Source organism: Cygnus olor, chromosome 1, assembly GCF_009769625.2.
Source record: "Cygnus olor isolate bCygOlo1 chromosome 1, bCygOlo1.pri.v2, whole genome shotgun sequence".
NCBI lineage: Eukaryota > Metazoa > Chordata > Aves > Anseriformes > Anatidae > Cygnus > Cygnus olor.
This window is the reverse complement of record NC_049169.1, coordinates 72,353,835-72,498,013: the sequence shown is the minus strand read 5'-3', so window position 1 is coordinate 72,498,013 and position 144,179 is coordinate 72,353,835. Positions and strand designations below refer to the sequence as shown.

The 144,179-nt window shown below is 37.7% G+C and overlaps 3 long non-coding RNA genes across 5 annotated transcripts; all 3 read left to right on the top strand.

Moving 5' to 3' along the window:
• The first annotated feature begins 41,223 nt into the window (after positions 1-41,223).
• Positions 41,224-105,579, top strand: LOC121073576. Of its 3 annotated transcripts, none has more exons than XR_005821821.1 (4): positions 41,224-41,450; positions 75,856-75,930; positions 96,998-97,047; positions 99,487-105,579. It is a non-coding gene; the product is annotated as an uncharacterized LOC121073576 (long non-coding RNA). The 3 variants fall into 3 exon arrangements; XR_005821813.1 differs by lacking the exon at positions 41,224-41,450 and adding an exon at positions 72,593-72,742; XR_005821822.1 differs by lacking the exons at positions 41,224-41,450; positions 96,998-97,047; positions 99,487-105,579 and adding exons at positions 72,593-72,742; positions 94,509-95,534.
• Positions 41,702-53,532, top strand: LOC121073574. The gene is made up of 3 exons (XR_005821806.1): positions 41,702-41,883; positions 50,628-50,781; positions 51,490-53,532. It is a non-coding gene; the product is annotated as an uncharacterized LOC121073574 (long non-coding RNA).
• Positions 105,580-120,444: 14,865 nt separating the features above from the next.
• Positions 120,445-141,636, top strand: LOC121073586. The gene is made up of 3 exons (XR_005821823.1): positions 120,445-120,533; positions 135,043-135,154; positions 139,607-141,636. It is a non-coding gene; the product is annotated as an uncharacterized LOC121073586 (long non-coding RNA).
• The last annotated feature ends 2,543 nt before the right edge of the window (positions 141,637-144,179 follow it).

The following is a 144,179-nucleotide window of genomic DNA, read 5'->3' as shown; positions in this document are numbered from 1 at the left end:
ATTGGTTAAGATGTGCCAAATCTTGATTGCTGATTACACTGAGTAACCTTGCCTGACATGATAAAGCAAAGGAAATGTTGGTGTCTGGCTTTTCAGTCCTTCCTCCCACTATTAAATTACATCTCTTTCTAATAAAAGGCCTGACCCAAAGGCTGCTGAAATCAGTGGAAAGGCATCCACTGAAAAGGGTTTTAAATAAGGCCTACCATTTTGAAGGCAATTAACTCACATTCAGCCATTCCTTCTTGATGGATATTTGCAGCTGGGGCTAATAATAGTCTTTAATGTTCTTTCTGATAAATCTCTTGTAATATGTTTAATATGTCCAGAGTTAAGTTACATTTTAAAAATTAAATATGTTTATCTCTACTGAGAGTTATCAAATGCAAACACACAAAAATGCTGGGACTATTTAACCCCTGCAAATGAAGAGCATTCTTCAGTAGGATCAAAATCTCTGGATAGAATTATATCCTTTTTTAGCCTCCTTTGATGGAAAGAAGTTTATGAAGTTTATATTGGACCTGGTGAATGACCTTTATCAGGTTCTTTGCTAGATACTGTCATTGTGGTTCTTTGGTTTCCTTTTTTTTTTTTTTCCCCATCTCTACATATTGTGCTATCTGCCGAAATTGCATGCCAATGCAGAGGAGTTTTGTTCATACAATAGTCATTAAAATACTACACAATGTAAATTTTGCTTACAAGTTAAGTTCTCAATAAAGTTTTATATTTTTTTCAGTGTCACTTCCTATCTTCCTTTTGTACAGACATTCATGACCCAAGCAAAATCCTGCTGATGAATGAGGGATAGGCTTGCATACATGTAGGTTGGTACTCTCCACATGTAGAGAAGAGAGGGTGGATGTGGCAGTAGACTCTCTTCCTCTTCCTCTTCCTCTTCCTCTTCCTCTTCCTCTTCCTCTTCCTCCTCCTCCTCCTCCTCCTCCTTCTTCTCTTTCTTACCTCCTCTTCCTCCTTCTCTCTGTAATCACTCACATTTTGAAAAGCTGGTGTCAGCTCCCAAATCAGAATTTGTTCTCTCTCCAAAACCTGCTGAAGTTTTGATCTGATGGAGGGGTTTAATTTGGGCCCTCTCCTAAGCAGAAACACATTTTGAAAGCTGAACTTCAAGCCTCTGAAAGCTGTGTTAGTATTAGCAAACACTCTTTACTGTCACTGTGGGATACAGCACTTTAAATCAGCTATTTCATGATGGAATTTTCCTTCCCTGTCTCAGAGCCCATGAACTGTTCAATCTAAGTCAAGCAGAGCACTGGCAATGCTTGCAGTCCTGCTTGGCAGGCCAACAGCAAACAGTTCTCAGCTGGGATCCTATCCCAAAACAACTATCCCTATTGGAAACCTAAGCTGAAACAAGGAGCACCATATCTGTAATCCATACGTTTCTCCTGCAGACCTCCTAAAATAAGAACAGATAAATATAGAAACCTGCCAGGCCATCATGTGTGGATGAAACTTTTTTTAAAGGGGGGAGAACAGACTGATGGTCATGTCACTAGATTCAAGGTGAAGTCCAGCTCTGCTTCCAACTTGCTGTGTATTTGCATGGTTGTAAATGCACATACTAGGTGGCATGTGCATGGAGGGGATTTTTCAAGTCACCCTGTGAGGGTTACCTGAAGGTAGAAGTCATGGCACTAATGCTGGGGTGAGGAAAGATATGTCTATATCAGAAAGTATTGCCTATTGGAGCACTTTATCACATTGAGGAGAACATTACAGTAAGACTAGGAGTTGAGGCACTTGAGGTTAGTGTTCTGGAGACCAGAGTCCTGTTTCTGCTTCACTCCTTGTTTGTGACTGCAGAAAAGTTGTTTCTCCATTTGGCATCTATTTCTTTCTCTTCCTTTCATTGGCTACTTAGGTGGTGCAGGTATGCACATGCCTTGTGCTGTGAGAAGTTTCCACCTCAATGGATGGGTAAAATCTATAACCTTAATCTGTAAAAAATGATCCGCTGGGGCAAGTCTGGGCAGTGTGTGCTACTCACAACCACCAGTGTGCTCAGGCAGTGTTGTTGGTTGTAGCTTTCTTACTGGTATAGAATGAAGTACAGGAAAGTGGATGAGAAGAAGTTCACTTGGAAAGCAAAGCAGCCCCGACACTATTCAGACATACATGCATTTATGCATTTTATGGAGTTAACAGAAGGTAAAATTCCTATCTGACTTTCCATTACTGTCCTCAACTGCAGCATCAGCCCCCAGGCAACATGATCGCAATACTAGCGCCAGTGTCAGAAAGTAGTGGGAAATAGAGATAACCTCCTTGCTCTTAAATATGTGCAGTTTGGGATATTGTCAGAGCTTAGGTTACGCTTTTTGCAATAGGAAAATCGCTTCTAGGGACTCCCAGAGAACTCAGTGATTCTGAATCATGCACAAATTGTTCATTTAATCCAGTCAAATCATAGAAAAAATGTCATCAATCTCTGTTTTAGAGCTCATACCTGTAAAATGAGAGTAAGTAATGCCTTCTGTGTGGTGACTACAGATGAAATTCATTTTGAGGCCTCTGAAACTCTAAGAGGGAAGGTGCTGCAAAAGTACAAATTAGTACAATCTAAAAAAATCAGGAGCTGAACAGATACCATATTTTAGATAAGCAGAAGTTCTGTGTATGAAGTATTGCACCGGAATCTGCTAGACTAAGACTTGGTACTTGCAGAGATAATCACTGGAGCTGAGGCAGGTTTAAATTTGAATTAATACACATGATAGGTCGTTGTCCCTTAGTCTTTCCTTCTAGGAGGAAGTAAACAAATGTGTCAGTTTAATCTAGCACATTATCCTTCCTCTTAATCCTACAATTTACTTATGAGGGGATTTTATAATCTACCCAATAAATAAGGACAGTAATTATTCCTGCTACAGAGCACTGCGAGAAATATTTGCAATGAAGCTTGAAGATGGATTTAAAGACTGTTTTGGTTTTGTTAGAAACACAAAATTCTGGCCAGGTTTCATGGAAAATTCCACAGGGCCCAACACAGGTGGAAGTGAATTTTCTGTATGCGTTTGCTTAGTCAAAGTGTAGATCCAGGGTTGCATGTGGTCCTGAATACCAGAAAGGAAGAAGCTCCAGCAATATCTTTGTAGGAGCACACTAGAAGAACAGCCTTGTCCTTTGTGAAGGCCTAGACACTGCATGATCCCACTGAGAAGTCTCACAGTGGAGAGAAGAAACATAGCCCTATCCGTCCCCTACCTGCTAGCAAGCAGTATTACCTTCTCCACGCATTCTTTGATCTTTGTATCAAAGCTATTTCTTTAACTTCCCCTTCAAAAGAGGAACATAAATGTGACTTGAATGATCAGAAATATAACAAAGACAATTAGCAGGAGGGAAAATACAGGACTTCCATGATTCACTTGAACAGAAAGCCCATATCCCCTCACAGCAGTGAATGAAGCCATTCCTTCCCTGAGGGTAAAAATGCTTTCCAGATTTTCTCAGGGCACGTGGAAATTAGCATGGTGATATTTGGAGGATCAGTATGACAAGAGCAGTCTTTGCATTCCCCTGAACAAGAACTCATGTTTTCCTGCATTATATAGGAAGGGCAAACTCTTCATTCTTTACTGATACACAGGATAACACAGGTGTTGGCCAGCACCTGCCCCACTGCAAACATAGTGAAGATTGGCAACTGAAAAGAAAAAAAATCTTCTCTCCTGGGAAATTTTTTTTCCAGGGCATTTGGACACTTCCCATTATTAATATTGTTGCAATTATCTACACTGAATAGGTGTACATGGAGGACCCTGGCTGCTTACATTCATATCCGTTTGTTTAGATGGCAGGGCACCCACTCAGAGACTGACTGGACTTTTGTCCCAGCATACAAGTATTGTGCAATAGAGGGGAGCACTTAAACCATGCTTTAAACAATATTAATGCCATCCCTTTGGCAGGACAGCTCTCCCGGTAATTAATTGAGCTTCCAGCAGTGTTTGTCAGCTGTTTGCAACAAGCTTGTTTGCTTGACTAAGTAGCCATGACGGTACTAAGCAGTGGCTTTTCTATCAGGTCTCAAGGCTGAAGGACTCGACTGTATTAAGACTGTTACACATGAATCAGGCTTTTCAGTGCTCAATTCCCACACCTAAGTGTGCTGCAGATAATAAGTGAGGTTAGCTTTGAACCAGGCTTTCAGAGACCAAAAACTGAGTCTAGTACAACTGGTGAGAGTAAAATGGAAAAAAACTTGAGTACAGAAGGGAATTTAAAAGGTTACAGTAATGAAATTGTTGTAGCTGTTTTCAAACTCTGTGCAGAAGAAGAATCTTTTCAGGAACTGTGGTGGTACATGGAGAGTTCTTATAGGAGGGTGTCCTACAGTGCCTTGTACCATGGCAACACAGTGCCTTGTAGGTGGGATATCATAACACTTCCCAGCTAACAATGCTTTTAAATACTTCTGCAGGTAATGTGCAAACTCCCATACACAGTCTTCTACATCTAGAAATAGAAGCATCAACTCTTTAAATAATAACTCCTCAAAGTATTATTTAAAAACTTCAGTAGCTTCCTCAGCATTGACAGCACCTTCAAAACACTTTCTAAATACTATTTCATACCATCAGAAAACCAACTGGCCAAATAAAACCAGACACACACACACATGCACACACACACACACGTACCGACACACCAACCCTAGCATGATTTATTAAGCATGGAAGAGAGAAACTGTCTTTGGGTGTGTTGGAAGTTGCCTGTGATGCTGCTCTAATGCACCCACTGCCCATCTCTCTTTTGAAGGAAAATCAACTTTGTGAATTACTTTGGCTAAGCCATTTAGAAGCTCTTTTATGACTGTTATCAACAGCCATATTTACATGAATTAATACAGTCTTTGGTGATCCAAAACAATGATTAGTCACAGAGGTATGTGGCACTTTACATGCTTGCTTGCATAAAATTTGATCAGGTCAAATGAAACCTTGGACCTCAATCTAAGCATGGGGATGGGTGCTATTGTTCACTTCTATATGTCTTTCTCAATGTCGAAATAAAGGTTTGTAACATGTGCTCAAAGTCAACCCTTTTATCAAAATAAGAAGCTGCCAAGATAAGTATTATGACAATCATTTTCACAGATGGAATACAGAGGCAATAGGACCTGTCCGAGACCATGTCATGCCTCAGGAGCCAGGGAGAGAATGTGGGCAGGTGATGGTAGAAAACTGGTGTGGTATGAAACTGAGATGAAATTACTCACAGGAGCAGAGAGTGGCAAGGAATAGGAGCAAACAACTAGCTTGCAGGGGCAGGGATACCCCTGATGCGCAAAGCTGCCTACTTTGGCAGTCCTTCCTGCCACCTGAGGTCTGTAGCTACTCTGATTTTTCCCTCACAATTCACCTTTGAGTGGGCCAAGCTAGATGTAGGTCTCCTAAATGAACAAATAACTAACCCTGAGAAGTACAGGGAGGTTATTACTTCCAAGTTGCTGCCTCCTGCTGCCATGCCAGAGCACCTGCCTTGACTATGTTGTATCCTTGAGGCTGCTAATAGGCCTTAACCGTGCTAAACAGTCACACCTGGAGGCTCTGTCCCCCCTGCAAACTCTTCTTATCACTCCAGGAGCCCTATTTAAGCTCAGGCTGGAGAAGTTAGCCTTCTTCTGAGGTGCTTTATAGGAGTGTTTGTACTCAGCTCTGGCTCCTGCTGCCCTAATTTCCTGGTCAATATTCCTGGGAGGATCTCGAAGCTGTTCTGTGACTAACATTGTGTCTGGTCCTCTCTCATCTTTTCCCTTAGCTGGACCATTTTTTTTTAGGGGTACCCATGTTTGCAGGCTCATCTGCTGTTGCTCCTGTCTGTGCTCCCTATGTGAAGACAAGGCTAGTTCATCATTTCTTCCGGTCTGGGACCACTGATGGATCTAGGCACCGTCCTGTTTGTGTTCAGAGGGGTGATGCTTCTGCACTGGGGTCACTCTCAGCAGATGGCTTGTTCCCCTGGGTGGAGCAGCCACCATTGGGCAGCTCTCGGTGAGTGGATGTCTAGACCAGCACCTAGGTTTCCATGAAGAGAGTGGGGTTGGTCTGGAGGTGTTTTTTTAAGACTTTTTTTTTTGTCCTCTCTAGAGAAGAGGGTGTTTTTTGTTAATTCTGTCAATTAGCAACCAGTTTGTGAAAAGGAGTAACAGAAAAAGGCAATTCTTATGCATCTGATTTATGGATCGTCTCTGGATGAATTATGTAACAATGGTATTTGTTCCCATAATTTCTATTAAATGCAAATGGATGATTCATTTTCCTGATATTTGCATCAGGATGCATTTCTAAGCTATGAATGGCTGGGGGTTTATTGCACTTGCTGGGTGGTTAAGGTTGCTTGCACTGTAGCCTTTTGCTGACACCTGAGGCATATGGTAATCACCCAACAATGCACTGACTGTCATCTTGTATTGCATATCCATGTGTCCTGCTTGAATGGAGCCTTGTCAAAAGTCACTTTGAATTATTAGCAGAAAGGCCACCCAGGAGACAAAGCTGTTGTGGAGCAAGGAGTATAAAGGAAGGTATTAATTGGATGTAAGTGTTGTCAACATGTTGAGCAATTCAATATATGTTACTGTGTGATAGGCTAAAATCTGTAAAGGCTATGCATAATGTTAGCTCTAGCCAAAGGCTGGGTTGGTAGAGGAAAGAAACTTTGCCTTTTCTGGCCAAACTCTGTAAAACTGGAACTGCACATTCCATCAGTCCTGTGGTTTGCTATTGCAGACACTTGAAGAAAAGTTTAAAAAGGACAGTTTAAGCATCTTCAAGCTTTAGTTGCACTTTAGGTGGGAGGATCATAAGAAATTGCTTTGGAAGTAAGCTCCCTTTATCTTCTCAATAGATAGAACAATCAAACATTGCTTAAATATGGGTGTAGGCTTATGAGGATGGAGGGTGGAAGGGGTGAATGGGTGTCTTCTCAGAAGTGCCCAGTGCAGTGTGTGCTTGCCCTGGCAGGGCTGTATCTGCCTTGCTAGCTGACCTTGAGGAAGGTTGCTGTGGCTGTATGAAGGAGTCTATAAGTGATCATGTAGATGTATGTTTTGGTAAGACTCTTGAAGGCTTTATCTGTTGATGTGTCATCTACTGGTGGTATAAAGTCAGAACACAAGGAGTTAAACATATGCAAGGGTATGTGATAGGCTTCTTCACAGGTGAAATAATGACAAAAGAAAGGAAACATGAAAACAGATACAAGGACCACCAAAAAACTCTACCTAACATAACGGGAAACAGTCAGCTATTACTGCTGCTCCCTGAGACTCCTGACATAATGGAAGTGCTAGTGGCAAGATTTATAATGTACCAGGGCCAGGGAAGCTGCAAGCAAAGTGTAACTGATACTTAGCAATGGGCAATTATTGTGGTCAGCCTCTTGAATTCTGGAAGAAGTGTTGTATTTGATGCATATAAACCACAAAAAAGGTAGTATGGAAAGATTTCTTGTAAGGTTCGAGTCATTTTGAATTGCATGATGCAAGAAACTATGCATTTGTTAAGAGGCAGGTGATCAAAAACCCTAAAGACTTTCTTTGAATTATGTGAGTGTGCTTAAGATATTTTTAAGCCATGCATTTATATTTTTTTGTAAGGTGCTCATTTTGAAAGTAAGCTAGTGTATTTAGAAGGGGGAACAAACAGCATATTTTATTATCTATTTATATTCAGTTTGCATTTTTTCCTTAAGGGAAATGATTTCTTCAGATTTCTATTCTTTCAACTTATGTAGCTTATTATGGGTTTAATGCAACCCATGAAAAATTAACCAACCTGGAAGCTGGTAACAGTGCAAATATAGCTGGTTTCTTTACTTCTCACTCATTTTGATAACACTGTATTCATGCAACTAGGAATTGCCTCTCTGGCCTTGGGAAGACCTTAGTAATACTTCTTATAATAAGGATAGACCATAGCATACAGTTCTGTCATTGTGGTTTGTCTCAATCAGTTGAGATGCCAAACTTGCCTAAGGCAACTACTTTTTTTATTTGCACCAAACAAAGAATCTTTTGAGATGCATTTGCAAGTCTGAAACCTCGCTTGCCTGACCAAGTAAACAATGTCATATGTGCACTTTGCCCCTGACAAAGGAGGGGAATATCCCATTGCTGTGTTACAACCTCTTTAGCTTCTCCCTGTGGACTGAAGCATGTTTCCTCTTATGAAGATCTCTTACGTCTTACAGAGGCACTCTTGCTCACTTACCTTATGGAGTAACCTTAGATATCTCTACCTGATGAATCTCCAGCATCTACATGTTTGATCCTAATGCCTTCACATTTACTGTGGATTGAATGTTTATTTGAAACTTACTTTCATATTTTCTCAAGTTGCATGCTTTTTAAAGAGAGGAATGCCTTTTGCTCTGTTTTTGCATGCAGAATTGGGGAATAGGATCATGGTTCAGGATTTAAGATATTGGTGTTATTTTATTTCAATATAAATACCTTAAACTAAATGATGAGGAAAAAAAACACCCTCACGAGGAGAGGGAAAAGGCAAGATATGCTTGCAATGCTTTGAGATGTGACTTGTTGAAATCCCATAGTCAGAAACCAGAGTTTGCTATGCACTGCCAAGTAGTAAAAATGTAACAAGGTCATATGGAAAAGGCAGAATTTAAGTTTAAACTGAGGAAATGTTTTCAGTTGGGATCATGTATGACTGCATGTGTTCTCGTCTCACCTTTATTGTAGTGTCTAGATGATTCTAGATAAGTACTTTCTTTCCACAGTAAGTTTTTCAGTGAAAGGAAATACTTATTTTCAGAAAACGTTAGAAAATGGTACTTTTTGTTGCATGAAACAAAATTTGTTTCAGTCTAACTGAGAATGCAGGCTTACCTGTGTAGTTCCTCTCCATACACTCTTCTCCTGATTACAGAAAATCAGCAAAGAGTGATAAATGCTTACCATCTACAAAGAAGTAAAAAAAACCACTCCTGGGTTAGAGCCTAAATTGGTGAAAACTGGTGATTAGAATTAATCTGACCAATATTGCTTCACAGTAAATGAAAATCTGGCTCACTGTCTTCACCTCTTCAGAAAATGTTTGAGATAGCATCACTCAATTTTTTGTATAATAAAGCCCATAACTCCTGCAAGTTATTTGAAACAGCCTTACTTTTAGGGTTATATGCTTAGCGTCTGATTTTTTTTTTTCCTTATTCTCCTTACTTTCACTGCTAGTAGGCAGCTATTGACAATTCTGTATGCACTTACAACCTGGAGTTCTGTTAAAGCTTTAATTTAATATATGAAAAGTGACATACTGAAGGGTAAGGTATGACAGCTGTCTTTGTAAAGAAGTTGCAAAGTACCTTATTACAGAAGAATGTACTTCACCTGAAGTCTTCTGCAATATGGTTAGCCACTTAAATGCTTAAGTTCTCTGTGTTATAGCTCTTTTAGTTCTGCAATCTGACAGGTAAAGGGAGGTATGGCAGCTGTATTAGGACAGCTACTACTTCAGGTCCTTTCAAGATAAAAGTTGAAATTTGAGTGGTGGATTTTGTTTTGCTGTAGATGCAGTCACTAAACTGAACTTTTTCAGGATTTGGGGAGGCCCAAGCAATATAAGACAAAGCTGGTAGCACAGAAGGAAGCATCTGCTTTCCTCAACAGGCTCCAAATAACTATGCAAGAAATGGCCTTCAAAGGCCTTCCAGAATGAAAGTGCCATAGTAAAAAAGCAGATTAAAAAGACTGTAAATACTGTATTTTTTCTCCAGATATGTTCAGTGTGCAAACTTTTCCTTATCTCACAAATGCTATAGCAGATAGAACTTGGTAGTTACAGGATTCTCCCTCTGAAGTTAAGGAATAATGCTGTATAAGCTCATCTCTTTGTTTTGTATAGACACCACCTGCAGTTAAATTGGTTTAGTTTATTGTAAATCCATAGGATTTGATGTTTAAGTGGTATTAGATGGCCAATGTATCTAAACTGCTCAGCTGTAGGCACTTAGTTTGGATCAAAACAAACTACTTACTTAGGCTATGGAAGCAGAATATCTTGTAAAGTACTTTAAAACTACTGAACTGGATACCTCAGGTGGCAGCTTGACCTGAGCTTTCCTTCACATACACAGTAAGTCTTCATTATTTTATCCAAAAGCATAGTTCATTTAGTTAGCCCAGCATCAAACTGCAAAGCATCATATAATGAAGGCTTACTGGATGTGCTCTAGTTTAGTGGAAAGATTTTTTCAGCTCAGTGTATGAGCTGGTGGATAATTACTGGATGAGTTGATCGTAATGCTCCCTTGTGACTTGTATCTTTGTTCACTCTGGTATCACCAGCTTTATCTGACAGTGAGCCACTACAAAGTGACTGTGAATCAAGTGTGAGCACCTTATGTTTCTGTCAAATTAGTTGAGGCGTAGAATATGGGGTTATGCTGCCTCTTGCTTTTGAGCTAGCTTTGTGCCTGCTCAATATATTATTAATATCAATATGTATTGTTAATATATTACCAATATCAATAATACTGGATATCAATATTATTATCAATAATATTGGATAAAATTGGATTATTCCCCAAATACATTTATATTCTAATACCCCTTTAAGCTTTGTCCTCTTTCTTGCTTATTGTTGGAGAAAAGCCACTGAAAGTTAAAGGAAAAGGTGTATGCCAAGTAGTAAAAAAACAAAACCACCTTCTGAACAGGACCACTATGGTTTCTGTTGTGCCAAAAAGTCCATTACAGCTCTGGAGTTGGTGGTAAATTAACTCATGTTGCACTATTCCAAAACTAAAAATCTTCTTCAATTTAAGAGCCTAACACCTGTCCCACCTTCTGCAAGCTTCCAGGATGGTTTGCCAGACACATGCTTGAGCATAAGCAAGGATATACTGAGCTGAATGGTAGAGAACTATGCATTGGCTCTCTAACAACAGCAGTCAGATCAAAGTGAAGTTTGAAGTCCTCATGAAATACCTCATTTTCTGTCTTTCTCCCCTATATAAATTGCTTGTCAAACAACTTAAGGTTTGTGACAGTTTGTGCTCTGTTTGTACAGCTGGATGGATCACCACATGAAAGAAGTGTTTTCTTCAGGGGGAGGGGCTAGGGAGGGAATGGATGGACTTTCATAAATAGTTAAGGCCAATCATTTTGAACTTAGATATCTAAATTTGGTTTCCTGTGTTTGTTTTTGTATCAGTTCTGGTGAACACCTGATGAATTTATGAAAAGTTATTTGGTGTATTTCAAAAAATATTCTGCCAAGTGGACTTTGGTGTTGCTATAAACAAAATTTGGCCCATATTCTAGCCCTTTTCTCTGAGGTGTCAGCATTGGAAATGTAAACTCAAGACGTGATTGTTCTAGGATTGAAACAACCTCTAATGCTCCTCAGAAATAATGCTGTACTAATGCTTTTTTGAATGTGGAAACATACATGGGGTGGGTAAGATAGCACTAGGAATTGACCTAAGGATCAATGTTGCTGAACTTCCACAAGTGTTTGAGTGTCCCTGCCTTGGTCTGTGGCTAGGGTTTCACTAGCTCTTGTGGAGAAAGATAATTTGCCACATGTCAGGTGTGCTGCTGATGGCTCTTCTTACTTCCTTTACAGTGTTGGAAAAAGCATAGTGGAGACAAGTCACAGCTTTGTGATTACTCTGCAGGGCCTTGTACTAGCCACTCCCCAAACTACTGGGGGCAGAGTAAATGCATTAAGATGAGCAGGAGCTTTGTAGCCAGCCTGTGCTTATCACTTCACTGCCCCCAGGAACAGCAGTGTAATGCCAACCCCAAGATTTGAACAATGATGTTGGAGGATAATCTCTCCTGCAGTACTAAGAAGGGCATTCCCAGACCCTTCCAGAGAAAGCTGCCAACGATGAGGATATCCTGTCCATCTTGGGATTCAGGAAAATCTTCCTAGAGGCACAGGAAGCTCCTTGCCTGAACAGTCATGCAAATCCAAAGGTTTTGCTGTGGATTTGGGGAATATCTGGCAAGCATAGGCATGTAAAAATACACCCATGAAGGCTCATAGGTTTACTAGATGGAAGGAGGGAATCTGAAAATGAGATTACAGTGGGAAGTCAGATTATGGACACACTGAAGATAGGGTGGGTAGAGAACTGGGCAGTAGGAAATAAGACTCTCCTGCTTGATATAATTACCTGAAGTGAACAATTGTGAGAGGATGTCTTTAAAAATGTCAGTAGCAGAATATTGCTGTCACTGGTTATATTCAGTCTCCAATCCAGAGCTATCTGGAAGAAAATGTGAGTGAAATCATTTGCAGCTGAGACCAGGATGGATGTAGGGAAGTGGCATGCCACAAAAGCTGCTCTGTGACAGCAAATGTGGATAGCTTGGGGAGTATGGCACTCACATTTAATGCTAGCATGAATTCACATCTTGACAATAGTCAACCAGCTCACAAGCTGTCTTGATGTTGACTGATTCTTAGAGAAAAAAGAAAATATAGAGGAGTGTAAGGTAAAGGTACTTACCTGTATAAAATAGAGTATTAACTAATGAGTCATACCAGTGATTTAAACAATGTGCCAGCACTCCTGGAAAAAGTACAGAAGGCAAATAGTAATTGGAAAAGCTGAAGTTAAAAAACACCTAGTAATATAAACAGGCTTTCCCTATGAATCTGAAGATATGTAGCCTTCCAAACTTGGTAGCTCAAGGAACTCATTCTTGGATTACTTTTCTTAAGAAAAAGAATCACTTGCAAATGCAAGGGAAAAAGTTGCTATTCAGAAAAGTCAGGACGATTATTTTAAGCTGACCTTTGGTAGAAGGGGATGCAGAAAAGTCTGTCTGAGTGTTTCTTGACACAGTGTAGGTGGCCAACAGGTGATGCATATTAAGGACTGGTGGTGAAGTGACTTGTTCAGGGTATTGTGAACTGAAAGTGAATTGAGCTTAAAGTTTAGAATCTTCTGTCTGTGGGCAGACGAATGAATCCATATCTGTACAATGCCACTGTATTCAGAGTCCTCTTCAGAAATCTTAAACAAGGAGGGGTAGGTGCTCCTAGTTCAGACGTGTTCTTACTCTGGTCAAATGAGAACTACTCTGCTGCTAATGAGGGTGAAAATGGATGTCCAAAATGATGCACTTGAATTAGTTCACAATGAAGTATTTCTTACAAGGGGTAAAACAGAAAGGTGGAGGTCCCAAAGACCCTCCATTCCCATTTTGTGAAGTGAATGATGGTCCTAGACAGATTAAAGAAGGCTTTTGGAGCTATACTATCATGAAGTGGGACACGAACAGTTATGACAATGACGTAGTATAATTATGTAGTCTATTTTTCTGTTGCAAGAGGGATATTTCTATGCAGACACTCATTTCAGAACAGTTCCATCTTAGATTCTGCACAGTTAAAAGCTTTTATTCATGCTATGGAATTAATAATTGCTGTGCTTCATCATGTGTGCTTTAATTCTTTTAATAGCTTCATGCCATTATCAACTATTTATTAAAAAGATTTCACCACAGATACAGGCTTTACAGAGATTACTGTGCACTATACTTAATTACCAGATGTTCTGTATGTTTACAGTATATCTGGTATTCAAGTAAACTTCTCTGTGTGAAAACCATCTAAAATGAACAGTTAAAATACCACTGTAAAGCTTTGTATTATAATAACTTGAAATGGAAATTCCAGCTGGGCAGTGCTATGAAACAAACTATAAAGAATTTCAGCTTTACTCCAAAACATTAAACTCCTGTGAAAATGTGTTTTGCTGTCTGAATTTACCTTCTACATTCAGACCATCAGATAAACTATCACCCATGTGCTTTTCAATCTTTTAGTTAGTTTAATGCTATCTTTCATCAAAGCTATATAAACTTGAATGTATGCCCAAGTTTGTAACAAATTTTTCAAGTTTTATCATTGGGAGGGGTTAAAATTAAGAGGTGCCAAAACTAAGGGCAAGTGTTATGTTCTCTCAATTCCATTATGTAGCTTCCTTTAAATGTTTTTCTGTGCAATTTTTTTTTATTACTTAACTCTTTTTCAAATCTACTCTTCTCAGGAACATGTAACTAGCAAAGATCCTTAAGCCTAAGACTGATCTGTTGTAAACTTGCCTCACCACCTTAAAAGTACAGAGATTTTGCTCTTTGTTTCAACAAATTGGTTTATCCAGAATAACTTTTTTCTAATTTTGACCCTTGTTTTAGTCATATTTTATATCATGTATTGGACTGACATTGTTTTTCATTTGAATGACTTTTTTTCTACTATTGATCTTGAGGAGTTGTTTCCTATTGAGTCTTATCTAACCCTAGGCTAAGCAAATCAAGCTGATTTCCAGTCTTTCTATTCCTCTGCTAATATTTATCATCTTCATATGACCTGAAGAGTGCACAGATTCTCCATGAAGTTTAAGTGCTTTTATAATAAATTTCATAATTCTTTTTCAGGGAAACGTTAATGGATTCCAATATACCTTTCCATGACTGCATCGTATCAGCAATTCATAGTCAACTTGTGGCCAATTAAAGTAACCAGATGATTCTGTTCTCCTTATTTTTACTTTCATAGCCCCTTTTTTGGATCCAAAATGCATGTCCCTACAGTCTCCATACACGATACAGCACTGTATTTCACTCCCTTTCTCTGATTGCACCCAACACAGCTTAGTGTACTCAGGCTTTACCCCACAAAGTATAGCCTTCAAACTGTCACTAACATTAAATTTATCTTTTTCCAATTGTCTATCACACCTGCACAATTTACCAAAACCAAACCCGAAGTTCTAGTAACTCCTTGGCCTGGCCGCTATTTTGATTCCAGAATAACTGAGTCCTACCTGAAGCACTGGCATTTTCCTCCTATTTTTATCAGCTGCAAAAAGGCCCTGAATGGCCCAATTCTTAATATAACCTAATTCTATAACAACATGCATTTTTTGCCTTTATTCTGCCTATAGCTTCATGTTTGTCTGTGCTTGCTTCTGGCAGTAGATCATGCTGCTCTTTCAGGAAATATTGTTACAGATCCTTTCCAATCTGAACCTCACTTGGTTCACTTTTAATGTTGCCTTTTATTTCTTTCAAGCCCAAAGTGTACCAGTAGCAAACAGTGCTATCCAATATCTTTTTACTTTCTTTTACTTTCATTTGTTTTCTGTGAACTTTAGTAGGCTGTATCTGCTCTGTGGCACATGGCCAGTGCCTGCACAGCAATCCCTTCAGCCCCAGGTATTGCTCTTCCCTCAAGAGTTACATAGGTAAGGGCTTAAGGACAAAATTTGAGCCAGTGCATTTTGTAATTTTCTTGTAATGTGTAATTTATGTAATGTTTTTTTTCCATTGTCATGACTTTATCAGAAAGGATATCACTGTAGATACAGCATCTAAAGGGGTTATCACATAGTAAATGTAATTACATTTCTTATGTTTTCTGAATTTGGCAGTGAAGCACAATAGACTTGATCCTTGTATTTTACAATGTGGCTGTTACATTATCACTGCAATATAACTGTCTGAAATCAAAAATTAGGAAATCAATGTACAGGGACACAGCTAAATACTTAACTAGCTTGGGTTTCAAGCATTTTTATGTAAGGTCCTATGTTAGTTTTCAATGGATGTGGAAGCAGTGTAAACATGCTTTGGAGGAATAATTTGTCTATATTACCAGTAAAGTAATTTGGTTGCGTATGCTAAAATAATTAGTGTGGCAATAAAGTTGACCAAAATAATATAAATTCCCCACCAAAGATTCTCTCTGGTTCTTGTAACTGTTGAGACTAATCTGCTTCTTTCAGTCTTCCAAAGTATCATAGTCCAAAGTGTTCACTACTCATTTTCCTGAAAATAGCCAGTCACAGTCATAGGATTGCTTCTTTAAACTGAGAGATAATTTAACTAAAAGTTAGTATGTTGGGAGAAATCAAAACCAAGTGAGTGTTGTTCATAAGCATTCATGCTAATACTGTTGGCAGGACTCAGGTGCTATCTTAACAAAAAGACCATTTATATTCCTGAAAGGAATATAGACACTTGTAACTTGGTTATTCTTCAAATCAGTATTGGTAATGACAATCATGATACTCTATTAAAAAAAATACACTTTAAATTGGAAAGAAAAAAAATCCAGTGCTTATGTTTTTTGGAAAAAAATTATGCCAAAGACTCAAAATGATTGTAGAAAGCAAGCAAAATGATTCTATGGTGTTTTATTTTGGAAAGTCTATGTATTTCAACCTACTGTTAGGATCTCTTTAAAGCCTAGAATTAAGGCTGTTTCTGCTAGGTTGCAGGTGAGCTGCCATTGAGAAATGGGGCAGCATGCTACTTGTGATGGGAACCAGGCAGGGAGGCGTGGACATGGAGTTATTAGTATACTAGCAGGAGCAGTAAGAAGTGGTGTTCTGAGAAGTCAGGAAGAATTTGGAAATGCAGTTGGAGGGGAAGGAAATAAGCTCATGATGTGCTGGAGAATGTGAAGAAGAAGCAGAGTGAAGGTTATGATGAGGCACAAATGGAAAATGTGAAATATAGGAAACTGGAGAGAGGAAAATGTGAAGAAAAGCTTGTCAGGGGATGAATGATTGAGGGGAGAACATGAGAGGAAAGTAAACTGGGCAGCTGCCTATCCAGACTATCTGAGGAGGGGACTGCAAACATAGCAAACCAAACTCCTACCCTGCGAGGGGAAAATGCAAAAGTGTTACATTCACCCAAGTTATGGCAGACAGCTGTGTGAAGTGTTATGCATCACAGAAATGAGTCTTTGAGTGTGCTTTGTGTTGTGGTTTAACTCAGCAAGCAGCTAAGCACCACGCAGATGTTTTCTTATTTCCCATATTGACATTTCAGCCATTATCCACCATACCAAAGGCTTTAACTGCTTGGCTTGCTTGATTGTAGCATGTTTCATAATCATGTGAAATTCACCTGAAAAATAGTGGCTGTGGTCGAGCCCACCCCTCCATCATGAGCCCATCTATATGTTGCATCTTGTCCTTGATGGTCTGAGGTGTCATTGGCCCACCAAGGTATAAATAAATTCACCCTTATGTGGCTAGTTCAGATCCACCTGAGCCACTTCAATCTTAGTACTCTGTTCCACCTGTTGATGTTCTTCAGTGGCCTGACTCTTGGGTATGTGAGCATCAGTGTGAAGTACTTTTACAGCCAGGTTTTCTACCTGGGCAGAAATATTTTGCCTCAGTGTGGCAGCCCAGATGGGTTTGCCTCTGTGCTGCTAGCTGCTCTGTTTCCATTGCTGCAACCACCCCCTCAGGGTATTTGCCATCATTCATGAGGCAGTATAGAGAGAGAGAACTGGCCACTTACCTTGTTCAGTGATATCTAAAGCCAGCTGAATGGTCTTCACCTCTGCAAATTGGCTTGATTCACCTTCTTCAGCAGTTTCTGCAACTTGCTGTGCAGGACTTCATACAGTAGCCTTTCACTTCTAATGCTTTCCCACAGGACAATACAACAGGACCCATCAGTGACCAGGGCATATTGCTTCTCATTGCTTGCAGGTGTTCAGGAGTTTCCCCTGGTTTCAGTGCAGTCTGGGTCAGTCCATGGCAAATGGTAGGGTTGTGCTTCCACCCCTGGGGCAGTTGATTTGAGGTGTACCAAATGCGCCTCTATGTAAAAACAAACTGTGGCCTGCAGTTTGTTCTTAAAGGGATGGAAAAAATTGTGTTAGTGATATTGTGTGCTGTTCTTTGTCCCTCAGCAACCCCACAACAGAAGGGTCCTCCAGGAGGACTGGGTAAGGCAGACACAGCTGTTTGATCTTCATCTCCAAGACACTATGCCAAAATTGTCCCGGTATACATTTGGGTCCTTGAAGTACCCTCTCCTGAGGTAGTCTATGCCAAAGATGCAAGGAGCATCTGGGCCAGTCACAACAGGGTGCTTTTGCCACTCATTCCCAGTTAGACTCACTTTGGCCTCCAATGCAGTTAGCTGTTGGAATCTCCCTGTCACTCCAGAAACGTGGATGGATTCTGTCCCTTTATAACCTGATGGCATTAGGGTACACTGCACAGGAGTCCACTAGAGCCTTATACTCTTGTGGCTCTGATGTGCAAGGCCATTGAAACCACACAGCCCAATAAATCCAGTTGTCCCTTTTCTCCCGTTGGCTGGAGGCAGGGCAGCTCTAGTTGTGGTCATAGTATTCATTACTCATAAATGTGAATCAGAAGTCTCTATTAAGATCAGAAGTAAGATCAGCCTTTACTCTGGGGAACTACCCACTGGAAACTGGAACAGCAATTTTCCTGGAATAATCACCTTTTGTGATTTTTTTTCTTGTAACTCGTACCCATGCCTCTAGGGCTAAGTTAAATTTTCCATTCCCCTTTTGCGTGTCCTCCTTGTGGTCACACAGGTAAAACCACAGGGTGGCATGTGGTGTGCCCACTATATCCTTTCTCTTGAGTAAAGGAATGCTTACTCTTAACAGATGAGACAGTGGTCCATACAGGTGGAGAGTGGGACATGTCCTCTTTGAATTGCTGGAACTCCTGGGACAGTTTCTCCACAGCCAAGATGCAGGCCTGTGGGGAGGAAGAAAGATTTTTTGTATTGCTGGAGTTGGTCAGTTAATTCATCCATCATTTGTTCCTCTGTGTTTCCAGGTCATTACTGCCAATGAGTTGGGATATGATGATGGTGTGTTCCATACAAATTTCTGCCATGTGGGTTGTAAGCACTTCATCTGGATTTTTGGATATCTGTTCATAGTGTAGATCATTGTAAATTACCTCTGGTATGGCTAATTCTGTTGGGTACTTGATACCTCTCTCTGTGGTGATCTGCTTGCCTAGGTGACATATAACATCTTCCCTGAAGGGATACCTTTCCTTCACACCTGACAGGTCCATGTCCAGTCATGTTTTGAATATCTCCAGGGATGAAGACTCCACAGTCTCTCTGGGTAGCCTATCCCAGTGTTCAGTCACTCTTAGAGTCACTCTGTACATTTAAAAAAAAAAAACAAAAAACAAACATATACGTACCATTTGCTTCAGTATGTGCCCATTGTCTGTTGTTCTCTAATTGGGTACTGCTGAAGAATCTGCCTCCACCTGGTTTCCTCCATGCCTTCTTCTTGCCCTTCATGTTCCTTGCTAGGTTCACCTCCAGGTGGATCTTGGCATTCTTAACCCCCATCCTTGCCCAACTGTACAGCATCTCTATATTCTTACCAGGTCACCTGCCCCTTCTGTTACTTGTATGCTTCCCTTTCAAGTCTGAAGTTAGTCAGCAGCTCCTTGATCATTTCTGCAGATCTCCTGACACTTTTGCTTGGCCTTCTGTATATAAAGATGGACTATTTTTGAGCTTGTAGGAGAAAATACTCAGAAAAAAACATCCAGGTTTCCGGGACCCCTTCCTGGTTTAGTTCAATCTTTATCTCTAAGCCATTAAAGTGGAAAGTTTCCTGGGCCTGTTTTGGTACTCATGATTTTCTATAATGCGCTTTCAGAATTCTTGCATTTTATGAAAAAGGTGTGTGAAATATCCCATATTATGCAGTGTCTGGCCATTCTGTTGGTATTGTGTAGACTGGGCATTAAACAAACAGAAGCTCAGGGAAATGTTTCTCTTCTGTCAAAGTATTAACTAAGTGTATTTGAAAACTAACAAACAAAAAAACATGGTCACTATTTCCTTCATCATTTTGGTTCTCTTCTTGCATGCTGGGTGTCTTTATGGTAACTGGTCTACAAAGCTCAGTTTGCCACAGGTCACTTCAAGAATCTCTTGTTCTTGTTTTGTGTTTACTATTCTTACATGTAACAGCTTTTTACTTCTGCAGTTTTCAAGCTCTGACTGCAGACAGTAGCCTAAATGTTTCCTTTGTGATTTATCGGTCACCATCCAGTGATTTCTATGCTGCTTACCATTTTTACTAAATCACATATTAGTCCAACATGAAAATCCTAGGTTGTATATCATGGATGTGCATTTATATGGTATGCTTTACCAGGAAAAGTTTTTTCCTGCTGTGTTCCTGTATCAGCTATCTTATTACTAGTTAAGATTGGTAACTGATAGGGTTTGGAGCCTGAATTAGAGATTTTAGTGTCATTCAATAATAACCAATTAAGGACAGGATTCCAGGGTAGGAGATAGATCACATGACATCACAGCTGAATTTTACTATCTCACTTAAGGCAATACCACAATTACTTGCACTGCTTTTTGTATTCTAGTTAAGCAAAGAAAGCTGTAAATAAAAAATGGGTCCCCAGCAAGTACTAATGTCATTCTCTTTTCATATTAATCTATTTTCATATTAATCTACTATGATTTGTCTTTTATAAATACCATGTTTCTAATTCTTAAAACACTACTTTTGGGGCCAGAAGTTTTGTTCTCAGGATGTGTGGAAGACTTAAAAAAAAAAAAAAAAAGTTGATGCCTGCATGCACTGTATAGACTTTATCTGTGTGATGCTTCACAATTAAGATCTTTACAAACCTGATAAATTTTGTCTTTCTCACTTATTTTTTCTTCCAAACTGAGTGGAGAATGGAGGCATAATATCTGTAATCTCTTATTATGCTGTAGAAGCAGTGTTTGCATGGTGATAGTAATGACTTGCTGCCTGCCCCTGGCTATAGCTGACAAGGACTGATGATTAGGTGCTCACTTGACACTTCCCACTGATTTTCTTCAGTTTGTTTTCCATTTTCTCAAAGTTTAGAGATCATAGTATTTGGGGGGAATACATTTCCTCTTATTTGTACTTGTCTCTGTGATTCTCTGCTACTAAAATGTCCAGTGGAGAGCGTGAGCCTATTTTGTGCTATGTTATTTGGCTACGTAGTGAGTCAGGGTGTTCAATTTGAGAGAAATTATGGATGGAATTCAAAAGACAGTTGATCTGTTCTTATTTATCATCAAAGGTAATTTTGCATTTAAACTTAAGCTGCTCAGGGAGTGCAGTGCAGCAATTCAGCTGGTTGGATACAGGACATTTGATTGATTGGAGGCTCAGTTCACCATCAGTCTACTGAGTTACAAAATAAAATAGTCTTCTATACTTTTAGACTGAGGCCTGTGATAACTAGTTTTAAACATGACGTTTTATCAAATCCTACAGTTGGATGTTCATAGCAATACTGAAACCATTGTTCTGATTTTAACAAAACTAAATGCCCATTTCAACATCCAGATGTGGGATCTAATTATGCATGATGCCTCATACTTGAAAATGGCCCATGTGAAGTGTGAGGGTAGTCCATTTTTGGCTGATTTTTCTACAAGTTTCCAACAGAAAATAAAGTTAACTTTTATGGAATATATATATATATAAATACAGTTTTCTTTGTTTTCATAATGGTGGGAGTTCTAGATTTCCCTCAAATATTAGAATTCTACAATGCAACCTCATTCAGCTCTTGGGTGTATTGAAAATAAGGGTATTCTCCTTCAGCCTCCTTATTATTGTCTGAAACTTGTGCATGTGTTTACATAGTGTTAACCTAGGGTGCTTGAAGTCTAAAAGTCTGAACTACTGCAAATAGCTTGTATCCTGAAAAGCACCATTATAAACTGAATGTTCCTTAGGGCAGTGGCTGATTTTATTTCCTCTATGAAAACACCTACAGCACTGTATAAGGTTGAGTTACAGTGGTAGGACAGTGAAGAACAGCTGAAGAAGATTTAGTTGGAAGTTGCATGAGCTATTTTCCACTCTACAAAATGAGAATTAGGCTTTACTTTTAGTCCTCTTACAACAGTCTGAAATACACTGCCCAGCTGAAACAAATGACACTAAATTGGGAGGAGCTGTAGAATTCCTTGAGGATAGTGGCCTTGCAAAGAGATCTTGACAAATTAGAGGGCTGGGCAATCACCAACTGCATGAAAGGTTCTGCACCCTGAGGGTGGTTGGGCACTGAAACAGGCTCCGCAGGGCAGTGGTCACAGCACCAAGCCTGCCAGAGTCCAAGAAACATTTGGACACCGCTCGCAGATATGTAGTCTGATTTTTAGATGGTCCTTTGTAGAGTCATGAGTTGGACTTGATGTCCTTGTGGGTCCCCGGGTCCCTTCCAGCTCATGATATACTATAATTCTATTAAATGTCAGGCTTTTGTCTGTTTTTTAGGATTGAAGTGTATATATTGGTATCCTCCTTAGTATTATATAAGGACAACTGTAGAAGGATGTGACTGAAACAAGCATTGTGAATTAAAATACACTTTATTTAAATCCAATTTAATGCAGTTGAAAAAATGATACTTCCAGACATACAAGCCCTTTTTCAGATCTGACAATGAGTCAATGTACCAAGCACACAAAAGCATACAATCTGATGTTGGAAAAATTACTGTGCTACAATTTAAAAAAAGAAGAAGCTTAGTGCTACTCTATGAAACTGTACTTCCTGGTGTCTTACAAGTTCACACACTTGGCTTGACATGTTTTATGGTCTGCTGGGCTGTGCCCATGTTGGCTGTCAAGCTGGCAGAAGAGGAGCTACTGAGCAGTGTTCCTGTGCAAGGACATCCTGCTATGCTTAGTGGGAAGAGGCATGGAATAAGATGCTGCTCCTGAGGATCCTGGAAATAGAGGCCCTGAGATGTGGGATTGTCTTCTAAATACAAACTTGATGCTGTTACTACTGCAGAGTGGAGTTTCAGATGGACTGTTTTAATGCAAAATTTTAGACTTAAAGGCTTGAAAATGGGAGGCCTCTGCATCCAGCCTATACAAGATGACAGTACAAATGTAGTTACCATTGTGGTCTTGTTTTTCTCATGGTATGAGTTAACTCTGCTGTAATGAGGTTACATAGCTTTTTTACAGGTGAAGACAAGCCCCTGTTTGGCAAATACCCCTTTCTCCTTCTGATGAGGCAGCTGACAGATGTAAATACTAAGCCATAAAAGCAGGTGTTTGGGGCAGCATGCCTCTAGGTATTGACTTCCCTATGGTCACAGCAACTCTTCTGAAGTGAAGGCAGTGGCAACAGCGTAATTCAGCGTAAGATGCTGGTGGCAGTCATCTGTTTTACTCTATTCAATTAATATTTTTAGCTGCCATACAGCAAAATCTCCCAATATCAAAAACCTGAATAAAGGAGAAACAAACCTAGCTGTTTTAAAACATTTTCTTCAATTAAATCCATTCCTTTTTACAGTAAGCAATTAAAGAAATCAAGCATGAGCTGGTACATAGACCATATAAAGTATCAGGATACAGAAGACAAGAATTCAGAATTTAGACTGAGTATGGGTTCAGCTGTCTTTGCTCTAAGTATTGAACAGGCATGCTGCAAAAATAACAATTCCTTCTTGAAGATATCTGCAATACCTCAAGTAAATTCTTATCTCTCTCCCTTTGTACTTGAATTTAATTTTGCCCTTATTAGATTTTTCCTGTTGCAGATGTATTTATATTAGCATAAAATTGGGTTTTTAAAAATTTTCACAGTTAAAAATGAAGTAATTTATAGCAGCGTTCCAGATTTGTTGGGTGTTTTTTGTTTATCCACCTGTTTTCTGACTCCTTGAATAATTTCTTTCTTTTATTTAAAAAAAAAAAAAAGAAAAAAAGCCTGCTGTTACTGAAACAAATAGGTACTGTAAAGCACTTGAGTCCCAGTCTTTGTTTTGCTGCCTGCATTAGGTGGGTTTAGGGGCCAGATGCACTGAACTTCGCAACAGACAGTCCCGGGACCATCTGTGCGGAGTTGGGGGGTGTCAAAGAAAGGCTGTTTGTGTAAGTCGTGGGAAATGTAGTGGCCTGCCTGCCAGTGTGCTACATGAATTGAACTAATTGAAGATTATACTCTAGAGCTTGCCGTAGCTGAGTGAGAGGATAATCCTTCATCAGCTGCAGTTGAAGCCAGTAATTGGAGCTTATTACAGGGAGGAGTTCCCCTGCAGTGCTGCAGAAACTGAGAGGCTTTAGTGTTTAATTACTATCTTTCAATAGAGATGGGAGGGAAAAAAAAAGGCCAGGGTAAGAAAGTCCGGGAATAAGAGGAGGGGCACCCAGTGTAATGCAATTTCTGGTAGTCTAGGCTAGACATTTAGCAAGTGAGAGCATCTTTTGTGTGTGAGAACAACATTGTGGAATGTATAATGAACCTCTGTTGTTTGTAATTAACCCCCACGTCACCACAAAGTCTTTGTTTAGGATGTTGTCTTAAAGAGATTGTTTTCTACACCTCCAGAACAGTTGAAAAGACTATAAAGATCTGACTTGCTACATTTATGCAAGCTTTGCTTTTAAAAAGGATTTTTAGTTTATTGCAGTCCTGACTGGAGGTGGCACTTCCATTTGTCTCCAGCTCTGTATTCATATTAGAAACCGATGAAGATCAATATAAAGCCATACTTGTATACATCTATGTAAAGTCAGTTGGATTATCCTGGACTTCTGTAAGTGAAAAAAGTTTATTTGACTAAACAGATGTTGCTTGCTTTTATTGTTGGGTTTTGGATTTTTCTGATATAAATGTTTCTGTATAACTGGTGTAATGTAATACTCCTGAAGTCCTCACATTTGCAACTCTTCTCTTTCCAGATGCATCTACTTACTGTCTCTCCTTAAATAATGATGTTAAAGAACTAAGTTCTATACAGAGCATTAAGATTAGGCACACTGTTCTGGATTGTTTTGTGTAGTAGCTTCCAAACGTTAATGATATTCAAGCCAGTTGAGGATGCTAACTTAGACAAGGCAATCTAATCCTATTTGACAAATTAAAGGGCTGGGGATCCCATGGGGTGATCTGTCCATTTCACAGGCTTGTGTGTTGTCTCATTGCCTGTTGCCATACTTCTAAAAAATAGTTTAGCTGGGTAATATGTAGTTAGAATTGACTGACATCATGCCTGAAATACTCCAGCTCCAGGAATGATATTCTCAGGCAGTATTTGCAAAGCAGATTACATCAGCACTGTTATGAATTAACTGGTTGATCATGTTGTTCACAGCAATTATGGAACAGAAAGAATAAATGTACAACAGATACCTATCAGTTTTACATCAGGAATGTTTTATTTTAAATTGATTCTTAATGGCTACCTTGGTTTATAGGATATTTCTGAAAATACTGTTCTTCTCTTCCTTCTCCAGCAACATGAACACAAGTCCGTGTCCACACTGTTGTCTTCCAGTGCTTCTGGAGAATCCACATTGCATCGCAACTGGGGTGCAAACTAATCATGATCATGTCCTGAAAATGGAAAACCTTGCCACAGAAGGGCAATCCTGTTCAGTCCTCCTAGGTCAACCTCCACTAAGACTGAGGGCTATCTGCCCAAAGGGGTGACACAGACAGAGGGTAGTATTAACAGCAGATTCAGACAACTTGCCCAGGAGCCAGGCAGGCATACTGGATCACTGACCTTTGGTTGACATATGGGGCATGACAATAGCCCTGCTGTGGAAGTAGAAGGGATTTTCAAGGAAGGCCTTCCCACATGCTGTTTACACTGCTGAGAATAAACAAGGACCACACTATCCTTGCTTGGAACTGTTTCCAGTATATTTACAGATCCAAGCTGGGACCTTATTCTGAAGCAAAACAGCTTTGTGAGTGTTGTAGGGCTATGCTCTGTCTTGCCCCTCAGCTGCAAGCCATGGAAGAAAGCTTAGGTGGGGCAGAACAACAACAGAGTGAGGCAGAGAACTGGGGAAGAGTCTAGACAGCACTGTGTATAAAGACCACCCCTTTTTATTTTCTTAGCCATATTTTTCTGCATGTTGACTGCCTAAAGGCAGTTCCCTTGGCTGGCTGGAGACTAAAAGCAAAAGGGGACACATCCCAGTGGACACAGCAGAGTAGTGTACTGTTACTTTGATTTATATGCTATATCGTTCTTGAAATAGGGGCAATACTGCTTTTTATTTAATTTCAGAACAAGGTTTTAGAATTAGCTCCACTTTCCTGTCGTGAAAATGGCACAAATGGAATGCAAATTTATTTAATGCAAGTCTGCTAGAAAAATAAATAGGAAGATTAAGGTTAGGACTGCTTTGATATTAGAGGAGTTATAAAGCAAACCTGCTAGAAGACTGTTTCAAAACTCATTGAATGTTTGTCAACAGCTTACTCCCTTTTCAGAACATATATGGAATGGGGTAGAGAAGAAGGCATGTCAATTGCTCTCTAATTTTGCAAACGTATCAATTCAGAATTAGATACAATAATTAAGTAAAGACACTATCCATGGAAAAAAGATGTATATATTTCCAGAGATTGCTTCTGAAAATGTATTTTGAAAATACTTAAGGTTTAAGCCTGTAGTCTTTTTTGTGGGTTTTCCTTTACTCAAATGCTCAGCAAAGTACTCAACTGTGTGCCTAAGACTTGCAGACTTCATTAGCATGAAAACATGCATTCAAATTCATTAGACCTCTAGACTACTCATTAATTATATTTTTCTTGTGGCATTGGATAACTAGCAAATAGCTGGAAAAAGTCAGCATGCCATGGGAAAAACAAACAAAACCACAAAAACCTTCACTTTATAAATATCTGTCAGGAGGTATGAAAGCTGTCAAAATGAAACAATTTACAAATTTTTCTATCAAAAGTACAAACAGAATGAAGTCTTTGTAAAGAAAGAAGCTCTCTATTTGTCTCGTTACTGAACACAGACAATAATGACCTAAATGAGACACATTGAGTACAAACAAAACAAATGCATAATGGGGTTCTAGCAACAGCCACTCTCTGATGTTTAATTAGAAATTGTTAAATGCAGAAAGTTAACAATTTATTTTAACAGACTTTGTTTCAACCTTGGCATGTGCTGAGTACCTTTTACCATGAAACAACTGATTTAGCATAAACACTGAGTAACTATCAGGCCACACCCTTTTAAACTAATATCCAAACATCTTACTGTTTGGTATGTGTGTACAATATCTGGTGTGTCTGGGAGATGTTATTCTATTGGTATAATGAGGCGGAAGGAAGGAAAAGACTTTGGTCCACCATGATTTTTGGTCTATTCTCCCACGTGTCTGGTGACAGGATGAGGGGGAATGGGCTAAAGTTGTGCCAGGGGAGGTTTAGGTTGGATATTAGGAAGAACTTCTTTACTGAAAGGGTTGTTAGGCATTGGAATGGGCTGCCCAGGGAAGTGGTTGAGTCACCATCCCTGGAGGTCTTTAAAAGACATTTAGATGTAGAGCTTAGTGATATGGTATAGTGGAGGACTTGTTAGTGTTAGGTCAGAGGTTGGACTAGGTGATCTTGGAGGTCTCATCCAACCTAGATGTTTCTGTGATTCTGTAATTCTGTGATTTGTCTCCGATACCTTCTCCTCGAGCTGTAGATCAAACACTGTAGTAGCTGCAATTCCTAGCTGTGCATGTGACCAACAGCCCTGGGCACTGAAGAGGTAACAGGCACGCAGAAAGAAAAATAATTAGAACTGTACCTTTAAATTGGTGCAACAAGGAGCACAAAAGTAACTCTGGAGTAGCCTGGACTAATCCAGCCTTGGAAAAGCAAGCATCTAGCTAAACCATAATGTGACAAAATCTGCTAGAAAGAAAGCATGAGCTAAAGGGAATCTGAGACATGCCCAAACCAAATAGGTTGGAATAAAGCTGAGCAGAAGCTTTCCTGGATATGCTAGGATGGGTGGCTGAGAACCTGACAACTCAGATTATTTCTCACTACAGACAATCTTTTTTGCCATCCTTTTCCTCACACTACCAAGATACTGTTAAAATGTCTGTACAGGTGTAAAAGTACAGTATGTAAAACTTCAGTAACTTCAGTTTTGGTAACAACTTCATCTGATTATAGCAATAAAGGCTGAAAAACTAGATCCATTCTCATACCTAAAAAGCATAAAAGATCCTTCCAAAGAATTTATATTTTAGATAAAAAAAAAGTACCTTTGCAAGCTATTTAGAGACAAATAGCCTTCATGCAAATAACCCTTTTTTTCAGATGTATTTATGCTGTTTAACATTGTATTTGCTTTGCAATTTTTAAATATCCAAATGTTTTTGTTTGAAATTCAGGAAACTTGTAATAAATAGGTATTTTATAACTTGTAATGCTTCCTAGACATCAGTAGTTCTTAGGAATTGTAAATTGCTAGATGAAAAGAAACAATATTCTCATTATGAACTATATAATAAAGACTAGTAATGATTCTTCTCTTGCCTCAGGTAGGCCTGGGACTGGTCTTGTTTGAGCAGTAGTACTGAGTGATTTGTCAGATATATGGCAATTGCACTATTAAGCTGAGTTACACTCAGGCAACAACAAACATTAAACGAAGGGCATAATTACAGCTTGTTCCAGTAAAACAGATTGATCACAGGAGGAAGCTAGGCAGATTAGCTCGTAGCCAAAGAAGCTGCATATTTGTCTCAGCTCTTAAACTTATGATAGAAGACAGAAATGTCATCCTTTAAAACAATATATTTTTAACTAAGGTTTCTAGTTTTTTATGGTTACAGGAAAAAAAAACGTTGAACATAGTTTTGACTTCATTACTATCTGTATGCTCAGAAACACAAAAAGCATGCAAGATATTTTTAAAAATCTAGTTATTTTTAGGTTGTCATTTTGAAGAGTGACTTGTAGTTTTGAATACTTGGAGTTGATAATAGCAGAAAACTGCAAGATGCCACATGGAGGAGCACTGGCACAGGTTGCCCAGAGAGTCTGTGGTGTCTCCTTGGAGATTCAAAAGTCATCTCCATGTGGTCAGGAGCAACCTGCTCTAGGTGGCCCTGCCTGAGCAGGGGGTTGAACCAGATGACCTCCATTGGTCCCTTCCAACCTCAATCATTCCGTTTGTGAACCACATCAGCAAGTCTGAAAAATGTGAACTACAATAAAATTTGAAACAGGATGCTACAGTTTTGTTACTGGCCCCCTAGTCTTCGTCCCATATTGCAAGCCTCCATTGCATGTCTCTAGAACCAGGATTCCTCAGTTTGGATGTTCTCCTTTGTTTACATGTTTATGTTCGCTACAACTTTTCTAGATGGCAGTTGCCTTAAATGACTAATTTTAGTATTTTTTTATTAAGACCTTAAAATTGTTCAGTCCACCTTCTTTCAGTACCACAGAAAATGATTAATACCTGCTGGGTTTCGTCCATTGTCTTCCCCTGCATTATGCTCTACTAAATATGTAAGCCAGAGTTTAGTGTTTAGCTATAAGAAGCTGCTGCTTAAGGTGATTCCATAATAAACAAAGAAAACAGTTTAGTGGTTCATAAGAAGTATAATTGCTCTTCAGTAATGTCCTCTGACAAATTTTGAAGCTGTGAAAATGCAGTTTAACCCTTCCCCTGCAATATAGCCATAGTTCTTCTGAGATTATATCCTACAAATATATCTTGGTGTATAGAGCTCTTCTATATCAAGGAGTCAGTAGGACTCCAACCCATGAGTGGCAGCCAAAATTTACTACCTATTCATAAAGATCTCTCACTGGTCATAAACTAGTTTTCTGCAAGAAGTCAGAAAACATATAAACATAACATTGCCATTAAGGAAATATTGATGTATGGGGGGGGTGGGGAGGGGAGGAGGAGTCTTTTGCCATCTTTAAGATTTAAATGCAGCAGTCTATAGGATCTGTATGCTCAAATTTATTAGTTTTAAAAGCTGTCTCCCTCCTGAAATAATTATTACAATTGTGAGAAAGTCACTACTCTAATAAATGTGGATTGAATTCTCAGCTATATAACTGACATTTAATTCATTTGGCTAATTTCATTCTATAAATTTTCCTGGAACATTGCTTTAATCCTCTCGTTCACTCTGGCTTACTGACTGTGCAGTCAGAGCTTTCTTGTTTATAGTGACTGCCCTGTTAAATGACTTTAAACTGAGTTTTGGTCTGATGGCATTTAACTAAGCAGGGTCAGTAAATTACTTTTACTGCTATTAACTACCATCAGAAATAAAATAAAATAACCATAAAAGAAACTAGACTACACTTCCCAAATTTTAACAATAGCAAATTGTAGGCAGGGGGGATGGTGATGGACACAGTTCGATTATAAATGCATGGTTTATGTGATAGTTACAACTCTCCATTATGTAATGCATAAGAACTTCATCTCAGCCTTTCAATGTGCACCTGATGTGGAGCAGTCATTTTGAAGACAGTTGCTAACTGCATGCTGCATTTTCTACTTTTTAAAATTCTTTTCCTAGGAAGTACTATAACTTCTTGTTTTCCCAACATATGTCCCTTTTACTTGCAAATATATTTCAACTGTACAACGGGTATCTTCTTAATCTTCCCAGAATAGTTGTTGGGTCACAGGGCACTTTACGTATTAGGCACTGCCCTGAGAGCTAAAACTGGCAGGCAGCTCAGTATTTGATTGCAGTTTTTCTTGAACCTAAATGATTGCTTATAGTGAGTAGCACAGAAGGCTTGAGGCAGGGTTTGGGTAATTTTTTAGGTAACTATCATTTAGGACTGAGCTCTTTGTTCAAATTCATCCAAACTGGAAAGAGATATTCAGAGCAGGCTGAGCTCTTTGACCATTGAAGATTTGGTTGAGTGTGGACTGTAGACTTTGGGCTAGAGATGCAGAGACCTTCCTTCTGAGGCTTATAGTTTTGACTGATTGTTTTGACTGGATAAATGAACCAAAAATTTGGGATTATAGCACTTAACTTGTATAGACTAGCTAAAGAATTTGACTTACTAACCAATTAAAATTTCTTTAAACTCTTAGTGTCCTAGAATGGCTGAGCTGCTCTAAACTCCTAAGGAGACTTAAGCACTTACAGTGTCTTAGCATAGGTAAGATTTCTTCCCTCATTAAAAAGACTTAGCTGTGCTAAGGTTCCTTAAATATTTAGCAAAGCTTATATGCACTGTAGTTCCTAACTTCCTTCTTAATTTCAAAACAAGGGAAATCAATGCAAAGAACTGTACAATGTGAATTTGAAAGACCAAGTAAGCTCTTGAGAAATTCAAGAAGTTAGCCTCAAAATTAGCTCAGTCGTCATGACTGCTTAATATTTTCCTTTAATAGAAACCTTTGAGTGACATAGAATATGCAATAAGAGGTTACACTTTTGCATTGCTAAATCAGCATTGTTTCATTACTTAATTTGTTTGAATTTCCTGACCATAGACCTTCATTTTTAATTTAGAATTCCACTATTGTTTTTCTTACGTATGTACTTAAGTTACTAAAATATTCGTTAATATGAGCACATTAATTCTATAGAATTAAGTAAATGTTTTTACACAGGTCAAAAATTATAAAGCCTTTGCATGAGTGATAGCTAAGTTAGGCTGCTCAATGGCATCAAGTCTTTTCTCTAGTTCATGGCATTTTAAGTTGATAAGAATTTCAAATTGTCAGTATGCAAAAACACTATGCAATGCTTTAAATGTGTAGATCTTTCATGAATATAGGAGGAGAAAGACAAGAAAGCATTAAAATATTACTATACTTCTAGGACAGTAGATTTATAATTCTTATATTATTCTAATTTGATTTTTCTTTGAATGTTTTCTGATTTTAATACAGACTGCTGTTTGTAGTAGGTTCACAAACCAAATGAAGACTCTCATCCTAGAGTTTTATGTGATTGGATTTTGTAGGTGGCCAGTACTGGCAACAATGGAACAAAAGGATCCAAAAGAAAATGGGCTTACAGGGGAGGGGAGAACAACAAGGACTGATAAAGTCTCTTCCCCTTTCCATCTTAAATGAAACACTTTGACTGTTATAGTAAAACCACATTATAAACCTTCATAAATATACAGATCATATTGATATATGGCAGCATAATCTAGATATATGATCGCATGTTAGTTGTGTTAGTAGACTTTGTGGTAGCAGTGCTATAATTCAGTGTTGAATTGGTGCCCAATCAGACCTCTCAGTTTGTCCATCTATAACTTAATATACAAAGGGACTGTATTTTTCTTAACCATTAATTTTTCTCAGGTTGATGTTTCAGAAAAATGTTTTTTTTTCATTTGAGTTAATTGAATAAGGAAGAAAACCATTTTAAAATACTATTGAGACTTCTGCTGTGCCTAGTTTATGCTTGACTACTTTAAAGCAACAAAATGGGTATGACTAAGAATCTTAATTGTTCAATTAAATTCTGATTCTATTCCCAATGAATAAAACAAGTGCAGTTACCAGTGCCATTCACTGGCAGTCCTTTTGGGTCTTCCAGATGAAAAGCTCTCTTCCATAATGCAAGGTAACATTAATACAATTTTTAAAGATGCTCTGGTACATGCAGTTGTCACAAAATAAAAGGCTGCACTCCTTTTTATGCAAGATACCTTTTGTAGGAATGGAGGACAAATTTCTGAAGCAGTGTTTTGTGGAAGATGTAGTAAAATGGCTTTTCTCCTTCAGTTTTTCAGGCTTTTTTTTGATATATGATATTACTCAAGATAATTTATAATGTATTTTCACCCACACAATCCAAATGTTTTATATAAATATACATACTTATAGAGAACTGAATAACAATATGGGATGATAGTCATACTATTTTCATTAAAAAAAAAAAGGTATCCCTCCTCTACAACAAAGTTGCTCTTCCAGGGTCCTTCTTAAACTGCTTGATCTTCCAAACAGCTTTTTTGTCTTTCACAGGATTTATTTGAGACTAAAGCATTCACAAATTTCAGATGCCCATTTCAAGGTTCCTGAGTTTTAAGAGCTCATAGCTTCATTGTACTTTATATGCTCAAGCTGCTGTTGTCAATTACTTTAGCTATAGCTGTGGCAGCTCAGCATTTTTGCAGGTCATGTCCTTGAATCTCCAGTCAGAAAAGCAGCACCACATTATTAGGTGTCCAGCTGTGGAAAGGATTATAGGACCTTACAGGACCTCCACAGCAGATGCAAATGTTTCTTGTCATCTAATTTTCTTCATATCTATGGCACTTCTCCACAGAATGTAAACTGTTGCCCTGCCTCTGAACTGAAGACATACACTACCTCTCTCAACTCACAATTTTGTTATCTCATCATACCAGAAATCTTAATTTTCTTAATACTTGTGGGTGATGTTAACATATGCAGGGATATATACCAACTCTCCTAGTGCCATCCAAAGTTGAATGTGAACAAACTTTGTATGTAGTATGCTGTAGCATGAGTCCTCTTCAATGGCTCAGCAGGATGTTCATATTTGTGGCAGAATGAAACAGCTGTGAATCTCAGGAGCATTTTGTCCTTGCAGTACATGATGGGCAGTCACTCAGAGCAGTACTGTGAGGCTCTGAATCTGGAGAAAGAACACAAGACATGCAGCTGATGATGTGATTCTTGGCTCTATAAATGCATGCAGCATCTATAGGAGGATGACTATGAGGAGAAAACATGGTTTATATGATTTTCCTGCTTCACCAGCAATGATTCCAGAATTCCCACATGCAGAAAAAAGTTTTCATGAACTCACCACAAACCTCTTGAACCACTGCATTTATTGTTATAGTCTGAATTGGTACAAAAATGAGCCATGATTTCTGCTTTGAAGACGGTTCTCAGTCTTTGCTGTGTCTGTGGCTAGTTCAATTTGTGTTTGCAAGTCAAATGGTGGGCTGATGGCAGCTAGATATTTGACAGCCTTGCAACAACAGTTTTTCATTTGCATCTGGTGTTTTTATAAAATAGCACAGAAAAATGTTCTGGACTCAGCTGGAGTGACTGTATATTGCCACTCTGAAGAAACCAGAGGTTATTAACCATAAGGTACTAAAGCACAATTTCAGGCCACCATGACAGGACTTCACAGAACATAGGAAAAATCAGTTAAGAATACCAAGACAGAAAGCAATGGCAAAAAAAGGAAACGTTGAGATAAGCTGGAATTGTCATCTTTATTTATGACACAACCTTATAGGGGCTTCGGTGCTCGTAATGACTCTGGGGTTCTGCTTTTTTTTTGTTGTTATGACTTATGAAGCTGAATATCACAGGGAAGTCAGTCTTAGCAAGCTGCTATTTTGTGGTTGCAGCATTTGATGGCTTGTATATTTGAAAGGCTGACAGCCTTGCCTCTGAAATCATTTGAATATCAGAGTTGAAAATGCCATGTGTGTGCCGTATGCGGGTTGTTGAGTGCTGCAGTCTTTCCTTGCCCCCTACAGACTCAGCCAATGTCAGTCCAAGCCGTTTCTCTTCCCATTTGACTCCCTTTGTCTGCATGCATTGCTGCTGCTGCAGGGCTATGTCTTGTTCCCCTGATTTCTAAATTAATCACCTTCTTCCTTTGTCAGCAGGAACGGGTCAATAAAGTACTGGAGAGACAGATGCCACATTTTCTGTTCACAAATAAGCCACAGTCATGCCTAGCCCAGGGATGAAAATCTTGTTCTTTCTGCCAGCATGCTGACAGTAATGGTTGCTGCTGGAACTGAAGCCCATACTTGGTCATGAGGAATCTTCTCCCCAAATCAAATTGCAAAGGACCATTGCCCCTACCCCGCCCAGTCTGAAATTTTACTCAATGACTATATTAGCAATTTCTCCCCATCTCTTCTTCAGTTTTTACTTTTTTTTTTCATATAACACGCTGGCATAATAGCTTTAATCTCATGCTTCGTGTTTTCAATGCTGTAATATGGCAGTAGAAAGTGTTTTGTGGCCAAGAGCTTGCAAGAGTACTTGCCAAGATTGTCTGTGGAGCTCTCAGACCTGGACATCTGTACATTTGTCATGATCACATGGGACTGCATTCAACCCATTAGGCAGTTCCTTCCAATCCCATGCTGTAGTAAATTACATGGGCCACAATTTTTCAAGGGCTTATAAGTAGCCTATACTGGGTTGATTTTCATGAGGAAAGTGAAAAAGCATAATCCCTAACAAAAGAATTACTTCCTGCCAATTTCAGGGAGTGCATGACAGCAAGTGAGCTTTCCAGTGAAAAAGTCTCTGATTTTTTTTTCCTTTTTTTTTTCATGAGTGAAACAGTGTTTTTCCCCCTACCCTCATTCTTGAAAATAGTTTTATTTTTGTAGCTGAAACTTTCCAACACATCTCAGCTTGAGGCGCTGGCATTGCATGGAAAATTTCAGCCCAAACATTTAATATTTGGCAAAGTTGTAAGCAACTGGAGCTTAAAACGGGGAGAGTCTGGCAATCTAAGATGCGCTAGTAGCCTTCTTCCTAATGAACATGCTTGGACAAAGGCTAATATACCCCCAAACAAGTCTGAAAGAATAGACTGAAAACACTGTTGGTGTCCTATCTGAACTTTCTAGACTTCATGGAAAAGTACTTTGAAAAATCTTTGGAAAGCAAATCTGTATGACTAAAACAGATACAAATCTAACTATAATTTTCTGGTAGGCTTAATAGTTGAAATATTGTCTTCAGCTTCAGTGGTGATATTACCAAAATGCAGTGTAGCGCTAGAAAAGCTTCAGAAAAGGAAATTGAGAATGATCCCCAGAGATAAAGAAATGTGCAAGATGGAGTAAAGTAATTTGCATGAAAATTGTTAGATTGGTATTTAATTGAATTATATTGGAGCTTACGCTTTATAGATAATGTCAGTTTGAGTTACTCTTGTAAGTTATTATAGACTAGTGTATTATTAAAAACAAATACATTATTGGAACAAGTTTTGACAATGTGCTTACCTGGTAAAGTCATCTTTTTAAAGCACTCACGCCTTCTAGTGCAGTGAAATATGAGAGCACTAAATAAAACCTGTTAAATTTCTGTTTTCCATCATTCTCATTATAGATCTCCCCAAAGGTGCCTAGAATGTTTCCAGCTGATTCAGTCTTGTGCAGCAGGCCAAGTCATGTTAAAATTTGGTGGATGTTTTTGATTGATGCTATATAATTATAGTGCAGTCAGTAATTCCTTTTTTCCCCCTTGTTATTCAGCCATTAAACTAATACTGCCAGGTTAAAAACTTTTTAAAGCTGCTTGCATGTATGTTGGCAGCACTGCTCTGCCATGTTAAAGTGGAAGAATGCTAAATCTAATACATATTCCTGTGCTTGTTGTTTCTGCTTGTGAGTCTGAATAGAACACTGATAACACAGATTTGGTCTATCAAATTCACTTTTGAGAGAAGTGAGACAACCATATACCATACCAACTTAACTGTACAATGTTCTATTCTGGGCTGACCTAACTTCTGTAATGATTAGTTCATGCCATGGTTTGGAAGAAAAAAAACCTTCTGTTTTAAGTTTGTATAAACATATGTTATTGTCTGGAAAATTTGAAAATGGTTGGTTTTTTTGTTTTGGTTTTGTTTGTTTGTTTTTAGACTAGCTGCAGTTTTTGACATTCTGTTCTCTAACTAGTGATTTTATAATTTTCCTATCATTTATGATATCCTAAAAAGCTGAAAGCTTTACCTGAGTTGGACCTGTAAGATATCAAATACAGAAATGTGAATATTCAGTCACATGCTGTATGATTATTAACCAGTGGTCACTATATTACTGTTCTCTTGCATTACAAATAAAACAGCAGTGTCTGTGCCTACGTTTTTAATCATGCTCAAGCTCTGTTTTAATCTTCTGGCTCCCTTTGATTCCACGTCAGCACTGACGATAATCGCACAAATCTTTACCAGTGCAGCAATTAGAAAATCTGATGCTTTTGACATACTTTTAATCTCAGCACTCCCTAAGAGTGACCTTATTGATCACAATATATCACAATATTCTTGTCCCTCTTGTGACACAGTAAATGCTGAAGTGTATCCACTTATAATCAGCGTGCTGACTGTTGTCAGTTGTGCCAAAAGCATCGTATTTAATGACTAGATGCCACAGAATTTAGATGCTTCTGATTTTTGTGGGAACTTAGCTTTTTGTAACTTTTTAATGTTTCTACTTATTTTTGTTGTAATTGTAGGTATGTTTTAAACAAAAGCTTTTCAGTTCCAGTTTTCTCTCCATCAATCTTGATCCTGTGAGCTCTATAGCGCTATTTTACTGTATGGCTTATCTATGTAGTCAACTGAGGGGGGATTAAAAAGGCTGAGCATGGGCTTTATTATAAACCTATCAAGATCTGACTGAGATTTTGCCATTATTTGTATTAGGTTTCAAAGTGATGCACCCTTTTGAGGTTGAATGAAGGCAGTGTTGGAGAAAGCTAAATAATCAGACTAGAGACTATGACAACTGTGCCATCAGATCTACACAGGTGAACCTCTGTAGCCTGCTGAAGCCTGTTTACCTGTGGATTTTCAGAGGTGTAGAAATTCACCTGCTTGGCTCAGCTTGCCAATGCATCTAGGAGAGCAGCACATGTATACACATGCAGAAACTCTTACAAAAGTAAGTTGTATAAAAAGACTGAGTTCTGCTTCGTTTTAGGGATTAAGAACTGATTCCTTTAAAAAAAAATGCATACATGAGGATTCTCTTTTTCTTTCTGAAACAGCCAGCAAGTCAGGAGGAAAAAAAGGCAGCTACCAAAACAGTTTTCTGGGCAATTTTGCCCAGCCAGGTCAAGTTGGAAACTAATATAGTACTTGTCCACATTGCTGCTCCAAATTAGCAGTATTTCTCTCAGCCTCCTTGGAAACACTGGCAGGTTCATGGGGAATTAGGGACTTCCTGGGCCAGAGATGGAAAAACAAAGTGAGAATGACCTGGTAACTTAGTGTTGAAGGCACTGAGGGGGAGATTCGTGTTCTAGTTGGTGGTCAGAACAGCTTCTGTATCTTATCTTAAATGAACATATAATAAAATACTCTATCTGAGGGACTGCATAAAAAGGTGAAAACTTAATTCTGTTGTCTTTAAAAAATGATCTGCCACTTTTTTGAAAGAAAACATGGATGCTCATACTTAGGCATCAGTCTGGGACTTTTATTTTGCAAGCTGTAAGGTGCCTAAGGCCTTGGTATATATGTCTTTCAAGTTTCGTTTCTAGGATTGGCTAGCTTAACCGATTCCTAACCGATTCCTGTTCTGTTGGAACCTGATCACTGTTCCCATCTGAGGTTGGCCTGAATTGTGGACAGTGCTTAGCTGCTTAACTACAGTCAGAGACTAGCTCAAAAATAAGTGGCAAGTAATCCAGAATTGTGAAGCATTATTTTTTGTATCCAGATCCTAATTCAAAGGTGAGGTGCTGAAGTCTGTTTACAGCCATTTGCTTTTAATCAGTAAAAATAACATGTATGTGTTCAGATGTTAATGCTGTATGAGGCAGGGTATCAAATCTCACATCTGTTTTAACTTTACAGCTGTTGCTAGGTTTTACAATTTTAAATTTGAAGTAGAGAATTAATTAAAATGATAATACCCTAATACCTTCACCTATTTAATTCTTCTTGTCTGAATTACTGCTTTTCAGTAGCAAGATTTCCTTATGGCAGTGGGGTTTTGGCATGACACAATGTGTAATTCTTATGTTTCTCCTTGTAAAATTCCACTATGTTCATCATTTCCAGCTGATTCTCCAAAGAAATTTTGCTCTTGGCTCTCACTTCATAAGTACAATGAAGCCAGTGCCAATAGCTTGTGATTATCTATCTTGGTACAAAAGTTACGGTCTGGTTTTCCAACCTTGGGAAATAACAAACAATACTAATTTTCTTAAAGACAGCCAGTTTAACAGCACCATAATCAACATTCTAGTAGACCTCTAAGTTTTGGGTAATTTTTTCTGGTTTATGTAACTTCATGGTTGAGTCACCATCCCCAGAGATCTTCAAAAAATGTGTAGACGTAGTGCGTACTGATGCGGTTTAATGGGGGATTTGGCAGTGCTAGGTTAAAGGTTGGACCAGATAATCTTGGAGGTGTTTTCCAACCTAAATGATTCTATGATTCATTAAAAATGAATGAAAGGACAATATACTGTTTTAAGATCTTTGTTTTTCTCCACATGATTTCAGAATGGAAGACTTGGAGCTTGCAGTGTCACTAACTACTACAAATAATTTTTAAAGAGATGGTGGTGTTACCTTCTGTTTCCTGAGATGGCTTATACAGATATGCCAGGTAAATGGTCCTTCCCCACAGTCACATGAAAGCAGCAGTTTTTATTAATTCGCTAATTTAATTTCTGTACAGTGCAGAGTTCTTTGAACAGGCTTGACCTGGAAATGACCTGTAGAAAGTGAAGAAAAACAGGGTGGAAGTTACTAAAGGAAGTTTTTGAAAAAACTGTCTGTGTGGTGTACCTCCTATGTGGCTTGCCTGGACTTCTGGTCAGGAGGAATGGTTGATGATGCAGAATGGCAGTTACAGCTCTTTAAAGCAGTCTTAATAGCTATTTAGACTTGAGCTTCACATCTTAATCTGAGATTGCTTAAGGATGGCTGATTTCTTAAGGGCATACATAAAAGAAAGCCTAACACTAAAGAGAATCACTGCCACCCCAAATTCATCTGCTCAAGTCATCATATGTCATCCACTCTTGATGGAAAGACATGTGAATTCTCCACCATTGGTTATGCTTTTCTTTTTTAAGTAAACACACACACACAAAAATTCTCCTGGATGTGGTATTTTCTTTACTATAGATTAAAAACATGTCCTGCACATTTTATCTAACTTTTGAGATACAAAGATGCAAGACACCAATGTATATTGTGCACTTAAAATTCTATTGAATTTGCTCCTATTTGAAAAAAACACAACAACACACAAACCCCAAAATAAATCCTTCATGTGGGATATAAACACAGGAAATGTCAGGTCTAAAGAAAGTTACGAGCAAATGATAAATGGAACTGAAACTTGATTTCAATGATATAATTTTCTATTCCAATACATGGATATACATATAGAACAGGTATCAAAAAGTAGTAAGTAGGGTGATGTATGCTCATAATTTAATACATTACTATGAAATTTCAACTATAGACTTAGCTGAATCATTATTTATATGCAGTAACTAAGACTAAAAGCTCCACGCAATTCTTGCAAAAACAGATTGTACTGTACTGTTCTAATGCTGTTAGCAGTCTTTTACCATATTAATTTCTTCAAATAAATGTTTAATATCACTTTTCTGCAATCATGAAAAGACTTCCAGAGGCTTTATGTACATAGCACTTTCAACAGGGAAAAAAAAAAGTGGAAATCAACTTCATTTGAATGAATGAAGACTTTTACAAATGAAATGATGAGGAGTGTGCCTTTTAAATTATTAGGCCTTCCCACACCATTTGGTACAGAGAATGCTGTTGATATCTATGCTAAAAAAAAAAGGCAGTGTGGTAAAAGTACACATTTGATGTCCCTGATGTTTCATTTATTTATTTTTTTTGACAAGATACACAACAACTGCTGCTATTTATGACCTATAAGATCGGCATTCTTTTAAAGTATTTCTTTTACATTATATAAACTGGTTTCAGATATGTTCTTATACAAGTTTAGCATACATTAAACATCATTGTAGAAAATCAAACTTGCATATTACTGTTGTAAGTCTTTTTGTGTTATTCTTAAATTTTAAAATTGATTCTTTGGAAAAATATTTTATCGCTATATGTACTTCATTCCAAGTACAGAGCCCCTGACCAATTTTTTTCCAGCTTCAGTTGGAAATGCTATTGACAGATGTGTGTTGGGTTGTACATAAAAAGGACAATTATTTCACCTCTTTGGGACTAGCTTCAAAAATGAGCAAAACACAGAACATGCCATTGCTTGATATCTTTATGAAGCTTTAAATGCAGTAATTTGATGAATCCTTTACCATGACACATTCAGGATTGAAGTACTGAATATTTTCTTCTGTATAAATCTGTCTTTCCAAGTTAGACCAAGGGCAAGCGATCCATTTTGCTTTTTGTATACAGGCACAACAATAAAGTTGAGCACTATTCCTTCCCATTAGCAGCACTCTGGTGGCTCAAGCATCCTCTTTCTGAGAGTTGCATTAGGCACATTGACCAAAAATTTTCCTTTGTCCTACTGTATGAGGGACTTGTGCCATTTAGATCCCTGTTCCTAAGATGTCCATGGTTTTGTGGTGACATAATTAGGTGACAATTTTATGGTGACACAATTAATCCCCTATAAACTCAGATCCTGTGAACACCTGAAGCCTGCTTGGGCCTTGCATGGAAGTACTCTAGCCTAAAGCACAGGCCGTGTCTTGTACACTGGGTTGGATTAAGGGTGATACACAGATGTAGCAAGGGTGTTTTTTCAGACGAGTTTTACTTCTTTAGTAGCAAATACATTCTGAGGTTGCTGTTAAAGAGCTGTGCAGGGAAGGTCCCCGCGCCGTACCAGCACACAGGAGCCAAGGCCCAAGCCTGTCACATGCTGCCGGCCTCCCCCTGGGGCTCGACGCTGAGCTGACGGGCCGAGCCGGGCGCTACAAGCCCTCCAAGTTTCCCTCCCTGCTTCTCGGCATCGCGCTAAACTGCTGCATTACAGCTTAAATTTCGCTTTCCCCCGGCTCGCTTCTCAGCGCTCATCCCGCCCCAGCCCTCGCCGTGGGCCCGCCCGCCGACCGCAGGTGCAGCCGGGCCGAAGGTGAGTGAGGCGGGGACGGGGCTGCTGAGGCCAGCGGCTTCGGGCCTGGGGCGAGGGGCGGCCGCCGGGCTCCCTGCCCTGGGGCACAGAGGCTGGGGGCGGCTTCTAGCCCTCGCCGGTGCTCCTGGAGCGAGCACACAGCCCCAGCTGGGCAGCCCGCGGAGCGGGGATAAAAGGGGTGTCTGCGCCCTGGGGGGAGTGGGACGAAGTGGCCGGGAAGAGAGGCTGAGGAAGGGTCTGTGGTGGAGGAGGAAGGGGTGGTGGAAGAGGGGAAGGGTAGAAGGAGGCTACGTGGTGCTGAGGGAGCTGTTTGTAGTGGGGGCCCCCTGGCTGAGCCGGGGGACAGGGAGACAGGTGAGCGTGGCAGGCTGTGCTGGGGAAGCTGGGCGGTGACGGGGTTTTCTCATTTGGGTGTCCTGGTTGCCCACTCTCGGTAAGTGGAGGTTGTCATAGTCTACTTGATCAGAGGTAGAAGCTTTAACTTGGTCAGGTGGGGTGGGAGGGAGAAGGAGAGGAATTGATTGTCGATGACACTTTGTTCTTGCGCTTTTTTCTTAATCTCTCCCTCTTCAGGCAGCTCTTTGAATTAATGCTTGAAGACATTTGTAACTCCTGAGTCTCTGCCAGTGGTGTAGGGTAATTCTTTTTTGATTCATTCATTCATTCATTTTTTTTTCATGGGGCTTCACATTGCATTTTGAAAGGTGGTTTCGATCTGTGTTTTTTCTTTACAGAATAGGTTCAATAATGAAAAATATTCATTCAGTTCTGTGTGGCTCAGTCTGATGTCTGTCCCAAACTGGTGTTCATACTCCTTGCCAAGCTCACCTGAAAACGGATGGTATATGGTTTCTATTCATCTCTCTTTATCAGTCCTTATTTTGGTCTTACGTAATGAATAAGTGAATGAAATAATCAGTTACCAAAACTTTTTGTACTTCTCAATATTTGATCTCCTTACGTGGCATAGAATGTTGGTGAACCTACATCTGTATTCGTTGCAATTGTAATTATAATGTATATGTTATGTATGTGCAACTTTAAAAGGTTCTCACTTCGGTGCTAAATGTTCTTAATGACCTTAAAAGTGACTCAGAAATACTCACAAACTACTTTGCAGATGCTTTTAAGTCTCGATAAACCATTCCTATTTTAGTTAACTGGATTATTAATTTGCATGCAACGTCTGTCTCAATCACAGATCAACATGTTAACCTCTAGAACACCTTTAATTTCAGCTGACTGGCCCTTGTAGCCTCTAAGCTATAGCTGCTTCAGAAAGGTACATGTTAGCAATAATTTCACAAAACAGTGGACACAAGGTAATTTTAAAACTTGCTGTCTCCCTACGGGGAGGTTTAAGGAAACCTTGCCTCCATATAGCACGTTATACCAAAATGACTTAAAAATGTACCTACGTGTCAGTGAAAACAAAGGCTGGCACTTTGGTCTGAGACACATGCAGTCGTTAATGGGGTGTAGCAGTGGAGCATCTCCTGGTCCCATGACAGCTTGGAGGACAGGGCTGCTTGTGAGGAATGCGGGATTACAGCCTCCACTGCATCAGCTCTGCAGAACTTCTGCTTATGCAGTTAGCCACTGGAAAGTGTGATAATTGGGCACCGTATTATAATAGAAAGATAAAAAAAAAAGTGTATTTCAATTGTGAAATAAGATAGTTTAAATTAGAAAATAAATGAGAAAATTTAGATTATTAATTTTTTTGAGTTTTATTCCTGATATAGATACGTGTTCCTAGCTGATATATTTGCAAGCAGATAGAAACTGGAAGATGTGGTAGTGTATATGTTTTGAAATCTGTAGGCTTTCCAAAAACAACAGGTAAAGTTGTAAAATTAAAAGACCTGAAAATGACTAGTGTATTTTTAAAAATAAATACACCCTGCCACTATTCTTTTGACTAGACTTTCAGAGTTTTCATACTGAGATTGTACATGGGTGATGCTTTCTTTTAAATTCTGTTTGGCACCCTCTCCCAATACGTGATTAGGAGATCTGTTGGAAAAGGTCTTTTTTTTGAGATAAAAGAATGCACGAGAAGGATGAAATAGGGAGAAATTGCTTGCAGAACAGTTGGGGGGGAAAAAAAAAACTGATCTGATACCCTAAAGCAAAGTGTGATAAATACATATTCTGAAGGGTTTTTTTCCATCTTGCATTCGTGTTTATAGGCTTGTCAGAGTGCATAGTTAACATTCTGCATCAGAAATGTATGTGTATATATATATATATAAAATAAAGAATTTTCTGTTTCAAGGAAGATATAACTTCATGATGAGTATTCTTGGAAGGGGGAGGAAGAATACACATTTACGTAGAGTGATACCTTGATAAATTCATAGCATAAAGATAGGGCGTACAACATTGCCAGACAGCATAAAACTGCCAAAAAATCCTTGGCTTACCGTTGCACCTATTTTTGTTATATCAAGGTAGGGATATTATAATTTACAAATGGAAAGGATTACCCCTTACATAACAGCACCATCTGAAAATTTACCAGTTTGCATGGTAGTGCAGGCAGCAGCCAGCACAGAGTGTTTCCCATTTTGATAAGCTAAACCAAATTTAGTGGGGATGGAGACAACAATTTTCTATTTTTTTCTAATTCTGTGACCTGTATGCCTGTATGGAAATCTTCTGGGAATGCCTTGTGTACATACTGTGATGCTAAATTATATCGCTTTTGTGATTTGGATTGTTTCTTGGAAACAGCGATGTCTTGAGGAGACAGACATGAGGTTTTTACTAGACTGGATGCTCAGGTAGAACAAAGTAAAACAATTATTAGTGTTTGGATATCTGTGCGATGTCTGTCTCTGAGTTACTGAATGGCTCTGTTATATGTAGATAGAAAAGTTAGTATAAAGTTTGAAAAATAGCATGGTTCTGGTTTCAGGTATATTTAATAGCATTAATCAACGTTTATTACAAGATGATAAAGATTTTCTTCACTGATGAAGCAGTGAATAAAGTAGACGAGTGTTTCACAAACTGAACAAACGTGAACATTGCTTGTGCTCATCTGCTTTTGTGCACTCTCCAAGAAAAAATATACTACTGTACTACTTCTAATTGCTGGCAGCAGCTCAGTTCCTCAGGGTGTTGGGGGCAGGAGGAAGGCTTGAAAACCAGCTGTAATTATCAGCTGCAGATGTGAGCACTCTTTATATTGCCTGGCAGGAACTGAGTTGCTGCCAGGAGTTTAAGGGAGCTGATAGTTCACTAGCTCGTGTAAATGTCTACTGCTGATAATTGCAGTTGCTTCTGACTTCCCTGGAGGAAATGAGCTCCTTCTAGCTGTAATTCAGGGTAGTTTGGTTTTATTGTTTTTTCTTGTTGCTTTTTAGTAGCTTAATTTTTTAATTAGGTTTTCCCCTACCTATTCATGACTCCCACCCTTTGAAGCTTCTTGGGCTTCATTAAGAGTTGCAATCCTGGTAGGAGAGACACTGGTCTAGGTCATTACTTCTGTTTAAAAAAAAGTAAGTTGAGGTCAGGTGGCAGAATTACCAGAGCCTCTGTTATTGGTTGTTAGGTTATTCTACCAAATAATACTTTGTCTTGCCTAAAACAACTGCTACTTCTAAAGATTCACAAACCCATGTTTGTGACCTGGCAGTAAAAGAATGTACATTGATGAGTGCATGATTACTAGCATGGTTATGCCTGTTATTAGGGTGAAGATCTGCTTAGCTGAGAAAGATTGGAGATGTATGTATTCCTATTTTAAATAACTTCTGATGTATGCCTATACTTCCAGCAAATAAACCTTATAATTTTTAGGTATTTTAGAGGAAAGTGATGAGGGAAGAGAGAACACTAAAAGTTCTAATTTTTAAATTAAATTTCAAAATGCAAACAACCCAGCTTGTGCTTGTGGCTGTTTCTCCTTTTATTTCTTAATATCACTTGCTGGTATTTTAACTGAAGAAACAGAAGCTCAGGAGAAAAAAGTTGATAGAACATTGTTTGGCTTTTAATTTAAAAAATTTCACCTAGATACTGTGTATTCATGACCACAGTAAAACAGCAGTCTAACTGTTCTTAGTGCCACCTGTACTTGCTGGCAGCTCTCCATCATCCCGCCTGTGACAAAAATACACGCTCTGAATAAAGTAATACAATGGGATATGCACTAGATATCCAACTACTGATTTGCCAGTCACTTTTTATTAGTCATTTATTTCCTGTAGTTCCTAAAGAAAATGTCTGTTTCTGCGTAAGAAGCAATGGATAACTATGAATGGAACAGAGTATTTTCTAATAATTGTGGAAAAATCAGGCAGGCAAGTATTGATTTTCCTGCTCAGATTTGTAGCTGTCTTCCTATAGGACGTAACCAAGCAGCAACTTCTGTAGTGGGACAAATGTAAAGGAGGAACTTGATTTACCAGCTACCTTTTAAACTCTAAAGAGATTCCACTCAGTATTTTCAGAGGTGGAGAAAAGGATCTCGCAACAAAGTTTATCTTAGTCATGTAAGGTATGGTCAATCATGCTCTTAGCTACAACTGTTAGGCATTATGTGACTGCCAGCTTAACTCACTTCCAGTTGCCTTTTGTTCTTTTTTGACTTTGCCAAAGGCTGCCACTCTTCAGTTCTGTTAACAAAGTTCCGGGTGTAGCTGTTCCAGCCTAGTTGAGTCAAATTTGGCTAGCTCCTAGTAAAAACAGCTAGCACTTCTTTAAAAAGCAGATACCGGTAGTTAGTTTGCTCAGGTGAGTTTTACTATTGTAATGACTCATGCAATGTCTTTCATAAGCAGTACTGTGACAGTTAATATTTTAATGCCTGTTCTTAAGTCTGAATCCTGTCCTTCTTTGGAGACCAAGCATGTGTTAATTTAGCTCTGCTCTGCTTGTGCAACAAGGAAGTGATCCTCAAAATTGATTTTGAACGTGGATAAAAATACATTGAAGTTTTTCATGCTAGTTCAGCAAGTGTGCTTTGGCTGCACGTGTTGGTTATTTAAAGCCTGTGTGTGGAAACGGTGGCACATTATTATTAGCAAAGCCACCATATGTGTGGAAACAAGCAGCAAATGCTGCTTGTTTTCCACATGGTACACTAGAAGAAGTTGCTCGTGCATTCAAGGATTGAGTTAGGAAAGATTCCTTTAAACTTTTCAGAATTGTCACTCTGATGAGCTCAAAATAGCACCTTTCGTTGTGTAGCATGGCTCTGGAGTCCAACTGTTAACCAGTCTTTGCCCTGTCCTGCTCAGTGGAGGTCAGTGTTGATAATTTCAGTGTTTTGACTCCTCTGGTTTTCTTTGTGTATCCTTAAAATAAACTAAAAAATCCTTTTAGTAGGAGTGTTATGCCTAGTGATGAATAATTGCTTAACATTATATACTGGCAAAGTTCTGCTGTAATCCAGCACTCAATTGTCTTATTTATATAACAATTTTCACTTTCAAGAAGTGTTACAGCTAATGGGGGTTATAGAAACATTGGATTTGACTAGTGTGCCAAGAGTGAAGGCTGTCCTCTGCTTAGATGACTTGGAGAGAAACTAAGTTATCTGTGCTCTACCAGCAGTACTGGGAAGAGGCATACAAAGAGAGAGAAAGTGGGTACATAAACTTTCATAGGCTCCTTTCTCACTTTGCAGCAACAAAAGTGTTGACGTGTTGAAATGGTTTAGAGAACCTTAGGCTGTATTGGCTTCTTAGGAGTATGTTGCAAGTACAGAAATACAGCTTCTATATTGCTGCTGTCATCCTTTCAGAAATATTAAAATAATTTTAAGATAATGCAGATAACAGATAACATTTATTTTGCTGGTGTGTAAGAAAAGTTGGAAATGTATTTCCTTTAAATGGTCTCTACCCACAGGTTGTTAGAATAATTAACAAAACAGATATGGAAAAAATACTGAGCATTGACTGAATGTGTTTTGAGACCATGCTCTGGGCACCAAGACAAATGCTAGATCAAAACTTGTAACATAGCTGTACGGTGTAACATCTATGTGCAAGCTTGCTTGTATACCTCCATGTGACAATGAAGTTTGAAGTACAAAAGCAGCAAAATGTGTAATGCTTTGAAGGGCACCTCATACATATAGCACATATTTTCAGTATGGGCTGTGAATGGATAGAGTTGCTATTTACTCTGCAATTCTAACACTGGGCTATATATTTTTAAGTGCCTGTTATGGTATGTTTTTCAGTATTTGGGGGAGAGAAGGATATTTGAGGGAAGTTGCTTTCTCTTTAGCTTTGAACATGCTGAAATCCTATACTTTCTCTTTAATTCCAGACACATGATTCTTGTAAGCTGGATATAATGGCTATGCCTTTTGAGCTGTGTTGGTCACTCCCCCCACGCCCCTTTCTCCAGGAAATCTTTGTATTTGTCTTAACTTTTTGCTTCTGATGGCACAGATTAAAAGGGCTTTTTTTTTTTTTTCCCCAATTGAAGTGGCATAATTTATTATAAAACTGCGTATTTTATTTTCTCACTTGAACTAAATATTGTCCAGGTTTCAAATAATCTTTGTGTTGGCCTAGGATCAGTGGTTTTGGATACTGGAGGTTGAGAAGGCAGAAAAAGGAATCATGTTGTTTTTTACCTGAAGGAAGTTAAGTCTTTTTTTCTGGAACATTTGGATGCTTAATGAAATTATGAAAGACACTTAATTATGTAGTTACAGTTGCCACCTGGCCTTTCTAATGCTCTAACTTCTGTGAGTTTTTAGTAGCATGCATCTTGTTTGACCCAGAAGTGAGGTATTGCAGAATCCTTCGGTATGCAGGATGAGATAGAACAACAGTAGTAGTAGGTATGTAGGTAAAATGATGCTTAATTCTTTTTCCTCCACTTGGAAAAAAAACATATAAATCCCATGTCTGGGTAAATGCCATGAAAAGTAAAAATGGTAGTGTGCATAAGTAAAATAGGCCAAAGCAGTTAGGTGTGGAAGAATTGTATGGATCAGTGCTGAAGGAGAGCCGAGAATGAGGCAAGCACACTCACTGTGGCAGAACCAAAGATCTGTATTTTGCAATTCTGTGCCTGTAGTAATTGCTCATGCTGTCTGAGAGATGGTGTAGAACAGCAGAGCCTTGGTTTTATGTTACAAGATTTAATTTTCAGTCACGGACTTACTGTGATGTTTTTGGCAACCTTGCTTCTGTTTTCAGTTTTGGCAGAACCTGTTTCACCTTTCTTTGTAGTGCTTATTTGCATTGTGATTTATTCTGGTGTTTTATTAAATTGTATTACCGCATTTATATGCTGCTTATCATTTTCTCCTCATCGTTTATTCAAACTGTAAGTGTGTAAGCACAATAAGGAAAACGACATAGTAAATGAAAGAATTGGGAAAAGTGGAAGAACACTACAAACAAGTTGAAAACCTGGGATGCCTTATAGGGCATAGAATTTAAGAGGACAGTTTGTAGACAAGAGGAAGCAGTGTATTTCTTAAGAAGAGATAGATAAATGGATAGACCACAAGTTAGTGGTGTTATTGGGTAGAGAATAGTGTTACCAGATAGAGAACGGATTTTCTATTACACTGCTGGTTTAGAAAATGTGGAATATCTTTAGCTGGAACAAGTGATTCAAAAACTCTTCACATTGTGATACCATGGTTGAAATTGCTTGGAGAGCCACTTTTCCTTTATGTCATAAACCAAAATGAGTTACCTGTGAAATCCCCCTTAGTCCTCAACTGCAGGTTTGTGAACATACACATTTGCTTTACAGAACATAAGGGGCAGGTTGAAAAGTTTTATAGCTGTGGAGCCAGGATAAATATTTCAGTTTTTAATTATATGTGATGTGTGTTAAACCTGAGTAGATGGGACTCCTTGGAACTCCAGCTGTTAACCTCCACAGCACAGCCAAGCAAATCTGACTCTAGGTGTCCTTTTGAGACAGATTGGTGCTCTCTGTCAGTGCAAGATCGTAATCTTAAAAAATAAATAAAAAATCCGATTGAGGCATTGCAGCTCTAATAAAATAGCACAAAAATTGTTGCCTATGTGGGGAAAAATGTCTTAAAAATATACATTGCTGTAGCTAACTAGCAGAATTAATGCTGTAATGAAAATTTTGTAGCAGGAGTGTTTCACAATTTCAGTTGCTCTTGTGCGGATGGTACTGTGGAAAGACTCGCTGATTTGAAAGCTTGGGGAGGGAGAAAGAAAGAAATATTTAAACTTTATTTTTCATTTTTAAAAAATGGAAATTATTTATAACAATTATTTACAAAAGTCCTTATGATGAATGCTGTTTTTAATCTTAGGAAGCTCTTGATCAGTGTCTTGGAAGCATTTGATAAGGGAAAAAATAATGTGATCATTTATGAAATTAAATCCAGGAAGTCTAGTATATAAGGGCTTCTTATTTCATTAAAAAAGTAGAAAACCAGAAAATAAGTACTTTAAAAGTCAGTTGTTAAATTCAACATAGCCTGCTTCTTATTGAGCATTGACTTTTGCTATATTCATTTGAAACATTTAAAGAATATTTATTAGATGCAGATTTTCTAGATGCTCGTTTTTTCTCAAGTCTAAAGCAATGTGCTTGGTTCTAAGGTATTTTATCTCTTTTGCTACAAAGCAGTTTGTGGCAGCACTTCAGTTATCAGACAGTTCCCTTCAGAGACTTACAGCTTTTCCATAAACACCTTGCTCTGGTTGTAGACTCATACTGTGGTTTCTACCTAGGAGCATTTGTTTCCTGCTGAAATTGTGAAAACTAGGCTTTTACTAATTCCATAGAAAAATTTTGCAGCTTAAAAGACCTTAACTTCCTAATTTCTTGTTATTAAAACTGGAGATATTAGTCAATATTAACATTTATTCCTTATTTTAAAATCAATCTATTTTTAACTGCAAAGGAATTAAGCTTTAGTGACATTCTGGTACACTTCTTTTAACCCTTAGGATGTGAAATCCTTATCCAATATCCATTACAGTCAGCTAGAGCAAGTTGTTGCAGAATTATGGAAAGCACGGCTGAGGAATCACTTAAACTGTCAGATAAGTGTCACCCTGAGAAGGGTCAGCCTCAGTACTGTGCCAGTCAGTGTTTGTCTTGAGAAACCTCTAGCGCTAAAAAGTCTAAGGCCTCCTGGCAGTTAATTGTAGTGTTTAAAGACATTGAGATAATGCATCAAAGAAAGCTCTTTTTCTGCAGGCTTTCATATGTTCGTGGAAGGACCATGCAGTTAGATGAAGTCACTTGTGAGGGGAAGATGGGATGGTCCCGTATTCAGAAACCACTGTGTTCTGAACTCTCACTGAGCTCCCTTTGAGCAGAGAGGTCAATGGCTGATGATGCAGGTTCACAGGTACTAAGCAAATTTTGCTCTGTACAAGGTGGATGAATTGTGATCTGACATGATCGGTATTCTTCTGCAAATTTTGCATAATGGAAAACTAAAACTGGAAAAAAGGATGTGTAACATCCTTTAAAATCTAAATCAACGTGCTAAAATCTATTAATATTACTGAATTCTTCAGGGATTATTTGTGTGGAAATGCCCAAAAAAGAGGTCTTACCAGAAATGGTTCCCACTGATGAGAGTTACAACTTTAAAATGAAAAACCGAAAACTTCAGGCTGTGATTATAAAAATAAGTTTACTTGCTCTAGGCTCCTGGCTTCCTAGCTGGATTACATGTCAGCATCCAGATGCATATACTTTTCACAAGAAGAAAAGAAGATATTGATTAGGCATTTGATTTTTTTCTGAAATCAATATACATAACAGGAGAGCAGTCGGTATAATAGATTTCCTGTACAGAATCCAATCTCTGTATGTTAATCTTGGATCTACTGGCTAACACAAAGTATACTTAGTAATAAAGCCTGCCAATTCTCTTCCCTTCTGCTCTTCCCCTCTTGGCATATTACCAGATTTATGTTTGATTTCTTGGGTCTTTTTGTTAACTTTCTTGCCAAAGAATTTGCTCTGATTGAACTTTCTGGAAAGAGGAAAAAGCTGAAGATTGAGTTTCATGCTCCTCTTTGTCATTAACAGTGCTTCTCTGCTTAAGGTAGTAACCACAGTGCACGGTTGTATTACTTGTGCTGAGCGCTGTGACTAGTCCAGAGATGCGGCATTCAAGATACGGTCCTGGTTTGGATGATGTGGGGCATCATGTGTAATATGTTCCAGCTATGGTGATATCCTTCTTCAGATCTGCTTTTCTCAGGTAATTTGAGGTGTGGTCATAAAAATTCTGTCCACAGAGAATGTGTGATCCATCCTTTCAGGTGAAGCACAAGGCATCTCAGTGAGAGCCAGTGCAGCGAAGTGGAGTGCAAGCATCAGAGCCAGAACTAATGGAGTGATTATTGTTCAGTTTTGAAGCCCGCTCTTGGCTTCAAAATGTAAAATGAAATTTTACATGTCATTTCAAAAAATTCTTTGTTCAAAAGTCTGTTGAGAAGGGTAATGCCTTGTAGTAGACCAGCTGATGAGACTGGAAAAAAACAAGTGAGATTTTAGATGCACCAGCATTCAGGCCTGCAATAGAAGTGGATGTCTGCCTGAAATGTTGTTCACCTTGGCCAGTCATATCAATTTTTACTGATCTCAACAAATTTCACTGTCCAATGTTTTTAGCCCACAGTGGTTACAATAACAGTATTGCTGCAGTGTGTGCAGTGTGCAGCTTCAACTGGTCTTGCTTGCATTAAAATTCTACAAGAGTTTTTTCACCCCTCTTCTTTGCCTGATTGAATAAAATCCTTTTCTTGTAAACTTCTTTTTTAAATTATTTAAGTGGGACGAGGGGGGCACAACAACAACAACAACAAAAAAAAACAAGAAAAAGCCCAGACAAAAGGGAGCTTTTGAGACAACCAGCAGGCCTATACACTTTGCAGTCTTCCAGGAGGAGCGTTGCCAGCTGTGAGCTGCTTCTTTGTGTTGTCTTTAAAGCAACATACATACACATGCTCCACTTTACCAGACTTAAGGTTGGGAAGCAAAAGGATGCTTTGTGTCATTGCTGTCTTTTCCAGTGTCCAAACTAGAGCTTGCTTGTCTGTCTTTCCTATTATAAATAGGAATGGATGAACGTGTTTTGCCTAATTTCAAATCCACTTAAAGTTCATGGGTTTGAAATTAAAAACAGAACTCAAATCTTATAAGGTTTGTGTTCTGTTAGGAGCTGGCCTTTTGCCAGTACATGCCTATTCATTTAACTTTTATCCCTGGAATCAAATACATATCAGTTTGCTATACTAGGTCGTTTGTACTTCGTTACATTCTCTTCCTTACCTGTCTTCTGCCTGTTTCATTGGCATAAATTTGTCTCTTTTTAGAAAGTTGCTAGCATAGGTCTTCAGTCTCATGAGCATAAGACTTCTGCTTTGCCTCTTCATTCTGTTTTTCACTGTTTCATGTTTAGTTCACAATGTGTACCTTCTGGCCTACTCCTCTGTAATAATACATCCAAGGTAGTAAATGAAGGATGAAATCTGCACTAGATAAAGGCAGTATTTTAGATGCTATATGGTTTTGAATATTCCATATTCACAGGTGAAGTTTGCTTTATCCACTATGGCAGCTGCTCCAGACAAAGAGGTGAAATAATCCTGGAAGCTATACAGAACAGTGAGCAACTGGATCTTTTTTAGTGCAAAAGTGATTCCATTTAAAAATAAAGCTTTGACCTGTATTGCCTATAATGCAAATTTCATCCTCACTGGCTTGCATTATGCAAGTGCATGGAATCCCATGCAACCCTGATGCAAAAAATAATGGAAGTCTGACATGTTGACAGCACATCATCTGCAGTATTGTTTTTTTATAGGTTAACTTAATAGTAGTTTGTTGATCCTGTGTAGGTTCACTTGCTGATTTTTTCCCCCTGATATTTGTAACTATTAAAAAAGTAAGTAATGGAGGTTTATATGTGTATATGTAAATATGCACACATATATGCATATATATGTAATTTGTTGTTGTTGACATTGTGATTGTTTTAGCAGATATTTTAAGAGGGGATTATTAATTTAATAAAGTATATCTATGCTTTCCTTTTGTGAGGAGGAAGTGTTTATTCTTCCGTATTTTATTCTGTGATTATGTGAACCTGCTGTGATTATAGCAATTCATAGCAATTCACTTAAGTATAATCTCTTTGTTCAGAGATTATCTGCAAATCTAATGCAATTTTCTTAAGTTTGTTTTTTATAGACATCTGATGAAAAGCCTATAAATAGCTCTTGGTCCATCTTGTTTCTGCTGATAGTATGTAAAATAGAGATTATTTGAATTGTGGATTTCATGAAATATATATGCTCTCTGAGTCTGAATGCAGGAGATGGGGATTTTAATATCAGTGCTTGTGATTATGACCTTTACAGAATATCCACTGAAAACATATTAATGTTTACTTAGCAACTGCTTTTTGAATAAATAAGCTTGCCATAACTCACTAGAATTCCTCAGAAAGCATTGCTTAGCACATGCGTGTGACTATACTTCTTAAACTAATGTGTTAATTATAAAGATATTTTTCTAGATTAAAGAACCATAATGTCATAAACTTTTTTGTACTGTATCTGCATTGGGCAAGGAGTTTATTGTTGGTACCCTTCTCTACTTTTAAAAAGGGATCATAATATACTATTATACTTCAATGTAGGAAGCTAATGAAAGGTGATTCTGCTTTTCTTTAAAAAAAAAAAAACACAAAACAAAAGCAACTCTTATTTTGTAACAGGGTTGACAGTTTCATCATTAGAAGATTTATATTTTTATTTTCATAATTTTAAGTAAGCTTTTGATAATTTTGTGTATAGTTGCTTTGTAGATATTTTTACTGTCACAAGCAGCAGTATGTGCAGTATCAAAGTATGTGCAGAGCAGGAATTTTAAACAATGGAATTGATCAACATTCAGATATTCATTAACACTTCCACTGGGTTTTTCAGTTGCTGCATTTCGGATGAAAAATATGCAATTGGAGATTGTCTTACCAGCTTATCCTGATTTTTCTGAAACTCGTGTAGTTTAAGACAAAGAAGTGTTGGTAGGAGCGACAACTTAAAAAAACTAACACTCTTCAGCTTGGGTTTGATGGTTTTCTGCTTTAGCTGTAATTGTTGCTCACGTCCTGTTCTTTCTGTTTTCCATCCCAGTGGGCAATGTATTGCATGAGGTCTGCAAATCACAAATCCAGCTCTGAGTTTCAGGGAAGGAAGGGTTAAATGGAAGTGTTGTGAGGTTTAGACATTGGTACCACCACCAACAGTTTTCTTTTCTCAAGAAAGATTTAGAATTTCACCTTGTTTCCTTTAAGTCCTTTGGATCAAAATTTGGATATAATTACTGAGTTTAAATAGCAGATCTCTAATGAGAACTGTCCTTCACAATCCTGCCAGCTGTTCTGTACTTCAGTCTGTGCAACTGATTATAGTCAGTACATGTTATAAATCACATTATTTGTCCTTTGCCAACTTTGCCCCCCCTCTTAAGAAAGAACCTGGCAGTCTGAATCTTAAATGGCCCTCTGTGGAGAACAGAAAACTTAGGGTAGCTTGAGAAAGGGGGGCCTTTGCTGATCTTCTCACCCATCCCCTAAAACAGAAGAAGAATCTGTAAAGATAGGAACCACTGCAGAAGTTGGAGGCTTTCACCAGCTGGTGTTTATTTTAAAGATGGTTCTTGATTTCAGTGTGCAAGAATGAGCATGATGGATATGGAACTGGGATGAAGTTCATCTCTCTTTAAATTACAATTAAATAAGCAATTTCAATCACAAATTTTGTGTCACCCTGGCTATAATCTACCCATTCACTTTACAAAATAAAGGAGGCAGCTGATTAAATTTAGCCGGCATGTTTTTATGCCTGCTGTCTAGACAATTGGCTTGGTTCCCATTCCTCCGGCCTTAGCTCTCTTTCTTGGTTGTAGGCCCACTGGGCCACTTAACCATTCTGCTGCTGTTTGAGCTGTGTGTTCCTGAGGGTGGTATGGAGCGTGCAGGGATGGCTTTTTTTTTTTTTCTCACAGGTCTTTAATGGAGAATGTGCTACTGGTAAATAAGTATGTAGTTTTTGCTAAAACAGAGTCTGTTAGAGTGAAAATTTGTCAACTCTAGGATTAGCTGTCCTATCTTTGCTCCTAGAACTTAGATAAGCCTTTTTACCTTATTCCTGCAGAGGTGGTACATGTATTCTTCTATCATCTCCTTCCAACTTTAGTTTCTATATACATATAAAGTCAGCAAAACAAAGAAAAAAGCCCTGAAAACGAAACCAAGTGAAAAAACACTGGATTCCAGCTCTTTTTGTGGCACTATTATTATTTCTTGCATATGATTTCCAAGTTAGAGCTGGGGAATGATGTATTTTGCCACAAGATAAATTGGAGTCAAATTGAGTCATTTATAGAGCATCGATATAGACAATCTGTTATTCATCCCTTTGAAGTTACATGGATTTGTTAAATAATCTGTAGCAGCTAATTGTTTAATCCTTTCTGGGTCTGATGTCCTTATTCTTTTTCTTTTTTTTTTTTTAAATTTTTCTTCTGTTGTTTGTTTGATTGGTCGGCTTTTTGTTTTATTATTTTCTTTATCCACACCACCAGCACAAGGGTGGGCAGATGCCATTTGTTCTGTAATTTAAATTTACTGTACCTGCTACTATTTTCCTCTCTGAATGTGGCAACCTCATGGCAATGTCATGAAACTTTTCTCAGAAATTCTTTTTCCTTGTTATTGATTCTGTGGGGCTCCTGCTAATTCTGTGGGATGATTTGTGTTTTCCCCAGCTCAGACAAGCATGCCATTTTGTCACACCTGTTTCAGAGTGAGTTCATTTGGCAGTTCCTCTGAAAACTGGGTTTAAATCCTCAGTTATGTGATAGCCTTTTCTGTGCTTTTCTCACAGTTGCCTGCTTACCCAGTGTTTGGCCTTACAAATACTCTGAAATAGCACCATTTTTACACCAAAAATTTTTTTTCACCACAATTGAACCAAAGTGTACCATTTTTCTTCGGTAAGCATTTTAATTCTTTTTAATGTCAGTGTCATAGCTATTCTTTATATTCTTTCTTAGGAAGGCAAAAGTTAGTTAATATATTTCAGGTGCACACTGGCTTCCTTAAATAAAGGAGATAGCCTTTATTTTGCCCCCCCCCCCACACACACACACACTTTTTTTTTTTTTGCTTTCAATCCAAGTTAGATGCATGCTTCTGCAGAGATTGTTCTTTGACTCTTGTTGATAAATAGAAGGTGTTGTGTGTGGTTTCTGGATATTTTCTGCAAATTATATAGGTTCAATTTTACACAATGGAAAGGAAACGCTGACATAGTTAGCCTCTAATTCTAAAGATGGATTAATGCAGCAAGGAAGACAATATCTTCTTCAAAATCTATTTTTGTCTTTCCCTACATTTTGCTCTAAAGCTTCCAGACCTTCCCCCAGACCTATCCTGCCTGGCTTCCTGTTGCAAATGTGAGGAAACATTTGCACATATCCTTACAGAGAAGCTTTGCTTCTTTCTTGGTCATTGTTCATGATTTTCATGGCATTACTTGCGGGTTAGACACCCTCCCCCTCCCCCACTCCCTTCCCCCCCAAAAAAAATCAGTTTTGCTGCAACAAAATGAGAGTTTCCAATTAACTGGGGCTTTTTTGGCTTCAAGGGTTAGCATGGGCATACTGCCCATGAGAATAATGTTTAACACTGTATCATGAGGGAGGGGAAAAAAGTTACTCTTGCACCAAATTGCATATTGTGTTGTGTGAGAGATTCCACATGTTGTTACTTCATACAAACGTTTTCTCCCAAGAAGCAGAACAAAGTATGATATTCAAAAGAACATAACAATAAAACATGGATTAAAAAAAAATCTGTCAGCTCAAATGAGCAGTATCATTCTTTAACTTGCCTCCAGTGGCTCTGAGATGTTCGTAGGCTGTTTTAAAATATGAGGAGTTCATTCTAGGACAAAGAAGGTTTTCTGTTTTTTACGTCTTCCTGTGTAAATCATTGAGGGGAGGGGGGAGAGAAAAAAGGGGTAGAATTATGCTCTGGATGCTGATGCCTTTGCATTTTTGGCATTATGCCTTCTTACTGTTTTATTGTCTATTTTGGCTGAACTTGAAGTTCCAACCATGTTCCCTGCCAAAAAGGAAGGAGAAAAAAAAAAAAAAAAGGCAGGTCCTTTAAGGATACTGAAAAATGAAGCCAGTTTTTGAATCCGCCACGTCCTGTAAGCAAATAAAAATGAATCTCTATGGAGCTCAGACGTTACTTCCTGTTCTCGTTTAGATTCCAAGCAGGAATGGAGCACTTTTTCTCTGCATCCAAAAAAAAGGAGAGGGAGAAATAGAGGGCTTCAAAGCAACACAGGAGAAGTCTTCGAGAGCCTTCTATGCAGTTAACTTTTAAAATATGTGTAAAAAGTCTTACGCCTTAAGTGGTGTATGTCTGTGCTTAGAAAAACGTCCAGCAAATCCCCACCCCCAGCACTCATTTATTGTAAAACAGTGGACATATTAAAACTACACATGATTTTTGTTGAATATTTTACTTTGCTACTGGTTTTGTAATCATTACTTATATGCTTGTAAATGGTTTGGTATTGATAGCATATAGTAATTTCTTAAAGCATATGAAAGGAATCAAGATCCTACTTGAGGTTTCCTGAGAAGGCCAAAATGAGTGGAGGAGGAGAGAAAGATACGCTGTTTCCAGATAAGCTAACTAGTATTTTGATATAGCAATCTGTGTATTGTGACAGCCAGTTCCATGGGTAAGGTAAAAGTTTCAGTTTTTAGGCACTTCTACTTTCCTAACTTTTGAATGAATGAATAAAATATTCTGACATAGAAGATAAACTGCTAAAACAAAGTAGACTTCTGGATTTTTGCCACTGTGAAATTAGGAGTAACTGTAACCCAAGCAGACTAGCCAAGCTTCAAATTCACTGTGGACAAATGTTCTTTGTGCATAATTCTGGAGGAAACTATTTTTGGTAGTGAATGAATATATGTAATCATTAACACATGACAGGGCCACTGTAAAGGCATAAGGCTGAACCATGAATGTTTCCAGCACCCAAGAGGTGCTTTTGTGTTTTATTTAATAAACTGTCTGGAATGTGCTATTACTTTTACTTTTTTTTCTTATTTCTTAATTTTACATCAACAAAGCAACTTTAAAATATTTTTTAGAAGAAACAAATGAATTCTTTTCCTCAAAGGAGACAAAATGATGTATCTCAAAAATTAAAAAAGTTATTGCAGTGAATTAGAGGAAAGAACACAGAGAAAAATTACTTGAGATCCCTAAACATCCTATAACAGATAGACAGTTGTCAATGTGTATGTTTACTTGGGCTTGTCTAGGAAACAACTTATCTGTTTTTCTGGATATTAGTAGAAATTATTATTATTTTTAGCATGGGGTTAAATCCCATCATGCGTCTTGCTGACACTTGATTTGATTTGATTTTTTTTTAATCGAAAGAATACAAAGGGACACAGAAGACTTGTCAGCACCTGATCACAGTAGTTTTCTGAAAGTAACTTCTAGCACTGCCATGTCTGTAACCTCTCTGAGCTTCTGGCCTCAGTTTCAAGGAGGGCTTAGAAGTAATAGGGAAAAGAAGAAATAACTGAATTGATGCCCAGAAGATTGCTAGATGGCATTGAAAGCAATCTGCCATGTTGGACCCGATTTAAGGCTAGCCTCACTTCTTGGCTGATGAAAGAATGTTGTAGGTTACATAGGTGCTCTCTGCGTTCTCTGTTGCATGGACAATTAGGTAAAAGCTTTATTCTGCCCCTTTAATGCATATTGTGGCATATTTACTGTAGGGTGGTAGGTCACGCACATTGGCATAGACTAGACCTATAAGCATGCACTATATCTGTAGAGCAGTGGAAAGATTTAGGAGATCGTCATGCCCTATCCCACATTCCCCTTCCCTGTTGGTCCTCATTCAAATTGTCAATAAACTAGGTGAAATCCCAAGTTCTATGGAAGTCAATGGGAATTTTATCTTAAAATTGATGATGTGCATACCCTGATTGATGACATAAGCCTATGTTCCTTTATCTCTGACAGGAAATAAGGAAGTTTATAACCTTGTAATGGGTATAGACTTGTTTTTTTCCTTTTTTTTTTTAAGGTTGAACTCAGAAGGGTTATACAAACAGTAACTAGTGGGAATAAGATTTACTTCTACGGAGTATTAAATCTGAGCTTTACATCTGGAAGCATTTATGGGATCAGACCCTATCTGGGACTGCAAGTCAACCAAGGTACACAATGGGAAACAAAGAAAATGGCACTAGTAACTCAGAACATTATTTTTTAAATGATTTTTTAAATGATTTTCCACATTGACGTTTGCTATAACAACATTTTCACCTGTAACGCTCATTTTAGACGTTCCATTGTCTGACTTTTCTTTAATCTTTAGCACCATTTTGGTCAATGATTCTTGACTGATTCCGTAAAAACACGATAATCAGAGTTTTAACACATCACATCTTCCATATGCCACATAAATGTTGCAATAGTTCTCTCTGATTTGAAAATGTACACTTCCAGACTACACAGTGTAGCGCTGTTGTATTAGACTTCAGATGTGTTGTGCAATTTCAAAGAAAAATGTCTTCAAAACAAATAGTGCCCCAAATTTCTGTTTTAACCTGATTTCCTAAGGAGATGTGAGTTATTCAGCTATGCAATGTCTGTCTTTCTTGTCCCTGTTAATGACCTCTGAACTGATTACCTGATTTTAACCAAATTTGACAGAGGTGGCTGTTTTGATGCTGCTTTTTGACACACAGCCCCCTCAATATACTGCCTACAGTCTTGTGCAGTCCTGTAGCATCAGAGATGCAAAATGTTCTGTTAAAGGTACAATGTAGGCTGGTGCTTGCCCAGCAAGTAGATAAGGCAAAAATAATGTGTGGTTATATCATACTGGGGTGAAGAGAAGCATGGTCTATTCCTGATGAACTGAAATTGTTAGATAACTGTATGCTTAATTTGGGCAAGCTTTTAGTAGAAATTTGAGGTAAAAAATGTATCTGAATAAAGAATCATGGAATCACAGAGCAGAAGAGAGCTTGCATTGTTATCCTCACTGTGTGTGAGCTCAGCCCTTATTAGACACCAAAAAAATCTTTCTTGCAGGTGTAATGCCCCTCCTGGAGATTATTTGGTGTAGGAAAAGGGATGTGGTCATGCCGCAGCCTTCTAATGCATCAGTCAAAAAGTCCACCTGCAGACACAGGTAGATGGAGAGTGTCCCTAGCTCAATTGCTAATTTAGCTTTTTCATGTGGTTCTTGTTTCTTTATAGATCTGTAAGCCAACAAATTGCTAAACTAAGTTTTCTGAGTGTATCTTTCAAAAATAAAAATGTAAAGATATTCGTGAGTAAGAGTAAATTTAAAATGTAAATTCTACTTTTGTGAAAACATAGGATACCCTTAACATAGACTAATTTTTCTTTCTTTTTTATGTCTTAACACATCTGTCTGATTTTATAATTCTCTATATTGGAAACTTAGCAATCAGTATCAACCAAAAAAGTAGATTTAATGACAGCTTACTGACTGTGTTTTCTGTGACCCTGTTTGTAGTTCTAGAATTGATTCGGTTCTTATCCTTGCTATTTATTTCTATCACCTCTTCCCCAGATTTCATATTTCAACCCAAAATGTTAAAATGATGAGAGTGGGAATGGAGGGCATCATAACCTCTTCAGGGATGAATCAATTGAGGTTGAATGAGCCTTTCTTCTAAGGAGTGTAGATTATCACTTAAAGGACAAGGTAAATCTAGTGGGTCAAAAGGTGCATCTTATACGGACCTAACCACTCATCTTCCTAGAGTCAGGACAGTTTCCCCCAAAGAGGTTTCACACTGTCCTGCTGGCATGTCCAGTGAGGTGTTTAAATCTGGTTTTGCAGAGTGAGAGGTCGTAATTGTAGACTTCTTGTGGGGCGTTGAGTCTGGAGAGAAGGAAAAGAAAATCGATGCACAAAAAGGAAAGGAGAAAATGATACAGGAATCAGGGACAGCCCTAAATCACTGCAGCAGGTCCTGTGGAAAAAAGATATTTTAGAAGTATCCGTTGGAAGGACTGTGTACTTTGGCCCTGCTGAGGATGGATGGTTGATGGCAAGCTGAGGGGAAGCAAAGCATGCTCTTGAGTTTGGCATTCAGAAAGACTAATGATTTATGACTTCAGCTATGTCCTACACCTTTCAACAGAAAGATCATATTTCATTATTGGTGTCACCAGTACAAATTCCCTGCTTTCAATTAAAGAGGTGTATTATTTAATGAAACCAGTCCAGCAGCAGCCACATACCCTGCTCATTTGTACTGCTGATTGTGACATGTTTATGAAAAGGGAAAATCTGTACTTAAAATCATCCAATTTTTTGACAAAATAATGTTTGATGCAGTCCAAGAAACAAGTATTGCATAAGGTCATTGGGCTTTGCTTAGATCTGACAGAGTGATTGCAATTCCAGTCCTCACAGTGGCAGATACCTCAATACTCAGCTCTTTCTCATTTCTTCTGTTGGGTGTAAAGGGACTGTAGTAGCTTTGAAACTGCATTGGGACATGGAGACCTTATGCAGTGAATTTAGTAAGCATATTTTTTCTATTGTAGGTACAAGTAGACACACAGTGTTTCACATTCTTTCCATGCTGGACTTAACCTACTGCTGATTCTGAACAATCTAAAAGATTTTTTTCTGTAATGTTTCACATTTTACTTATATCTGTCTGATAATTTTTTCCTCCTGCTGCATACTTACTAAACGATAGTGCAGTAGTTCACTGCAATTTTGCCAACAGATGAACAATGATAGCTGTTCTTCTGAGGGAGTAATGGAGGGAAAGATAGTTTATTTATTTACTTAGAGACTACAGTCAAAGGTGGAAGCTTCTGTGGAGAAATATTTGAAAATAAAGGATGAAGTGAACTGATAGTAAAGGGAACATTTTGCTGTAGTTACAGAAAATTGCGCTGATTGCTCTGGAAGAATTTAAGTTTAGGTTCCTGCTGCAACAGGGCTATGTGTGAGTTGGCTGCCACTGGCACAGTCGAAGTTAGATTCTGTGCTGAAGTCTAAAGTGTTCCTTATTTTGCAGAATTACTTATGTCATGAGTAAGGTAATTAATGCAACCTGTTAATAATAGCTGTTCTTCCTTAGATTCAATTCTACTGTCTCTTATGTACATGGATGGTGACGAGGTGAAATGAGTCATCTGTTTGTATGGGTATCTGTGCAGCTCTGGTATTAGAAACATCTTATTGAAACAGTAAGTGGATACATTCTGTGTGAAGGTTTGTTAATGGCTGGGATTTGGGGTTATTACAGCTTAAGATCTTCAATGTAATATTTGATGGTGCCTTTGGGAAGGGTCTCAGCTGTGATATTTAGTATTCTGTTTCTCTTGTACCCCAGTGGGAATATGATACTCTTATAAATCAGGTTAACTATATCAAGAGGTTTGGAATTAACTATGATGTCATAGTGCGTAAAAAGTGCTAAACTGGAACAAATCATGCACAAATCCTTATCACAAATCTTACTTAATCCTTTTTATATTGCTTGTTATAAACAGACATGTATCACCATATACACAGATTATACATAATAAAATATTATATATATTCCCCTATAGAGAAAACTTAGTCAGCAGGGGATTCAGTATGACTTTTACCACAGATATTTCCAATTACAACTTGGTGAGTACAACATGAAGAATCAGCCAACATTTTCTTACGTAAAAACTGAGAATTTGCTTTGATGTTCATGACCATTTATTAGTTTTCTGAAGGTATCTGTAAAATCAATATTTGGGTTATGAAAACACTGGTGAAATGAGGGAATAATTTCACTAGTATTTGAGCTGGTATGCTTTCTGATCAAAGGCTTTTTTTTCTGAAGAGTTTGGGTTCAATATGAAGTCTTTACTTGTGTGTTAAGTTGCTGTATTTTTAATTGAAATTTGGCATAGAATCAGACAATACAGAAGAATAATTGCATATCCAAGGTGACCAGTCATCACAAACAGTATATAAGCATACTAAAAACTGATAGTTAACAGAACTAAAAAGCCAGAAACCCAAGATGGAACAAGGGAAAAGAGCTGTCGCTCTTGCTTATTAGCAAACAAGATCTTTAGTCCTTTTGGGTCCGATAGACCTAAATTGACAACATACCCTTTGGGGACTTTGCCTTCCGTTTCTGTACAAAACTATCCATAATCTCTTATCAAATCATCACTCTATTTATGGGATGCCTTTCCTGCTAGCAAGTGTCTGATTGACCTTCCTGAGCTAAGTGAGTTGTGAAGAGAGTTCCTCCTCTCTGCCTATGTACTACCAGTACCATGGAGCTTTTCAGTCTATATTTCACTATTTAGCCTGTAAGATTTCCTATGGAAAAAATTACCAAATAGTTGTTATGAAATGGCTTTATGAGGGTGTATATTTTATTTCTCAAAGAAGTAATATGCACCAATTCCTGGTGTGCAGGATTCATGCAAAACAGGAAAACTTACTATATATTGCTATATATATTTTGGAGGCTAACGTATGCAGCTTGTGTGTGTTTTTCTCAGTAGGCTGTGGACTGTATTCAAGTTTAAAATCATGTATAGTCTGCAAAATACTGTGATTATTTTATGCAACAACAGTGCTAGAATCTGCTGGAAATTATTGCATATTTTGTAACATTTTTAAATTTTAAAATGCCTATTTTTATTTCCGTAATAAATGACTAATGTTATTTCATTTACTGTCTCCTACATCCTTTGATACTGTCCTGTGCTTGGTAATGTAATTGCATATAACAGATTTCCTGTCTTCAGCTGAAACATGGAGAGGAATGGCATTTGTGTGACCACTCAAAAATACTAATACTGTCCCAAAGAAGTTGTACTACCATTAGATCATCAAGTTGATGAGCTTCATTGTATTTTATACACAGTAATTACTAAGTTAACAATACATTTACTGTTGTTTGTTACATATTTACATATAATGTTGTTACATTTACTGTTGCTTGTGAACTTGAATTCTAGTAAGAACTGAAGAAACCAGTGATCCGTTTCATTCTTCTGTTAAAAGCAGAGCTGTTCTCCGCAACCCTGCCCATTTAAGATCAGAGAGCAGTATTTTAACAGATGCTCTTTTGTGTTTTATATGACAGGTTTTCATGTTCCTCTTGTCCAAGAAGGGAGAAAATCAGCATGGAATTCCAGTGGCTAAATCGCTTTCTGTAGTTGCAACTAAATGGTTTATTTGCTTCACATTTTGTTCAGTTGCAATCATGTCGATTTAAGTGCTGTCTACCTACATCCCCCAATATGTTACTTTTACTGATGTTGAAAACCCACCCCTTCAAAATGCCTTTATTTAAATGATGCAACATGTCATAGACTGAGAGAAGCATAAAGTTGATCATTTCATGTTGCCCTGAAATAAAAAATTCATGTGAGAATTGTCGCAATTTACCTAAAAATCATATGTAAATCTTGCATGTCAGGCAGCATGCAGCACCCATGCTGTATCAAAATCTGTCGTAGGACCTCTCTTTACCTGATGTAATTTCCTGAATACCTTTCCCACATCCTTTACCATGTTGCTTTTCCCCATATATGTTGTGAGATGCCTCTGTATCTGTGGATTGTATGCACGTTGTCCTCGTGCCTTTGTTTGCTCTTTGCCCTGCTATCTATTTGCTCATTCCTTGTGCTGTCTGACTTTCCTCCTTACGAGATTCTCAGCATCTGTATCTAGTAAGTTGTTTTCTCTCAATAATCTTCTGTGTCAACAAAGTCCTGTTACAAGCTCGCCCCCCCCCCCCCCCCCCATAGTGGTAAAGAACTGTAATACCTCTTTGTCAGGGATCTACCCAGTTTGCCACCTTTCCCTTTGCAAAGCCCTTTTCTTCTTCACAACTATGGAGAGAGACTCACTTTCTTCAACAGAATCTTCATTTAAGAGGGTTATATGTAAAGGCAGGTTTTGTGCTTATAGGCAAAGGTAGATTTTGTTGGAAAATTACAGAAGTAACAGCCAAAATAATGTACATTATCACTTAACTTCTGCAGTAAAGAAATAATTGCTAGGAGAGTCCATGAAGCCTGCTGTAAAGCATAGGTCTCTTATCACCACCCATGTATGAATCTATATGGAACCCAAAGAAATGGTAGTAGCAGAATTCATTTTTCTTCCCCCCTCCTATTTTTAAGAAGCAGACTTACTAAAGCTCACAGAAAGAGTTGGTAAATTGCATATTACATCCTGAATTTACCATGACTGAAGCAAAAAGGGCAGTAAATGGAGGCAGATAGGCAGGAAAATTAGAGAAACTATAATGACTTTCAGATCCTGTTGTTTTTTGAGCACGTGTCTCTGTGAAGACCAGACAGAGAGGAGAGAAAAAGCTCCTAAACTGCCGTCTGTCTTCAGGCAGTGAAGTGTCCCATTAATACTTATCGAAATTAGATCCGTATCACAAAAACATGAACCAGACTTACATACTGGAAGGTCTTCTCATTAAAGTAAGTTAAAATAGCTTTGTTTGCTAATGTCAGATTATACTGATGAATACACCCTGTGCGCATGGACATTCAAAGCAAAGTTCTTTAAATATTTGCATGTTTCATTAGCATTTTTTTTTTGGGGGGGGGGGGGGGGGACAGGAGGAGAAGTGAACTATGCGTTTTTTTAAGCATGTTTGAGCTAATTGTTGTTAAGCTACATATGGAACAGTGATTGCTTTCACTGCCTTAAATGCATCTGAAAAATAGGAAGGTTCTTTGGGAATATTATATTACTAAATTACACAAAATTTGCTTTGGACTGCAGTTTTCTTCCCTTTTCATAACCAGTAGGTCTGTTCTTATTCATGCCTCAGAGTGGGGAAAGTTGTTCTGTGTTTGTTATTGTCATCGTCCTCACTCAGGGCCATCCATACTATGGGAATCTGGGGCATCCTGCATCTGTTCCAAGCACTGAAGCTGGAGGAACCACAGAGCCTCTCTTAGTTGCACTAAAGGTGGTGTCTGAGCTCTTGGCGGCTGGAGCTGTCAGTCACTTGGAGCCAGAGGGCCCCCTTTAGCGTGACTTAAATAATGATGCTGAATTCCTCCTATCGTAGTTGCATGGATATAGAGCATGCGGTGCTGCATCTAGTGAATATAACAGTGCTGCAGTTCATTTTGTTAGGTGGTTGGGAGCTTAGTGTCCTGTCAGTTAACTCTCTATCCCTGAGCAAAGTTTGGGGAGACATGTCAAAGTTTTTGCAGCAAGTAGATATTACTTTAAAGCAGCAACATTAAAGTGAAGTAATGATAATGGGGAGGTCAGTATTTCTGGTTTTGTCACAGGTTTGAGATGAAACCATGAGCAAGTCATTTTACTCTGTTGAACTGCTCCATATTCCTGGGTAAAAATGAAGTCAAAGATCTATTGGATGTTCAGGTTTTATGTATGTATAGCAGTATGTGTGTATTTATTTTGTATTCATTTGTAAGCCTCAGTTAAAAAACACACTGTAAGTGTGAAGCGTACTTAGTGTCCACAGAATAGTTATCATTATTATGTCTTATAATACACTATTTTTAATAAATTTATTTTCAAATAGCTTATTTGTTCTCTCCTGGTTTGGTATTTTGGGTCTGATTCAGATCTACAGGAGGCAAGTGCAGTGCCGTTGAATGGTGTCTGTATATGGCCTCCTCCCTTTGAATAACTGTCACTCATTCATTTTGGAATGGCATTGCTATTTCCTCCCTTTATAGGTATGGAAGAATGGCACGGAAGCAACACTGAATGAGTCATAATACTTAAATAGTAATTGAAAAGCATATTGATGCTTTATTTTACTGCCACATAGAAAAGCCAGGAATATTATTATTTTGTTCCTGAAGTGATTACATGTCCAGACATGCTCTAGGGGAGTTAAAAATTATTCCTAAATACACACTGAGCATACATAGCAAATACATTTATCTTTATACTTAATGGGAGGTTAGTTGAGCTCTACCTTGGTCTTCTGTGTTTTGTTGCCATCAACATCCCTGCTTAAGGCAAACCACAGGACTTACTGTTCTCTTGAAGGTTATTACCTTCTGCTTGTTGGCTGTGTTCTGGCCATGCCTGTTGGCCTTTCTCCAACAGGATCCTTCCATTATGTCTGTAAACTCGGGGTTCCCCTGCCAACAAAACAAATGTACATGTGTTACAGGTGTTTTCTGATAGAAGATAAATCCAGAGTAACTGTTAAAATCTGTTACAACTGTCATGAGAAGTTGTTGCTGTAGTTAATCTTACAATTTTGATTTGTTTATATCATTCACTCATATCTGGGTGGGCTTTTCTTAGTGGCCTTTTTGACTCATTAAAAAAAAAGTGAAAAGTCAAGGAAACAAGCAAATGCTGGTATCTGAATCTTTTTCTTTGTAAGTGATATGAAATGAAAGCAAACATGCAAAATAAGGTTATTACTCTATGATGAAAGATATTTTCTCTGCAGATACCGTGGTGATTAATGACAGTTCTGAATTTTTAGATTAAGATCACAGAAGTAAAGACTTATTACAAAATTTGAATACAGAGACTTGCAGCGAAGAACACTGAAGAAACTTAATTCCCTTCATTTTAGCATCACATTGATAGTGACACTTCTGAGTGGTTAGTAAACATCTTATAACTACATATGGACTTTTGGGACAGTTATTTAGTTGTGCTAGTGTGCTTGATGGACCCATCCCCATATGGATAGATCTGTTCTCGAGGGCTTTCCTTAGAAAGAATTTTGGTGACTGTTGGGTTTTGGGGGGGACGGGCAAGAGTGGGTTGGAACACCCTTAATATTTGCAACAACAACAATAAAAATAGCACTCATTAGTTTGATTTTCTGCGTACTGAGAATCAATGCAATTTCACAGGCTGATTTTTGGGAAGGTCATTCTTGTCACTTCCATAATAACCCTCTTACATTTTGGGGCTCTCCTTCTTTTCTGACTGCACTAAGTCCCAGAATTGACAATGTTTTTCTAGCTATTGCTGGGGAAAAACTTGGCTTCTTATTGAGATATTTGTTGGCTTGTTGCAGCTGGTCACTGTGTGTCTTTGAGTTCTTTGGGTTTTGTTTGCTTGCTTGCTTGCTTGTGTTTTTTTTTTGTTTGTTTGTTTGTTTTTTTTTCTTCTGTTCATATTTTTGTGCAGTTTTATGGCGTGTCTGGTACCCAGATTTTGGATCCATACTTTCTTTTGTCCTCAATAGACAATATTTTTCCATGTGTGAAAGAACACTTCTGGTACTTATGATGCATGTATGTAATTTGCTGCAGCCTTCTTGCATATGCAACAAAGATTCTTTATTTCAAAATTTGTCTTTAATCAAAGTCTGGCACAGCAGAATTTCTTGTATCTCAATAGTTACTAGGCATGTTGTCATGATCTTGCAAAGTGTCTGTCAGAATCTTACCTGGCAGTATTCCTGAAGGCATTTTCCAAGCCTTCATTAGAAATCAATTTAGTAACCACAGAATCTGGAAGTGCATATGTCTGTGTATCATGTTCATACTTCCCCTTAATGTTACATTAAACGATGTTTGCCAGATGGCACTGTGAAAAGCATTGATTTTACAGTATTGATAGAATCTCCGTCTCTCATTCTGTTGCTCTGTATTGTTCCCATTGATCCAAGTTTACTAATGTACTTATTTTCTCTTTCTGTCCTCCCTGAGAATAACAAAAATTGTCACATGTAATTTTAAACTCAGGCCATCAACTGTGTAGTTTTGCAGTCACATGGCTGAGAAATAGATTTGTTTCAGAACTCCTTTCACAAGAACTGTATCAATTAAATGTAATGCAACTTCAGCCTGTTTGGAGGGGAGAGGGACAGCATGAAAAAAGAATCTATGTAAAATAGTTTGACTGCTTGACTTATTACTATGTTTATATATTAATAAACTTGATTGAGCTTGATTGACCCTAAGCTTTCAGTTCATTGAAAGGGCACAGATTTTATTGTAACAATTTGACAGTGCTTTTTCTAGTGGGCTTCATATGAGACACGTTGTAGTTTTTGGTATTTCTCTATTTTTAATCTTTAAATCACTCTGAATCTGTTTGTGGCCTTAATATCCACATTAGGAAAGAACTCTATCAAAAAACTCAAATGTGAGGGTAAAATTGGTTTTTACTGTCAGAAGTAATTGGTATAGTCAGTTACTCTAAGGCTCATCTAAAATCGGGATAAGTTTTCCTGTAACCTAACACTGCTCTGTCTTGTTTTTTAAGCTGATTTTTTAAATAGTTCAGTTGATGGAATTGCTTTTCTGTAAACTTTCTGTTGATTTCAGAAGTATTAATGGTATTTCTTTACTATGTATTGTTTTATTGTCGTGAACTGCAATGGCAGTTGCTATCTAAAAATAACTACATGTAGAGAAATACTAGAAGAAAATACTACTGTTCATGTGCAGTCTTTTATGGAGGAGAGTTGGGAATAGGTTTAGATTTAGAAACGCATTAGTATTGGTCACTATGTTAAGATATGCCTTAATATAAAGACATGTCTATAGGAATCCATGGCCCCTGAGACCTGAGGAAAAGTGTGGAGCAAGGAAGGCTCACTCTTGGTGGAATGGGATCGGGTTAGGGAACACTTAAACTGTATGTATGTAAGCCCATGGAGCCTGATGGACTGCACCCAGGGGTACTGTGGGGTCTGGCTAACGACATTGCAAGGCAACTCTCAATTATCTATGAAAAGTTACAGTAATTGGGGAGGGAAGGGGGGGATTTCCTGAAGACTGTAATAAAGTAAATGTCACTCCTATCTTAAAGAAGAGCAAGAAAGAAGATCTGGGGAACTGCAGGCCAGTCAGCCTCACCTCAGTCCTTGGGAACACGATAGAGCAACTAATCCTGGAAGCCATTTTCAGAAATGTGAAGCACAAGAACGTTATTGGAAATAGCCATCATGGATTTATGAAGGGGAAATCATGCTTAACCAACTTGATATCTTTCTATGATGAGATGACTAGTTTGATGGATGAAGGGAGAGCAATGGATACTGTTTACCTTGACTCTAGTAAATCTTTTGTCACTCTTTCCCGTAATATCCTAATAGACAAGAGGATGAAGTTTAGGTAAGATAAGTAGACAGGTGGATTGAAAACTGAGTAAATGGAGATGAGTTGTGATGAGTGGCATGAAGTCCAGCTGGTGGCAGGTCTACCAGTGGTGTACCTCAGGGGTCAGTACTTGTGCCAATAGCATTTAACATCTTCATTAATGACCTAGATGGTGAGACAGAGTGCACCCTTGGCAAGTTTGCAGATGACACAAAACTGGGAGGAGCAGATGAATTCCAGATGGTAGTGCCACAATTCAGGCAGGCCTAGACATGATGGAAAAATGGGGAGAGAGAAACCTCAGTGAGATCTATAAGGGGAAATACAGTCTGTTCCACTGCCTCACAACCCTCTGGGTAGAGAATTTCTTCCTTATATCTAATCTAAACCTACCCTCTTTTAGTTTAAAGCTGTTACTCCTTGTCCTATCACTACACTCCCTGACAAGGAGTCCACCTCCTGCTTTCCTGTAGGCCCCCTTTAGGTACTGGAAGGCCACTGTAAGGTCTCCTGGTAGCCCTCTCTTCTCCAGGCTGAACAACCTCAACTCCCTCAGCCAGTCTTCACAGGAAAGGAGCTCCAGTCTTCCGATCATCCTCAGGGCCCTCCTCTGGACTTGTTCTAATGTTTTAATGCCATTCTAGTGCTGGGGCCCCAGAGCTGAACGCAGCACTCCAGGTGGGGTCTCATGAGAGCAGAGCAGAGGCGGAGAATCCCCTCCCTCGCCCTGCTGACTATGCTGCTTTTGATGCAGCCCAGGATACGGTTGGCTTTCAGGGCTGCAAGCACACATTGTTGGCAAAGAAGTTGAACTTCATCTTTTTGCATTTTTCCCTTTTCCACGGCAGTAAACTTTGCTTGTTCTGGTATCTGTTGTCACTAACAGTCTTTCTTTTGGTTCCTTCCCCTCCTCCTCCTTCTTCCCCCTCCCCCCTCCCCCCCTCCCCTTTTTAATATCATAAAGAGCGGTGGTTTTTTGGTTCATATAATGAACTGTGTGTCAGTTTTATTCCATTAGTGTACTAGGCCTCTTTCATCTTAGAACAGCTTCAAGTGGAATTTTAGGAGGTGTTAAATAGAAATGGTAAATAAAGCCTATATTTGGGTCAAAATTCATCCTTGCAGGTATCTATCATTTCACTACCAATGCAGCCTTGTTACCAGAATCCATTGGGAACACATTCCCTTCTAACCTAAATAAATCTGCTTTCTCTTAGCAGCATTTTGTTAACAGATGTAGTCCAGAGACTGAACTTTGCAGATTGTGTATCAGAATTGGGATGTTTCAGCTAAATTCAATAAATGTTAACAGCAGTTAACTAACAGCACAGAAGATATATCCTGAAATTGTGAGGAAATGAAGTTACCATTTATGGTTCTGCTTTTTTTTTTTTCCCATGGACTTGTTGATATTTCAAAAGAGAAAGTGATGCCATTTGACTTCAATTTAATTATTCAAATCCACGGATCTAAACCTTGTAATAGGTGGTTGCAAAAAAAGGCAGCACACACATTTGAAAGCAGTTGTCATCAAGCAGACTCACATTAAAACTTTATTTTTAAAAAAACCCTCTATTTTTCAAAACTGTATTGGTTGAATAAATATTAAACAAACAGGTTGAAAAAGTTGAAAATTCATGTTAAAATTGCTCCAGGCTGATGTAAATTATATGTCCAGCACTTAAGCACTTACCCTGTTCTCATTGACCTTGACAGCAATTACAGAGGTCGTATTTCTCTACGGGGAACTGGAGTCTGAACAATTTATCAACTATACTGGAAGCAGAGAAACTTTACTTGTGCCCACACACAACTAGGAGTCTTCCTTTTTAAAGCAAAACTTTCTGTAACCATTGCAAATAAAACCATTGTATGTATATTGAGTTCTTTCAAGTCCTGAGAAAGAAAATGCTTGTCAGTCCTTTTTTTTTTTTTTTTCTTTTTTTTTTTTTTCTTAAATTGTGTTCCAGGAGTAGTCTTCAGTTGTCTGTCATGTCACGGGCAGTACTCTTTAGTGTGCTGAGGGAAGATAAAAAACTATGCAGGTAACTGGTCCTACTGAAGAGTGGACAAGAAGTATTCCTAGAACAGTAGCAACACTGAGAATTTCATGGCTGCTTTTAGGCAGGTATGGTTGTAGTTCAGTGTTTCTTTAATATGGGATCATTAATGGCAATGTATGGTAAAGCAACAGTAGGAATAACCAGGATTTATGGTTTTGTATTTTAACTATATATGCAATTTGTGTTGTGGAAGATATGTGGATTGATTATATAAAGGTTGATTTAAAACAATAAGCTGTTACCAACCCCTCGAACTCAGTGCAATTTGCCTGGACTATATACCTATTAAGTACTTATGAAACTTAGACACTGTTTTTCAGTATTGTTTTTGATAATATTGATCCGCCTTTTGTCTTTTACTCCTTCCCTATCTTAATTTTTAATTGAAATAACTTATTTTATTCTGTCCTTTTTACACCAAAAGTATAATGGTAAGAAATTATGTGCTTTAGAAAGGCCACTTCCAACTTGTTTTTGTGGAAGAACAGTTTTGGATTGCTTTGAATGCTGAAGTAAGATTTTTCTTTAGATCAAGTGAAAACAAATACAACTTTACTTTTCCTTCAACTGTTGTAATCAGAGTATCTCCATTGCCAAGGGGGAATAGCTACCCTGTACAGTTTCCATAACAGCAACTTGAACCAGTAATGATTTTTTTCAGTGTAGTGTGTCTAATTGTAGAAGGTGAAATTCAAAAGGCATGAAGAGGACTTCCTCCCCCTTTCTACAGGGCTCTTTGTATAGTTTCTTTCTTGAGAAATGTCCAGACTTTTACTTACAAATGGATTGAAGGCTGCAGGCAGTTCTCTCTTACTGGCTGTTGGGACATTTTTGAATATTCTATCAAGACGGTTTTAGCTCGTGTTGAACATCTTTCACCAGTCCTCTGCACTGACTAGGTTTTCTGCTATATCATATAGCTTTTTTCAACAACTTATTTGCCTTTTTTTTTTTTTTTAATAAAAAGCATGAATAAGAGAAATGAGAATCTTTTCCTTTGGGATACTGTCTTTACATCAGCTGCAGTTCAGATAAGGAAGAGCCTAATGTATTCAGAAAATGATTGGGGATTCTTTCTTAAATTAAGATTTCCTGCTTAGAAATGGTAACCTGTAGGAAATACAGGAGATCAACAGATAATTCCCACAATTAAGTAGTTCAGATCCGCTTTCTTTTCTGGGATTCTTCATGAAGATGCTAACTGTGATGATTAGTTTCAGAGAGTTATCTGATGACAGCAAGGATTGAGCTACCAACTCTAAAGTTTTTCACTGAATTTTATACAATTTGTGTAGCACTAGCAACTCATAACGGATTTCTGCAGATACCCTGGAGACATGAGGATCATAGTGCCATTAGCATCCCCATGGTTTATTCATAATACATAGATGTTTTAGTTTGTCAAGGAGTATCAAATGGATACCAGACCTTTTTTTGCCATCACAAAGTAATTTTGGTTGGTAGGTTAAACTGTAGTACCTAATAACTTTAGTTTTTTTGTTTCTTTTATGTTGACCTGCCTAGGAAATAACATTTATGTTCTTTCATGAAAAAGAAGATGTAAGCTAACACTTCCTAACTAACTTTGTGTTGGAGAATGACTGTAAGTGACAGATTCTTAGATATTTAGGATAGTAAAAAATTATTCTACAACTCATGGCACAGAATGGCATAGCATGGCATAGCATCTAAAAGAGATCATTTAAAGTCTGCTTCATCTTAGTGTTTTACACTGAAAAAACTCATTATCCTGTAAATATTTCAGTAGTTTGTACAAAGTTAATATAGTTCATGTATTTTTTATGACTCATAATAGTATAAATGTTTACCTAGGGTTTCATTCAGATTTAGTATCATTTTAGTATAAACTGTTAGGCTCTTATTATATAAGGTCAATATTTAAGAATTGGATTTAGATATTTAATTTTACAAGATATCTAGTTTTACCAAATATAAAAATATTCCTTCAGTGTATTTTTTTCACCTCTAAATTGAGTACAAGTTCATTGTCCCTTGGAAGAAAAAGAGCCACCTTTATTTGGGACAGGCTTTGTCCACTGTACTTTTCATAGGTTACAACTAAGTGCTTTTTGACAGCTCAAGCATGTCTTATGTAATCAAAACATTTTAGAGCTTTAGAGCTTGAACTCAGTAAAATGTCAAAACTTTGACTGAACATAGACTTCCTAGGTATTCACCTCCTATACTGAATTTATGTAGTCCTCCATTATTTTTAAATATTGGTAGAGTATTGTTTAAATTTCCAGATGTGGTAAGTATGAGGTCCAAGTTAAAAATAAACAGTTGCCAAAATGTCCAGTAGCAGGGGAAGGAAGCAAGCTATCTATAGCAAATTGATTCTGTCACTGTCATAAGCAAATTGCCCAGTCCCTAAACGTTGTCTTTTGTTCTGCTCCATTGGCTGTGAACAACTCTAACCTTGATTCTGAAGATTTATTGCTACAGATAAGTTTTGTGGCAATAGCCTTTTGATCTCCTAGATCAAGATTGAATTATAATGTATACCAGACTGTTTTGAGTCTAGAGTTTTCAGCTTCAGCGTTGTTTTTAAGAAACTACTGTCAACATATCTTTATGTAAAAATGCTTTAAACTTTGTAGAAATTGCTCTAGTCTTCAAGTAGGCTTAAGATACGGTTTTGTAAAACCAACTGCTCACTGAATATTTATTCCTAATTGATAATGCATAACAAGATATTAGTTTTTAGGTTAGACATTCATAAAACTTCAAATGTTAATAGTTACAGACAAACAACTTCGTTATAGCTTTGCAAGCATATTTTCCGTGTTTTATTTTTATGGGATTATTTTCATTTACATGACAGATGGGTATATTGGTTGGAAATTCTCTATCAAGTAGTATACAAAAATATGTGGCAATGTACAGTGCCAGGATGATAACTAGTGTTTGGCATAATGCTTACAACAGTATGTTTCAATCATATGCAGACTTAATTCTCTTCAGATCTCACCATTGAACTGGATAACCCTAAATGAGGTCTGCATGTTTTTTGCCCTTTCTGTCATAGAGCAAACTAAATGATAAATAGCGCACAAGAGCAAAGTGATTGATAGCATGGCACTGAAAATATGTTTTGCAAATGTGGATGCTGATGGGACTTTTTCTCTTTGCTGCTTTCTCTTACACCTTGTTTTAGGACTGATCAAGTGCCTGACTCAGATTGCCATTTGGAACATAAGCAAGCAGTGTCCAGATTTCACCATGAAGACAGGTATTTGACGTCCTATGTACCTATGAGAGAGCCTCCATTATTTTAGAATAGGTGCAGCGTGCTATCCCAATCTCTGCCATAATGGTATTTTTCTTTACTTGCTTGACACAGCAGGCTTAGACTGCTGCTTCTTGTTGAGCAGACTTCTGCAATTTTACCCAAAGGTTATTAGTGAAGTTGGATTGAATGGTCTTTCCTATAGTTACTGGCTTTACATGGTTATGTTTGGAACTTTTCTTGCTAGGACATTATAATTTGTCTTCAGAAAGACAAATGTATTTAGTTATTTAGAAAGCTGGGAGAGACTCTAGATTAAAAGAAAAAAAAAGCAGTTACAATTTTAAAAAACTGATGTAGGAAACTAAATGGAGAAGAAAGAACCTTTGTAGAGAAAAGGAGTATTGTGAAAACTTGAAGAGAGAGTAAATATAAATTTGAACTACCTGAAGGAAGGGTCTAACATTCAGGTTCATGTTTACAGTTCTTTATCACGGCATTATGAAAAAAAAATGTGGTGTTATTCGTTTGCCTTTATTGTGAAATTCATGGCTTGTTGTGCCTTTCTACCTAATTATGCATCAGTTTTGATGGAATGGTGATGAACTGTGAGGGGATCTCTCTCTCTCATCAATGCCTCACTTAATAAATATTTCTCATGAAGCTTAATATAAAATTTACTGTAATATAAAAATTCCATCTTTTTTGTGGTTTGGTTCATTTGCTGTGCAAAGAAGATATAAAACATCTTTTTCACAAACTACATTTTTCTCAAAACATTTTTAGTCATTGTCTCTTCCCCGGTTGATTTTTTCCATGAAAATCCCTTTCTAAAATTATGTGCCTGAACAACAAACCAAGCAAAAGTGGTTATCATCCTAGAGTATGTACAGAACTTTTTTCAGACACTCAGGGAGCTTTTTTCTTCATTTTTATATTATGATGAAAAAGGTAACATATTTTTAATGTTAAGCCGGAATAAAACATGCATAAATCAATTGGTGAAAGGTTTCTCATCTTTTTTACAAGTGATTAGTGCTTAATACTCTTGGTGCTCCATTAAGAGCAATATTAATAAACATGTGTTTTACAACTCTGTTTTTATGTAAGACTTTTCAAGAAGAGCTGGATATGGTGTTGGAAGAGACAGATTTCAGAATTGAATCAGCTCGCACTGGATGTAGCTCTTCACTGTGTCTCTGAAGTCATCCAGGGAAAATAGGAAGACATACTAACAGAAAAAAAAAAAAAAAAAACAGATTTTTGTCATGTGGTTTTAGCCATCTGTTTGGTGCCTCTCCCTTTGTAGTCAGGGGAAGCGGTGAGCCATGCCATCCTAAAATTGGCACTCTGAATAGGCAGAATGAGTTTGCCTCTGGAATGATGGGCAGCATAAAAAGGTGGAATGGAGGTCTTAGAATAGATGCCTGACTTTTTGACTGATTCAGGTATCTGAGGTGAAGCCCACTTTGAACGTTTTTAGGTTCAGACTCTCAGTTACACTTTCACTTTGTTGTTTTTATAAGAAAGATGTTAATCTTGATGAAATTATTTGTTTACATTATGTCATCTGAAAACAATATTCTATCCTAGTATTTTTCCTCTTTATTTTCATATTTTTCCTTTTCTCTTGGTTTATACCTATTCATTTTTCCAGGTGAAGGAATAGTGGCAATAGCAAATGCAGATTTACGTGTACTCAAAATCTACCTATGTAGGAATAGAACATAAAGTAAATATTTGGACATATTTCATACATCAAGAGTGCATAGTTTCATTCGTGATGTAATTCATATTGGTTGTATGTTCAGCTTAGTGGCATGTATTCAGCCTTGAAATGTAGACATCTCTGTTGTGTTCAAAACTTTATTGCAAGCCTTAACTGATTTTGTAGTTACATTCATGCTATTACATTTACATTATCAATTGCTGGCTGGTGTGAAGTGTTTCTTCAGGTGATTAGATGTTCATATACTGATTCTATTGTCAAGAATGAGTTATTCTTATTCCAAGAGAAGACAAAAGAAGTGTCTACAGTACCACCTTGATCCATAAGCGGGATTGTGTCTAATAAAGTTGATAGTATATGGTTCCTGTTACTTGAACTGAGTAAATCAGGGAACATTGTTACCTACCACCCTTTGTTCATGTTTTTTGTGCTGTTTGGAATTTTAGCTTGGTAACCAGGATATCGACAACAGCGTAAAATACACCACACATCTGTTTGCAATTGCCTAATTTTGATGGTGGATTTCCTGAAGAATTATGGTAATATAAAGAATTGGGAGAGGATTAAAAGATTGTTGAAATTTCCAGCTAGACTTCTCTTACTGTGTTTTCTTTTGGATTCATGCAATCACTCGCATTAAGGTCAGCTGTTTTTAAAGTACTCACAGGAACAGATTTTTTGAGTTATAAGAGTCATTTGTGATGACTTTAAATGTCAATAACCCACTTGTTTAGCATTAAATGATCAACATATACAAAGATTCCCAGGCTAGCTAACTAGCTGGAACACAGAAATGGATTAGCTTTTTTGACTGCAGTACAAATAATGTAACAACAGCATACAATTAATTACACATTTCAGCACTATAAACATGAAGAGATGTAGCTAATAGATTGCAGGACTGCTTGTTGACTTAATGAACTTATCAGGAGCGTTGACACCTAAGGACCAGTAAACTGGTGAATTGAAGGTTATCTACTTTCTGTCAATCTCTGGTCATTTATTCAGCAGCACAGATGTCATCTGTCTACAGCTGTTGCTACTGGATACTGGGTTTCTATGACATGTCTAGGATAGGTGTAGTTGTTTGTTTTTTTTTAATTATTATTATTTTGTTGGTTTGTGTTTTTGTCTTTTTTTTTTTTTCCTCCAAGAGAAAGGCTGGAAAACAATCCTGTTGGCCTTTTTTCAAGTTGTTGATCAAATCTGATTGTATGTACTAGGATAACAGCTATGATAATGATCTTGTCGCTTGTGGAGGGATTCTCTGCTCTGTGTAATACTAGCAGGCTCAAAGACTTTGTAGATTTCTTTATGGCCAATAAGCAAATAATAAAAAATGAATATTAGAGGGAATAAAATATTCATGCAAGTACAAGTGTTGTAAACTTGCCCTACTATTCCTTTTCCAGGAACTTTTTCCAGTGTCTGTTGCTGGCATGCCCCCTTGCTTCTGCTCCAGCCCCCCGCCACCCCATCCTCACTGTTGCGTAACTTTCTCCTTCCTGAGGATCTTTTTATTTTCTTTTCCAGAACATTCATACTTGTTTCCTTGTCTCATTTCTGCCTCCTTGCATATATTCTTTCCCTTTTCCTGAGACCTTTAAATTCATTCTCTTGTCAAAATTAGCTCCCCATTTTTCCCCTGTTTTTAATGAACCCCAAATCATTTGTATTATCCATCACCCTGAAACCCACAGCCATCTATTCTACTTAGTAATGACCAGTGATGGTATAGTTTGGGACTAGAAGGAAGAGTCAGTTTCTTGGGTTAGTCAAGGGAATTAGGAAAGTTCAAAAACGGTAGCTTCTTTGTTGAAGGAGAATGAATGAGAGAGGCCTCCTATTATTCTTTGTTTACTCAGGTGGTATGTACTTTCCACTTTTCCACATCTTTTTGTCTCACCGGTGGAAAAGGTATCATGGACTCTATTCATGAGGGGCAAGGTGAACACATGAAAAAGAATTTGTCAATTAGATACAAAACTGCTGTATCCTGTCTTGAGATGTAAGTGAATATAAAAGAGTATTCCTAGTTAAATGATAGAGATCTGTAACCACTCTCTCAAAATATGTATTGTATAAACTGCTGGACGTACTTGACCAGTAAAAAAGAGCAACATATGTGATAATTTCTTTCCAGCTGTGGTGTTGCAAAGCATGTCAGAAAATAAATCTCGTACCAGACTAACTCCTGGAAAAGTAGTAGTTAATTTTAAAAAGTTAAAAATCCAGAAATTCAACATTGCAAAAAGTTTAAGGGAATATTTTTTGTAATGGCAGAAGATTCATTAAATTATGGTGTAGCATAAACTTGAAAAGTTAATGTGTATGAAATGGTAGACTTGGATTTAAGTAATACAAAATGTGAAGTATATCTTTTAAATTTTAGAGGCAAGCATATATCTTTATTAAAATAACTGATGGTTGTGTTGGTGATTCTAGTAAATCAATTACCTATTTTGCATTGTAATTGTTGAAAGTTCCTAAAGTGGCTGCCCCAGCATAAGCATAAACAAGGTAACTGACATCATTCTTAAAGAGTACTGGAAAGCTCAAGTATTAGCTTCCTTTACTCTTTAATACAATCTTCTAGATCAACTGCATTTTTAAAAACAAAGACGTTTATTTTGGGGTGTGAGAGCATGCCATCACACATGCAGTTTTGAAAACATTGTCCCTGGTGCTGAGGAAGCTCCAGATAAGTGCATTTTTTGCCACCAGTATTTGGGTCTGTTAAAATGCTGTGTGATGGCCACCAGATGGGCTATACCTTTTTAAAAATGCTTCTTATTGCAGTAAAGGTAACGGCATCTTATAACCTGTTTATGAAATATCCAGTTTTACCTGCTCTTTAACATTATGCTGCACTAACTGAATGACTTCCATTAGCATCTTTGAGAATTTGGTTAAAGTTTTCTCCAGTGTGATCCATTCAGTATATGTTGTAACTCTCTATTCAATGTTTGGAGGAAGCTAAGTTTCTTATCTACGGCTTTAGCAAAAGGCTTCCAAGGCTTCCAAAACAATGCTTCATGCAGTAGCATTCATAATACTGCTATTACCTGTTTTTCTAAGTTCTTCTCTTCCATGTGACACTCTCATCATGTGACAGAAAGGTGGATTCTGGAAAAGTGATGGGGAGGGACTGCAATGCTAATCTGCAGCAAAAGGTCTGCTTTTCTTACTAGGTTTCCTCTGAGTGCTCAGCCCAAGTTGATGCCACGATGCAAGCTGACATGCAATGCTGCAGCCTCTCTCCAATAACTAACCACCTATGTTTTGCACATTTGTTTAGGGAATGCTAAAGCTGTGTGGTGTTGTCATATGATAACAGGTTTAACTGCAGAGAAGAGATGGCTGAAAGCAATTTGCATGTGCCTTGCTTACAGTGGGGAAGATGTGACCATTTTATACTGTAAAGTTGGAATTTCATGTTCTTAGTTCATCAGATCCACCATTTTGTCTCCCTGACTGACTTCAGTTACATTTCTATTTGGGAATCTGTGCTTCATGGTGTGTTGTATTAAGAAAGCCTTCTTCAAACAAAGTATCTTGTAGTAAGACAACAGCAGTGGAAGGAAGGAATTAGAAAACAAAGATTTGTGGGTAAATATTATCTCACTAATGATTTGTTCCTGTTAGTAAATAAAATACAATTTTGGAGCATGAGGCTTTATTGTTAGTGTTCATTCTTATATTCTTCAGTATTTGCATGCTTTGCCTGTCCAGATCAGAACTAGTTTTAAAGGTTAGCTGAAAAAGAAACCCAAACTACCTCATTTGGCATTAGCTTTTAACTCTTAAGGATAGAAGTGGCATGTGTTTCACAATACTTTTTCTTCCTGTCTGCTTTTCCAGACAGACTGCAACTGAATTAAACCATCGTAGCTGTAGAAGAAATGACCAAGTTAATGCACTGTATTCTTAAATAACTGTAGAGCAGTTCCAAATCTGCCACGTGCCCCAACGAACAAGAAGTTTAGGATGGAGACTGCAATATCTGCCATCCTGTCTGCTTCTTTGGTAATAATTTCCTGTCTGCACTTGCCCAGTTGCTGTCTACCACTAGCTGTCATATCTGAGAGTCAGTCTCACAAGTTTGTGCATTTGGTTTTATGCTCATCTCAGCCACCAGAGAGCCAGAATGTGAAATGAGAAGATCTTGGAGCTTGTTCACAAGTGTGAAGCTTCTTGTCTGACTCTGGAGTTACAGAATTAGAAAGACACATCTCAATTTTGGTAGTTCTTTTCCAGTCTCTAATGTAAGAGTTGTAGAGAGCTCCAATCAAGATGCTATTACTGATTTTTCCATTCCTTCCCGACCTCCTGCCTGACTTGTGGGATGATATGGACTGGCAGAATTAGACTCGTATTCATATTTAGCTGTAATTATCTTAAATAAACATTTTGCTTAGTCAAAGACAAAGAATAATAATTACTCTCCCAGAAGTCTCTCTGAAATACTGAGAGTGGGATTCAGGTGCCTACACATAAGCCTTTTTTTATGGCCTTGGGATGTGAAATGTCTGCAGAAGGCTGGCAGACATGACATAGACTTCGAGGTGGTCTGCCAGGACATCTTGGGTTTTTAAAAATGGCAATAGACACCCATATCTCAGCACCTCAGTCATGTGTCTCTTTATCACTGTCAGGTTCACATTTTTTTTTCTGGCACTTTTAAAAATTAACCCACAAATCTTTGCACACATTTGCAACGCTACCAAGCAGGACTTTCAGCAGGACACACTTGACTTGTGTGCAAAATGCAAGTGTGCAAAAGCAAGTATGAAACAGCCAATTTCACACTTAGCATAACATGGACCCTTTGTAAATTTGGTAGCCAGATGTCCAGGTCAAGCCCTCAGTGCAATGGCTGTCCCTTTTTCATCACACTATTATTGTCCCTTCCTATTATCTTTGACCACTTTTTATAAAATAGATGGCAACTGTACTGGGAGCTGGACCTAAAGCTAGTCTCCCAGCCTTCTCCACTGATCTAGAAGGTCTCATATACAAACACAGTCAGTAGCTGACACAGGGCAGATGGCATCTCTGTCTCAGGCCTGTCCTGCACATGAGCCCTCTCTTCTGCTGCTGCACAGCAGTTGGGCCTTCACCATTCCTGGGGCTGGCTGCTGTGTTCCTTCAAGGAGGTGTACCCAAAAACTTGTGTCAGGAGTATACCTTCCTGCATCTTTCCTTTAAAATGTACTCACAAAAACATCAGGACAGCTTACAAATGGTATACCGAGTCCAGCAATGTTTGGACATGAGCTAGAGCAATAACCTTTTGATATAAAAACACAAAATGGTTGAGTTCAGATAAAATAAAAGGTTTGAAAACAACTCTCCACTTTCTTTAGTGTGCAAACTGAAGGACAAATCTTTCGTTTCAGTCTTGATCTCCACCCAGCAACTATCAATAGCTTTTCTTGGTTGTAATGATCTTGACACTGACTATACTGGGTCCTCAGGGAAAGGTCAGTCTTTTTCTCAGGTCTGAGGCCTGTCTACCTGTCTGCTGCCTGCTCTTCTCCAGTATCTTTCCATTTGTTTTTATAATGCAGGCTGTTAGCATGCTGCAATTTCCGTGATTCCTCCTGTTTCGTCTGCACTCCACAAACTTGCAGCAGTCTAACAGTCTGTAAAACTGTCAGGAAAGGTACAATTTCTGCCTCCTCCACCTTCCCCTGGAGGTGTTTATGTGACCCAAATTGCAATACGCAGCAAAAAGCAAACAGGCATTTTTATCTCTGCTGCCAGCAGAACATAATATTCAATAATAGATGATATATTTTGAACAAGTGAAGTAGATAGCTCTACCATCACCAGCTGATTTTAGGAGATAAGGTGTTTTTCTAGATTATAGTAAGTAGGTAACTCCTGGCATTAAATGCAGCATGCTTTATTCCTAGCAGAAGTCAAATGTGTACAACATGTTTGCTATTCTCAAAAAATTGGTGAGCAAAAAGACTTTCCTCAATGCATAGCTCCTGAAAAGTCTCAGTAGTCTATGGTCATTTGATATCTGCCCAAGACTCTGAAGACTCTCTCGGCCCATGTTGAAATAAGTTCAGGTGGCGGCACACAGAAGCAAAAACTTAACGACAGAAAAGCAAATACAGGAGAAAGTTCTTCAACAGTAACCCTCCAGAAAAGTCTCCATCCCTTCCCCTGCACTGTGTGGGCTATGGTAGAAGCATTCTATAAGAATGTTGTTAATAAAGCTGGATATTGACAGACTGCCTACTGTTCTTCTACTGTAAAGCATGGGTATATTGAGGCTGCTTTCTGGATATTTTGTGGGAGGGAAAAATGCTGTACAACAGACATGCATGGCTTTTTTGGTATTAGAGGAGATAAGGGGCATTGGAAAAATCATTTCACATCAAACTTTGCTGTTCTGTCTGCTGCACAATTTGTGGTGTTGTAAATCATGTACCAGAAAGAAGATAACTCACAACTGTGAAGAGATTGCATACATGTAGTGTGGCCTTTTTTTTATTCCTTAGAGACAATTGTCTACCATATTCTGGTTCCTCTTGTTAAAGAAAGATTTTATATTTTTTTTTTATTTTTTTTTTTAGTTGTCAGTACTGTCAGTTCCCAAACTAATCTGCCATTCAATCAAGATACCCAATATCTGAGTGCTCTGCTATTTGAAAGGAAGCCAGGGACACTTCTCTCTGTGCATCACTTCACTCGATCTTACAAATGAGTGGCTCTGTAGGTAGTAGTAGTGGCTCAGAGGTAGTAGTACCAACTTTGTGTTGACTGGCTTTGGTCAGCCCTGTTGCCTGTTCGAAAAATTGAGGTGCCAACCATGTTGACCTCTGCTGATTTGCAGGTGGCAGGAGATGTGGCATGCCAAGCAGATAATTATCATAGCTGTATTTTTTACCTGTTAGAAACAAAATAATGTCAGATACATGTATGTATAGCTGGTAGTTACGGCACATGGAGCTGCTTTGTTCTTGTCCTGAGCTCACGTCTAGGTGGTATGCAAGCAGGTTCATATTGTATAGCAGTGCTAGACACAGTGTTCAGCCAGCAGTTTTGAGGCAAGAAGACCAAGGGTGCAGTTTAGCTGAGAAAAAGCAGATTGTGTGTATGCATGCACATATACATACGCACATGTCCATATGATAGAGTGCATATGCAGTACCTAAATACTTTGATAAGCCCTTTTCTAGTAGCAAGAATAAGGTAAGCTCTAGGTCTACTTGTTGCGTTTACTATTCCTTTACTTAGGTTAGTATCTCATGGGATTTTTCTTTGATGGGTATTCTAGCCAGCTAGCATCAGTGGTCCAGTAAGTAAAAGGATTGGGTACCTTGCTCTGTACTGTGATGTTTTTGAAGAAATGCGTAGGGTGTGGGTTGCTGAGATGTGGCTTGATGGATGTGATGATACGGTAAAGGTCTTGGCAATTAAGCTAATCCTGTAACATATCCTAAAGTCTGGTTCAAGAATTGGAATCGATGGCACGACATGGGGAAAGTATTAAGCTATTTGTAAGGCTGAACTAGCATGTAAGTTGCAGAGGAAAGATCTGGATAAATTAGGGGCAGTTGATTCAGTGTACTCAGACTGCAGAGCTCAGAAACAGTGAGGAGATACTTGGTCTTAAGGTGAGAAGAAGCAATGCAAATTTGCCTGGAATAACATTAGCTTTATGTCTTAGAGGAGAGCCCTATTTGCCAGGGCTTACATATAATAGCCACTGAGGTTAATTTTTGGATAATAAAATCATTTTGAAAAACTAAACGTCTTCCCTAAACATCCAGAGAGCTCTCAAAGGCTCAGGAAGAAAAAAAAAGAAAAAAAGTCACAGTATATCTCTACAACATTATGTTTTGCTTATCCGAAAGTTCTGATTATTTTAGAATGACAATAGAAACATGTGTTTTCTCTGTGATAGTATTGCTTTCTTTTTCTTACCAGCATTATTTTTAACTGATTAGATTGGAGTTGTGAAGTTCAGAGGAAGTAAGATAACTACCTTTTTTAAACAACTATCAAAACTGATTGAACAGCAGTTACTATCAATTTAAAACTCCTTGTTCATTATTGGTATTGTTAAATAGTTACATACAGTATTAAATTCAGGATTAGCTTTTATTTGATACTAAAAACCAGCATCTAATTCTCTTGAGTATTTCAGTGACTGATCCATCATTAATGAAATAGTGTGGCTCTGTATGCTTACCTCCACAGAGAGAAGATTTTGAAATATAGTGGCAGCAGCTAGAGACCTTCTGAATTGTGAGGCTATCTTGCAGAAGAGAAATTGGTGACAGCTCTGGCAAGTATGTGGCACCAAGCAGGACTGCAAACTGAAGCCAGTTTATTTCATGTCACATCACCTGATATAGCAGAATTATAGTTGGGTAATACTCTTGTCACTTTAGAGGTACAATAGTCATTTAATACAGGTGATCCTACTTTGGTTACAATTAGCAATTACATTAAATTGAAACTATAAGCAAGCAAAGATGGAAAATATTTTCTATCCATTTTTATTTTTGAGGTGATATACGTATAGATCCAGTACAATCTGTGAACTGTGCTATAGAATTGAAGAATAAATGTCAGCCTTCTAGCATTTCACTCTTATTCAGGGATTTTGAAGTATTAATATTTCTAGGATTATTTAAGGTACCTATTTGTGAATTCATACTCACACTGCCCACCCTTACATGCAGTAATTCTATTGGGAGTTTTTTTGCAAATGTTTCTAGCCTATCTAATGCTAAATAGTGTCCACATTCAGAACAGTTGATTTTTTGCTGTATAGATGTACTCTTTGTTGTTTGTAACCTGATATGGTTCACCATTTATATTTTTTTACTTCAGAGAAAGATAGAATATACTGAGGTTAAATAACTAAGCATTAAATTTGTGAGTAAAATAAATGTAGAGATTTACTTGTCCTAGACCAGAACATTACAAACTGGAATTTCAGAACTAGAGTTAGATTTAGCAGAAACTAATGTGACAGAAGTAGTACAAGGGTAATACATCTAAAACCATGTAACTACTATATAACTAAATTAGGTATTTAATATCATGTCTTGGCATAATTCCAATGCCTCTTATGTATTTTGTTGCAAATTGTTCATGTATATTCATTTTGTCTGTTTTATTTTTTTCCCTCATTTTGGAATAGTCTCCTTCTACTCTTCCATTTAACTAAAGTTACACGTAAACACTAAGCCCAAAACTCAGAAAGACATCCATAATGATATTCCTGGTGATTTAAGAGACAGCACAGCTATCAAACACTGTTGCCCAAGGCTAGAATTTGCAACTAAATCAGCTAATGAGGGTAAGAGCTGAAATACCAGTAGGTGTCTATCTGCATCTTTAGGCACCCAAGTAGCTTTAAAATACAGCCCGTTAGTCTCTCCTCCATTTGTTGAATGGCAATTATAGTAATTTCTCACTTTGCAATTATAATATGAAGACAAAGATTGTGAGATGCCTAACAACCAAGATAGAAAGGGGACAGCAAACAAGAGCATCCTTCCTAGGTCCTAATCTCTTATTCTTGGTTAAGTCAGGCTGTCTTGCTGACATTATGGTGTTTGTCATAATAACTACATTACTGCTAAAAGACCACTTTATCTTTTTTCATTTTTATTTTCATTTTTTAATTATAACCTATTTAGCAGGAAGAAGCTGTGAGATTCAGAAAAGGTTTACGGAAGAAACAATCTGTATTTGCATCGCATGTTTCTTAAATGACTAATGTGACTTATCGTCTTATAAGCCACCATTTTTATGTAACTTGAGAGATGGAAAAATTGTGAATCTAATAATTGTTCTTAAAGCAGCTATTGTTAGAGGTGGTTTTGTACTGTGCTGGCTGATGAAGCATGATTTTGCATTGGCACTCCTTGTGATTTCATTGTGCTCTTACTAATTCTGTGATGCCAACTATTGCTAACAGTGTTTTTCCTATCTGTCACATTACTTTTTCACTGTCAAGAGGTACAGGTTAAATACATTTAATGGAATGTTTGCATTGAGGAAGCTGTAAGGAATATCTGCTTTAACATTCTAATCTCGTTAGAGAATGGCAGGATATTAACCATAGAAACTCACGAGGCTGAATGAAAGAAATATGCTCTAAAGCTAAACTGAGTTGATAGCTACTCGTAAGTACATTAATAAGCAAAAAAATAAGAGTATTCTTAAATGTCCTGAAGGATTTATAATTTCTTCCTTATCTGTGGCTCATACAGAAAGATAATCTTTATAAACAAAATATATGTAGACTGCAGGTTTTTTCTAATAACTTTATGAAATTAGTGGTTTATTTTAAGGAGACATTAAACCAAATTCTCCTTGTTACACTGTTACAGAGCTAGAATGATAGCTCTAGATGTACTCTTTTGAAATTAAGATACGGCTCAGATTACTTCAAGCATAATTAATCTGTAGCTAGGAATGTAATGTTTACTATTGTTTCACTGTAGGAAATATTTTTTTTCCTCTCCAGTCTTGGGACCTTTACTCAAAGAAAGAAATTATTTTGATGATGCTACGTTGCTTTCTACATTTAATCAGAATATTTGAATATGTTCATTAGGTTAGTGGCCATTTTATATACAGAAGGAGTCAGTAGAAGTTCAGATAACTTTATGGAAGAACTGTTAATTATTTTAATTATGGCAGCTATGTTAGAAGTTACAATAAACAATTGGGACACATTCCCTTGCATTCCCTTACACATGTCCATATCTGCATTTTAAAATGCACTTCTGAACCAGAATAGCATGGTTACAATTAGGAGTAAAAAAAATGTAGTCAAGATTTTTTTAAAATTGATTTTAAACATCTAAGTAGGAGTTTGTTGTTTTTTAAAAAAGTGTGCCAGGAGCAGCTTTATAGTTGAAATAAGTACAAGGATTTTTAGTTTTGAAAAGCCCAAATGAAACTCTTAAATAGAAAATGTAGAAAATACTATATGAAAAAATGACTAAGAAGACTATTGTCTCCTTATATGCCCAGATAGAAAATTTCTCAAAGGTTCACAGATTCATAAACCCTTTGCATTTGACATCTTCAGTGTACCTGATGAACGTGAAAAGTAGGATGAATTCCTGCATGACAGACTCTACCTTTGAAATATGAGATAACAAATCATTTCATTAAACCAATTAGTTGGTACAGCCTGGGAAATAAGTTAAAAAGTGTATGCAAGACATGCAATCTAGAGGTTATTCAGCAGGTTCCTAAATGGAGAGCTTTTCTAGAAGTGGAGGTAGATTAAAAAGAACTTGAAAAGAAGCCGTGAGATTTTTCCCAAACATGGAAACAGACGGCAGGAAAAGAGAATAGGGGCTGTGGTGAAAATAAGAAGCAAGATCTTTTTTTTCATACTGAATTCGAAGAAATATTTTGAAGTTGTTCTGTACATCATTTGATTCATCTAATATGTGATACTCTTTAACAGCAGTTACTGGGCCAGAAAAGATACATAGAAACAGACATAACTCAGTTTGCAGATATAAACAGACATAGAAACAGACATGCTCAGTTTGCAGACATAAAATTTATTTCGAAGTGCAGAGAGGTGAAGATATAGAGGAATGAAAGGGATTATGTACGTGAGGGAGGATGTAAGTAAGGACAGACATAGGAAGAGGTATAGAAAGTAATTAGTAGTATACCAAAGATGGACTGGGAAGTGTGGGTTTTTTTTTTTCTGATTTTTCTCCCTTCATCTTCAATAAATGAATTAAGCAACATTCGTAATACAGTGTTACAAACAGAACATTATATATATTTTTTCCTTTAAACATGGTCTTTGATTAATCTGAAGATATTTCTGAAGCCAGGTGTGCAGAGTGATGAAAGCATTGGTGGCAGGTAGTTCGGTGTGTGCAGTGTCATCCCATTGTCTTCAGCTGAGGGTATGTCTCCTGATGCTTAAACATGTTGTTACTTAAGAAAACAAAGGAAACTACATGGAATGCAGGCAGTAGAAAAACCCTGTACTACAAGACTAAATCAGATTTCAAATCTCAGTGAAAAATATCTACTAATGGTAATTCGTTGTACCCTAGTTTTGCTCCAAAACACTGGGCAACCAGACTTGGAGCTGGCACTGGAAGAGGAAGGCCCTTGTGTGCCACAATGCTGAGGCCTGGGACAATTTTCTACTTAGGACTGCCAAGTGTCAGCTTGTGGCCAGGTCAAAGGGGGATCTGGCTTCCTAACAGGCCTGCACCAGCCTGACGTGCCCCGTGGGATAATGGAGAGCAGTAGCTCACATCTGCTGTTCTGTTTGCAGCCCCGTACCTTGTAGAAATAGCAGCTGCAGCTGAACGGAAGCCAGTTCCTGCAGGGTGGGGTGAGCCTTTTGAATACATTTACTCAGGCTCTGAGCTTCTTCCCAGGATTTGATTCTGGGAGAAGTTTTGCCCTTTTGTTTTGTAGTTTTTACATTCAGTGTTTCACAGCCAGTTCAGCTTTGGCTACTTTGAGGCCTCTAAAGAAGTCACTTGTGCCTGACAATGGCCCTGGCACAAACTTCTTACAGTCTGCTTTTTCCCTGCTGGTTCGTTCATGCAGAGTGGGTCTGACCTACTACACCCCACCTCTAAGTTTGAATTTGAGTTGGGGTTTTTATTCTCACTGATCAGAGGGAAATAGAGCTTAAAATAAAAATTTCAAGGACAATATGTCAGGGTCTTTCTGTGACAAAGTACCTCACCTGGGTAGATCTCCTCTGTTCTTTGCAAATATGTTAGGCATATTCGCTGTGCTTTCTTTCTTTCTTCACAAAGATTTTTTTTTTTTCATACATATACACATATGTGTGCACATAAATAAAATTAGGATTGGTATCTTAAATATCGAGTGACAGAGTATATGCACTCAGTTCAAGATGTAACTACTTACAGCAGTGATTAAAGGTCAGCGTTTAGGAACAGTATTACCTGATGGTAACAAAATTGTTTTGGGAGATTTACAGGGTGATGTTTGGTGGGTGACAGATCAGTGCAGGGTTGATACATTATTTTTAAATATGTGCTTGTCTCTGTGTGTATCCTTAAGGATAGTAAAGGAATTTCCTTTGCAGATAAAGGAAAAAAGAAAAAGAAATAAAAAAAGAGAAAGAAAGAAAGAAAGAGAGAGAGAGAAAGAGAGAAAGAAAGAGAGAGAGAAAGAAGGAAAGAAAGAATATTGTAACTTCTAGAGAATTCCAAGTAGTAAGAATTTTTAAACTCAGTGGTAATCATGTTTGGAAATTTAACAAGTAATCCAAGAAATAACATCAATTGAGGTAGAGAACAGTAATATCTCATAAAGAACGTCCAGCTTGAACCTTTAGAGTTTTCACTGCCCTGCTTTTCTTTTAAAAGCACATTTCTTAACACAATGGCAAAGCTTGAAAATTGTTTAAAAGTATTTTTTTCTTAGTTGGCAAAGCTTGCTTCACAGAAGCCACAGAAAGAAGGATTGGAAAAGACCCCCAGATGTTATGCTGACCACTTCTTTGCTTGGAGAGGGGATAAACTGTATTTACTTCATTCCCAACAAATGTCTGTCTAACCTGTTCATAAAAACCTCTGAGTGAGATCCCTAAATCTCCGTGGGCAATCTGTGGCAGTGCTTCACTGTATTTAGCCTTAATTTTTTCTCCCCTCACAACCCACCTTTTCCCCTGCCCACTCCCTCAGAGTACCTTAAATCTCACTGCATCATTCACTTTATGTGATGATCTGGAATGCAGTGCTATTTGCTTTTAGAAAACTGTATGAGCAACTTGTCTGCTAGATAATTGTTCAGTTACTTTGGCAGTCTTGTACTTCAATCCTACAATAATAAATTCTTGCCAGTCCCTTGTGATCTTTATGTCTGCCTCATGATAATTGCTGTTTTTCCTGAAGCTGCAGTTATTGAATTACTGAATCCCAAATCTTCACTTTTGTATCAGAAGGAAAAAAAAATCAAGGTGTAGATTGTGTCATGCCCCCCTGCCCTGCCTCAGTTGGAGAAATATACTTACAAAACCAAAAAACAAAGGAATTAGCATTATTTCTTTAATTATTTATTTAAGCTTGCTTTATGAATTTTTAAGCTTTTAAAATGTTTGGGCTGCTCGTTACTAGAGGTTTTGATCCTACGCTTATGTGAACGTCTTCCCTGGTTTCTGTACAAGCATAAAAGTCAGCCCAGAGAACTGAATCCTAAACCTTAGTAATTTTTATCAGCAAGAATATGTTTCTACTGTTTGCAGAGCCAGCGTTGAGTTGAGTACTACGTTGTCCTGTAGAGCCTGAGATGGTTAATTGTTCATTAATACTGTTTTATGAAACCACGTGAAATGGTGTTTGCAATCCGTAACACTATCAAATCATGCTAAGGAGTGTAGTGCCCACCAATAGAAATTGAATATTAAAGAGGTTCAGAAAGTATGATAATGAAGGAACTGTACTCCTACAAAAAGGAAAATATTGACAGAAAGTGTTTGGATGTGGCAGATGATTCAAATCTTTTAAACTCATCCTCAGGAGGAATTTCCCTGTTTTGTCACATTTGCCCCTAGTTTTTCAGTATGAGTATTCATTTTCATGCAAACATTACTTTTTATGAGAAATAAAATAATTTCATAAATATGTGAGAAAAACTAAGTCATAAGGATCTGTGACTTATAAGTAATGTTTAGGATTTTCTAAATCTGCATTAAACTGGAGTTGCTTGTTTCAGATGAGTTTTGCAAAGTTCTTCAGAAAATAGTATTAAAGAGGGGGTTGAGGGGAGAGAAATCCCAACTGTCCCTCAGTTTGTGTATTATTAACACATACCAGGTGTCTCTTTTATAGATTATGAGTTGTGACTGAATGAATTTTAATACAAAACTGGAACTTCTCAAGTTAGTGAAGTACTAAAAGCTCTAGGTATTTTGCCTGTATATCATTTTTAGATTGTTACAATGGTCAAAATAGTTAATTTTGTCCTTCCCCTACCCCAAAGCAAAATACATCTGGTGTTTGTTGGCTTTCTGCAAATGATGGCTGGACTTAGTGGCTTTGACCCTGTTTCATTGTGATTAAGATTGTTAAGATTTTATGCTTTTAGTATCTGTTTTACAACATTTTCATTAATGTGTATTTTATTAAGGTTCAAGTGGCTTGTATTTTTATGGTCGCATCTGGTCTGTGTAAACCGGGCTCACATTTAAAAGGCTACTTGTCTCAGTCCTGGACATGAGAGAATGTTGAAGTAAAGTGGGATGCGTATGTGTCAATTGTATGGTGGTACCTAGAAAACTTCATCTCCTGGACTGGCTGACCGTAACCTTATTACTTAAAGAATGGAAAAGCATTGTGGCCATGTTCATATCCTTGGGTTTGTTTATTCTTTCATTCTTCATATTTCTACATTTCAGTGGTTTATAATGTTTGCCTTGAAAATATGAGTAGTTATTCTTGAAATGTGGTTCAGAATGTCTTCATGCATTTAAGCAGATATGCATATAAAATATAATCCCAATATGTTATTGGAATAATGTAGTTTTTCAGAAACTGAATAAGAAGAAATTCTGTCTGTGTCCAAGTCAAGGAATCTTGTGTTTAGTTTCCCATAACAATGGTATGACGTTTTTCTCTCAATATTCATATAAATTACTGAGTGTCTTGGTATCAGACTGGCTGCATGTTGTATAAGCTTCTCCTACAAGCACTATTTAACTTGACTTATGTTTAAAAGAGAGAAAAAAATAAAGAAAAACGATGTTCTCATGTTTTATTCCCAGAGATTATGATGTTGCTAAGAAGTAAAATAGGAATGCTACAAAAATAAATCAAAATCATACTGTATTAAAATAACTAGTCTCTCAGACTGTACATCCAATGAAAATATTGTTTCCCTTTTTCATATTTCTATTATCATATCCCTTTTCAAGTGCTTATTCTAGAGCCCTGAGAATTTGATGGCAGACTCAAGGCCTGACTTTCTTTAAAAGTGACTGTTCTGTAAATTATTTGCTGAAGTACTGATATAATTCTAATACACCAGGATGACAGCTGTTCACATGCAGAAATGCACAATTGTTCAACAAAATGAAACATTCGGCATTACCTCTTTAAATTCTTTTCTCTAAAATCTGGTAACATTCCTGCGGGCAGAATGGAGGCTTTGTTATAAGTTCTGAAGTAAAGTCCTCATTAACTATTCTAGCTGGACTTTACATCCTTTTCTGGCTCTTGTGCATCAGAACTGGCCATTCTACATCAACTTTTCAAAGAGCAGATCATTAGTCACTGCACCAAGCCTGTCTGAATTTAAGATGCGTTTGGACTGTGCGCTTAGTCACATGGTCTAAAATTTTGGGTGGACCTGTGTGGTGCCAGGAGTTGGACTCGATGATCCTTGTGGGTCCCTTCCAACTCAGGATATTCTATGATTCTATGAAATCTTGTTGCTGTAAAGTACTTTCGAAAATTATACTCAGAGCTCTTGCTGTTAATGTACCTCAAAACTCCATCAAAATTCTTTATTTATTGTTTTATCAGTTTTTTTTCTTTTGCTCCTCCAGCACAGACTGCCTGTCCTTACCATCAGTTGTTCCCTCTTTCTTCTATGAGATTATTTTTGTTAATGACTCAAGCAAGGGTATTTTAATATGTTCTGTATAGGTAAACGCATATACATGAACACAGGTATTTTTATGCAGAGGAGCACACAAATTTTCTCAGAGCGTAAGATGGGAGTGAAACATACTCATTGATGCTGATAAAGAAATTGCACTGATAGGGCTCAGGTGCTTTTTCATTTCCACTTTATTTTTTTATTTTTTATTTAATTTTTATTTTATTAATTTTTTTTTCAGATTAGTCAGTGCACTCAAGATTTGGAGGTAGACATTATCAGCAACGTTGATCAGCAACTCACAAAGGCCCTTTGCCTTTCCAAGGCCATTTTCTGGAGAGCCTCCTGACTTTTTAGTGGAACATTGTTTCCGGTGCTGAGGCAGCAGAAAGGCTTCCATGCAGTCAGTCTTGTCACTCAGCATTGGAAGAAGTCATAAGATGTGTGTTTTGTTTTGGATATAAAGCTGTATTGATGCTCCACTTGTGTTGAGATCGACCTGTCTGGGGATCACTTCAGTTCCTTTGCATGAGAGGGTAAAGCTTGAGTAACAAAAGCTTTTGTTTTAACTGGAGAAAATTATAGCTGAAATAGGTGATGCCTCACTGTGGTCCATACGGAGTATGAGAGAGCTCAGTTTCTCTCAGCCAAATTAATGAAATGAAGAAAAGGCTAGATGCCTTGAAACTGCTAGATTAGCAGCCCACAGCAGAAAGTGTGGCAATTCATTTGTGTGCATCTGTAGTTTGAGAAGAAGAACTTTATGTCTGCAAAGTTTGGATCTTATTGCTCCAGGACAAACCTGACAATGAAAAAAAAAAAAAAAAAAAAAAAAAACCACCAAAGCTCAATAAACATTGAACATTGGCTTCTTGAAGAGTTCTGTCAATATAATCCTTGGGACAGATCTGCATCTACTGAATTAGCTAGTGGCTATTGAAGAGTGTCCTGCTTCTGTAGTAAAATGTAGTATGTTCCCCTATAGACAAGGGGACACAAGTTGCCTTCATAAAGCTTGAAGATAATTTTTTCTTTGTTTGATGTATGGTTGTCTCTGTAACTTCTGAAAAAACAATAGTGCTGTCTCCTATCACTAGTGAGCCAAGTGCAGCTGTAATCCAGGGGCTAGTCATCATAACTTTTCAGTGCAAGATTGCTTAATTTTTCGAATTAGAAAGTCCTTTGTTACATGTAGAATACATGTACTGTTTCAAAGTGTTTTGCCTGCATGAAACCATTTTCCATTTTTTGCTTTGCTCATGCACTACCTATTGCATAAACATGATATTTTATAATTTAGTATATTATAATATACTTTATTATTACTTTCTTAGAGTGGAATGTTAATTAAAACTAGTTAGCATAAAAATACTGCACTTTGTGCAACTTATTAGGCTTACTTTTCTGAAATTGTATTATGTTGTATTTTATTTATTATGCTCTTAGGTCTCAGAATAACATTTTACTGCTCTTTTGAATTTTATCTGAAAATGCACAAAACCTGAAGAGGAAGTGATTGTATATAAACTTCAAGATAGAATATTGTCCTTTGACAAGAGAAACTAAGAGATTCAGAAAGGTTTACCAGAGCTTGAAAATATTTTTACAGTCTCAGTGATATGAAAAAGGGATTATTTAAAACGATACAAATATTAAGTGTCTTATGCACGCCATTTTAGAGGCATGCTTCATGAGAGCCAAGAAAATCATGTTGATCCCTAAATACAGTTGGTTGATGTTGAAAATTTTGGACTCGGAAGTGGAGCAGTACCTGATTGGTTGGCCAAGAAACATGGAAAATAAGGTTCATATTTTAACAGTGGTAAGTGATCCAACAGGAGACTATCAAATGCGGTCTGGTGTCATGTAGAATGAATGTGCTGCCAGCAGATGGCAGCAGAATGGAAAAATAGGCACATAAAGATGAGATAGTGGACAAAAGAACTCAGATTTCTAGCAGCTTAGTTTCACTAGCTCTTTTGACTATGCAAGGTAAGTTGAGGTTTAATTGGAAAGGGGAAATGTCCAAGGCATGCTGACTTTTGGTGTGTAACCTTGGAATGCAAAAAATTCTAACCAGTCAGTTCTGATGGAAGTTTTAAAACAAAGATTATTTTAAACATAATTACACTAGTAAATATAGTTTGTATATAAAACTTCTGACATTTCACTAGTCATATAATGTGAAGAATGATTAATTCTGATGTCCTGTTGAACAAACTCATTACAGCAGAGGAAAATGGAGAAGTATTAATTTTAATTGGGGCTGTCAACTTATGCCCACTTTAGAAAAGAAATAAAGCCTTTAAGCTGGTTCTGTCTGCACATATCTTAGTTAGTATTTGATTACCCTGTGTGAGAAGCTGCACATAACTTAAATGCTGTGAATATGTTTGGTATTTCTTTTTCTTTGGTGGTGTGTGTGGGTGTGTGTGTTCCCAGAAGAGAAACAAGGAGGAGTGAATGAGGTTTAATTTTCATCTTTATCTTAAAATCTGCTTTAGTACCATCTGCACTTTAGAGAGAATATGCAATACTGTCATTGTTCTGCATGCTTTATGGTGTTCTTTACTCTGAACTTTTATTCTTATTAAAGAAAGCACAGGATTGAAACCATAGGTATATACCTTTTAATGGTGTGTGTATACAGTTTTATGCTACATTTGTGATGTATAGTATAGTCAGGCATGCCAATCCAAAGCTAAATTTTAAAAAATGCTTTTTAAACAGGATTTGAGGCATAGACAGATGTTACCAGTGACCCACCAAAGATGAAAAAGGTAAGGGAGAAACATTATTATTTCTACTGTTCCTTTTTAATTTGTCCTTTTTTTTTTTTTTTGATTTGACATATTTATATATCTATATATTTAGAGAAAAGATGTATGCCTTTAAAAAAAAAAGAAAAAGAAAAAAACTTTGCCAAAAATAAAGACAATTTGGGAATTGTTTTAAACCTCAAAGTCTGCATTGCTTAATCTACTAGTTAGCTGGTGATTTTTCTGTATTGCTTTGTGCAAAGAAAACTGAGTAGGAAACTCACATCTATCTGCCTATATATCTGTGTGTATCTCTATGTCTGTACAAGTTGCTTATGAATGTCTTGCCTCATATAGCACAAGCTTATGCCCTGTTGAATTTTTGCTTACAGAGTTCAGCTTTTGAGGTTTTAGAGGCTTAGCCTGATATATTTGTGGGGTAAACAGCTTGAGACAGATACCTCAATTTTACTTAATACATGCAAAAAAATGAGCATATGTTTTATTAATGGTTGCAGTGGCTATGCCACTATATTTCTAGAGATTTTCAAATGCCAGATTTTCTTTTTGTCAGATCAAATGATGAACACATTTTTTCACAACTGCATTCAGTTCTAAAAGCATGCAATGAAGTACCTTGATTTTAATTGACCCCTGTGTAATCTTAAAGAAATCATTATCCTATGTTTCAGACAAAATCTGTTTTTAAAGCACTTTAAAAAAGTAATATCATTTGGTAATTAAAAGCAGTATGTGCAATGGAGTGGCTGTCTTACTGATGTAGTGAAACAGTAAGGGCCTACCCTTACCATAGTACAGTAAGCAAAGCACAGTGACTATCACACTGCAGTTTACCAGCCACAGTGTAGATGAGCAGCAAAAGTGTAATTCCTTTGACCCCCACATATCATTTGCACACATCTCTATTTCTTTCATTTGAATGTTTTTCTGGTGTTACTTTGAAATACTGTCTTTTAGCTTATTGTCCATATGAACCTGGCACTTTTTAAATCTGGAAGCAAAGAAACAAGTAGTGGAAGTTAAGAAATTCCACTGACCCAGTTAAATATAATTACAAGGTTAGAACTGGGGCCAGGATATTTGAGTTCTACATGTAACGATTCACTGCTCAGGCCCTTTTGAATGGCATTACCTCATCTTGAATCCATTCAGGAAAGGAGTTGCAAATCCCACAAGAATGGATCTGAGTTATCCAAGGTCATTGTATGAACAGAATGTGGACAATTCTTTTCACGTTTTCAGTTACAAAGGGATGCTTAAAACTACATACGAAGCAGCATTTTATGTATTAATATTAGTTGGGTTTGGGCAAAAATGTATTTGTCAGACTCGATTCTTTTGCATTGTCTTTCCCATATGTTTGACATATCAGGTGCAAGAGAGTCTGATCGGAGTGTTAGGAGGAAGGAGAGTATAAATATGCTAAGGTGCTTTGCAAAATAATGGCTTTATGTGAGCAAATGACATCAATTGGAACAAATTACATACTGCTTCCAATGATGTAATCCAGAAAGTTTGAATTGCTTTTAACGCTTTTCAGTCTGAATAAATTTCTTTTCTTTTGAGTTCTTCCCAGTAATCAGCTTTTATATTGCAAGCAGCAGGCTCGATCTTTGTTTATTCCTCCTTTTTGAACATTTGGTGATAGAAAGGACAGGTAGGAAAAAAAAAAACTTTTTATAAAATTATTAGTCATTTAGAAATATTTAGAGGTTTAGATTTTTTTTTTTTTTAACATTGATTAGTGAGCTGAAGCGGTCTTCTTTTCTAATGTGCATGTTTTTATAATGCCTCTAAATAGTGACAGAGATAACAGGCCAAGTATAAATTTAAAAAAATTAAGACAGGAGATTTTTTTTAATCTACATTCATTTTTCTGTATATAGACAATAAACATTAATTTAATAAAATGAGGCTATGAAACAAGGTATTGTGTAAAGACACAAATGTACAAATAGAGTTTTTTAGTATATGTAGTGATAATGTGATTAGAGCATGGAAAGAATGGAATTTTAAAGTGCTTGCTAAAATTAAATGGAAGCCTTAATCTTTCTTGTATGTTTTGTAGATCTTGAAATAATACTCATTGTCATTGACATTTTGATAAAAAGAATTCATAGTTATGAGATCTGCATTTAGAAGAATCTTTGGTTTATCTGAGAATTTTCCAAAATTTTCTGCTGTTTAATTTTAAAGTTTATCCTTGTAAAATACAACTACAGCCAAGGTGTTATATCAGTTTCTGGCACAACATTCACATCTTTCGAGCCATGTTTCTCCATTAAGGGCTTGGAAAGTAAGTGTTGATTAATATTTGTAATTTCTTGATCAAACACAATACAAAAGTAATACTGAATTGCATCCAAATATTTAGGTTATAATTATAAATAAAATGTCCTAATTGCATTAACTTTCCAAGGGCTTTTCTTCCACCTCCAGAGGATCAGGTAATTCACATGTACCCATCTTGAGTAGCATCTCACCTCCGAAGGCACACCATTGACTCCACTAGAACTTTTGTGAAGATAATATATGATTGCCTAAGAGTGATGGTAGCAGGATATAGCTTACAAAGTATTTACTACTTCAGAGGCAATGTGTATTTTTTAGAGTTCAACAGGCAAAGCTATTACAACTCTTTTGTTATTTAATCTTTCTTAGTATATATATTTTAATTGAACACTGTAATTTTTAAGGGCTCAATCAACTTTTTTATTATTGAGGCTTTTGGTATAATAATCTGTGATAGCTTTTCCTAAAACTTGCTAATATTCCTACAAGTGGAACTGCTTACTGAAATATAAAACGGTTGTGAAAAATTTTATTACACTTTTCCTCGTGACACATATACATCAATTAAGCATTCTCAAAAGTTTCATCTTTTCTTAAATGAGCTTAAGTACAATTTAAATTATTTTTATCAAAATGGAATGAGAAATAAAGTGCTTTCTTCTTTGTATTTACTTTTAATATAAAAAATAATAAAAATATATAAGCAATGCTACAAAATGCCTATGATTTTGCAGGTGTTAAGAAGTATATTTGCTGAAATTACTCGAGTAAACCAATGCTTTTCAGAATGCCTTCTATTGCTATAGCTTATGGAGAAATCCATCCCAAACTGTTTTTAGTATAAAATAGCCTTCCAGTTTTCATTTTTTTTCAATATCTGAACAACCAGATTAATGGAAGAACACATGACTGATTGATTAGGTATATCATATAATGCCATCTAAATTTTCAATACAGTATGTTTTGTGGTACAAGATGTAAAGTGATTTACTAGAAGGCAAAATATAGGAAAATTTTTTTATTCTTATCAGAAAAAAAAGTGTTCCCCCACATGCTCTAAAGGATTAAACCGTGAGCACCTTATCTTTAAAACAAAAGCACTTTAAGGGACTAATCCTGAAATAGAATGTCTGCTGTCAAATCATTGTTCCTGAATGGATATATTTGCAGGACCCTAATTTTTTAGTGTAATCATGGCAGTCAGTTACTTAAGCTGTAGATGTCCCAAGGAGTGCAAACACTGAAAAGATACTGGTTGATGTGCTGGCAAAAATGAAATTCAGCACAGTTGTCTGTCTGTGGGTGAATGCACTTAGACATACACGTGTAGGTAAAATCAGGTTGATAGAAGATGCATTTCAACTTTTCATTTTCTGTCAGTTACAATTCAAAACAGTAACATTTACTCTAAGAGTTCAACTTTGTAGGTTTCAAGCAGCTGCCACTACAAACGGGGATGGAAAAAAAAATAAAAAAAATCTAAAATGTTTTGTCTTCCCTCAGTGAAATATGGAATTTCCTGCATTGTTTTGTGTGTGTCCAAGGTCGAGGATAAGCAAAAGTCACATGTGGTTCAGTAACACATTTTGAATTAAAATTTGTGTCGGAGTTTTAAAAAACTTTTTTTTCCTGTTTCATTGCTAGAAACAAATAGGAGCTTTGCACCACTGAAAAAACATTTCTCATTTTCCTTCAGTTGCAAATCCGAGTATTTTATATTTTTCAACATGAAACATCACATTGTGTGTTTCGTTATAACTTGTTTTACATGTTATTAATTTTAATGTTTCTTCCCCTCTGATCTGTGCTTGATCAAATCAGTTGTCCAAATTGCTCTGCTGTTGTCAGCAGAAACACTGGCATCTGGTATAATACATATGGCTTGTTGGACAAAATGGTAAATTCAAGTGAACTATAGGTCGTGTTGCTCTAAGCATTATAAGAATGGGCACACTTAAAAAGTGAGTTATGGCATTTTGACTGTTTGTATTTGGCTACCAGCTTGGTAAAACAACCTTTATGTGATCAGTAATACAAGCAGGAAAAAAACATTTTGCTCTCAGTAATGTGCTCCTCTTGGTGTGCTGTTCCAGGTGGTAGTTATTATAACTATCATCTTACTTATATTCTGCACTGAATATAAAGTCAAACATATACCTCTGAAACAGAAAGTCTACAAGGACTGATTTGTTTTCCATTGTTCTGGGTTTTCTGAACTATCTCTGCTTTGGTTTGACTTTCTCCTAAGGAGCAGTAGGGGGAGAGTGCATGAAGAAAACTGATTGTAGTTATTTGGTAACTTCTTGCTGCTTAAATCTCAGTGACTTAGACAGTTGCTAATTACCATTAGCTATTAAAAACAAACAAACAAATAAAAAAGGCATTTGAAACCACATGAACAAGAAATTTTTGTAGAAAGAAGCTGAGCATCCTTGAATTGAATTTTGACTGTGTAACTGTTCTGAGTTTTAGATGTGTGCAGCAAAGCAATACCAGATAACAAATTTTGAAATAGGCTATTTCTGCCCCCCGTTGCTTCCTGAGCACTGTTTTCATCTTTCCTCAAGTGTCTTCTCATCTCAAGTCATATTGCTCTCTATCTGTCATTTCCTTCTGCTTTTTTTCAGAGCAACTCACATACTTTGGCAATATTTTCCAAATACCAAGCTAGCCAAATACTACATCCGAATTTTTATTCGCATGTAGTATTTGGAATTTGGTGTTACCTAATTCTTAGGTATGATTTTCCACCTGTCCACCAATCCCCTAAGAGGTGCTACAGAAGGATGCTTTGTTCCTAAGTAATACATACACACAGTTGGCCCTTCTGTACAGCCAAGAAATGCAGACTTTCGTGAAACTGCTGTGGTGTGTCAAATTAGTTTGTCACATAAAGTGACTGTCTAGCTCTACGGCAGTGAAATCAAGCTTTTATTGTATGTAGGTAGTTGTTTGGTTTTGTATCCTTGCACAGAAAGAAACTCAGGCATAAAATACTTTTCTTTTACTCTGGCAGGTTTGTGCTCTTCCTAAGACTCCAGTTAGCTGTTATTAGTTACGGTAGTAAGGTTGTCTTTTTATTTCTGTTCCTTTTCAACTTCCCCATCTGTGAGGCAGTGAGGCCTGGTCAGCAAAGCAGATGACCTGCTTCTTTTACTGGCATTGGTGCTGCTGTGGTGGGGAAGCAACAGCACGTCACTTGTCTATGCTATATACATATAGACACAAAGTCTATGAATGATATACCTGTATAGAAACAATTCTTTTTTAAACAATTCATAGTCTTTGAAAATCAAGTATGTCAAAACATAACAAAAATGCTCTTTATAAAACCTTATTGTTTAAGGACATGCATCTGGTCACCTAGCAGCCTGCTTAATTTGCCTACCAAATAAGACTGCCTACCAGATATGATTTTGAGTGATGGATCCCTATTTCAGACATCATTTTTTGCCTGGAGCTTTTCAGTCTGCAGATGTTTATACTGCACTTCTGCCTCAGTGTCTCTAGTCTGGATGTAATCAGTGATCTCATTCACACTTGAAGTCTCCAGAGAAGGGATAAACTGTACATCGTGTCCTCATCCATCTGTGTCCTCAATGATGTAATGAAATTATTGGTCGAGTGCAGTCTAATTCCACTGGTTGACTTGCATGGCATCAATATCAGTGCTTAATACACTTCATTGCCACTGCTACATTGGCATACCCCTGTGGAAATGTTTTGCAATGTATTCTGCATTTTGTCAGGGGACCTGTGGATTGCACTTATGTCAGCTGTCAAGCTTATAGACAAAGCCTCTGTGTTTTCCTTTACTTTCTGGAGATTATGGTTCTGTTTCCTGAGCCATGAAGTCTCTCTGAATGTTACTGCCAATAGCAGTTTTGACATGCTTCAGGGTAGCTCTTAGTTGTCAGTGTCTTGAATAACTAGTAACTTCAATATGTAGTGACTTGAGTAACTAGTAACTGCAAAGTTGTTAAATGGCAAATCTTTCCTAAAAAGAGTCTTTTCGGTGGCTGAATAGTCAGCATTGATGTCAGTTGACAAGCTTATACAATTTTTGAGACAGAACACCACAATATAAATATCACACCTGCAGCTTCATTGTCTAGTCATTTGAAGGCAATTTTTCATAACTGTTCACTTGTACCATGTGGAAGACTTAAATATTATAGATGATCTATAACAGCATAACATAGTACAATGTACCGTTTTTACAGAATTAAGGGATGGGAGATGATTTGAGCAGAGTTGCCAAGAATGCACCTGTGCCCTTTTCAAGCTTTACCTTAAGATCATAGATATTTTAAGGTAAAGTATTTGATCTTGCTTTGAGACGGCTGGAAGATTTTGAGGACAAGACGTGGTCCTTAGTCATATTGTCTTATGTTCTTCTCTATTTAGGTAATGATTTAGGGCCTGGAATTTGCTGTTCTAGAAATACTTTTAAATTTTGGAGCAGATGTATTTTAGTCACAGCAGACAGCATGGACAGGAAGGAAGGTTTCTCTTTTCTCTTAACTTTCTTTGTTCACCCCCAGAAATGATCATTTCAGTCTGGTAAAAAGTAAATGTGAAAAAATTAAACAACTTAAGTATACTGGAAAAAAGTATAACTACATATACTATATTACTACAGTTATAGACTATTAGTGAAACAGTATCTGGTGAGCATGTATTTCAATGAAGTATCAACTTAAAAGGACATGAAAGGAAGCATTAAGTTAGGATTCTTCGTTCTGGTGCTCGTCAGATCTCAGTAGGACTCAAAAAGGTGGATATGGGCTGTGGTCTGCCAGAACAAACAGGCAAAATCATAACTTCACACTTATATTGCTTAAGTGGCTCATGTCTGTGGACATGACTCCTAAACATGAAACACAAATCTTGCCAAAACTGGGAGGTGACACAATACACTATTCTGTCAGCCCTTCCATGCTTTAATAGTAACATTGCAAAATCTACTCAGCTTTCTCATGGATTCATCAAGGTTTCAAAGATCAAACTGATGTGGGATGCTACAAAATTGTGGTACATTTTGTATTTTCATAAAGAAGACAAAGTAAAATTCTCAACTGCATTAACTGTTTCAAGGTAGCAGAACGTTGAAGATCTTTATTCTAACCTCTTACCATACCATCAGGACCTTGTTGTAGTTATATGTAGGGAGATAATTTTCACTTTACTTGGCCATTTCATGTTAGTATATAATATGACAACGAAAATGTTCAAAGAAAGTACAGAACTGTCAAGCTATCATCTGTGGTAAAAAATAAAAATAAAAATTAAGTAATAGAGAGAAGAGGTCCCAGCAAATAATGCAATAAATTGCCTACTTTATGGAAGCACTGAGGGCAAGATACTGAGATTGATACCTCTCACTTTTCCCAAAGGGCAGTTTAAGGAAAATTCTATTTTTAGCACCAGCAGAGGAGAATAATTCTGTAGGTTTTCAGTGTTATAAAAGACTGTGTGTTCATATTCTGAAATGTGACTTTTACAAAGTTATTTCACCTGCTTGAATATGGACTGGTGCTGCCACTATTTATGACATATAAGTGGCTGTTTTAATTGAAAGTTAAAATTCATCTACATTCTTTGATTAAAAGTATCTCTAAAAGTATTCAACATTTTTTGTTGTTTTTGTTTTGGTTCGGTTTTGTGAAAGTTTGACTTCACAAAGACAAAGGTAACCACTGCTTTCTCCTTTTAGAAAAAGAAACGAAACTGGAGTTGTATCAGATGTTGGGTGAAAGGACTACCAATAGCAAGAATATTTTGAGATAGGGATTTTCCCATGGATGAGTGTAATTTCTGTAGTCTATCTTATGGCATAGTCCTGGTGCAGAAAGCCATGATGACATGTAAAGATTTTATCGACAGTGGTTTGAAATAACCTGTAAGACTACCTATGATTTTATCACTTGTGGGTAGTATGGAAAGTCTCTTCTCATGCCAGGAAAACTTGCGTGGCACTGCACAATGTCTTGTCTTCCTAATGCATTATTTCTATAGAAGCAGTATTTAATGATGTGCAGTGACTCAGCTGGATGACCCGAGATGGTGAGTCTCAGAGGGTAATGCTCTGTTTTCCTCCAAATATGGCAATCGGTGAAAATCTGATTAAGCCAAAAGTTCCAAATTTATCCCCAGGAAAACAACAGCTTCCTTAGAAAATATAAAAGATTTATTAGAGCTTTTCTTTTTCTTTTTCTTTTTCTTTTTCTTTTTCTTTTTCTTTTTCTTTTTCTTTTTCTTTTTCTTTTTCTTTTTCTTTTTCTTTTTCTTTTTCTTTTTCTTTTTCTTTTTCTTTTTCTTTTTCTTTTTCTTTTTCTTTCTTTTTCTTTTTCTTTTTCTTTTTCTTTTTCTTTTTCTTTTTCTTTTTCTTTTTCTTTTTCTTTTTCTTTTTCTTTTCTTTTTTTTTCTTTTTCTTTTTCTTTTTCTTTTTCTTTCTTTTTTTTCTTTTTCTTTTTCTTTTTCTTTTTCTTTTTCTTTTTCTTTCTTTTTTTTTCTTTTTCTTTTTCTTTTTCTTTTTGTTTTTATTTTTCTTTTTCTTTTTATTTTTTTTTTCTTTTTCTTTTTCTTTTTCTTTTTCTTTTTCTTTTTCTTTTTCTTTTTCTTTTTCTTTTTCTTTTTCTTTTTCTTTTTCTTTTTCTTTCTTTTTCTTTTTCTTTCTTTTTCTTTCTTTTCTTTTCTTTTCTTTTCTTTTCTTTTCTTTTCTTTTCTTTTCTTTTCTTTTCTTTTCTTTTCTTTTCTTTTCTTTTTCTATTTCTCACCTTCTGTGCATATGGGCACAGAAGCACATTAGAAGTGTAGCTGAGGAAGGCAAGGAATTGTTCTGTGGAGTGTATTTTCATGTGGGCATGCTAGTTAGCGTGTTTGCAAATTCTAGCATAGACGAGATGTTGTCCTTTAAATAGGTGTAGTTGGTAAAGGTGAAATTGAGTTACAAGGCCATGTAGAAGGAAAAATCTCACCTAGCTAAGTTGGAACTGGTATCATCAATGAAGAGGAGTAGGCATTACCAGAAGGTTACTCAGGTATGTGTCTCTTGACTGTAGGGAAATATAGGGAATTGGGAAATATGATTATAGTTTAGATGTCTTACTTAGATGGGATGATTCTGGGGTTTAGGATTTGTTCTCTAAACTGTCTTGTTCTTGATGGATTTTAATACACTAGTTAATGCATTATTAAAAAGCATCCTTTCTTCTAGTGTAGCTGTGTAAATAAAAATGCACCAGTTTACTTCAGGTTCTCACTCTCTCTCATGTTAAGATACCAGTTGAGCACAGAAAATAAACTAACAAAAGTATATAACATGTCCTCATGGAAACATGAATTCATTTTTTTTTCTTCTAATTTTATGCTGATCCATAGAGACAGTAGATAGTATACAACATACCAGCAATTTTAGGACTGTTTGCTTTTAAATAAAGCTAGTTAATCCAATCCATATCTGTCTCAGACAATAAATAATGTTCTGCTCTACTAATATCGATTAAATACAAACTAATGCCATTAAATTAATCAAAGTGGAGATGAGGACAAAAATTGACTGTTGTATTCCTGTTTTGTTTTCCTCAGTCTTCCTGACTTGCATAAATTTTAGTATCTTCTGAACATCTAAATATCTGATTGCTTACTCTATACCACAAAATACTGACAGGATATAATTCAACAGCTGTAAGATTGAAAATTTGCAATGCAATTTTTGGTTTGGTGATTTGTTCCAAAATCTAGCAGTATTACAGTATGTTTGAGATAAATCGCTTATTTGTGCACAGTTATAATCCAGGAAGCAATCAGTCTTTTCTAACAGGCTTTTTATAACTTAGCTCAGTAAAGCTGGGCAGAAATAGAGTATTTCATAGAAAAAAAAAATAATGCTTGATTTTCTTATTTAAGTAGAAATTGTAGATTGGCTACAAATTATTGACACTGGAATTCCAATAGTACAGCATAGGACTGAAAATGCATTTTCAAATATTGTCAAGTGGCTATGTGACTGCACAGTATTCCTATACTTATTTCAGACTTGTGGCAAGGATATTTTAAGGATGTACAACATGAAATGTTAACGATTACTGTTAGAGTACTTTTCCTCTCTGCTCAGAAGATTCTTAGAATACTTTAAAAATCTTTTGTTGGTGTCTTTAAAAAGCTGTAGTATACCACTTGTATATACAATTACACTGAAGCACACAATTCCTTTCACCTGCCACTGAAATACAAAGAATCTACAGTGATGTGCAGCAGCTGTTTAAAATCACACAGCAAATCTGCACAAAATGCCCTGTCTGGGACAGAAAGGGAAGACTGCAATATCCCCCTGAAATTGTGAGGAAAGGATTGGGGGATTTGACACTGGCATTTGGCCATGGTACCACAGTGACTTATATGCATACTAAGTCAAACAGGATTGGAGTACTCTGCATTATCCAGAACATAAGTTTTCTAGATAGAAAAGCTATTGCCTAATACCACCTTTTGGGGCCTCTCCAAGAATGAAAACAGTTGCTCCGGTGTTCTACCCTTAATAGTCTGTAGCCATGACAGCCACCTTGTGATTACCTCAGGCCAAACACTGTGTTTTAAGAAGTAACGTCCCCTGAAGTGATTTGTTTAACAGTTTTCTAATGTGCTGGCATATATTCTTGGCAAAATCTGTATTAAAAGAGAATTAAAGTTGAGAATAGATATCAATGACTCCAGGCCACAAAACATTACAGAGCTATTTTAGGTACCCCAATAAGCAGGACTTACAAAACGAAGGGATTTTAGAATTGCAATGAAACTCTTAAGAGATCTTGACACAATAAAAGATAGATAAAAGTCAGTGAGTGTGCGCAAACATCATCCTCCTCTATGTCGTATTGTTCTGTACATGTTCTTCTGAATGCTGCAGATGAGGCTCACTGGTAAACATACTTCAGAGCCTCTATCCTTCTGCTTTTCTTTACATCACTCATGGTATTCTTTCATCTGTAGCACCAATTGTTGTTCTGTGTGTTGGCCATATTCTGTTCTCTTATTTTTCTTCAGCATGAGGTAATTACATGCTTTAAGAATCGTTTTTCTCATTTGAGAACTCAGAATCAGGCTTATTTTGGCTTCATGATTATCATTTTTGCCTATTTCTTTTTCTTAACTGGGTTTTTTTTCAAGAAGCTTTTTATCCACTGCTCATTCTATGTAGGAAGGACCTCATTCAGGAGGTTTTCCACTGTCCTCCATGGCAACAATGCTGTAGTTTGCCTTTGCTTCAAGTGAAATCCTTGAAATAATCAGTCCCTGATGTTTTTCGTACAAACATTGACTCTAAAATGTTGTCAGTATAGATTGATTTGTCATGAGGTGGAGAGGGACACACAGAGGGACAAGTGGTTGTGCTCATTTAATGGTCAGTTCGCACCCAACTTCTATTGTGTGTAGGGAGCTTTGTTTTTTTTAGAAAAATCACTTAATTGGAGGTAATGTCTTGATATCCTGGAAGTCCATGGAAATAACAGGCATTTCAATAGCTGACAATTTTAAGGAAAGTCTCTTGAGAAGAACAGTTCAGTTGAATGAGAAAAAAGGCAGTTATTTTTAAAGAATAGTACCAAAACCCTACAAAGCCAACACACATAATTTGAGTAAAGCCTGTATATAAGATTTCAATGAGTTTTAACTTCACAGTAAGTCTAATGAGTCTCTTTTGTTCTGCCAAGGGTCTTAGGAATAAAAGTGTTGGATTTCAAGGACCAATTTTACATTTACTTTAGTTTGTAGACAAAATAATTTACTTCTAAGAGGGAAAAATAAATGCCTGACAGACTTGTGTATTACTTTCCTACCCTAAGAGGAAAAGTTAATTTAGGCACAGTTGGTATTTTTGAATTCCTGAACTGTAAAAACAAACAAACAAACCAAAACAAACAAACAAACAAAAAAACAACCAAAAAAAAAAAGTGCATCAGGGGAAGGGAAAAAAAAAACTTTGGGGGAAGAAAAAATAGAAGGAATTAAAACACCTAGAAACATTAACAGCCATACCTGATCATCTTGACTGTTCCTCCTTTCTGCTCTGACTGGATATTAAGCACCCAATGCATCTTATTACTGAGAGAGGCTTATTAATCCCATTTAAAAATAAATAAATAAATCCAATAGTGAGAATTCCATAGCCTTATTAGGTAATCTTTTTTAGTGAATCTCTCTCTTTCTGCTTAGCAAGCAGACAGAAAACTGAACTTTCCCTTTCTGCAAATCAATGCCATTAAAGCCATGGGGTAGAGCTCCCATGTTGTACCGTGTAAACATGGCAAATTGGACAGCTGCTGTCTCAATAACCATCTTCAAATGCATATATGGTTGTGATAATATCTCCTCAACCTTTTCTTGATATTATCTTGATAAAGATGCCCAGTTCATTCAGCTTCATCTGGTAAGTCCTGTTTTGTCAAGTCTTATCATTCTTTCTGTCTCCTGGACTATCTCATTTGTCCGCATCTGTCTGTCATTATTGTGTGCGTTACCAGGCACAACATTTCAGTTGAACTGTGCCAGCTTGGTTGAAGGAACCATTCCACTTTGATAAAGACAAAGTCAACTCAAGTTAACTTAGTGCTTTAAGAAACAGAACAGCAGCTCTCAATATGGTTACTTAATTGCATCCACGTTCCATGTGATGAATAACATTTCCCATGTACAGAGACCAAAATTAGTAGACAAATGTCCTTCTTCCTCCCAATGCGGGGGCGGGGAGGAACGTATAAAGATGTTGTATCTATGAAAACAGATGTGTTATTTATTTAAATGGTGCAAGCTAAACAAGAAACAGTTAAGGTTAACTTGCTGTCATCTGAAGTTCTTAAAACCACCCATGAGAACAATGTCTTAGACAGAAGGAACTGATTTAAGTCCAATTGTTACTTGCTAAACTTGCCTGACTTAATGGAAAATAATTTGGTTGGTTGTTCTTTAAGGTGGTAGGTTTAAATAGACACTATATCTTTCCTATGTCACTCTTGTTTCTGTTTTCAGTACAGTTCTTTGAAAATATGGTTTCTTACCTGTAAAAATACTGAAGCATTTTACTAGAATTGTGAGTAATCAAATCCTTGAAATATATATAATATATATAAATATACATTATATACATTATATATTTAAATATATATATATATATAATATGTATATTATATAAATATGTATAATATATATATTATAATATATACCATATATAATTGCCCTTTCTAGAAGAGTCCCATCCAGTTACAAGTCTTAATCCTAATTTCTCTTCATCTACGTTGTAGGTGAACTCTGTTTTTCTACTATCCAGTGTGCTTCTAGAAAGTGAAACCTTTCTTCTTTGTAAATGGTAAAACTAGAGTTTCTGAAGTTGTTCTTCCACTGAGGCAAAAATGACTGGTAAACATGACAAGCAATCTGTAAATTTATATTGATCTGTGAATTGTATTCTTGAGACATCCCCTCTGACTTTAAAGAAGTTAATGACAGGTGGATGTCTTGGAGAAAATGCTTTTTATGTAGGTTAACATCCATTAAAATTCATATGCCTCAGATGAATTATATTGATTGGAGTTGCTTGTACTCCTCTAACCAGCCTTACTTGGCTTTGGCACTTCATTCAGAAACGAGTGGAAATTCTTTTTGTTGCTATATTATGCAGGACTCTTCTGGTGATGTGAGTGTCTCTTTCCATTGCATACTCTTGCCAAACTAAGCAGCAAGAGATATGTGGATGTAGAAGTTTCTGTTCTAGACAGAAGGTGGTTTGTTGTTTTTTTCCTTCCTACGATAGATCAATTCTATATCTACGCACAGACTTGAATATGACTAGTAATATAAATAAAACTACTTGTTTACTTAAATGCCTGCAAAACACCTTATCTATGCAGCTCTTATACATAGGTGCTGTAGTATTTTGTAGAAGTACGTATTTCAAGTTTCATTTTACTGAAGGCAAAAATGAGAAATGGAATTGAAACATATTTAGTGAGATCATTCAGCAAGATAGCAGCATATACAAATGGAACCAAAGTTTTCTTTTCCAGTGCTCTGTCCACCAAAAGTATCTACTTGTTCACCTTTAACTTATGTTACAGCGATTTAGTCTTTAAAAAATTCCCTAACAGTACCATAACTGATATAAATAAAGTATTTATCTTTTAGGTTTCTTCAAGACTGGAGCCTTATCTAACAAAACGTCGCTCTTGTCTGTAGCAAAATCCTGTTTCACTGTGAATTTTACATTTCTCCGTTCTGTTTAGCATAAGAAAAAAAGAAAACTAAATATGCAATACTTGCTTTTCTTCAACTCAACCTCTAACTGCATTCATGGAATGCAGATAATAGATATTTTTGTTACAGTACCGTAGCAATAAAAATGGAAAAAACATATGGGGGAAAAATCCACCACCAGTGAGAGTTTATTAAGTGTTCTGAAAAATATGGAAATGTTTATAAATAAAAATGCAATTTAGAGTTGGGACAATGGATATATGCGCTAATTGGGTGGTAATAATTTACGTATTTTAACAATCAGCTGTAGAATGTACACAGTTCTTCAGATTTTTTTTTTTTAAAGAGAGACCAGCTGCTAGAAGCAAACATATTAATATTCTTATTTCTATATCATCATAGGATCATAGGATGGTTTGGTTTGGAAGGGACCTTAAAGACCACCTAGTTCCAAACCCCCTGCCATGGGCAGGGGCACCTCCCACCAGAACAGGTTGCCCAAAGCCCCATCCAGCCTGGCCTTGAACACTTCCAAGGATACACAGCTCCTCTGGGCAGCCTGTTCCAGTGCCTCACCACCCTCTGAGTAAAGAATTTCCTCCTTATATCTAATTTAAACCTCCTCTCTTTTAGTTTAAAGCCCCTCTTTTAGTTTAAAGGACAAGCCTCCTTGTCCTATCACTACACCCCCTGACAAAGAGTCCCTCCCCAGCTTTCCTGTAGGCCTCCTTTAGGTACTGAAAGGCTTCTCTAAGGTCTTCCTGGAGCCTTCTCTTCTCCAGGCTGAACAACCCCATCTCCCTCAACCCGCCTTCATAGGAGAGGTGCTCCAGCCTTCTAATCATCCTCGTGGCCCTCCTCTGGACTCATTCAAATAGGTCCATGTGCTTCTTGTGCTGGGGGACCCAGAGCTCAGTGCAAGACTCCAGGTGGGGTCTCACAAGAGTGGAGCAGGAGAATCCCCTCCCTCGCCCTGCTGGCCACGCTGCTTTTGATGCAGCCCAGGGTATGGTTGGCTTTCTGGGCTGCAGTCTCAAATTGCCAGCTCACATTGAGCTGCTCATCAACCAACACCCCCAAGCCCTCCTCAGAGCTGCTCTCAATCCATTCTCCACCTAACCTGTATTTGCGCTTAGGATTGTTCTAACCCACGTGCAAGCCTTGTACTTGGATATTTGACCCCTGCATTGCAAGGATCCTTAGGTACTGAGTTTCCAAGTCATTTTCTAGCCAAAATTCTCCTCTATTTCACACTGACTTTATACTATATAATAAAGGCCAAATTAAACATTGATAATATAAGTGTCTACTTGTATTGCCAGCTTGTAGAATCATGCGATGAATACACAGTTCTCTGTTTTCATTAGAAATACCTGTATATTATGTTTCCTTTTCTCCATTTAAAAGATTAGCTTGGAAACATAAACCAATTAAAAACAAATTTTAAAAATGCAGTAGTACTTCCTCCACATTTGCTGACAGCCCTGAAACAGAATTTCTGATAGTCACAAACATAAAAGCACCTCAAAATGGTATTTAAATCCATGCAGCATTTATTACAAGCAATGGGTCTTAGTCCATCAAGCTATGCTCTGAGGGACAAAGGACCCCAAAGCTCTCTCTTACTTTTTCATTTTTGAGGATGGGAAAGAGCAAGGGAAGCAGGGAATTTCTGGCCTCAACCTTGAAGAGGAACATGGGGGCGTTGTATCTTCTAGGCAGAAATAAAAACGTGTCTCTGTTGTTCCAAGTGGATTTGTAGAGCTGTGGAAATTTGGTAGACCAAATGTATAATGTGCTGAAGATTTGAGGCTCCTTAATCTAGTCATTTGTGTTCTGTCTTGAATTAGGTCCCTGAAAGCAAGATACAGTGAGTATTTGCTGTTCCAAGGTGCTGGTGCTGTGCAGTGTTTGGTGTGGCACTAGAGCATGGAGGAGGGTTCTGTCTGAAGTAAGCTGCATATTTTTTTGACTGAACATCTTTGTAAGAGGGAATTCCTGAAAATTTTCTGTGGGAAGATAAAAGAAAGTAGGATATACCAAAAGCTCTTGTTTATTGGTGTATTCACCCAGGTATTCAGCCAGCTTGAAGTCTTTCTAAAGAATTGGACAGAATGGGGTCTTTCACCTGGGTCTCCTACTTCCTAGACAAATGTCCAGATCATCAGACTGTGAAAATCCCTCTCTGCAGCCCAGTGAACATGTAATTAAGTATGCAAACTGTAATAACATGAATAGAAAAGAATACCAGGCAGAACATGAAGCATTTTGAAGCCATATCTCCCACAGTGCAGATGAGTGCCCTAATAACTGAGCTATTGTCTGCTCTAGGGGATTGTTCTCTCTAGCTAGAAATTTTATCTGGTGCATGAAAACCCTTCAGAGTGACCTGGCATTTCCAAGTGAAATAACATGTTTCCAGAAAATTCCCAGTCTTGTAGATTTCTGGATTACATGGATGCACATGCCCTGAGACCCACACTTAAAAATGAAATAAATTGTATACACTTTAAAGTAAATACTGTAATCTATTATTATATTAGGTCTAATCCTTGAAGTCCTTGTTCATGCTGATTTCTCTTTAAGTCATTTCAACTTTTCCTTAGAAATTATAAACCTTAATGAGACCACAGACTTCAAAGTAAGGCCTATTACGTAGTCTGATTATGCTTTTATATGAAACACTTTGCACTTACTAAAGACTCATTTCATGTAGCACAACTTCAGATTTTCTTTGGATGTAGAAAGGGAAATGGTGACAAAACAGTGGAACACTTTCAGTTCCTTGGCAAGTCTGCAGGCTTGTGTGCTGAGAGGGAGCAAGGGAAAATGTTATTTACTCCATCTTGTGCCTTATTTGTAAGCAAGAATATATGAGAGAAAATCTTTTTCTTTGCAGTAGATTCTGCCAAAAGATTCTTTAGTATATTTAGCAATAGGTTGTTGATTTCTTCAAATAATGCATAATGATAAAAAAAATTTTGAAGGGAATTTCCTTCTACCTGCTTTTTTATTGTATTCAGGAATCATGGTCTCTTAAATAGAAGTAGTTTCTCTCCTCTCTCGCTCTCTTTCGCTCTTTTCCTCTTTCTCTCTCCTGTCTTCCTGCCAAAGCTTTTCCAGTTTTCCCCATCATGTTGTTTGAAGTAACTTATTTTTTGTAAAAGTTGGCTTATCGTTTGCGAAACCTGTTAGACTCTAATAATGCACGTTGTGGAAGACATCTCCTTTGAGGAACAGAAGCATTTAGTAAAATCACTGACGAGATATTTGGTAAAGAAAATGCACGAACAACAAAGTATTCAATAAAAGTCACTTATCTCTTAATCAATTCTAATTGCATAATTGAAATCAGGGTTGTGTTGTCAATGATTGTCTTCCTAACTCAGTGTATGTGAACTTTGAAAGTTCGGTTAAAATTAAAGGTGAACTGGACTTCATTCATGATGCAAAAGAAGTTATTTTTCATCCCCTCCTGTCCTGTGTATTGATGTAGTGCTACATTGTGTCAATAGGTATTCTGTTAACTCAAAAGATTTTCTTCTGAAGTAATCTCTCAACATGAGGAGAGGGCAGTTAGTAATACTGTTGTGTGTGTAATTCACATAAAATGACATCAGTCTTTCGAAGGCATGGAGATAAGAGTTTAAAAACTTGATATAATAAAGGTTGGACCACCAACTTTAAATCTGTGGAATGCTTTAGGAAGAGGTTTGGAATTACCAATGAGTCATTAGGTTAGCTTGCAGATGAAACTAGTATCAACTTGTCTCACGCTCTTCCCTCATTTTCTTATAGGGAGTCTAAAGTGTCAGGGACTCAGGTTTATCAGCCCAATAAAGGGGCTGATGTATTGTACGATATTATTCTACTACCTGGAGGTCACAATCACAGGTTCAGCCTCCTATATACATTCATTTTTGTGAGCTGTCACCAGAAATAATTTGAATTATGCTAGAAAAGATCAAGTACAAGTGGTCTAGCAAGTTGTCTGATTGAATCAGATTATTTTCTACTTCATACTCTAGATTTATTCTTGAAAGAGTGCAAGTGTTTCCAGCGTATACACTGGAGGGAAGGAATCTGGATGTAGATAATTACTTTGATTGTCCTAGCAGAGTAAGGCAAAAATTGTCCAAAGAATATAAGGAAGGGAATTGCAAAGTCACTGTTATTCATTTGCCAGAGTACTAAAATTGCCCAGTCTTTTGGGTGCTATGAAAACAAGAAACTTAGTTTTTATCTATTTATGGCAATGGGTCTGCAGGAAGCCCTATGGGTGTGAAAGGACAGGTTCTTAGGTAGTTTGAATATGCAAGATTTGTGTAAACTCTGATGACATTTTGTACTGTTTTGTGTGGAGCCAGACTTAGACATTGCATGTCATATGTATTACGTCACCTAACTTCTTGGCTAACTAAACTGAACTAGAACAGGAAAAATAATATTGACTTGAAGTCAGACTCTGAGATCGTTCCCGTTGGAGTACACTAGTTGATGAGCTCAAGAAGTTACAAAATGCAGGGAAAGCTGAAAGAAACTGGTAGCAACTCAGTGGCAATTCTCCACAGGACATGCAGTTTTCAGTAAAAGCTCCAAGAATATATATGTTCAATAGTAGTTATGGTATGTCATGGAAGAGAGGTAAAATATTCCTTCATGGAAAGCTTTGTTTATAATGAATGTGCTTCCCACTCCGGAGTAGTAACAAAGCTAAGAGCAGCAGAAGACCAGATTCAAGAGCCCTTCAGTAAGAAAGTCAGGTCAGGTTTGCTACATAACTGTGGCCCCAGACTCAAACTGGAAATGTCTCAGACACCTAGGAACAAAAACAAAACAACAAAAAAACAACAACCAAAAGCCATTACTAGTTGTAAAAAAAATAACTAGAGAAGGAAAAGAATAACATATATGTATGCAATATAATATGTTAATAACAGCTACTGCTGAGAGAAGTTCAGGTTGCAGAGAGAATCACGTAAAGGTAAGAAGTGTTAGTATGTGGCTGTTCTAACACATACATAAGACATAATTTTCTCTAATTTGACAAAAAAAATGGATTCTTTAGTCAGATACTGTTGTCTTTGTATCTAATGTTTTTCCTTCTGTGAACACATACCGCCACTCTCAGTGTTGAAATATAAAAGATGATTTTGAAGATGGATGTGGAATATTGTCAGTCAGGCAACATTAAAATCACCGATAATGCCAAAGCCTGTTACATGAAATATGGCATGATTGATGGAGTACCTGTAACTGGAGAGTGGAAATAAGAGGTAAGACATTTGCAGCCACTCATCAGTGGTTGTGTCAGGTCATGGATTCACTTGGTAAAACTGATTCACTTCATTTCAAGTTTTAAAGACCAACTTCTGCTTTTAATGGATGTTATTATTGGATTTCCAACTAACTTTTATTTTTCAATTGTAGTCTTCCTACTCACAGTTATAAACCATAATGCTAAAAAGGAGTCTTAGGCTGCTGCTGATACACTGTGCCACACCTGTTTGTCACAAATTCACATAACCTGTAGGTGCATGCATCTTTTCCTTCTCTTTTGCATGTTTCCAGTGTTATGCCTGAGCATTAGGTGCCAGATGCATTTCTCTTCTGAAACAGGCGTTTTCTTTATTTTCATCTCAGCAGCTGCTAGTATCCCTTTCAATTCCTCGAGACAGATCCTTAACCTGCTGGTGACCATGCAGAGAGAATGATAGTACCTATCTAATCTTTCAGGATAAGAGCCAAAGCCTAAATACCTACCAATCAACCAGTCAGTTGAAACCCTCTTCTTCCTCCCTCCTGCCCAAAGAGTAAAAAGGAAAATAAAATGAAAATGGAAATGAAAAAGCAGAACCTTGAAAATCAGGAAATTCAGCAGCTTGCAGTGACTGTTTTTTCTCTTAGAACTGCATGTGGATGAAGAACAGAAGTTATGTTTTCTAACTCACACTGGCTCTGGCAGCTGGGAATAGTCAAGTGTAAAGAGAGTATGCACGAAGAATTAGGGGGAATTAAGAGTGGAGAAGTGCATAACAGTAGGGTGTACAATGGCCATCACCATGTAGCTTGTCACATTCATTATAAGTCTGAATGTGTATTAGTTTATTAAACATTCATCAAAAGTTTTGTCAGCATTAATTTCATGTATGTGCTCCCCCCCAAAGTAACTGGTAATTCCAAGTCTTCTATAATTGAAGTACTTAAAAACACTACACACATAATTATTTTCATTATTTAGAAAAATACAACAAATAAATACTTTGCTAGAGTCATTTTATGGCTGCTTATCTCATGTGAAAACAAAAGCTGTTATTACTGTAAGGTCATTGTGAAAGAGAGGTTATGAGTGCAGTAAACTAGACATCAGCATCACATGGTATATCTAGTGCTACTTGGTAGACAAAAGGTCTATTTATATGCCAAGCAAAGGATGGGAGAAAACGAAGGCATTCAGTGATTCTGATGGCAAAATAGATCACCAGACCACTGAACAGCTTAACTGTCTAACTCCTGAACAATTACAGTAATTCAGTAAGTTTGTGAGTTTTTACATTTGCTTTGGAGAAACTAGAAGTCAGGAGAGGACAAACAGATTTGTTTGTCTGACTCAAGAGGAAAGAGCTGAGCATCTGCCCAAGAATTTTTTGTTCATGTTCCTGAAAATAATCAGTTTTAGTGTGGGGAATTTCTTTACTTATAACTAATGCCAGAACAGTCTGCTTATAAATCTATTTCAAATTGGAGAGTATGTAAATAATAAGTATACCAGCATTAGAAGAGAAGTAGCAATAGAGCTGTGCGTGCCTTGATCCAGTACTATTATTTTATACTTTTTATTTGGGTTCAAAATTTAGTTTCAATGGACTTGCCCCTTGTGCTATTAGGGAGGGAGGATGGGATAGCAGGAAGCCTAACGTTACTTGAATAAATACCAGCAGTCTGAGGAAAGATTTTTCAAAGCATTTAGGCTCTTAAATCTTGATTTCAGTTTACTCCAGGTGACAGCTTCTCAGAATATTGGTCCTAGCTTTCAAGAGTGCAGAGTGACATCCAGAGTCTTGATAAAATATGTATGTGTATCTACCATGACAGTAAAAAACACACAAAAAATGTATTTCTTCACAAAGATGAAGATTTTTGCCCTTTTTGAATATTTAACTCTTTAAGTCAAATAACCTTTGTAAATAAATTCCTAGCCTCTGTTCCTGTTGCACTGTGGATTTTCTTTCAGAGGCACTATTGCAGTGAGACAGATGCTTAAAGATACCAGTTATAGGGGCAAATATGTAAGTTTACTTACAGACAAGCAGCATTTCTTTTGAAATATAATTGCTCTATTACACTATACTCCGTTTTGTGACAAAAATTCTACCTTCCTAGAAAATGGAAAAAGTTTCAATTTAGTTTCTTCCATTTTTATTCTTCTCCTTCAGCAGAAACTTGTGTGAGAATCCAATAGTCTGTCCTAGAAATAATGAGGTGCTTGCTGTGCTAGTGTTTGCTAATAATCGTTGTGGTCTTCATTTTCAAACAACAGTGCAGTTTCTTATTGAGTAATTATAGCTCTGTAGTATGTTGGTTTTTTTTGTTTGTTTTCTTTTGTTTTTCAGTCACACTTTGTACTGACAAAATTGAGTTGATCTGGCTAAACTTCATACTGTGTTGCAAGGGACATCGCTCTTCAGTTTCAGACTAACCTTTTCCAGTTCAGTCTAAATATGATTCTAATGTCTTGTCTGCACAGGGATATTTTCTGGAATTGTTATACCAATATAGTTATATGATGATATAAACCAATAGTTTAATACCTAGTGTGTTCACTCCTAGATTAATGGGAATCATTTTAGTACACCTTAGTTCACTTACTTGACATAATCTAAACAAAATAAACATAGTTTTAACTAAAATAATAATATCCAGAAAGTCATTTGCAGGAATTTTACTAATACTGTTTAAAACACTCCTGAAGTATTTTGTGGAACTGCGAGCATGGACAAGCCTGCTCACTTTACTTATAGCACCCCTGAACTGAATGGCAAATCATCCACCAACTTCAGTGGGATCTGGACTGGGATTTACATTTTATTTACTTAGAGTAAGTTGGCATCTCCTTTTGATTACAATTCTGTCATTTAAATGTAATATTGAAGTATGTGGGTTAAAAAAAAATCATAGTTAACAGCTTCAAGCCCTCTGATCTTTCTGTATGATAATAGTGTTTTTATTTTAATTTATTAGATATGGATCGTAAGGTAACAGTGAAGAGTATACATTCAAGAATATATGAAGAAGGTATATGTATGCTGGGACACACTATCACTGAGATTTATGAATTAGATCTCATGTCTATCTTACATTTTATCTGCTTTCCTGTGCTTATATTAGCTATGTTTACAGCCATGAACTGCAGTGAAGAATTAATTTCATATTGAAGAAATGAGTCCATTCTTAAGAGAACCACTTGCACCTTCTCCCACTTTCCTTAATAAGAAACAGAAACCTGTTGAACTTAGAGATTATGAAAATTACAAATGTGCTTACATCCTAAAATGTATTTGAGTAATTACATGGCAAGCAGTCATCAAATAGTTTCATTATAGGTCAAATGATAGTCATCTGTGGTAAGCCACCAAAAAGACAAAGAGGGAAGTGGTAAGGAGAGCCATCAGCATTCTTTAAAGGGTTTAGCTGAATGAATAGGCAAACTGGAGAAGACATTTTATTCTTTATTATTGTGTTGTCCTGAATGTAATACATATGTACATTCTTTTGACTTACGCTTCTCTTTGTATCTCATGCAGTGGTGAAATAATTCAGTATCAGTAAAAGAAAGACTTTTTTTTTTTATGTAGGAGTGGAAATGGTAACAAATGGACATATATTTTAGAGACAGCAACTCCTGGACAAAAAGAAAAGGCTGACACGGTTTGTAGGAGCAGGTAATACAGCTACAAGTTTTCATTTTACACATCAGTAGTGGCAGATCTAGTATTACATGAATGGCAGATCTAGTATTACATTATAAATGGTTTGAGACTACAACTTAGGATCCAGCTCTGCTTGTTAAATTCAGTACTAAATTCTGTTTTAAAAAGAGAAAAAGAATTTTACCTGTATATTCCTTTGAAAAGGACCAAAGGAAGAAAAATTTTTCTCATTTGGTATGGATATTTTTATTTCCTGTAGGCAAAATTTCTCTTAGTGAGAGCGAACAGTAAGAACCGTGGCAGAGCTTCTCTCTCCACTGAGTTTAGAGTGTCTGGTGTCTGTAGTAATCCATTCTAAGAAATACTGCCTGTTATACCCAAAGCAGCATGGCTCTGATCCCTGACTGTGGCAGCTAAGTACTTCTGCTAGATAAATTGTAAACCGCAACTTTCCCCCACAGCCTATCATTGATTTTTTTTGTTTCCTGGGTGAAATTTCCAGTCAGATTATTCTTTGGCTTTAGAATTTTCCATTCTAAAATCAATACAGACATGCAGCATTTTACTTTAAACTTAATCTTAGGGGTAAACTTTGTACATTTTGATAGACTTAGAAGTATGAAGTAAGATTCAGCAATGCTGAAATTCAGTTCTTGTTACAGTTCAGTCCCTGTAATCCTGTAGTCCCTGTTCGTCTTGGTAAAGCTTCAGCTCAAGAGACATATTCCTTTTTCTGTGAGACTCCGGTGGGTTGTTGTTCTGTAGAAAGGCAGTAACTGCAGGGCTATTTCTCTACCACACATGAGAGTGCTAATTCTTTCCAAAGTGTGCTAATAGTTGGAAGAATGATGAAGTACGGCATCCTGGGAATTTTGTGTTTAATTCATTCCCTCCCTATCTTTGTTTCTTTCAATGACTTACAGATTCACTTTCTTACGTGTCAGGGAAGAGTTCAATTTGAAAACCACTCTATATGCTTTCAGTGTTGCATTCACTATCCATAAGGTTCTCCACTTGGAATTTAGCTGACTGGTTGTGGCTAATGCCCACAACAGAATACAGTTCAATTACTTTCACCTTTATACCCTTGATACTGTGGTAACTATTGAAACTTTAGCGTGTTTTTTTATTTATAAAATAGGGAGCTGTGATAAAGGAATGCTTCAGGATCCTAAGTGCTGAATACTAAAATATCAATTTTTATATGCTCAGTCACCACATCTGAACAGACATAGGTAGGAACTTAACATGAAAGCAGATGGGAGGCTCTTCTTTACTGCTTACCTAATGAGTAGTATCTCTACAGCTTTTCCTAGAGATGACTGAGAAAGTAAGTCCTAACTTCTCATGAAGCATCCAATCAAATAAGCTTTTTGATATATGTAGGAGGGCATAGCTTTTCTATATTAGGTAGCATGGTCTCAGTTTTTAGGGGGTTGTACAGATGGACAGGCTGGAGAAGTAGGCCCATGAGAACCTAATGAGGTTCAACAAGGCCAAATGCAAGGTGTTGCACTTGGGCTGGGGCAATCCCAGGTATTTATATGGACTGGGAGAAGAAGAATTCGAGAGCAGCCCTGCAGAGAAGGACTTGGGGGGCCTGCTGGATGAGAAGCTGGACATGAGCCAGCAGTGCACGCTTGCAGCCCAGAAGACCAGCTATGTCCTGGGCTGCATTAAAAAAGGGGTGGCCAGCAGGGAGAGGGAGGTGATTGTCCCCCTCTACTCTGCTCTTGTGAGAGCCCACCTGGAATACTGTGTGCAGGCCTGGGGCCCCCAGCACAAGAAGGATGTGAAGCTCTTGGAACGGGTCCAGAGGATGGCCACTAAGATGATCAGAGGGCTGGAGCACCTCTCCTATGCAGAAAGGTTGAGGAACTGGGTTTGTTTAGCTTGAAGAAGAGAAGGTGCTGGGGAGACCTCATTGCAGCCTTCCAGTACTTGAAGGGAGCATATAAACAGGAGGGGGAACGCCTCTTTACTTGTGTTGATAGTGATAGGACAAGGGGGAATGGTTTTAAACTAAGACAGTGGAGATTTAGGTTAGAAATTAGGAGAATTTTTTTCACTCAGAGGTTGGTGACTCACTGGAACAGGTTGCCCAGAGAGGCTGTGGATGCCCCATCCCTGGAGGCATTCAAGGCCAGGCTGGATGCGGCTCTGGGCAGCCTGCTCTAGTGGTTGGCAACCCTGCCCAGAGCAGGGGGGTTGAAACTAGATGATCTTTAAGGTCCTTTTCAACCCAGGCCATTCTATGATTCTATGACTTCTCCAAAGTTTTGGTTTTGCTTCAATGACATGCCTTGCTTCTCTTCCTTACTTTATGTCTCTGAAAAGAAATGGTATTTGCCCTGTGCAAGGCACTTGTACATCCCCTGTAAGTTCTTCCCTATCTGAACTTGAAAAACAAGCTCTATTTTAACCTGAGAAAAGACATGGATGTTTCATGCATCTCAGAATATACAGCTCAGACAAGAACAGGGTGTGAGAAAAATCTCAAATAATTTTCTTCAGGCAGGATCTTCTGTGAAGCTATTTTATTCGCGATTGCAATGGCAGGCGTCCTGTCAATCAGGAGCGCATTTTAGTAAACAAATCATAACCTTTTATTCCCTATTACCCGACTCCTAATCACATCCCCTGTTTCCTCATTGGCTGAGTACTACAGGTTCACAAGCTACTCGATGCTCCTCTATACCATATATGTACAATTTCTCTTTTTTTCAACCCTTTAATTTCTCCTTTCTTATGTTTTGAGAACTTGTGACCTTTGTTTTACTGTTCTCACACCGCTCATCCTGTTTTTCTCAAGCTTCTACCTTATTTTGGAACAGTGAGGCCTTCTACTGTCCACTTATCTACTTAGCATTTCTCCTTATTATGACTACACAACTACCTTGGAATACAGAAAAGTAATTCTCTACTGCAAAAACACAACTTTGTTTCTCACAATTCCCCCCTCTTCTTTTCTTACTCCTATTGTTGTTTTTGCACCTCTTCACATACTGCACTCCTGAGTTTTTCCAACATTAAGGTGCAGTATTCTTCTTCGGATGTCACGGGGGATGATAGATATGCCGTTATTATTACAATACCAACAAATAGTTGTTTGAGACAATTCTATTCAGGTAATCACGAAATTAGTTTCTCCCAAATGTTTCTAAATCCCCAGGAATTGTCATCTTGAGTTACTCTATGTAGGATCTTGTTGTGTTTTTTTTTTTTTCCCAAATATTTTTGAGATCAGTCAAATTCATCCCATTTGATCTACATATATACAGCAACTAGTATTAATTACAGTGCACGCTCCTCCTTATGAGGTTATTAATAAATCTAATACTATTTGATTCTAGAGTACTATTTTTTCAAACTTATCAAACTTATTTTCTAGTTCTTCAATATATTTACAATATTTTTGCATTTTGAGATATTTACAGTAGCTTTTTCTAATTCGCTCACCCTTAATCAAGGTAAAAACCACCTTGCAAAACTGTAAAATGCTAGAGAATTTTACTAGAGGATTATCTGGAGTCCACTTAATTCTGCGTGTGGTCTCAAGGGGACTTTGGCTTTGTGGGTCTTCAATAATAGTTACATTTGGAATTATTGCCTCCAGGGTGCAAGCTCCCTTCCATCCTAGGGGCAACACCTTCCTGGCTTTATTACCACATAGCCAGTACCACCCCTTGCCATTTGGGAGAGGCCATCTGGTTACAGGATTCTCATGTTGTATCTGGTGTGCATTATGTATATTAGCATTCCTGTGGCTACCATATTCAGTACAGTATGGATTATTCCCTATTTCATGGATATTTCCACACCCAGGGTCAGTAATATTGTCCCCTGAGTTTTCTATCAATGTAGTTTTAAAAGGCACCTTTGATAACACAGTATGTTGTAGCCAGGATTATGTGTAGGGAACTCAACTTCAAAATCTATTCCTTCCTGGGACTGTGTATGATCTGTCATTTTTAGAAATTTAGAGAATCCAGACACAGTTGCTGCTGGAAATAGCAATCAGGGACAAGGCCTCTTCAGTCTTTCTAGGCATCTGGGTGCAAATCCAACAATTATTTCGAGATAGAACTCGATAGATGTTCTGGATTAATTGGAAGTGCTGATTTTTCCCTCCATCCTATCACTAATCCATTGACAATAGGTATTACTAAGATAAACTTAAAATACATCATTTCTATATATATATACACCCCTATAATAATTAAGAAATAATAATTAAGAAAAACAATAAAAATCACAAACTAATAAGGATTCTTCTGGATAAGGATTGAATACCCTCCTTTCTTTTTCTCCCACTTCCAAAGAGTGTTCCCTGGAAACACTCCAATTCTGTGTAATTCAATCCCTTTTACTTATTAATTCATAAAAATTCTTCTAAGGAGAAGTTAAAGGTTTACAATAGATAGTTTTAACGGTTTTAACCTTAAAAGTCTTTGTTAATGCAGTCTCTCAGGTATCAGGGTTAACTGATGCTTTTACCCAGGTATGAGTCCACCCTTTCTCAGTCGTTCTTACTGCCGTCTCAGTAGTCAGGAGCACTTGGAACAGTCCTTCCCACTCAGGTTGCAGTTTCAATTATCTCCATGTTCGCATCAGATCCCAATCTCCTTCTCAGAGTGGATGGATCAGGGCTTCCAAGACTGGGGTTTGAGCTAACAGTCCACGGGTCCTGAGAGATGACAAAGAGGATGACAGCCCGGGTATATAGTTCTTAAGAAAAGCATCTTTTGTCTCAAACTGAGGTAATTCATTCCCTTTGTCCATGTACAGCAATCCAAATAATATTTCATATGGTAAAACTCTCACATCTTTTCTTGGTGCAGTTTGAATTTGGAGAAGTGCCAAAGGTAAGCACTTTGTTTGGGGAAGCTGAGTTTCCAGAACTTAGCCAATTGCTGCTTACTGTCTGATCCTCTCCACCCTTTCAGAAGAGGAAGGATGCCAAGGAGTGTGAAATTTCCACTTAATTCCTACAGTCCACATTAGCCCTTGCAATATTTCTGACATAAAGTGAGTTCCTTGATCAGAGTCAGTATTTTCAACAATTCCATACCTGGGAGTTATTTGTTCTAAAATTACTTTAGTTACTATGTTCGCAGTAGCAGATACTGAAGGGAAAGCTTCCACCCACCCTGACAAATGATCGACCAAGACTAATAAGTATTTAAATCTACCTATTCTAAGGAGTTCTGTAAAATCTACCTGTACATTTTGGAAGCATTGAATTCCTGGTTTTTGCCCCCCCTTTGAGCTGACTGCGGATAATTTTCCTATTTATCTTTTGACATACTACACAACTCCTGCGTACTTGTTCAGCCAGAGTATATATATTCCTACACATACATATTGCCATAGCACAGCGTCACACGTTGCTTGAATTCCTCAATGACCCTCTTGATGTAAAACAGTTACTATTTGCCTCATTAGTACTTTATTCAGCATTTCTCTCCCATCAGGGAGTATCTGTTTTCCTTTGGACTTTGTGACTCCTCATTCCTTAAAAACCTCTTTCTCTTAAAACTTTTTACTTCTTTACGTTTTGGGTAGGGGTAGCTCAACAATTCCCTGAATCCTCTCTGTATGTATTCTTCATTCCCCCTCAGACACTAGATGCCCTAAATATTTGACTTCTCTTTCTATGAATTTTAATTTATTTTCCAATACTTTCAAGCCCTGTTTTCCCAGAAAGTCGAATAGCTTGTTAGTGGCTTCCTTCACAACTGTTTTCTCCTGTCCTGACAATAAAAGATCATCCACATATTGTAACAGTAACACCTCCTTTGGAGGTTGGAGTTACTCCAAAATTTGTTCTAGAACTTGCCCAAATAAATTGGTGGCCCTGTAAACCCCTGAAGTAAAATTGTCCATCTGTATTGCTGCTTCCACCCCATTTCAGAGTCTTTCCACTCAAAGGCAAATATATCTTTGCTCTCAGGGTCTGAAAGCATCCCATTAATAACACCATTATTCTAACCTAAAAATTTACTATTTGAATGCCCAATTTCATTATCAAATCCTTTCCCAACAAGTTAGTCCCTGCCTTGGGTACGTATAATAATTGCCCAGTGATCATTCTATCCCTAGTCTCAGCTTGGTGTCCCCAAAAAGTGGCACTGTTATCCCAGTCCCTTCTACCCCCATCACATTTAGGGTTTCATTAGTTAATTTAAGCCTTGATACTTTACAGGCCAGTAATGACCTAGTTGCCCCAGTGTATTGGGTTCACATGGCAAGGTTCTGGTAGTGGAGGGGGCTGCAGTGGTAGCCCCTGTGAGAAGAATACAGCAGCTGCCCCATGTTAGATAAGGGCCGGTTTCAGCTGGCTCCAAAGGGGCCCACCGCTGCCCAGAGCCAAGCCATGAGCAATGCAGTTTAAATCTCTATGAGAACACATCCAAGAAAAGGAAAAAAAACTGCTGCACAACAGCAGCTGGGAGAGTGAGGAGTGAGAAACCTCCCTGCAGACACCAAGGTCAGTGCAGAGGAGGGGGAGTGCAGTGCAGAGGTGCTCCAGGTGCCGCAGCCGAAGCCCCTTCGTGGCTCACAGAGAGGCCCCTGGTGGGGAAGGCAGACCCCCGGAGCCCATGGTGTACCACGGCAGAGCAGATCTCCATGCTGCAGCCCATTCAGGAGCAGCCCAGGAAGGTCAGCACCCCATGAGAGGGACCCCACACCAGAGCAGCTCCCAAAGAGCCCGTTTTTTGCTGCCTGTGGAGAAACCCACACATGACCAGCCCAGGAAGGTCGGCACCCCACAACGGAGCAGGGGGAAGAGTGACCATGAAGGAGCAGTGGAAATGAAGCACCACAGACTGACTGCAGCCCCCACTCCCGGCCCCCCCATGCCACTCAGAGCAGGGAAGAGGTGGAAGAGGGTGGATGGGGGAAGGTGCCCCCAGCTTGTTTCTTAGTTTCTCACTGCTCCAGCCTATCAGCAGTAGGTAATAAATTTCATTAATCTTTCTATTCTAAGTCTGTTTTGCCCGTAACGATAATTGTAGAGTGATCCCCATTGAGGTACACTTGAGGAACCCTTGAGGTACGCTTTTTCATATATCAGGGAACTAGCTTTCTGAGAAGCCCCGACTCCCCTATTCTGAATTTATAACAGCAACCTCTCCTCCTTCTTCCACTCCGGATACTCCTATTTGAAGTGGCCGGCCTGGCCACACTTAAAACATCTTCTCAAAGCCTGTCCCTGCTAGGATTTAGGCTGCAACACAGGTAGCTTTCCTTGTCTGCCATTCCTTCATCTCTCTTCCTCTCCTTTCCATCCTGGGTCCTCTATCTCCAACCCTCTGCCTCACTACCCAGTACACTGTGAATACCATTTATTTTGCTCTCTGCTTTTCCTTCTCATCTCCCCTCCTGGCATACACCTTCATACTACCCACACTGTTCACTCCATCCTCCCACTTTCTGGAGCTTTTTCTGCATATCTGGCCAGGCTTTAATCACAAAATGAACTTTAAAGAGCCCTTGGGCTACCAGGTCCTCAGGATTCATCCCCGAGTACTTTCTAATTCTGACCCTGAGTCTCTCATAGGATTTCTGTGTTGTGGGTTGTTATTATCGCAGTTAGATATGCAGATATTTCTGCTCTATCGGAATTACTCTTGGTCTGGGGTGGGGGGGTTAGTTCTTTCCCATTCTTGCATAGCTGCCTGCCGAATAATTCCCCTCCTAAACATTCTTCTCCAAGGAATAACATACTCAGGATTGACATTCCCCTCCAGGAATACAAATTAGGCCTTAGAAACAGATTTGACTGTTCTGCTAGGCCATCAATTAAAGACTTCCATTTCCTTCTTAAAACTCCTAACCTCTCTGCTGGGGGGGAGTGGCACTGGCCCCGCGTCAGCCCTGCACGGCCCCGAGGCCCCACCGGGACCCACCCTGCCTCTGCTCCTGCCGCTCCACACTCCCCAGCATGACTTCTCCAGGGACAGCATCAATTGCAGTCCCTGTCTCCCCTCCTGGAGCACCTGCCGCTGCCTCCGGTGCAATATTAGGATTATAGGGAGCATAACTTGATTCCTCCTCCGAAAACAGAACCTTATTGTTTACATATAAATTTCAAGCCCGAATTTTCATCAGACCCGTATTTTGGCCAAAATACTGAAGTTCCTTTTATTAGCTTTTCAGACCAGACAATTACACAATATCAAACCTTTTTTTAATTATATATATTTTTTAATCATTTTCCCTAATTTTGGGGTTGTTTTTCCAAATCTTTATCATTCTCTCCAAAGGGCTATCTTTAGGCACAATCCCGGGGTCTCCAACCCCACACTGCTGACTCTTGGAACCCTTAATCCCCAGCTCTTCCTGATGTGCTGCTGTGGACTTTACCACTCGCAGGATACCACACACCTTCACCTAGGATTAGGACAGAGGTGGGGTGTACTGCCGAGCAACTCACTTCACCGTGCTCGGGGTACCGTACACCTAAGGGCCCCAACCCCCCAAGACTCTCTTTCACTCCTCTCCTCTTGCTTTCGCTTCATCCCTCTCCAGTTGAGGGGACTTCGTTCATCCCCTCACAGGACCACCGAGCCTCGCAGATCGGGGCTTCACATTTGCTCCGCACTAAAAGTGCGTCTCATTCACACTCACACTCATTCACACCAGAGTCTCCCCGAACCCAACCCGAGGCAAGATACAGTAAAGTTTCCCTTACGTCGGTCCATGCACAGCTTCTGGGTCCGGGTTATCAGCAATAATCCCAGTGCCTGTTCCCGATCCGGACTGGACTATATGTGGGCTGTGTCTGTGTATGTTTGTGCTGGCCTCCCTTCTCCCCAGAGCTTTGCAGAGCCTGTCTTCAAATTAACAGTCTCGGTCCTTTGACGGCCATACTGAGATGGCCCACCACCCCCGATGGGACCGCTGAAATCAGCGGGGTGCACTTTCCTGTTTGTGGTGGCAAGAAATCTTCGGCAGGCGACAAGATCCTGGACGAGCCCCCAAATTTTGAGAAAAATCTCAAATAATTTTCTTCAGGCAGGATCTTCTGTGAAGCTATTTTATTCGCGATTGCAATGGCAGGCATCCTGTCAATCAGGAGCGCATTTTAGTAAACAAATCATAACCTTTTATTCCCTATTACCCGACTCCTAATCACATCCCCTGTTTCCTCATTGGCTGAGTACTACAGGTTCACAAGCTACTCGATGCTCCTCTATACCATATATGTACAATTTCTCTTTTTTTCAACCCTTTAATTTCTCCTTTCTTATGTTTTGAGAACTTGTGACCTTTGTTTTACTGTTCTCACACCGCTCATCCTGTTTTTCTCAAGCTTCTACCTTATTTTGGAACAGTGAGGCCTTCTACTGTCCACTTATCTACTTAGCATTTCTCCTTATTATGACTACACAACTACCTTGGAATACAGAAAAGTAATTCTCTACTGCAAAAACACAACTTTGTTTCTCACACAGGGTAGCAGTTGTACCCATTTGCTCTTGAAAATGGGTCTACAGACACATCTTCCCTTGAATTGCTTTGAGACTCCCTAATGAAATAATTTGTTTTTCTTTTTCCACTTCCCCTTGAGATTTCGTGGATGCTGTGACTTCCAGTAAAGCTTAGTATATGTGACTACATAAATACAATTTACATTGAGGTGCCTATTGGCATTCTGCTGGGCTGCTGACCCTGAGCTTGCACGCTGGTGATTCTTCAGCACCAGTTTCCTCTTCTGTGCTAAGGAGCCAGGCACGAACATCCAAATTCACCTGGAAAGCAAGTTACATCTATCTTACCAACGTAAATGGGACCAAGATATGGGTGACTTTGAAACTGGATATTCATCCCACACCGTTAAATTTTAAGTGTGCTCCCAGGCACAATTATAGTCCATGCAACTTCTCTCCTATACAATACTTGAGAATTTTTATTCTTCCAAAGTTCAATCTGTGGGCTTTAAAACCATCCGGCCTGTATGTGGGAGCTCAGTCGAGCTCTTCTGCAGACTATCTTACAGAATTCCAATGTGAAGGGCAACCTCATTTTCCTCACCCAGCTGCCCCTGTTGGCATGGTTCTGAGTTTACTTTTCTCTCAGTTATAAAGCCAGTGGAAGGTTGTGTGGGGAAGGGGTGTTCCTGCCAGCACTGGTTCATCATGCCAGTTTAATTGCTAAGTTACTAACTAATCATAAAACTTAAACTTAAGAAAAAAAAAAAAGAAAAAAAAAACACAACTGTGTATTTTGCATACAGTACTGCTCATCTTTTTAAACAAAAGAGAGAACTGATGCTTATTTGCCTTTTTTTTTTCAGCTCTGCTTGCACAGTATGAATTAACATTTTTAACTTGGTTGGGTTTTTTATTGTTGATGTTGTTGACTTTCATTTGAGACCATGGAAGGAATTTTGGCTTTTACCAAAAATGCCTAGTACATGCTGCATTTGTTCTCAAGAACCAGCTGTATACTGTAGCATTATTTCCAAGTTTAGAAAATCCTGCATCTTTGGTATGTGCTTGGCAAGTCTTCCAGTAAAGACAGTTCACAGCCACCAAGCAGCAATGACACCTATCTCTAATGAGGAGTCTGTAGCAGATGTGTTATCTCAGCCCCTCAAAGTTGAGGGGCTCCACTATTTTCTGCTTTTCCTCTGGGGGCCAACCTAAATTATAAAGATTTTTTTACACGGTGGCTGAAGAGAGACTATCTTCAATATGTCAGTAACAGAACAGAAAAAAAAGCCCAAGTCCTACCTTCCTATGGACAAACTCTGATGGTTTTGAAGTCTGTGCTATCTTCATCATAGAGAAGAAAGTTCATCATAGAGAAGAAATAAAAGCAGAGCAGCTCACACTGAGTTTGAGGTGTTGTTTTTCAAAGAGTGTAGGTCCTCAGGCCATTTCTAATTTTTCTTGAAGCAACTGTATTACAAAAGAAGAGCTGCCAGACAATTTTGAAAGATTTATTGTTATTTAACATAATAAAAATAAAATAAAGATAGGTAGCAGCAGAAAATAATTTATGAATAACTCTGAAACACTTTTCAAAAAGTGATTTGTAATTTTTAAAATATTGTTATGTTTATAGAGAATACATTGGATGTTGCTTATTTTCACCCTATTCAACTATTGCTTTACTAAAGTTAGTTGGTGGTCGTTTTTTGTTGTTTTTTTATTATTGTTCCTATGAGCAAAGTATTTAGGTTTGCTCAGATTGGTTATGGTGCATAGGCTCAGCCCATAAAATAAGAACAGGAGCAATAAGATGTCTTGCGTCCTTTCTTGTAGCTGGGTTAACTCCAAAAACTCAGGGCGAATTTATCAAATTAGCATTTGTTTACATTTCTGGCAGTTCTAATATTTCAGCCCATATCAGAACAGGATGACTTATGGTTAGGTGATTTGGGTAATGCTTTTATAAGGAAGTCATTATGCTGGAAAAGAACTGTAAACTGTCTAGCTAAGGACTAGGATTAGTCACTGGACCTTACAATTCTTTTATACTACATTCATACAGGCTTCTGTTGGGTCAAGCTACTTCCCTAAGCATGCATTTTGTCTCACATCTTTGGGGAAAAGAAAAGTTTGCAGGAGTGTTAATTATATCTGCATTACTGGGCTATCTCTTCTGATTTTTTTTTCTCCTTTAAAGCTTAGAATTTGGTCTTTGGCTTTTAGGTTTTCTTATATGATTTCCTTCAGTTTACAAATGTAATCTAGGTCACATTAGGAAAGTAAATTGCTTTCTGTATTTGTAGAAACTTTGGAAGAAATTAGTGTTTTGGCTAGGCAGCCCACAGTTTCTGTAAAACTGCCTTCACAACTTAGCAGCAATAAAGCTTCAGTTTGTGTTTTGTAGTGCTACAACTGGATTTAAAAGTTATTAATGCAAATGGCAGCACAACAAATTATAACAGGTGCTTTCCAGATGTTCTGGTCTTTAGCCTCCCCTTCCCTTTTCTTTTATGCTACACTGGGAATAGTAAAAACAAACCTGGAAAGGATTGTCCACAGGTTGGATCTGAGGAATCCCCTCAATGTTAAACATGCTGATATCAGGTTAAATCTGATAATGGACACCACAGGGCCAATAAAGTTCAGCAGTATAAATGCAAATCAGGCAAATAAAGCTCTTACCTATCTGTGTGTCTTATGTGTGAAATACAGCTATCTGCAGTGCTTGCAATGTTAGTTTTTCATCTCTGGGAACTGGTTTCCAGCCCCTGTCCAAACTGGAATAGATGCTATCAAAAAAAAAAAAAAAACCACAACAAAAAACCATGGTTTTCCAGCCAATGTGTGGAGTGGTTTTAACAGCTCTGCTAGAAACACAAGTGAAATTAAAAATCAGATGGTCATGGCCCAATTCTTAGTTGACAAAGTGAAACAATCTATGACCCATTTAAGAAAAAACGCCATGTTGATATTTTGAAAGAGAGGTAAAACAGATGTTGATTTTTCAGTGTTAGTGTATATGGTGCCTTTCTATTGTGAACCCATTAGATATCCCAAGATGTTCATATTGAGATTGGGCCAGCAATTGAATGGAGAATACTTTTTGTTTTGTTGTTGAGCATTTTACCATCATTTTTAACCCAACCAGTAGTGCAGTATCACATGAGCACATTGTCATATTGATGGGGCACATTGTCATATTAGCAACTCCTTGGTATCTCCATAGTTCTACAGAGTAGATAAAAAGAGCCATAAAAGCAAGAGTATTACTCCTGCAGTAATCATCACCTAATTTCCTTCTGCTTTTCATTGCAATCACAGTTGAATTGTTTCTGTGACATAAACCATCCAATGTGGCATAAACCATCCAAAGCAAAATTTATATTCCACTTAGGAAGTTAAGAACATAAATTGTGGGTTGGGAGTTACCAAACTCGCACCTACATGTAATACCAATGATATTAAGAAAGAATATAGATGCTCATGCTGCTGGTGTGGCTGTATGAGCATGCCTTGTGTGCATATGCACTAACTTTCAGCATTTTTAACTCCAGGACTTTTCAGAAGTTTTCATTTCATGTTCGGTAGACATTTGTTAGTGGTTTTCAGTAGTCTGTGCAGACATTTGAGTGAAACAGAGTTCTGTTGAGGAGTAGCATGGTAAGTGCTTCTTCAGAAAAGCTAAAATTGCTTGTTCATGTTTTCCAAACCTATCAAAAGAGACACTATTATATTGTTTGTTTGAGCTTTGCTATATATACATGAAGATGTTCATAGACAGGAGACCTCTGTGACTGTTTTCCCACTGAGGCTGTATGAGCGATTCTTCCTCTATATGTGTACAAGATTTCTTAAGGTTTAAATTCTTGGCCAACACCACTAATGACTGCAGTGCCAATTCAGAGAAAGAAGAGTGATGGAAAAGTGGAAAAACAATGATACCCTGGGGTTGTAGAAAGATGAGATCATTCATGGATACGTTGAATGCTAATATTATGTGACTGCTGATGACCACACCTTCCCAGGGGCAGAATCACTCACTCAGCTTTCAGTGGCTAAAGGGAAAAGTTTCTGGATACAACCTCTAAAGCTGCAAGAATTATTTGTCCAGAGACAGGTTCATTCTTGTTTGACAGATTTTTTCAGTGCTCAGTTTCAAGAGTAAGATGATCAAGGGGGTGGGGGTGTCAGTATGCCTTCCAGTAATTCAGAAATATGAACTACAGAAGTATGAAAAAAATAAAAATAAAAATAAAATAAACTACACAAAAATCTAAAGAAAACTCCTAAGAGGCTTGATGCACATTGTACACCTTCCTTTTGCATTGTGAGATACTTGCCTGTGCAGCACTTCTTCTCTCCACTTCCAAAACTGTAACATTATAAAATACAGCTGTGTGACCTAGAGGCTGTTTGGGATTTGCTCTTCTTGAGACATTGAAAGTGTTGTTGTAGAGAAGTGAAGATTTTGGAACTTCTGTAGAGCACTTCAGGGGTGATCGATGGTAAAACATCTGAGCATGAGGTGTTAACTTGCATAAGTACTCTTAAAATTTCGTTCCTGTCATTTTCACATGTACTTTTGTCCTTGAGAATCCTCACTTTGCACAGAGAGCTACACAATTGTTCAGTTTTAGTCTTTCTGCAGCATTTTTGCTGTTTTGTTTTCAGCACTAACTGCATAACTGATATCCCAGTACTTTAGATGGCTTGAAAGATGAACAGAATAGTTAGTTTACAGCTCTCTTTTGAGCATGACTTCTTAAGTAGTCTCTCTCTTATTTTATATACAGTACTATTGGTTAGGTTTTACGTGATGGTAAAATGCTGATCGATTAGAATGGATGACTGCTTATCAGCTTTGGCAGAGATTATACCATTTTTGCTTTTATTTATTTTTAAAAGCATATTTCATATTTATGTCTTATGCATGAACATAACAGTAATTTTTGTAGGAAAAAGAGTTAAGTGGTTTGGGGATATCAATAAAAACAAGCAAAAATTTCAAGACAGTTTTAAAACTCAAGCTTTTGATTCAATAGTAGCCCCTCATTTTATCCTATGGTGAATTTTCTCAGTGCCTTGAACTCAAAGTCAGAAGATTTCATAGAAGGGACTGAAATCAGAGTTGAAGGAGAGGAAGCAAAAAACCTTTTTCAGGCTCTGCACAAAGGGACTTCGCTTCAAGAGGTGGGGCTGTACGTCATGACTTTCTAAAGACCACACTGATAAAAAGCAAGCGTGCACTTTATCTTGTAAGACAGAAATGTAAAACTGGAAATACATGGAAAAGCCAGGAAAGAAAAAAAAAAAAAAGTTAAATTACTGAGATCTGTTATATCCAGGGAGAAAATAAAGAAGGAATCAAATGTGGGATTGAGATGGCATTTTGGTACCTTTATTAGTGTCAGTGGAAGAGAAGAACATCGGTGCAAGTGTCCTCATCATTTTGACTCTTTTTTTTTTTTTTTAATTACGTAGAGGTTACATGGGTACCCAGAGTGATACAGTGGAATGGCATCAAGTAATACAGAATGAAATGAAGACTGCAGGGGGAAGGCACGGAAAGCTAGAATTTGTGAAACAGTAATACAAACGTTAGCAGAAATTAGAGCAGGAGATATGATTGCTGAGGTATAAAGAAGCAGGAATGAAGCTAAAGATGTTGTTCATTGGCTCCATTATAAGAAGAGAGAGTTTGATGCAGGAATACATGGAGAACAAGTTTTAGAAATTCAAATGAAAAATCTCTGAGAAACAAAATAAGCAGTTTTTAAATGGTAGGGACAGATTTTTATTTATTTATTTATTTTACTTTACCTTACCTAAAACCAAACTTCAATAGCAGTTGCTTAGAACAGTGTGGTATATGTTTTCTGTAGATACTAGTTCATGAAATTACCCTTACTTTTGAGCTGAACTGCAGAGATTGTGTTTGCTCAAAGTAGTTTAGTTTTTAAATTCATTTCTGAGGCATAAACAGTAATAGTTTCTCCCAATTTAATGCATTCCTGCCGTTTACCAGTTCTTCATATTTATTTAAAGAGCTATAGGCAATACTTTTCTTGCATTAAATACACAATTCATTGAATAACTTGAAGAAAAAGTACAACTTGGTCCCATGATAAACATTATTTGCTAGTTGCTGTCTCATTAAACATTCTGGCTTGTTTCATGGTAGCATTTAGCTGCTGAAATTTTGAAAAATAACATGAAACATAACAGGAAGCAAGAGTTTGCCTTTTTTTTTTTTCAGAAGTGGCATTTATACTTCTGTTGCTCTAGTAAAGCAGTGTTTCTATGAGAAATCTATGAGTTAACAAACACAAAAGTCTATCCAACTCCTCATTCCTCTGTTACGTATGGGGCTTGAATAATTTTTCAATCAGGTACCATATTTAAGGACAAGACAAAAATTAGTCCTGATGTTGCAATATCTCATCAAGTGGGCTATGTTCTTAAACAAAAAATGTCTTTCATTATTCCATGATTTTTTGCCATCTTATAATATGTTTAGTGCAGGAAATTAAAAGACAATCTTACAGTTCGTGTTCGTCAAAGGGTTTTAAGACTCATTCATATTCTGTACATTCTGCAATCCCAAAAGTATTTCCTATTTCAGTTGCATTTTCTCCTGTAAGTCCTTGAATGATAGAATTAAAAGCCTACATCCACAGAGAAGATTTTAGGGGATGGAAAAGTGGGGTTAATTTGTTCAGGTGGTGTGATCATAAATTCTGGAAAGTTAGTTAGTCAACCTTTGATTTTTGACTGTGATCATGCTGTATAAAGGTGCCATCAGATACCTCACCATTAGATTTCTCAAGGAAAACAGCAGAGGTATCTCCTACAAGAGCTGGGGAGAAGACCCATGTGTTTGGTATGTTCCTAGCTCCTCCCTGTGAGCAGCAGCAGCCCATAACCAGCTAGGTCTCTGACAGGTACAGGAACCTCCGTGCTTGTCTAATGCACTTGGGAGAGGGTTTCCAGTGTTCTCCACCTGTGTTTCCACATCACAGACTGCAGCCCAGTGATGAGAGCAGTGCTGGAGTGTGTTAGCAGAGTTCTCAGTGCTGGACCCTGCTCCCCACGCCGTTTACGCATTCTGTCCACTCAGACTTTCATACAGGTTGCTTCCTAGAGAAAAAGAAAACAATGGCAGTGGACCTAAGGGAGGGAATGAGGACGAGAACTACCAGTGGGATTTCTTCTTGAAGAGTTTCTTATTCACTGGTCTGCAAACTTATGTTTTCCTAGTGGTCTTTTATTTACACTTGCCTCTGTGATAATCTCACATCTCTTTCTGAATAATAGCATGACTAAACAACCTTGCGAGTTTAATGTCATGTCCTCCTGGGTAAAGTACCTGTACCAATGGGTGCCTAATTCAAGCTGAAGGGAGAACAGAACCTTCTTTCCCACTTTCTGTGTACATAGTTAGGTCCTAACCTCTTATCTAAAGATGTGTAGCACCACAGATCATGTTTATTAGTGATAATAAGTGAGGCTGTTGTGTTTCATGATAAACTAAATGTGTTCAGGGAACACTGCTGCATGAACTGGCTACCTCATGGTTTCCTACTTTGCACATCCGAGTCTTAGACGTAGGAGTTAAGATGGTATCCGCAGCTAAAGAGGTGGTGATTATGGGGAAAGTAAAAAAAGAAAACAACACGAATATAAATAACTGAGTAGAAAAGAAGGTGTTGGTGGGACTGTTGATATTAAGATGTAGGCATAGGTTTTTGGAATTTGACTCCTAGACCTGAACCTCTAAATAATACCTGAAAGAAAGTTTACATCCTGAGTGCAAAGGGCGCTTACCCTGTTCCTTTGGGACAAGTCTCTATGGCTAGCAGTTCTATTTGTAAGAGATATAGAAGGGGGCCAGGGTGGGGAAAAGATCTATGTTTAAGTATCTATTTATATGGCATGTTGGAAACCAGCAATAGAAATTTGAAGTTAAACTTGGAACTATATTTCCAGCTATCCTGTACTTTAAAATGTTGCAATTAGAAGTATGCGTACTATAATGTTTTGCAATTTCGTATCCAGATTTATGCTGTATGTCACTAGCTGATTTGCACTCACATATCTGCACTCAGAGCAGAATTCTGATCTGTGAGAAGCTGGTAGACTTGCATTCAGTCTCTCCGCTGTATACTTACACACTTTCTCTCCCAAATGCGTAATTTTATGGTTTCAACTTTCAAAAATACCAGATCAGTTCTTTGTGGTGGCCATTTCTAGGTGAGAGGTATTTGGTGAAACCAAAGTTTGAGCTGTCTCAAAAGGGGAGAAGGGGTTTTAATAACAAGTTTGTATCCATTTGAATGTTGAGGCTAGAAGTTCTCAGTTGCAGTATTGCATGACGGTGCTGTGTCTGACTCCACGTCACATTTGAATTCCCTATGAACAAACAGGACTTTTATCAGGCCTGCACTCTCTTGAATAGTTAGTCTAGAAAGTGTTTGTAGGTTAATGTAGACAATTAATCAGGATTTTCAAATGAATTTACCTCCTGCTTGTAAACTGTTTAATCTCGTATCTAATTTTAATCTGCAACCTGTGTCCATGTGTATTGTGCTAAAGCACTTGAGGAGAAACTATGTCAGTCATTGTTATGTTACAAAATTAACCATACAAATTCACTTCAGGATAGTTGGAGGAGAAGAAGACAGGCTATGAGATGTTAGACTAAGATTCTTATACTAAGCAGCACTGGTAATCAATAAAAGCATGAAGCAGATTACTGCTTGTGAAAAGCATGGAAGGTGTAGCATCTGGAATTGAAAGAAAATTGCCCTCATTCAGTTGAGGTAAGCATGGTCTGGATGGTCCTCTTTATTGTGTAGATGATCAAGAAGAATAGGCCTTCTAACTGAGAGTGACTGTCAAGTTTACTTTAGGTTACACACATCTTACAGTTACATTTGGTGTCTTAAGGCCATACGTAAACTGTGATTTGTCAACCCTATGAACCTCTGGGATGAGGCTAAAACCAATTCTAAGTACAAAATCCCAGCCCGTCTGAAAACCAGAATCCATTCCATAGCCTCACACTGTCTTCTGAAAAAAAGAAGAAAAAAAAAAAAAGAAGAAAAAAAAAGTGGTTTTGTCAGCACAAGCATGGAATTCTGAAATGTCCCACTATCCTGGCTTTCTCAGTATGCTAAAGAGATTCCACATAGCCATGGCTAAAAGCTTTGAAAACTCATTTACTTTAAGTGTGATTCCTTCTCAATGGTCCTGTTATGTATCCAGTCAATAAGCATGGAGAGTAACTGAAATGGAGTTGATGATGTCTCACAGGGAAGGGGCATAACTTCAGTTGTAAATAGAGCAGTTCTATTTAACTGAAGAATTCTACTGTGTGCTGGTAAGTAGAAAATATCTGTATTTCAAAAGGAAAAATTATGCTCTTGAGAGACTAATAACGTACTGCTGAAACTCGCACTTGTAGTTACTTAATGGATGGATGTTTGATCTGTTGTAGCTACTTGCAATATTCTTTCCAGTCTTCTTCCTGTTCTTACACACCACTCTTCTGTGGTGTTGCTCACCATTGCTAATCTTGGCTTCCAGCTCTTTATGCTACTAGAATGAAGATTTTATTGCGTGTTTCACTTACCTGTTTTGCAGACGTCTCATCTCTTCCAGCCAGACTACTTTTGCCTTTAGAAAGGAGTGAAAAACAATGCTGCAAGAAAGAGGTGTTCCTGCACACAGGGGTTTATTACCTAAGAGATGTCTGATTCCATGAAATAAATATTTTATGTAACAAGCCCTTGGCTCTTAAAATGGATAGAGCTGTCTAACTTTAGCATAATAGATTGCATTGCAAGATGGTCTTTTACAGTCTCTTTTAAATCTTCTCCCTTATTCTCGGCAGAGATTGGGAGATGTTACTGCAGGTGTCATTTGAACTTTTAAACAATAATTAAATCTCATTCTTGTTTATCAGTTTCTTTTATTGTTGCAAAAGCTAACAATCTGAAATACTTTACGTTAGTTTTAAAAAAGAGCTTTTTGCTAGGATCTATTAATCATCTAAAACTTCTGAAATGCAGTGTTATCAAATTGCAAAATTTCACTCGTAGGTAGAAAATACTATTTAGTTTTGTTTTTTTTTTTTTGGATTTTCCTATTGCAAACTTCTGTGAAGTTAATGTAAAGATACCCAAACTGCACAGTAGATAGAGGAGGGCTTCTGATAATACAGTGTTTGAATACTACATGTTTTTCTAAGTATAACTACATCTGAAGTTGAGTTCTGAGTGGTGTTACTGGAATTTAATAACTTTAAAAAAAAAAAAACTTCTGGAAAAACTGAGCAAACAACAGTGTTTGTACTACTATTTCTCATGGAGATTCTGTTTTGATTCTTTCAGTCACTTCGTAAAAACTCCTTGATGTTATATATCAACAGGGGACTACTTTGTTTTTGAGTGCAAAAGCAATCTAGCATTCGAAAATAAAACCATAGCCATTAATCAGGATTTGAACAATGTATTTAAAATAAAGTAACACATAGTAGAAAAGGCAGAATAAGATAGAAAGGTAGAATAAATTTCATCTCAGTTTTTTATAGATTTGCGTCATAAAAAATAACTAATATTTATCTATTTATGAATAACCATGTGTAATCCAAAGATGCACTAAAATCTTGTGTAAGAAGATGTAATCTTGAAATTAGTACGACTGTAACTTAAAATAGGACTTCAAGACAATTCACTATCAAGTATGTTTGCCTTCAAGTTGCGGAAGTAGAAATCATGGTGAATATCTCAGAAAGTATTAGTTCTAATTTCCCCAGTATTTAAGGGTGCAAAATTCGGGGTTTTTCACAACTGTGATACAGTTATGAGAATTAATTAGCTTAATTGTGTATGTCATTACAGCAGTGACTTATAAATGTGAACAGAAAAAAAAAGGCAACCCAAACCCTTCTGATAGTTTCAGACATTTGGAAAGGTCAGTTTTCTCTTGCATTATATTACATTTCTCATAGTGTGGTCAGCTTATCCCTTTTGGCAGTGATTCTTATGCTAGTCAGATGTGGAATAGGGTCCTACAGAGTTTTATGCATCTGCCTAATATTTCCATTTCCATTATGGTTATGCTGCTTCTAGATACTTTACTTCTAAATTTGGTTTTCAATTACCGTCTTTATACTGTGACATCCATGTACTGAGAATTTATTTCTGTTCATGTGGAAGAAGCAGTCTTGCAAAACACTTATCAGATGGTCTGTGTTACAAATTTATATAACACCTACCAGCAGAAACAAGAATGTAGTCTCAAGAGCATGCAGGTATGAGACTTGCTTAAAAGAGATTGTATTTGTTATTTTTCATCTCAGGCAATATCCCTCTGTGGGAAAAGGCTGTAAAAATCATGGAGATTAAATAAATGTGTGTTTTTCTATAGAAATTATTTTAAAAGCATATACATTTCATTACCATGCTTTTGTTTTAGAGAGATTTAATTGATCATCTGTAATTCTGTAGCAGACCACCACGTGTAACTGTTGGTTGTTAACTGCATAATAAATGCTATAGAATATTTTCATGAGAGCTATTGTATGTATTACACTATGTAATGCATGTATGTTAGAATCAGTTATTAATATTTATTATTTTGAAAGCAGTAGGAAATGCTTTATTTGTCTTACTCTTTGCAGTTAGAGTTCATAGCAGTACAGCAGTATGTTTAAAATACCTCAGCTAGTCAGAATTGACCAGCAGTCTAAAAAGCACCTGAATGAATACTGTATTTTAACAACTCTTAAAGAAGAAAATGGAGGATGAAAAGTGACTGGTTTATGTTTTTATTTATATATATATACATACATGTACATGTACATATGCGTACATGACTTCATGACTGGAGTTGAATGCTGTGGCAAGTGCTGAGCAGCAAAGCTTCATAGGGTGCAAAGGAAAAGGCTTTGTTCATGGTGTGTACAGGCGTGATAATAGTACTTGAAGCAGTATTTGTGCTGCTAGTCTCAGTGATAAAGCCAACATGTTGGTATCTTCTACACGCATACAGCTTACTGTTTGTATGTTGAGGCACTGAGTAAATAATAAATACAAATACATTATTTGGAAAGAGAAGAAGGTGACTGGAAAACAGTCAGCATGGATTTACCAAGGTTACACTGATGGCCTTCTATGATAAAACAGCTGGATGAGGCTGTGGATAAAGGAGAGCAGTAGATGGCATTTATCTTAACTTTAGCAAGAATTTTTTTTTTTTACAAAGTTTCCCAAATATTCTTGTGTCCATTATAGGATGTTATGAACTGGATGGGTGGACGTATAGATACATTAAAAAAATGCAAACGGTTGGATGATTGGCCTCAGAGGCAGTGATTAATGGGCTGTACTCTAGCCAGATGTCAGTGACGAGGGAAACACCACAGGGGGCTCTCCTGGGACATGTCTAACACCTTCGGCAGTTACCTGGAGGAGGTGATGGAGTGAATGCTGATGAAGTTTGCAGCTATTCCTGCAGTTGTGGAGACCATTCTTGAGGGCAGAGCTACCATCCAGAGGGACCTAGACAGGTTGGAGGAGTGGGATCTAGACAGGCAGGAGGAGTGGGCCAACAGGAACCCTACCGAATTCAACAGGAATAAATGCAAAGTGCTGTACTTGGGAGGGAGGCCCCACCCCACCCCCACACCCCCATGCCGCAATGATAAAGGCTGGGGGAGCAGCTCTGCAGAACCGGCCCTGGGCATCTTTGCAGACAGCAAGCTGAGCATGAGTCAGCCCTGCAACCTGGCAGCGATGAAGACTAATGGCATCCTTGGCTGTATTAACAAGAGCATAGTTAGTAGATTGAGGGAAGATACTATCCTTCTCCCTCTCCACTTACATACCACTCTTTAGACCTCATCTAGAAAACTCCATCCAGCTTAGGGCCCTTCCGTGTAAGAAAGGCCTTGGTAGACTAGAGAGTTCAGCAAAGGGCCATCAAGATGGTTAGGGCTACAGCTTTTGTCCTAGAAGGGGAGGCTAAGGGAATTGGGTCTGTTAAGCCCAGAGGAAAAAGCTTTGGAGGACATGAGGATCTGATAGTGGTATTTCAATATGCAGAAGGGGTTATTGAGATGGTGGAGTCACAGCAGTGGAAAGTGTAGCATATAGAGACAATAAATGTAAATTGAGGTGGGAGGTTCAGAGTGGATGTAAGGAAAACTTTTTCACCGTGAGATCAGCCAAGCAGTTGAACAGTTTTCCCAGGGAGGTTGTGGAGTCCCCAGCTTGGAGGATTTCAAACCCAGATGGATGAAGCCCTGGACAACCTAGTCTAACTTAGTATCTGCCCCTATGTTGAGTAGGAGGTGAGACTGGAGACCTTCTGACGTCCCTTCCAAACACAGATATTCTTTGAATCTGTAGTAACTGGTTGAAATATGCACAGCTGAACACAGCTGGAGAGGAATTCTTCTTTATCATTGTTTCTGTATGATGGGGAGACATTGCTTCTGAAAGCCTTCTGAGATATTGCTTAATACGTAAGCTTATTGAGAAAGCCTGAACAAACAGGTTACATATGGCAGAGAGTTAAAATCTGGAGCCTAGTTTTCTACCACTCCACAAGTTGTGTACAAGTCTATGCCTCAGGCACAAGCTTCAGCAGCTTTCTCCTCGGGGAGAAAGATTGAGCCCAACTTGCCATGAGGCCAAAGAGTAGCCTTCCTTCCAGTAAAGCTGCAGGGAGTGTGACCCAGTCTGTAATCAGCTATTCCATCTGTCCCCAGGACACTGTAAAATGCCTGACATTGGGCCAGACAGATAGGCTTTTTGAACAAGAATCCCAAATTCACATGCATGAAGGGCAGTCAACACTGGGAATAGCCTCAGCTAAGGTTGCACTTTCATCTCTGAGTATATGCTGCCATGTGGACCTGGGTCAAAGAGCATGTCAGCTTTTAATCCATTTCCTGTCTCTGTTTCGATACCTGAATTGCTCTTCTGATTTGTATGTTTTGATTTAACCTTCTTTTTCAAAATATGCCATACTTAGTAATGTTAAATACCTTATGTATTTCCATATGTAAAACTTAAAAAGGCATATGTATATTTTCATACCTAGGAACATCTAGCAAAAAATGTCCTTGTGCCAGTATAGAATGAAAATAACCACATTTAGCATACAAAATTACTATTGTGATTCTAAAATTTAGTAATGTGTATAGAAG